At 43.7% G+C, this 121,896-nt stretch overlaps 2 protein-coding genes across 6 annotated transcripts; one reads left to right on the plus strand and one right to left on the minus strand.

Annotated features, from left to right (window-relative positions):
* The first annotated feature begins 22,635 nt into the window (after positions 1 to 22,635).
* On the plus strand, positions 22,636 to 29,723 carry rflna (refilin A). Of its 2 annotated transcripts, XR_011584413.1 has the most exons (5): positions 22,636 to 22,837; positions 22,957 to 23,290; positions 27,030 to 27,139; positions 27,281 to 29,368; positions 29,417 to 29,723. XR_011584413.1 is itself a non-coding variant. In XM_070833824.1 (4 exons), exons 2-4 carry the CDS (start codon positions 23,072 to 23,074, stop codon positions 27,612 to 27,614), a joined length of 663 nt encoding a protein of 220 aa, XP_070689925.1. In that variant the 5' UTR covers positions 22,636 to 22,837; positions 22,957 to 23,071; the 3' UTR covers positions 27,615 to 29,723. The 2 variants fall into 2 exon arrangements, 1 of the variants encoding a protein (XP_070689925.1); XM_070833824.1 differs by having other exon boundaries at positions 27,281 to 29,723.
* A 1,014-nt stretch (positions 29,724 to 30,737) lies between these two features.
* Positions 30,738 to 111,772, minus strand: ncor2 (nuclear receptor corepressor 2). 4 transcript variants are annotated; one of them, XM_070834493.1, is made up of 47 exons: positions 111,570 to 111,772; positions 94,941 to 95,136; positions 93,660 to 93,775; positions 88,608 to 88,785; positions 81,824 to 82,006; positions 78,098 to 78,211; positions 73,229 to 73,285; positions 72,562 to 72,614; positions 69,843 to 69,909; positions 68,515 to 68,687; positions 68,175 to 68,268; positions 66,377 to 66,555; positions 65,602 to 65,656; positions 65,418 to 65,516; positions 62,305 to 62,450; positions 60,512 to 60,672; positions 59,242 to 59,304; positions 53,910 to 54,052; positions 53,594 to 53,732; positions 52,374 to 52,803; positions 51,118 to 51,238; positions 50,355 to 50,625; positions 49,370 to 49,417; positions 48,912 to 49,076; positions 48,614 to 48,750; positions 48,333 to 48,432; positions 48,032 to 48,142; positions 47,547 to 47,638; positions 45,003 to 45,153; positions 44,625 to 44,774; positions 44,372 to 44,464; positions 43,481 to 43,698; positions 43,036 to 43,381; positions 42,714 to 42,917; positions 41,852 to 42,103; positions 40,469 to 40,621; positions 40,103 to 40,363; positions 39,809 to 39,992; positions 39,176 to 39,672; positions 36,904 to 37,034; positions 36,593 to 36,771; positions 36,297 to 36,431; positions 35,616 to 35,758; positions 35,449 to 35,502; positions 34,693 to 34,896; positions 33,856 to 34,035; positions 30,738 to 33,740 (listed from the first exon to the last, which is right to left on the minus strand). In XM_070834493.1, exons 2-47 carry the CDS (start codon positions 95,043 to 95,045, stop codon positions 33,544 to 33,546), a joined length of 7,332 nt encoding a protein of 2,443 aa, XP_070690594.1. In that variant the 5' UTR covers positions 95,046 to 95,136; positions 111,570 to 111,772; the 3' UTR covers positions 30,738 to 33,543. The 4 variants fall into 4 exon arrangements, with proteins under 4 accessions (XP_070690594.1, XP_070690593.1, XP_070690595.1 ...); XM_070834492.1 differs by lacking the exon at positions 49,370 to 49,417 and having other exon boundaries at positions 44,321 to 44,464; positions 53,594 to 53,729; XM_070834494.1 differs by lacking the exon at positions 49,370 to 49,417.
* Between the last annotated feature and the right edge of the window lie 10,124 nt (positions 111,773 to 121,896).

The following is a 121,896-nucleotide window of genomic DNA, read 5'->3' on the forward strand; positions in this document are numbered from 1 at the left end:
CCGGCTTCTCACTTTGTAGGTCGAGTTTGAAACCCAACACTGGCACCAGGAGTCACCTTCCAGGCATGGCTCAAATGCCCACCACCATCCCCGTGCCCTGGAGTCACAAGACCGAGGTGGGACAGGAGGTCAGGATCAAGGGGGGAGCTGCTCCACCAGGCCAGGAGCTGGACGCCCCCCTTGTGATGCTTACGTAACTTCAGAACTTGTTGGAGGACATTGGATGGGGAGAGCACCCCAAGGCACATGATCAAAGCACATCTCCATCTGTCTGATCAGAGCTGATTGTTAGGTGGGCTCCCCTGTGACCCTCCATAAACTTGAGTGACCTCCCCCGAGCACTATGCTCGCTCGCCCACTCCCATTCTGAGGATTCAGTTTCACTGGAGCCATGCAGTGGATTCCCTTTATACACACAGGGGCAAATTAGAGAAGCAGTGAGTGAGAGAAAAGGAATGGTTGCAATGGAGGAGTGAGTGAGTCTGGAACAGAAGAGGTAAAGGGGCAGAAATAGAGGGATGAGGTGGCAGTGAAGACAGCACACAAGTGGACTGGTTGGTGTTTTTCCTGGTTGTCAGTGCCTCAGATGAGGAGACTAATAGTCATTAGGGGTGTGTGAAGGTGAAGACTGGTGTTTGTGTGTGGGTAGCGGGTGTTTGCTGACTTTGCAAGAGCGCATTAGCAGGACAGAACCTGAGCCCTGCTCAGACCACCTGCAGTGCCTTCTGTCTGTCAAAGTGGTGTCTTTACAGAGTCATACTGCCACAGATCACAGGTCACATGAGCAGCTCCAACCTGCTCCTCCATCCACGCTTGTCTTACCTCAAAACTCTTATTATTGTCAGAGTTTTAGACGTCATTTTTAATGTTCATGATACCTTTCTACTTTGGGTAAGAAAGATAAGCCAACAGTTTAGTCTTTAGATTGTCTAAACCTCTTCATTTGGAGGTTGTGTGTGCCTGAAATATTTGTAATGATCCCTCATTGCACAGGAAAACTGTGGGCCCACACAGTCATTCTGTAAACTCTAACGGACAGTCTGGGCAAAAATTGTGCAGTTTACTTTGGCTTTCTCTGCCCAGCACGTTTGGTTAGGCTGAGGGTTTATTTAAAACCTGTCTGATCATCTGACCGCTCGTGTTTCTTGGCCTGTTGCACTTTTAGCAGTGTCTCCACATTCTCAGATCTCAGGAATTAACTTTGTGAGAACAATGTGATTTTTACTAAAAGCAACATGGACTATGAAATTAATACCGCAGACCACACAAAACTGGAATTTACATGTTATTAGTATGTTATGTTATTACTGTTATTTGGATCATCGCTTTGTGCAATATTCACCCACATACATTTAAAGCTGCACAAATCAATTTTTTTTATAACAAGACAAATTCTTATGTGCAATGTGACAAGTATCATAAACACTGTTAAACCCACAGATAATTATCACCTAACTCTGCACTTCCCCTTCAGCTCTCTGTAGTCTGTCTGTAGTGTTTTTGCAGCTTCCAACTCCGCTCTCATCAACTTTGATTCCAGCCACACTAGGTAGCTCTGATAAAGTGTGTACTACCTGCTCTGTACCAAACACCAGACAGGCACATTTAGCGACCAGCTAGTGAGCATAATTAAGTATCAGCCTGTTAAAGAGCCTCATATTTCCCTCAGGAATTGGTGGAGACCAAAAAAGAGATCAAAGGAATGTGAATGTTGAACTGTACGTTCATTAAGTAGCCAGAAACTTGATGAAATAAAGGCAGTGTTGTCTGTTAGATGTGCAAGTAGGTAGCTGTTTGCTAAAACATTTGTCATGTCAGCTTTATATGTGTTGTTTCATTGTGTTTGAGAGCAAACACATCAGCTAATGCAGGTTGAACCAGTTTAAGAAACACTTATCCAACTGTGCAGCCCACTGTAAACTTCTCTTAACACTCAAATCACACACAAGCAAACGATAATAAAAAATACATGTACGGGACTGACAGTAATTCAATCCTCAGTTCAGTAGCCTGCTTTTATGCATGCTTCCCAAACCATCTGTGGCCCTGCTGCCAGTAAAGGTGACACACACTGTCACAACATCAGATCGCACTCAGTCAGTCATATACTTGCAGCCAGTGGCCCCTGATGTAAGCTTACACACATTAAATTCTTGTAGGTAACTGAATGCTGTGGGCAGCCATGCAGGAGCCAGCCTCCGCGAACCCATGAAGAGTTATAAAAAGAGCTGAGAGCCTGCAAAAGGGCACTCCCTCTCTGTTTCTTTGCCTCCCTGTCTCTCTCCTGGCCTCCATCGGTTCTTACTCATACCCACCTAGTGCTCCCTTCTGATAATAATTATTATGTGCTTTATTATGTTGTGAGTGTGGTGTATGTTGATTTAACTGATTCAGGGCAGATCATATAGTTAGGTAAGTTGTAATTAATAGAATCTTATGATGAAATGTGAAATGTGCCACAAACATTTGTCTAAGCTGCTCAGTACTTGTTGCTTTGTCCTATTGTCTTGTATAGCATTATGGAAAACCCCTCCAATGTGGAATTCATCTGGAATAAAACAAACAGTATTGAGGAATTTTGATGGACAGCCACGGCTGCCTTTCCCTCAGGCTATATGTATTTAGCACATAGCTAAAATGAAACAACAAAAAATGGGACTGAGGTAATGTTGTGGTCCTTTAAATCTGGAAAAACAAATAAAAGACCAGACTCCTTCAATGGAGCCTCTTTCATTAACATACTGCAACACCTTCCTCAGCATTCCTAGTTTTTGCTGCCTCTGTATTTATGAACATTTTGCTGCTTGTGGTCTTATTACAGAGCTCCAAGGTATATGTATATATGTATATATGTATATGTGTAATTTGTAGTGGACATATGAGAACTGCCACTGTGAATCTTGACTATGTTCACCAGCCAGTCGCTAATTTCATCTGTTTGCTGTTTGGGATTAATCAAGACTCTATAGGTGAAACCAGGTGCCCGCTGCATCTGGAACCCAAACTGATAAGACCCCTGGGAGAGAACCAAAATAGTAAACTTGCAGGCCATAAAACCTAAAAGACCTTAAAATGCCATAAAAGTGGGGAAAACTGCAGATGGTAATCAGATGGTAATTATCTGTGGGTTTGTCATTATGGGAGAACCCTCTCACATTCCACATAGTCTTTTGATAAACTGTTGATGTAGAAATTATCATAGCGGCTTTAAAGCTTAACATTGCTGCTTTCTCTCTTGATTATTGAACTAGAACGGCCAATGAGAGCTTGCAGCAGACTCACTATGTCTGCTCTGTTTAGTAAAGGTTAACTAACGTTTGGCTAATAAACCTGCTGCATATTGAAGACATGTCCTTACAAAACATACACGATTTCACACTATGTACTTTGTTTGTAGTCTGAATTTATATAATGCATAATAATTGTATCATATGATACTATATTTTCTTTGTCTGTATACCAGGTTTCTTTTAAAACACATTAAAACATCCATTCATTCTAGATGTTTATCAGTGGTTCACATAAATTTACATCTAGCGTCAATAAACCAGTTACACATGAAGCACATTTGCCTGTCCAGACAGAGAAAAAGAGGTAGAGAGGGAAGGGATGACAGAGGTGAGAGAGAAAGAGAGAGGTCTGCAGCTCTGTCTGCTGTCCCATGTGGATAGAGTGTCGAGGTGTTGAAATGGCCCATTGAGCCAGAATGTCAGCTATACACAGAAGATAGGACGGAGCACAGATCTGTCCACAGCTCACTGCCACTGCACTGCCCTCCGCCGCCTCCCACCCACCACCGACACTTCAGGGCCAGTGGAAACCTTCCCGCTACACACACATAATGCACACACATGGAAGTAGAGGGAAACACCTCCGTACGTATATGTCAGTCTGCAAGTACATTTTCATCGCGTATGTTTTTTTCCCTTCACAACTCTGAAAATGAACCCAAGCCCACTTTGCCCACATTTTGACACAAAAAACCCATTGCCATTGTGAAGCGTTCAAAGGAATCTGTTTTTCTCAAATGCCACGTCCTTAACAGAAAACGCATGGAAAGCCTTCACAAGGCCAACATTGTTCCCCAGGCCTGTTAAAATGCACATGGAGACGCTGTTGAAGGAAAAACCCCTACTGTATCACTGTGGGTGAGAATTCAGGCCGCTTGGCAGATACGATCTTTAGAAGTGGGTGAACAAAAATCTCCCCTATCATTTATGAGGTATGATATTGGTGTGTAATACAACAGTGGCATTGTAAGGAGAGTGAGAATAGGTGAAGAAAAAGAGCACATTGCCAATCACAGAAAAATGTCATGAAACAAAAGTTTAAGTGATAAAAAAAAATCCCCGAATCAGTCGGAGACAATTGAACAGGAAATCTAAATACTTGATAACACAAGAGCACACTGTGAGCAGCTCAAAGGCATTGACATATTACTCAACTTAACACACAGAGTTATGCAAGAAGCAAAACAGCCAGGGGAAAGAATCCACAGCCAGATATCAGTGGTCTGTTTAGCATTAACCTCCTCGTGAATTTGTAACATATTTTCAGGGGAGCAGAGATGACTAACTGGTCTCATGACACAGCAAGCGAACCGTCACCCCGGATGGTGAATGGCGCTCTATATGAATGATAAAGACCTCATATATGGTGTCATCATTGCTTCGCCATCCGACCTGCCAAGTGGAAAGCTGCACTGCAGGTCTAATGAGCAGAGAAACAGCAATGTGTTCGACACGCTCTGTTGGTGATGGAGCTCCCACTAAAGCCCCAGCTAATTAAAAGCCACTACAGTGTAGCAGGATAGAGCCAAAATAGCCTCCAGACCCAACTGTTTGATAGAAACAAACATGGCCGCCTTCTGGAGTTTTCAGCCAAGTACGACACACGGTGTGCTGAAGTGAGAGGAAAAGCTTTTTTCTTTCAGCAGCAGCAGTGTGAATGAAACCCATGAGGAGAGCGAAGAAAAGGCGTCACTGGTATGAGGTGATTTGACACGTTACTCAGTCTGTTTTCTTTATTCTAGATACTGACATTTAATAAAATAATACCTGAAACGCATAGATAAGTATTGAAAAACTCAATAATAGAGGATCTTAACAGTGAACTTAACTTTAACTGACTGACTTCATGTGAATACATATATAACAATTAACAAGTGAAATAATATAACCCTCTAAAATGACCATTCTTTATAATACTCTGACGTACTTGTTTAGTAATTATACACATGATTTTACTTTAAGCTACACTAATCAAGATTCTTAAACAAACAATAGAAAAATGGCTACTGTAATGTGAATGCATTGGTTGTAGTGACGAACCTACAGAGAACAACCAGCCAAAGCTTTATAGTGTCTTTCTGCTGGCAAACAAAGTTAGGAAATACTTGGAGAACATAGTGGAATATTTAGCAACTAGCTTAACGAGAGTGAATATTGGACTTTCATTTGTCAGGGTGCCAGAAACACGACTCCAAATAAATGCTAATGTTGCTCCAAATGTGTCGGATGTGTAAATTAGCAGCTGTTCGCCTTGTTTGCAACTTTATAAGGTGATAATATGTCAGAAGTGTGTTCGCAGCTTGTCTGCTGCCCCCAAGTGGCCAAAAAAAGCAATTAATGCAGGTTTAAGGACACTTTGGAAAGTGTACTCAAGTATATTTCCGACTGTTACTTGTAATGGAATATTTTCATTCTGTAGTCCTGTGAATTTTAACTTGAGTAAAGGGTGGAGGAAGAAGCTGGCAGCTGTTTGCATTTCTTTTTTTTTTCTATTTTTTTTTGCCAGTACATCATTCAGGAATCAGGTCATCAAAGCTCAGCAGGAATATAATGTTCACTGGTTCACTTGAGGCAACAGGGTGCGTCGACTGCAGGGTATGATATGTGCTACTGAAACTATGGCTGGTGGCCAAACTCTTCTGTGTGAGTAAATGTAGCCAATGTTTCAGAAAGGCGATAACAGTTCTTTCCATGCTGGCGGCGTAGCTTCTGGCGGAGGCGGACCCCTGGGTTCTGACGTGCCCCTCGGCAGCCCCGGACATGTCAGCAGAGCTCACCTCCCATCCAGTGTGTGGCAGAGCAAACACAGGAGCCACATCAAAGCAGCTGAGCCAGGCCGCAGTGCCCCTGTGTACTGGTTTGTTATTCTCCTCCAAAGGTTAATTACAGTGGGGCTTCAAAGGGCCGGCTGGCCATCTGCAAGGAATTTGTAAGATGAAGTCTGAAATTCCTGTCAGGCCAAACGAAAAAATAAACAGACCAATCAATCAGTCACTGCTAAATCACACGGTCCTCCGTTGTGGTTTGTGGGGGGTAATGGCAAGTTAATGTCTTACTTAGAAAATAGCTTTCGACCATGAGGGAGAGACTTGACACTTTCATAATCCAATCTGCAGCATGGTTCACAGGGCAGGGTCATGTGAGGGCATATCACTGCGTGAACAAACAGGCACAGGCAGAATTAATGCAATATACAAATGTGCTGCTGGAAAACAGCTTTGTCAGATGGACAGAGCAATGGCTTGTTAGAGGGTGGAGAGAGAAGAGAAATAGAGGAAGAAGAGCGTGGAGGGAACGAGATCACTGCAAAAACTGTACCTCCGAGTAAGCGAGATAATCTTACATTTAGATCTCAACTCTCGCTCCACTTGATCTGAGTATATTTTGGATCATTTAGTCCTGACCACGCAAGGCTCTGCGACTTCATTCAAATGTCACTTAATTAGCAGGAGTTATGCTTAGTGAGATACAAGGAACATGTTTGTCCCACATTCTCCAGTGTGCTTTAACACTTACGTTAAGGTATGATGTTTCAAGAGAAAAACATGAAAGTTTTTGTCCTTATTCTTTGGACACACATGTGTACAGTACCCTCTTCTCCATCTTAGTTTATAGTGTTGCTAATACTAAGCAAAAAAGTACAACAAAGACTGTCATCATTTTTACAACATTTCAGTCGTAAAGCAAGTAATAAACAAATTGAATTTTGATGATGCCTGAATGGAAAGTCAGGGAAGCATTAAAGTAACTAATACCATTGGGAGCACCTTATGCCAAACAAAACAGATGCAGGTAAATGTTTATTTCTGCAGGCCGTCACTTTATGACCATCACGTTAATCAGCCGATTGTACAGATTCATAGACTGTTGTTACCAGTTGTATTTCTGTTTTTTGTAAGTGCACTGAGAGCAGCAGAAGTCATATTTACATATTTGCCTGGTGGAGTATTGATATCTAGAAACAGGACTAACGCCAATCTTATTTAGAATAATTTATTACCTTATTATTGAGTATAAACTGGCTTGTAATTGAATTAACTACAATAAATAGGAATTCCTTAAAATTAACCTTTTTGATCTTATTCTAAGACTTCTGGTAGCCGAACATCCTGACATAAGAAATCTGTGCTGGCAGAATGTATATATCTAAGATGTTTTCACAGAAATGTCAAAGGGGATCATTGCAGTGCTGCATGAAATGAGAAGACAGCAAAAGAGAAAACAACAACAAGGAAAGGGGAAGTTGCATACGAATACCTTTACACCTCCAGCCGCTCAACCATCCGTGGTTTCTACCCCAAGCTGTGCCATAACTCTACAAGTGGCGACAGTGCATTTCAAGGCCTGTTGGTGTCCCTGGCAGCTCTCATTAGTGCTATGAATAGTCAGCTATTTGTGTTTGTGCAACTGAATACTGGGCTTTTTATGACTGTTTACCATGGAGGGAATCTCGCTAAGAGCCCTCCGCACTATTGGGTGTCACAAATAAGTGGTATCCACTGCCAGAGCTGGGTCAAACAGTAGTTCAAATAAGCATTTGTTTTCCCCTCCTTGGAGAACCACATGAGTGGGGTTTATTGTATCAGCACATTTAAAATAGAATCAGGGCATAGTCATAGGAGAGCACAGCACATTCACTTTAAAATATACCTCTCAGCTATTATCTAAACTTTCTCACACTGATTGCGCCGCTCTGTATGGTAAATGTATATAAACTGGCGCTGTGGTACACTTAAGCCAGCCACAAGAAATAAATGTGAATGCTGCTGGAACTCATGAGTCTGTTTGCCACTTGTCAACTTTCCCAAACCTGCAAACCACTTCTGTTTATTCTAATAAGGCACAGAGGGCTGAAAGAGAAGCATTAACTAGGTATGGTACTGCAGAGCCCCTCAGTCTGTATTTATTATTCCAGTATGGAGGACAGGCGTGTCTAATTGCTTGAACAGGTATATACATGTGTGTGTGTGTGTGTGTGTGTGTGTGTGTGTGTGTGTGTGTGTGTGTGTGCTCTGCGAGTACACAGGCTGAATTGACTTGAGAAGTGGGTCCCTTGCAGAGCGACGCATTCAGCCGCACGTGGTTTTAATGCTTCCTGCTTGTTGTTTTATGTGTCTACATTAAATGGAACCACATGCCATCAATAGACGTTTACACATGTGGAGGAAATATTCGGCCTTGAAAATGCTGGGCCCATTTAGCTCGACACATGACCGGGGAAATCGATAAATGAATCAGTGGAAATATAGACATCACCAAAACCCTTAGTTAGCCTCAATGCTCTTTCTGTGCCTTGAGGGGTTGACGGGCAGGATTCATTTGAGGTGTTTACGTCAGAAACAGACATTTTGCGCAAGCCGGGTGTGGTCATATGTCAGTGACATATGACAGCTTGGACGGTGCAGGTGTCACGTTCGTTGTGTGAGTCACAGTCTGTGTCCTCATCCACAGAGCCACCCTTACCCAGCAGCACGGGTGTGTGCGTGTTGAGCACCAACAAAAAGCATTAGACCTGCCCAGCCGCCACCTCCCTACATGCCTGAGCTAGCGTGTTTAAATGCACACACCATCACACAGCGCAGCGGTGAGCAACAGTCCGACTGCGTGGCGATGACTTGCTCAGTGTTACATAAGATGCAACAATCTTGTCAGTGCAAAAGAAATTACACAACGCTTGAAAATTCACAGAATAATCAGGTGTGCTTTTAACAGTAATTGTTTTCCCTCTGAGCAGAACTAAGGGACTTTAGTTGTTTCTACTTGTTATTTGTTTCTACACAAAGGAATAGTGCAACATTTTGGGAACTATTCTTGTTTGCTGCCTTGAAGAAATAGTTTGATATTTTGGGAAATACACAAAATCAGCACCTCCAAAGTTCACTTGCTAACATTTTTTTTAACTCATTTGTTTAATCTGTACGACTGAAATGTCTCTCATGTAGTCTGGCAACGTCACAATGGCAACAAGACATCACTGCTCTAAGTCTACAGGTTAGATGGACAGAGCTTGGCTAGTTGTTTTCCCCTGCGTCTATTCTTTATGCTAAGCTAAGCTAACCATCTGCTGGCTGCAGCTTCTCACTCTGTTAAACAGACACGTATGAATGTGATATCAACCTTCTTGTCCAAGAAAGCAACATCTATTTCATACATTTTTATGGTAGATTAAGAACATAATGATGATTTTATGTCAATTTATGATGGTGTTAATGGTGATGATCATTTTAGGTTTGTACTGTATACTTCTCTGAAGGAACAGGACGATCTCTATGCTCTCTGCCAGGTTCCTCATCAATTATCACATTGTCAACTCCGTTCAAATAATTCACAGCGTAGAAGATACAGCCCACCTCGGCCAGCTTACCCGAAGGAGGAGATCTCACTGACTTGGCAGAGGAAAAGTGATGGTTTAAAATATATCCGTCAGCAGCATCAGTAGTAAATCTTCATCATGTTTATGGGCTCCCAGTGCTGAGAGAACAGGGGGGCAAGAATGTGTCCTTCAAAAATCCCTTGACTCACCAGTTTCCTTCCTGTGTCTCTTTTAATGCGGAGCTGCTGCAAAAGTTTGTCTCAGCCTGTCCTGCAGATGCAAATACCAACTAATGTAAATGAGGAGTACAATGTAAAGAATTCAGGGAAACATACACATGTAGCATTTGACCTACTAAACTCAACCTGCATCTGAACTGTGCTGTGCAAAACAGACTTAATCTTAAAGAAAACATGATATTACCGGTCTCTGCAGCTTAGTAAGAAAACGAAAAATATTAGTTAAAGGAAAAGTGCAAGATTTGGGTAAAACCACTTCTTCCAGGACTTAGACTAGAGGATTGGCACCACTCCTTTGTCTGTCCATGTGAATGTGAAGCTGGAGCCAGTTATCTTAGCATAGCATAAAGACTGGAAGCAGCCTGACTAGAGGAGACTCCTGGAAATCACTGCTCCCAGCCAAGAAACGCTTTGAGCACTTAACACCCCATAAAACCAAAGTTTCGGCACTGATTAAGCAAATAAGTTATTACATGTTAAATAGTGAGCTTTAGAGGTGTTGGTAGAAATATGGTTGAAATATGCAACAAAAGCTTTGTCGATAAACAAAGATACAAACTGTCAGAGTTTTATACACTATTTTAGTGACTTATCGCAATGACTGTGAATTTAAAGCCTTAAAAATTAATGTCAAATACATAATATTCATCAGCATTGAAAGTTGCCTATTATTTGCAATTCTAGTTTTCATTCTTATAATTGCACTACTTGGTGATTTGCTCAGATGAGAGTGCGCTCACAGCTGTTTAAAACCTTATAGCACATTAGGTTCTGTGGCTGAGGTGAGACCTCCACTGGAGATAAGTGCCACCACTTCCTTTACTCCGGTCCACAAAAATGTTCATAAGGCCTTCAAATTACACAGAGGATGCAAACGAAGTGCTGAAAGTCTGATGTGCAAACATCAGGCAACCTAAACACTGTACTGTGCAATATGCTCTAATATAACAGTCAGGGCACATTAGACAGTTGCACTGATCTGGTGTGATTACATGCAGCAGGCAGGTTGAGAATTTGAGAGTTGATTCACAAGGGCAAGAAGTAAAGCTCAACCTCACATTAGACAAATGTGTGTCTGAATCCGACGCCTTTAACTCTTTACTGTCTTCAGCCCACATTCTGCCGCCACAGAAATGCCTTCATGATAATTTTTTTAATCAAAAAAAGAATATTTCTGTGGAAGAAAAATGAGGAGCAGTCTTGCGAAAATGGAGGAGGGAATGCACTGACTATAAACCACTGTAAGTGCCATGATAACTCTCAATCTGTCAGTCAGCAGCCTGCAGTTGTAGTGTCTTCAAGTTAAAACTGAAATGCAATATTTCACCAGCAACACAATACATCTAAGAAGATGGTAAATACAGTTTGATGCTGTGATGACGCAAATGAGGGGAACTACAATCATAATAAGACGCCCACTGCAGCTATAAATCAGCTCTGCTTTTTAATCAGTCGAGGCAGAAAAATGAACATCCCTTGCCAACAACTGCACATTAAATTCATTAACCGAGTTCTTACAGTAGGGCAGCGCATACAGAGGAGCATTTAAAAAGTCATTTCTAATTCCACTGAACATAAAACTTGAGCTGTCGTTTGAACTCCGCCCCGTCCCATTTTCTTTGCGGTATTTGGGCTTTGTGAGGGATAAAAGCAGCCTGTGAAAATGGATCAGGGATAATGGACCCGTTGGCTTTCAGCGAAGGGCAGCGAATAGAAGCATATCGTTCCAAATCCCTCCTCTCCGACTCAAATAGGGCCCCCGGTTTAACGGCAGAGTTGCACTTGCCACAACATTCGAGGCTCTTTATAGCTTACATATGCCCAGATCTTATTATGACTTTCCTCTTCAGATGCTTAGAGGTTAATGGATGCAGCCAATGTGATAATATTGCCGTTGTGGAGGGAAATGTCCCATGAAGGGCTGACTAGGAAACACTTTAGTCTGAGCCGCCTGTCGGACAGGAGGTCGAAGGAGGCAGCAGCTGTGTGCTCTGTTACTGTTGGCTGCCTGTTAAAGGTCAGTCAGGGTCAACTCGAACTGGTGGGACAGTGGTTAGGACAGGACCTCAGTCCAGCCCCACAAAGCTGCCAAAACCAGGCCTATGTAAAAATGTGTACAAACGGGACACAGTAGCATCTCCTTCTCCCTCGGTCACTGCAGGATGAATGCTAGGAAGCCAAATTGCAGCGGTTTGTCTAGACGGGACACCAGAGGATCGAATTCCAGCCAGGTCAAATAATATTTCCAGAATATTCTTGGATCTTTTTTTTTTAAGTTGGTGTGCCAGATGGTTTGCTTCTGTAATAAGTGCCAGAAAAGTATTTGAACACCAGTTTAGCACCGTTGTGTCTGACTCATATTTGAGTTGTTGCTGGTAATTGTTGAGGTAACTCCACCTATCCGGTATCAACAGCAGACTAAATCAAAGGTAACGAATGTATAGTTTTTCCTCGGGAGTCAGACGACATGACTGGCAGCAGGCTACGCGGTTGCCTGCTTTTAGAGAATAACTTCCTGAAATGAAGCGGCCACACAGACAAATGTACAGTTTCACCAGATTATAGTCCTTCCTCTTCACAGACAGGAACAAGTGGTTACTGTTCATACATCAACACTTACCTTTCATATAATACATACTTCAAAATACACTGAAACCAGTCTAATGATACATTATTCAGTACAGATGTTTTACCAAAGAACTGTTTGCAGAACTTTCTACAATAAATGCTTTTGACACATGATTCCTGCTTTTGGAATACGATTTTTTCTTATTTAGTTGGTGTTTTTACATCTTCACTTCCTGTCTCCTGTTAGCTATTATGATGTATTGTACAAGTTTGTCACTTTGTATTGTGTTACCATAGTTTTCAAGGGCAACACATTGTGCTACCATACTGAAGTGTGGATTCTCACCTCCACTATTGTTTTCAAACACTTGCAAACACCATCTCCGTCTCTGTGTTTTTATTTTCAACTCCTCTTCCTTTAAACTTTTCTTGAACTCTCTGTTACTAAACATAAAGCAAAAAAAAATGCTGCACAGGTTTGAAATGCAAGGAAGGAAACTTCCTTGCATTTCAAACCTGCCTCCCAAAACCTTTGACAATGCATTGATGAGATTTTGGATTTTGGTGTGTCCGCTCCTATGCCTATGTATCCGCCTCCTGCTCGTATGCCTCTGCAACCTACCTATAACACCACAGAAGCTCTTACTTGGATCTTTGTGATTCCATGAAAAAAGCTATTAATAGAAATAAGACATGTAGAATAGTGACAAATAAGATGAAAAGTTTTTATTTAAGCTTTTATTTTACATTCAGTTTGACAGTTTTTATGTTCAGTTTTTGTTACAACATCTATGTGGACTGGCAGTTAAAAAAATGTATAATATCACTTTAATTCCAGCAAACACACAGGCAGCTGCAGGACAACGTTGTTAACCATTAAGTTTAATTTCCTCATATTTGTTTTTATCCTGATGTGATTCTGATTTCGTATCATGATACGAGACACCGATATGAGTCATGTGAGCAGTGCTGTTATATTTTTGGGGCGCTGACATTAAATCACTCCGCACCATCGTCAACTGGAATCAAGCACAGAATCTTTCAGCAGCTTAGTGCTCAAATGTTGTCCTTCTTTGCCAGCTAACATTAGGCTTTTTGATGAGATTTCATTCATGCAGATCAGCACATGCAACACTTACTTACCATACTTCCACACTACTGTCTATCTCTGAGCTCAGTGGTGAAGAGGTGCACATGTTATTATGTTGTAGATGTGCTCAAGAGCGCAATTTCATTCAGTCTAACAAGTTGTGGCAAGAGCGTTTGGTGTGGCACTGTAAATACGCCCACTCCGTACGTCTTGGTTTGTTGCCTTTCCATGTATGTGTCCCAGTGTTAACGTGCGTGCGTGTGTGTGTGTGTGTGTGTACAAGTTGAGACACGGGCATCTAAACACAGCCTGTTTACCCACAGCTGAGTTGTGCAAAAGCTCAGAGATATGTGTGTGTGTGTGTGTGTGTGTGTGTGTGTGTGGGTGTGTGGGTTGCAGAGAGGCCTGAGGCCAGACAACGACTGCAGAAGACAAGAATCCCTGTCAGCGTGTGTCATGACAGACAATTCTGACTCACAAGTCTACCATCAACAAGAGCTCTGAGGCACTTTCGGTCAATTTTCTAATAATTTTACTGTCTGTCTCTGACTTCTTTTTAAAACCTTTCCACCAAAGACATCCAGTGATTCTGGATCTCCAGCAGGCTGAATTCTTCCAGGGGTTGAAGTGTTTTTTCAGTTTGGATCCTTGAGCTGAAAATGTAATCGGAAAAATGTGAGGAATTTGCTTTCCTTTCATGTTGTTACTTGGCTTTTCCAGACACCCCCGGTGCTACATGCAACTGTAACGCAGGGCTGGAGACTGTCTCTGCACTCTCCTGCCATCAGATGACAGACAGGAGGTATGAAGCCTGACATGTTGCTGGAAACCACAGGTGGACACATGGAAATTAACTAGCAGTCTCCTAATCAGATTGCCCACTTCACGTGACAGGACTGGGCCAGGAAGGAAGAGAGCGAGGACGGAAACGTCAGTCAGTGTAAAGTGGTCCATCTCCGAGAGATCAAAGGTCAGCTCCTCATCGAAGAGGTAGGACAGAGACAGAAAGAAAGTGTATGAGTAATTGACTGACTGACTGACTGACTGACTGAATGACTGAATGACTACATGAGTGACTGAGTGACTGAGTGAGTAACTGAATGAGAGGACAAGTGAAACTGAGTGACTTTGAATAATTAAGAAAGACTTTGAGATCGAGGAAGTATATGAAAATGCTATTGGTGCTGTAGCTATTGTTCAGGTTCATTGTTCATCTCTGCTTTGCTATCAGTTCCAAGTGTTGTTTTTTCCACATTTCCCATAAAACCAGCTTCCTGAGTCCAAGAGTGAACCTCCCCACACAATAGGCCTCCTGAACGCCTCACCCAGGATGCTCAGCAAGTTGGAAACACATGTATGACGCTGACAGTGCAGAGAGAAACACATGGACAGCAGTTTGCGCCCCTGGAAACCTGCCGAGCCAGGAAGTGGTTTGTCGCCAGGGTGCAGCAAACTGTCCTCCACCGCAGCCCTCCAGACCTCCGGGGGAACGGGCAGCTGCACCTGAAGTCTGCAGCCTCCAGTTCACCCAGCACCTCCTCCGACTGGTGCTCAGCTTCAAGGATCTGGAGAGAGAACTGGAATGGCGGAGTTAGATAATGTTGAGTGCTTTTGACAGAGGCACTGAGAGTGATTATAGATCCACGACGCTGCATGTAACATTGTACCCAGTGAGTGAGAAGAATTTGGCAAGACCTCATCTGAATGCACAGATCATGCTGTTTCAGTTATTCCACTCCAAGCCAGCAGTGGTTTTCTTGGAACAAAAGAAAAGTTCCAAACAGGTATCGCTTTATATAAACCACTTGCGTATGTATATAAACAGTTAAAGTGAGACTTTATGGCAACTTTAGCCGAACAGCGGCCAATGTGGCTACAAGTGACTATTATGAGATAACGCTTAGTGCTTAACTAATATTTAGCGTATTGCATATGTGAAAATGTTACATATGTATATAAATTTACACACAAATATCAATAAACTACTCAAACTCCAAGAGAAGCATGAGCAAGTGACGCATTAACAGCAGGATTATTTGTAAAGACAAGTAAGAACCGACTAGAATGATTATCACATTTATGAACAGTGCCAAACATTTTGAGTAGAAAAATACTTTTTGCCAACAGTACTAATAGTCTCTGGATAATAATGAATGTTTGAATGAATGTTTTGTTTGTGTAATGAAAAAGAAAATGATCAGTCATCAGTTATTACATTATAATCACTTTAAGTCTTTATGTCAACCTTTCAAAATAAAGGTTCATCACACCGGCTTAAGCACAAACATGCAAAACATAAACTAGAGCTTATGGTTTTTAACATGCACACACACACACACACACACACACACACACACAGTGAAGCTGGGGGAATTCCTTAAATAACATTCAGGCCAAAGCAGACATGGGTGGTCCACGCTTGTCATTATATCCCTGCAGGCAAGAAGGCAAACACAAAGCACCATGGGAAACACAACCTTCTCTGATGGCAGAGCACTGGAGCCGCTCTCAATCTGGCAGAAGACAAGTCATGAACTCTGAGTGAAGAGCAAATCACTGGAAGATGGAAGTTTGGTGTATCGGGCAGCCAGAGATGAAACTATCCCCAGGACAGCGGCAAGGCAGCGCTATGTTGAAAATATATTGTGGAGGATAAATCTCTCAATCTGTCACTGAAGAGGAAGCCACAGCTTGTTTGTTCGTCATACTGCGTGGGCCAGATCACTTTGGTGTAATCAAAGAGTAATAAATATCATGTGACTGTGGTGTGCTCCTGTCACGCTGACATTGATCTCAAGTGGTTGCATTAGATTTTGTGTCCTGATCTGAGCTACCTATGCGAGGCTAACACTCAAACCCAAACCTCAGTCCCGAGCAAACACACTGAGCAAACAGGCAGGGCTGTTGTCAGGACGCGAGAGTGGGGCTTGTTTATGCTTCCAAAGCACAGAGAGCAGGCCAAAGGGCAGGGCCTTTTCTCTCTAAGAGTGGAGATGAATGCGCCTCAATGGAGATGAATGGGACAAGTAACATAAACAGCTCTTATCTCTTCGTCCTCTACCCCTGCCGTGACCTCCCTTGACCCCCTCACATGGCTGTGTTTGCTCCCCTGCTGAGCCTGGATCTCTCTGCGACCGCTGTACACCTTGTTTAGTCAATAAATAACACTGAGAATCGACACACTGACAACAAAGCACAGATTGTATCTCTAGCCACATTTCTTTTTTCTCAGGGTGGATAATGTTGACACTCCCACTCCCTGGTATTTGTCAGACAGATCTGTGACTCATGTGCACCGGCCGTATCTAAACCAGAGACTGACTATTGACTGTCTGCACACAAAAGCGATTTCTTAATGACATCACATGCGTTTAAAAGATCTTGTCATATGTACCTAAGCAGAGTATAGATCCACATGCATGTCGACACAGATCAATACTTTAAATCTGCACCACTGAGCCTGTCCGTAAATGCAGCTAGCCACATATATGACTGTTAGACATTAAACAAACGACATTCTGGTGTTTACCCATAGACTGTTCACATAAAGCTGCGAGGAAGTGAAAATGTCACAGGAAGCGGCGCGCAGGTGAATCACTGATTACAGCTGAGAGTGGATGAGCTGCTAGCATGCAAGGCCAACAGCTGTGGAGCCTCAGGGAGGTCTCAGAAAGGAGGTCACAGAGTGTGCAGGCTGCGCCGAGCAACCCACCGACTGATCAGAGACTGATTTATAACTGTTGGAATAGTGGAAAACATGCGAACAATGACTTTGTCCATCCAGAAGTACAGCTTATAAAAATACATAAGGTTTAAATTGGTGCAAATGAAACTGGAGCTCAGCGGAGGGCAAATGTCTGCAAACAAGTTTCCAAACAGACTGTAAAGGGTTTATGTTTATTGTTTGTTGTCTTGAAAAACTGCACTTTTTAATAAAACACTCGTGAGCAGAAAGTTACACAGAAAATACACCTAAAAAACAGAAATCATCTGATTCATAATTGAAGTTCTGGAAAAGCACAAATAAATCTAATTATGTCCTTATAGTGCTAATGCCTCTGTGTCTGCCAAATCTCAGCCGATTCTATTCAAAAGATTTTGAAAAATGGTTCCACCGAACAGCACAACATACAGCAAGGAGGTAAGTGCATAAGTTGATCTAATGTGCGTGGTCACAGGTGTCTCAGTGTTTGCATGAAATAAGTAAAATGACAGACTTTATCACTCAGTGAGCCATTTTATAGGCAGCCATTAAGAGTTGCTTTCAGATCTAACACGGTCAGGTGCTGGTGTGATGGGTGGCAGCGCTGGGCCATCTATCTCCATAGACAGAGAGATTGGGAAGGAATGGAGGAGAAAAGGAGCAGGTCTCCACACATTAAAACCAGATGCAGCCAGGATCCAGAGAAGCGAGGTGCATTATGGGCTGAACTCTAAGGTCTGGATGGCATATTTAGATTCTGTCAGGCTCATCCATCATCAAGTCGAAGCATGTCCATAAGTCTTTTTCAAGCAGGCCGAGGAGGGCAGAGCAGAGGAGTGCAGGTCACGTGAGCGTGCCGAACAAGCGGCCAGTGTTTATGTGTACATTGTGTGAAAAGCAAACTGGAGAATGGTCACCTATCTGTGAGATGGAGAAGATTCATGGCCAGGAGACTGAAGAGGAGCGTTGTGTGTGGAAACCACAGTGACGTCCCCGTCGGCTCAAAACAACCTCCCTGCCAGGGCCGGCCTCTCTGTGGTTTGTTTACATTGAGAGCTATTCCAGACAGCGTGTGCACACGCCGGCGTGCACAGCACACTGCACACCTCGAGGAACTATTTGTACCTCACACTGAAAACACCAATTGAAAAAAATCAGTCATGGGGGCTAAATGAGGGTCCGTCTTTTTTGTCTGTTTGTTTCACTCACTCTCTTGTATGCAAAACACACACACACACACACACACACACACACACACACACACACACCTGAATTACCACCCACCCCCTCTTTTCCAGACCCAGTTCGCACAGCTGGCTTGGCAACATTATGTGAATGCAGTGAAACTGAGCCAGAGAGTTCTGCAGATCAGGAATGTGTGTGTGTGTGTGTGTGTGACTGTCTCCGGGTCTCTTTGAATGTGTGTGAATTTGTGCATCTATGCATACAAACATGTTTGCATCCTTATTTTGTGTGTGTGTGTGTGTGTGTGTGTGTGCGTGTGTGTGTGTGTGTGTGTCTGTGGTTGTGTGTGGCAGGATGTAAGCGACTGCCCTATGAGAGGGAGAGATGATGGAGCACTAAAATATGAATCATCAGCAGACGGCTTGGCTGTCCTCCCCCCTCTGTGTCTGTCTCAAAGCCTCCTGGGATCTCAGAGCTCTCAGAAACAGAATCCTGATTGCAGACATCCTCAATCAACTCCCACATAACGGAGGTGGCTGCTTGGCCAAATGGTAGAGGTGTCCCTAACGTCCCAGATCGACCATCCATAATGGAGAGGTCATAGGTTTGATATAGAGCGTCAAGGTGACTTTACCGGATGAATGAGAAGGATAAAACAGGTATGCAGACTGTCCCCAAAATGAATGATCGCAGCTTTTCAAAGAAAAATCTGTCTCCCTGAATCTCCCTGAGAACACATGCAGAAAACATTAACTGAGCCTCATCAAAACAGGATTTTTCTTTTTTTGCTTGTTTGTAAAAACTATGACTGGTAAAGTTCCTCCCTCCTGCATTGCTAATTGAGTAAAAGCCAAGGTGAGGCACACTGACACATGTGCAATAAAAGCCAAACCACAGACATAAAAATTCCACAGGTGAATTGTTTTAGAATTGCATTTCTGTGCGTCACATGTGAGCAAAATGCTGTCATATGCTAAATCAATGAACACATGAAAGACATTGCATGTTAAAGTCAGCATGCGTCCTGCACATGCTTGGGGTTTATAGTGTGACTGTTTTTGTAAAGGTGCACAGTTCTCTGCCACTGATAAAGAACAGTGGTGTCATCATAATAACGACTGTCAGTGTTTTCAGTCCAACACTGCTCCCAAACAAGACACTTGTGGTCAGTTCATCCAAGTCACAAAAAGATTTTTGCTGTTTGTCTTCCAGCCAGACACCCAGCTCATATTTAGAAGGTACTGTATAATTCAATTTGGCATGATAGCATGCTAATATTTGCTAATTAGACTGCTAATGATGGTGTATTACGTAAGTTTTGCAGGGATGAAATTAAACTTTTTGTGGTGCTAAACTAAAAAATTTTTTAAAAATACAGCAGCAATATATCTGTTTAGAAATAATGTTACTCTGAATAACAAATAAAACATTTTCAACTTCAAAAATCAGTCCCAGCAAAACATTTTGTCAGTGTAATGAAGACACTGATTTGGAAAATAGCTTTTTCTTTGCTTTAAATATACTTTTTCCATTCAGTAAGAGCCACACATGAAACTCCATTCACCTCCACTGTATTCGGGTGGAGGCAGAAATCTCAAAGATGAATACCTGGATATCTAATTTCACAAAACCAATCTGCAACTTCACAGCACTAGACCGCATATCTGAGTGAACTGACCCTTTAATGTGTCCATGAGCAGCAGAGTGATGTAAACAAACCACCCCCTATGTGTAAAATACCAAAATCATTTTCCGGTATAGCCACTATAGAGCTCTCTGGCTTCTCCCCCAGCGGGACTGCTATTGAGCAACTCTTCCCATGGGTGCTCTCAGAGACATGCCTACATCCACAAACAAGCTCATCATCTGTGTCCCACTATCTTATGGCTAATCTGTACCAGATCTCCACACTAATCCCTTGAATGCCTGAGGATCAACATGATGGGCTCTTTAAGATGGACATGATGACACAAAAACACACCTGACACAGGGAACGCTAGTAAAACTCCCAGCGCAGCTCCGTGGCTTCCTGCTGCGGCTTCAGAACAATAACACAGAGGAGGGAAAACAATTCTCAGCAAGCAAAATTACAGCTGTGCAAGCTTAACAGGCATGCGATTAAGTGTATCTTCCAGACAACAACACAGAGTTTTCTTAGTTTTTATGAGAGTGCAAAAACAAAAAACATCACGCATGATTTCCTGGCAATCTGTGGTAATCACCATGGAGAGCTGGTGGACCATCAAAGATACAATCAACCACTTAAAAGACACAGGCAGCTCTGTGCAGCTCCACACTGGCTCTTATTTATGTTCTGATTTCCCTTTTGGCAGAGCTGCTGTTGGTAAGAGTAACCGTATGAACAGAGAGCACAGACGTTATTCTTTCTCCTCTGAGTGCTGTGATGACTGCTGTCTGCTTGTTTGTTCACTCAGGTCAGTTTTGTCTACAATGTGTGTGTGTGTGTGTGTGTGTGTGTGTGCGTGCGCACACAACATACACTTAGTTAGTAGCTGCTGGATGCACAACGTTCCCACCCATCTCCACCCAGTCCTGAAATACACCAGGCAGGAAGGTTACAGACACCAAGACACATAACTAGAAAAATAACTGGAGAAATCCTATAATAACACTTTAAATAACTAAATACTTTCTGAACCAAACCAAATTACTGATGAACAGCTGATGAAGGTTTCCCAAATGACTGGAATTTAACAAGGATTGACATCAGAGGTTGTTCTCACACAGCAGGATTACATCTGGATAACTTTTGGATAACTTTATCTGCATAATTTACCAGATTAGAGAGGCTCTGGGTTTTACTATCCAGCCAAAATGTTATCCTGTAATTTGTAGTCATGAGATGAGCTCCAGACCTGAGTATAAAACGATAACATAAATAATTTAGATGTTACTACAGATGGAACTAATATTCGTCGCTATGCAGATGATGTAGTTTTATATAGTTGGTGAGCTTTTCTCTCAAACTTGTCCATAAACAGCCTGTGATAGTTGTCTCGCTGTCTCGCCTCACTCAACTCAGCTTGTGTTAAAAGCAGATAAAACTAAACTGGTATTGTTTTCTAATACTGGGAGGAAACACACAGACGAAGAAGATGAATGTTTTTCTTTTGGACATGTTGAAAACCTTTTGAGGAAACTGGAATTGAGATCAGATTTAGTTTTTTGCCATCACCTTTTGACTGCCTCATGAATATGGCGACTTTTTCTACATGACTGCCTCGGACAATGTCTCCACATGTTCGACTCTGCAAACATCTTTAGTGTGTAAAGTAAAGAGTCAATCGTCTGTTCTTGGATTAATTTGAGCCTTTTTTAGTATTATTTGTTTTTAGCATTGCTTGTTATTAGTATTGTTGACATACATTGTCTGACATTGTATTATTCTATTTTTTTATGCTTTAGTCTTGGCCAGGTCTGCCTTGCAAGAGAAGTTCCCAACCTCAGTAGGACTTACCTGCAGGGTTTGAGTTAAGTGGGAGCCAGAGGGAGCAGAGCGCCCATGAGGGGGCATCTGAGCTCCCATGAAAGCAGTGGAATCATAAATACGTGGGGGTTGCTAATACTTTACCTACAGCCATTATTTTGATCAAAAATAATGCTCTCTAGTGAACCTGTTTTTCTATTTGTATCAAAGTGTTCAACCCAGTAATGAGCAGCACAGTAAAAACATATGTATTCATAAATTATATACTAAAAATGTACCCATGTCAAAATAACACGTTTGCAGTCTCAAACTCTCAATGGCTAAAAATGTAAAGTCTGAGAACAAAAATAATTTTGAACAGAGAAAAGGCTGCAGGTCCATCTATATTAAAAGAGTTTATCATCCTTTGGAGCTTGAATGTGTTTAATGACAAAAAAAAAAAAAAAAAGATGAGGACACAGTTAGCAGTAAGGTGGATATAACCAAACTACCAGCTCCGAGGTTTGGGCGACTTGTTTAAGGCAAGAGATGGTGATCAGAAACTTATTCTGCCAAGATGTACAGCAGGAGAGAGGAGGACGCGCGCTGCTGTCGGTTGTATATGGAAGTGATCCAGATCATGAGGGCTGGACTGGATCCAGGCGCAAAAAAAGCCTGGCAGGATCATTAGGAGGGAGCTCTCCTCTCTCTCTCTCTCTCTCTCTCTCTCTCTCTCTCTCTCTCTCTCCCTGTGTCTCTCACACACACATAATAACACACACTCCCAAACACACTCACACACAGTCAGAGCAGGGCAGAGTAAAGCAGAGGAGCTCTCATCCAGATCGGTGCCAGACGCACGGACGACTCCTTGTTTTTGCGCGAGTTTACTCCGTTTTGTTTAGTTTTTTAAATTTAGAAGAGCCCATCCTTCACTTTAGTGTCAAGTTTAAAGGGTTTTTTTAGAGGTTCCTGTTTGGAATATCTTTCGGGATTAAAGGTGGATACTTACCAAAGCGCAGGTAAAGTTTGGAGAGAAGTAAGAGCAGAACTCACAACGCAGTGTTGTCCTCGGTGTCTGGGCTGTAGTTACATTTCCTAATTTCCTATTTGCTAATTTCCCCCTCTTCTTTTCTTGCAGAAACTATCTTTGCCCAGGATTGTTGCTGTTGGACGCAGGAGCGCAGCAGCTCGGAGCGCTTCGAGAAAAAGACTTGTTCGTCTGGGGTGTTTTTTTGAATCGAGCCGTCCCAGAAATGGTGGGGCACCTACACTTACAAGCGATGGATGATAGCCTCAAAGGAAAGAACCGGGAAGGGCTGCTCGATAGTCCGGATTCGGGGTTGCCCCCCAGCCCCAGTCCGCCCTTCTGCTCACTCTCTCCGGGTCTGATCGAGTCGCGCTCCGGCAGCTGCACGACGCCCGTGGAGAGCCATCATGGATATTATAGAAAGGAAAGCAGAGAAGGCAAACTGGTAAGAAACCCTCCGCTCTACTTATTCTGTGCTTTGAAACATCTCTGTGATCTGAAAGACTCGAGTTTGTTTGGTGTCCACAATAATTCAGCAGTCACTTCACTGACACACTGAACTAAAGGGTGAAAAAAGACCTAATGGCAAAATAATGATGAGAGAAAGTGAAGATCTGAGAGGATCTGAGTGTTAAGCCAGAAACAGATTTCACTTCAGTCCCACTCACACAACATCTGGAAGCTCTCTCTTTCTCTTTCTCTCAAACTTCTGATGCTGCACTTGTGTTTAAAATACCGCTCACCCTCAGTAATACACTCAGATTTCTTCTTTCCCACTTTGGGGCGTCAGGTAGGCCTTATAACTGCATGTCTAACAAGGGTCAGTGACTTGATGAGGCCCAGTTGGGTCTGTAAACTGGGGTCCAGGGACTCCCAGGGGCCCTTGCCAGGATTCCAGGGTCTCACAGCAGGAGAACAGAAGGTGTTATTACATGAGTAATATCACTCAGCGGCATATATCTGAGAGAGGGTGTGCATGCTATAAGTCTGACGACTGTGTTCACGTTTCTTTCTCTGCACCTACAAGACAGGCAGTAAAAAAGTTTGGGAGCCGTCGTGAAACAGTCCGGATCCGACATCTCTCTTCCTGTTCTGTCATGTAGTTGATTAGAAGGCTGGAGAATCTTAATTAAGTCATAATCAGTAGTGAGCAAAACATGTAGCTCTATAAAAGCAGACACTGAGCCAGCAGCAGCAGCAGCAGCAGGTCTGTGGCCTCTCTCAAAGGCAAACTGGTCGTTAACTCGATCCAACCTATCTGGCTTGTGACCCTTTCAAGTGAAGCAGCGTCCACTGGCACATCCTTCCTCACAGGCTGCATAACTGGGACTGTTTCATATGAATGGTCGAGACTCCTTGATAAAACTCTGCAGTGTTTCATACTGAAATATTTATCTTTTATTTCCTTACTCGAAGCTGGGAACCACTACATCATCTTACGGGGCCGTCAGTACTATAGTTGTGACTCTGGTCCCTCTACTTTAACGTCAACTTGAGCACAGACATTTGACAGCCATGTAGTGACTCACTTGTGTTAAGTCTTTGTAAGCAGTGGCCCCCCCATCTGACTCCTGATTCGCTGGGTAAAAAGCTGAAAACAAAGAGAGGCGACAGAGAAAACAGTGTAAAGGCTGTTAATGAAGCTCGAAAGACATCAGCATCTGGATGCCGGCGTCTGGCTGGATTCATTAAAGATCGGTGCACCATGACTGTGGACGCAGTAGCTGCGAAAACAGAGTGGAAACAGGAGCCGATGAAAAGTGTCTCTGTTGGTAGTAACACCGTTAGACTGCAGGCTTTCCTGAAACACAGACATGATCCTTCCCAAAGTAGGAAATATTTCTTGGAAACTGATTTTAGTGACACATCCTGCAGTGATTTGTGTCACACTCGACTTAACAAGGCTGAATTGAGTGAAAATCATTTCCAGGTCACTCCCAGTTTCAAAAGTCTCGAGAACGTGTCCGCGCAGGTCGGGGTGGCTTTTAAAGTGTCTGAGGGAGGCCTCAGGGGGGGAGTTGCGTGACACTGGAAAAGTAGAGATCCTCTAATCCTCTGGAGGTTCAGATTAGTACTGTAGGACTCCTCTGCTTTATGGTTTCCCTTTTAAAGACCGGCCCTGATAGGGGCTGCTCCTGCTTGAGATTCTAATCCCCAACTGTGGCCCCGTCACCATCACAAATAGAGTTTTTAGAGTTTTCTCGAGCCTGTTAGCTGGTCGAGTGGAGGCATACGTGTGCTCAGTTTTCTTCCTCTTTCCAAGTCTATTCTTGTGTTGTTTTTGTATGCCACCTAGGAACAATCCCCAAGATCTATTTTGGGGTGCAGGGGCTTGTTAGAGCGGCTGCAGGGCCATTGCATAAGTGCTTGATGACCTCTCACTTCTAAATTAGATGTGGATAAACGCTCAGACAGTCTGTCTGTTTTCGAACTTGGGTCAAATGTGTGCAGAAGCAGGATAATCAATCTTCCGCTGGCTTATGTCTTAACATAGCAATGAACTGACAAGAGGTACTAGATGCATGAGAAATGTAGATTGCTGTCTGGTAATCTTGGGTGTTTTTAGAGCAGTATAAGGTCGTGCACATGTCCTGCTCAAGGATGTGAACATGTCCTGGTCAAGTGTCGGTGGATTAGACAGGAGGCAGATCTCATGACTTTTTCTAAATCTGCCTCAGTGTGTGAGACTGATGCTCTTACATTAACGTCCTTGCAAACTCAGGATGTAAAGTCACAGCCAGCAGTTGGAGAAGGTGTGTTTGAATTGGCATTCCTCTCCGCAGCTCTGCATTGTGCATTGTACATTGTGTGGGTTGCTCAGCTGCAGACTATTTTTCCTGGGCAGAAATGTGCTTCCAGGGGGGGGGGAGTGGTTACTCTTTGTGTGTGCATACTGGGGGATCCGCTGCCTGGAGATTTCACAAGCTGTGATGCTCTCCATGCAGCGCAGAAAGCACAATCACACACTCGGCCTGCGTATGAGCTTCTTCAGTCGAAGCTAGCAGCTGCGCAGGTTGAGCTCCTCCGTTCAGATAGAGTGGTGGTGACGATCGGGGGGCTGTAGGTAAGACGAGCTTCACATGGTGATCTGCCGTGCCCTTGGCCCGCTCTTGTAGTGGCATGTGCACTTAACTGCGGCCAAACCACAGCATGTGACAACCTCCCCTGTGTAACGTGAGAGGTGCACAAGTTGTGGTTGGGGTGCCGTTTGATTCAGATCAAAGTGCTCGGAGACACACATGCAAAGAAAACGCTCAGTGAAAAGCTTTGCTTCACAGCGGATGTGTGTTTCGGATTGGCGCAGCTCTGTTTGTCCCCATATGGATGCGGAGGGGGGGGAGGGCGCCCCGAGGTCAAAGGTCGGCACTAAAACACACCTGGTTCACACTGTTGGTGGAGTACAGTATTATGGAGCTGATGAAATCTCATTAGAGTTTAAACAAATAGTCGATTAATTCATAAAATGAATCTGCAGCTGCTCCTGCACGCTTGATTGGTTGAACCCATATAATCATAATGTACATCAGGATCAAGTATTAAGACAAAGCGTCTGCGATCAGAGGATACACACCGAGTTCCCATGAGGCCTCTGACCACACAAAAACAGTTATCTTATTCTCTAACAGCATCATCTACATTCAGCCTGGCTACCAGCTGCTCTGGAGACTCGTATTTGTAAGTGTGTGTTGCTACTGTAGGCCCAACATCTGTACGCCTATTTTCAGTTCACACACACACACACACACACATATACAGGCTGTCAGGGCCACACGTCTCCAGCAAGCCTGAAGTGCAACGAAAGCTTTGAGGGAGAGATTTACCACCAACACTTCATCTGGCCGAAGCCACACAGTGCAATTATGTGAATTCAAATGGAAGTGTTGCCCCGACTGCTGCGTTTCTTGTCTAATTGTTGTTGGAGTAATAGCCGCGCCATCGTCGAGGCGAGCTCTCATGAGGGCGGATCAAGGAGCATGTTTTCCTGGAGAGGGTGGGGACTGCAGTGTTTTTAATTTGGGTTTTTGGCTCTGCTGAACCTCCTCACCCCCCGACAAGCTGGCATTCTTTTTCCTTTTTTACTGGAATTCCTTGAATGGACACATTGGCAGTCTGGTTACAAACAGTTCAGCAGTTCATAGATGTTTTTGCGTGAGACTTTGACTCCTGTGTTTCCCTTTCCACAGCTGCCCTACCTGCTGCTGAACTCCACGGGAACAGACCCAAGGAGTCGCATGCTCCCCGTGTTCTTCGGAGAGAGCATCGAGGTCAACCCCAAACCAGAGCAGGAAATCAAGTAAGAGAACTCAGCACATGAGGATTCTGCCATTTGGATCTTTGTGCTCACTTTGATCGATATTCTCAGTCAATGCTGCCACCTAGTGATCCACTTTGTTAACTCTGTGTTTCTAAAGAGTTCTTTTCTCCTCCTCTCCAGGTGCAACTCTGAGGTCAAGTACGACTCCGACAAGCACTACCGGGACCGTGTGTACTGCGCCCCCGTTCCCACGGCCACCTCCTTCAGTGAGACAGTGGTGGCAGTGCAGAACTGCACTTGGAGGAGCTACAAGTCCCAGGTGTACCTGGAGCCGCGGCAGAAGCCCATCAGCTACCAGAGCACCACCATCATCTACCCAAAACACGCCAAGAACACTTACCGCACCACGCTCAACTACAACGCCACGGGCTCCCGCCGCTGGTTTGTCTCCACGGTGCAGCTGGAGTCGAGCGAGGACACTAGTCCCTGTATCATCTACACAGAGGACCTGTAGGGCCCAGACCGGGGAGAGGGCCACCCGCTCTTCTTCTTTTGTTTTTGGAGGAACTTGGGGAGGCCTGTACTGAAAGGGAAATACTTCAAGTAATACCTGGATCCCTTAAAAACCCTGCTCTGTTCATCTTTACTCGCCATGGAGGAAACTCTGGGAACCCTTTAGTGTATTTAGACTTTCTACTGATGCAGTCTTTAAAAAAAAGGGAGGCGGTCCTCTGGCAGTTTAAAGCTGCACTTCAATGGTTAATGTCTTATTTAATACAAGCGCTGACAAATTGGTGACCTTTACTCTCCTTCAGGTTGGATCGGTGACCTCGGTGAAGGTGACGATCAGAGTGCAAAGTCGAGGTGACACGAGTCAGATTTCAGATTTCAGCTGAGTCGCACCAATGCAAAGCTTTCTAATGTGGCTTTATTGCACTTGTTTTCTATATATCACAGTCCTCTCAGCGGACTCGGTGTTTCAGGGGGGAGTTTCAGTACTGCAGATGAAAAAAATTGGACCAAAAATAGTTTATCTCTTTGTAACTAACTCCAGTAAATGAAACAGAACGGCTGCGGCTTCGTTTCACAGTTTTAATGAACGCACATTCGATCTTGTCGAGTTTGAGCTGAACATTGCGAGGTGTCCTGTTTGCACACTAGAACCAGAACCAGCGGAGATCTTTACAGCCTCTGAAAACTTAGTGAAGATACATGTTCCTGTTTGGTCTCTAGGAGGTGCTGAAGTGCTGCAGAGAATCAATTCATGAAGTTTGGAAAAGAAACATCCGTAGTTATTATTTATTATGAAGCATTCAAACACTTCTCCAGGACAGTGTGGGAGTAGGACCACATCGTCTCTACGCATGAGGGCGTACGTGTGCTTTCAGGATGGTGGCGTTTGCTTTGTTTCAGTCAGGAAAGTGCCAAAAAACATTAGACAATCAGAGGGAAGTGTTGGACAGTTTCTAACACTTCTCTGTCACAACTCACTCGCCTACTTCTCCACGAGAGTCAAAACAAAGAAAAACAAGTTCTTTCCAACCGCAACTGTCCGCACGGTTCAGTGCTACAAGCGGTCAGCGTGGCCTCTCAGCGCAAACACTGTTCTGACCGGGTGCCACCAGCTATTGGTAAAGATTTGTGCATTAAAACTTAAGGAACATTTGAGCAAGTAAAGACTTGAGGGATGTGTGAAATCAGCGATGCAAACATGACGTCACTGTAGCAATACTTTGGTTTGCATGGATGGAGAACTCCTTGTTTCTCAGTGTTAGTATCCCTGTAATAGTAACAACTAATCTTTAGGCTCTAACTTTACCAATAGCTGGTGCAACTAGTGCGGCTCAAAAGCATCAAACTCCTCTGTAATTACCAAACTGTACCAAGTGGAGCCGTGAAACCACGTCAGATTTCCCTTTTGAAGATGTAAAATAGATTTTTATTGAGTATTTTAATGATTTTTTTTTTAATGTCTGTATATATATAAAATATATACAGATTATTGAAAAGGGCAAATATTGAAACTTCAGACATTTACCTCAAATTTATCAGCTTTATTTCATTGCATATGTGTATTCCCAACTTTCAGTTGAGGTCTTGAGCTTGGCGTCCTGTTATTTTTCTAGTTTGAAACCCCCTCCAGGTAAGTGTGAGGGAAGGAGAGACGTGGGGGGGCACCAAGCTGGGGGCGGTGGTGCATCAGTGCTGTGAGATGGGTGCTGGGTGTAAATGAGGGAACAGTAAGTAGTAACGCGAAGAGCGGGACGTGTCCGATGAGCTCTTTGAAAGGAAAAAACACAGGTGAGATGAGGGAAGTGTTCTGAAGATGGCGTTTTATGCTGAACAGTCAAGTTCCTGGCAAGATGATGGAGAGTTTTGTTACGTGCTGATGGTCTGTGAAATGTCAGAGTGATGAGTGGTGAAAGCTGGCGGGTGTTTAATGTGTTGGTGGCTTTATGTGAGATCCTTTTGCGTTTCCTATCACTTGATTTTGTTACTGTAAAATATTTTCCTGTTGTATATGTGGCATCGAGGCACTTCATAATTCTCTTTATATTTTTGTACGTCAATCATCGTTCCTGTTCTGATCAAAGGAAATAATTTAAAAAGATGTATATCCTAATTGAATTAAAAAAAAGCTATTCCCAAACCCTTATTGTGTTTGTATTTGCCTTCTTAGCACAGGTTGAATTTTGCCCCTCTGAAAGGAAGAGGAAGCTCTCCAGACAGAGTGGGACGGGACACACACGTTCTGCATCGGTTCCTTTAATGAGATCCGGACCAAAGTTTAGGAAATTTAGGACTCAGGAAGTTTCTTAGCTCCAAATATGAGATAGAAACCTGCAGTCAGTGAAGGAAACTGAAGGATTCATCAAGGTTTTCCTTGACTGAGAACATGAATAATGTTTTATCTCAGTATAAACTTAAGTACTGGATCAGTAAGTTCAGTCTGCAGGAGAAACCACTATTATCTTTTAAAGGTTACAAAATAAAACACCTCCATAGGTGGGAGGTAGCTTTTAAACTTACATAAGGACTTTGTTATATGTTGTAAATTGAGAAAGGAGAGCTAATTACAGCCCTAATTTCATAACACCGTCCCCTTGCAGAGCTTATTGGAGTTATATAAGGAGGGGATCATAACAGACATGCAGTTTGACCTTCATACGAGCTGAACGAGAGCACAGCAGATCAGACGAGACCAGATCAGCAGCAGCTGAACAACAACCTCCGCTCGGCCCTTCGTCACGACAGGATTAACTGCAGCACTGACGTGGGACCGAGCCGCAACTCTATGATCTTATTTTCTTCAATTTGTGCTGAATTATTCCATGCAGCAATGAAGTATTATTATCCCCCAGAATTCTTTGTGAAACACATTTAATATACAACTGTTTAAAACATGGGTTTATACTGCCCCCTGGTGGTTCTTGACCTTGGTTACTTTGGCCTCTCAAACCGTGCGGTGCAAAATGAATAAAAGAAAACCAATCACACACAGATAAATGACTCCAGGACCATGAATGGCAATAAGCTTTTTATTTAAACATTAAGGCAGTGTCTTTTTTGTTTTCCATTTTTACACTGCTATCCACAAAGCTTGCTGGTGGGCATGTAGAATTTAACCATGTGAATATTTCTTTTTTTTTTTTTTTGTAATACCAACCTCGAAGCAAGCCACATAAATATTTACATCTCTTCAGTTTTATATACAATCCTTGCTATTATACAGTGGGTTATAATAAAAAAAAAAAAAAAAAAAAAGAATCAATATGCACAAAATGGTTGAACAATGTACTGTTTATGTCAACACCCCCCCCACCCGCCCACGCTTGGACAGTCCAGGGAACATCAGCAATCAACTTCTGCCCTTTTTCCACGTTTTGAATGACTGTTTTTAATTTGCGACATGACTGAAATCCAAACAAGGTGTAAGAACAGAAACCAAATGGATGCGTGTTAAAATTCATCTCAGTATATTTTTTTAAAAACAATGTATTAGTCTGTCATCTGTTTAGGGAACAGCTGGATATGGCTTAGTCTGTTTATCGTCACATTCTTCAATTTCATCAGAGGATAAATGATATACATGCACAGAGACCAATGTACAAAGCCTGGCTGTACTTTTGCCCCGCCTGATGAAATTACAAACCCTCCATGAGTCTTAACAGAGAAAGAAAAAAAAGCAGACCTAACACGTGGCTGAGCTCTCTGCAGGTGTGGCAGGTTAGACGCTTCACCACGGACAGGTGGGATGAAGGAGGGAGAGGTAGTCCTATAACAGTCATGTCTGAGATGTGAGAATCCACGGTGACAGAATGAACTACAGGTAGAGAAGTAAGTCTTTCTGACCAGCTCAGGCAGCTCACCGCACATCGTTCACAGAGAAGGGGGGACCTTTGAAATACTGCAGTAAAATGTGAGAACGTGTCGACTAATGTTACATAAAACTACCAGAGGGCTTTCGGATGCCTTCCCCTCGACCTCCCCTAACCAGCATCAACACCAGGGGTGCAATGAAGTACACTTGAAGTATGTCATCGTAGTGGAGAGGACATCTGATGTGGGCCCAGGCGGGCCGTCCTGTGATGATACAGCGTTGTCTTGTTTGAAGATAAATCTGATGAGTGAAACAGTTAAAAGCTAAGGCTGTGATGGATTTGGAAGAAAAGAAAAAAAAAAAAAAAATGCACACAAAAATTATTTTTTTTGTTTTTTTGTTTTTTAAAAAGAGGACGTTTCATTTGCTTTTTTCATTTTCAGATTTCCCTGCGTGGACAGTATAAACCCTGCCATGGGGAGCTAAAAGAAAAATTGTGCGTCACTTGATAACTTGAGTACTGTATATGTAAAATAAATGGCACTTAACACTAGGAATATCTCATAACTGTACAAAACCTGCCTGGATGAGGAGTCGGGTCTGGGCTCCTCCTCTAGGCAGTAAAAAGGTCAGAGGTCACACCGTCACAACAGCTCCTAGACAGGACTGTAGCGGGCCGGCTGAGCCGACGCCGCCATGGACCAAGGGTCACAGAAAGATGGCTTGTTTGTCGTCACCTCTTCAATGCGAGCAGACTCCGAGTGATGCTGAGGAGTTTGCCTTTAAGCAGCTTTGTGGTTGGTCTGCGCGTGCTCAAAGCGGCTTCGTCGGCGTTCACTGAAATGTGATTGTCGCTTTGAGCGTGGGAGCGATAAAGAATATCGATGACGAGACCAAAGTTTAACAGACAGGTGTTAAAGGACACCTTCACGGTGGGATTTCCATGCTGTTCTTGAGTCCATTTTCTTTTGCCTGCCCCAGGAAACACAGATTCTTAAAAATGCCATTGTGAACAGATTGACAACTAAGTGCTTAATATCCAAAAACTGTTTGAACAAACACAGACATGGTTAATATAAAAACAGTGAGAAAGTGTCACTTGTTTCAGTGCCATCCATCTGGCAAATCATCTCTCCCCACCTGGACGCCTGAAGTCAACAGGCCTTCGCCGTTCCTCAGGACCCCCACCCCCCAATAAATGACATCAGCTATGAACAGCATGTTTACCCTGTAAACCAATGATATGACCCTCCCACATAACAATCTCTGCCCCCCAACTCCGCCCCCAAAAAGATACATCAATGCAGATAATAGACAACAAATGACACCATCAAAAGTTCACCATCAAAATGTACTAAAGGTCTCAGCTCACGTTCCAAACACAGGACTGGACTGACTGAATTAAAAAGGAGCAAAAGAAAGAACCAAAACAAGAAAAACAAGATGTCGATTCTCCTCCTGTCCTCCCGCTCCGATCCTTGTAGTGGCAGCAGTGCACAGGCCGCCTGCACCTGGAGTTCACCGTGAAGAAACGCAAGAGGGTCCCCGCCGTGCTCAAGTCAGATCTGCCGTCAAAATGTGTCACTAGAGCAGCCGTCATCGGGCTCCTGATCGGACCGACGACACGACCCCAGAGTCCCTTCCACACAAGTGTCAGCACATTAGAGCAGTGCACCCAAAGGTGCAGGTCAATGTGTCTATATTGATAAGGCCAGTGAGGAAAAGTAGTAGAGTTTAAAAAAAAAAAAGAAAAAAGAAGTGATTTGTCCTTTAGAGTAGTCCTGGAGTGAATGCATAACATGTAAGTGCAAACACACACACACACACACACGCACGCACACAGACAGACACACAGACAGACAGACACTGACACACACACACACACGCGCACACACACACACACACGCAGCAGCAGTGTTCCAGCTCGTTGCTGCTTGGACACGATCCTTGCTTGACGACCGATGGAGGAAAAGCAGAGTGGAATGGTGCAGGTAGGTTTGCAGATGCCTCAGCAGGTGTGTGTGTGTTTGTGTGTGTGTGTGTGTCTGAGAGTGTGTGTGGCTGCAGCAGCACAGAGTTGGTTGACTTTTAGCGGGTCCTGTGGTACGATAAGCGCTTCGGGTCACTCGCTGTCAGACAGAGTCTCGTACTGGGACATGAGCAGAGGCTTGGGCTCCTCCTCCCAGGACCGGCCCTGAGCAGGTGCTAAGCCCTGGCCCTGGGCCCCCGGCTGGCCAGAGGAGGGGGAGGGAGCGGACACTGTCCCGCTGGGGAAACGCATTATCAACGGGTTACACGGGAAGGGAGTTGGAGTTGAACCTGCAAAAAGCAGAGTGATGGAACTGTTACGATGCGTTTTAGACGTTTTACAACAGATGACAGAGTCAGACCAGCTGACAGTGACTCACTGAGAGTCTCAGAGGAGCTTCTGTACCTGTGGATGAAGGCCGGTCCTCCCAGACACGGTTGGTAAGAGGAGTTCGCCTGTTGCAGTCTCCCTCAGAGTGGACCGAGGACACGGAGGACGGCCTCTCCCCCCCTGACAGGCCTGGTCCTGGAGATTTGGCCTTGCGCCCATTGGAGCGCCCGCTGCCCTTTGAGGACTTCCCCCCTCCTGCAAAGAGAGGACGACGGGGTTAAACCTACGGTGGGACACAATCCTGTGCAAGAGCTGTCCAGCCCTGTTTGGAGCTGCTGTTCCTGTCGTGCCTGTTGATCCACGCAGTTTAACTGAGGAACTGACTGAAGAGCACCGGGTAATGCTGACAGTATATAGTAGTGGTGTTTTCATGAGAACACTGAGGCGGCAGAGGATGCAAAGAAAAGGCTCACTCGTGTTTTGATCCCTGCCTGATGATCTGAGATGAAATAAAAGGAAAGGACACAAAGCTTAGTGCTAAGTGCCTTGAAGGTAAAAATTTTGAAATCCAAATATCATGGCAGGGTGTATGGAGGTCAGATGGAGAGCAATGTGATCGTGCTGCCTTTATGTGGTTAAAAGTATTGTAGCTGAGGACGGGAGAAGAGTGCTGGCTTAAAAAAGATTAAAGAGAAAACCAGCAGCCTGCGATAGATGAGAAGGTGCCATTGATTCTTTGAGGGACTGCGTATATATCTAACAGAATCCCTGGAAATTCCCAAGTGTTAGAGGGACACTGCTGAATGCCCTCGGTCAGTCCAGTGTGATGGGAAGGAGGCAATTAAAGTAAAAACACCTTAGAAAACAACACATGAAAGACGGTATTGGGGTGAGTCTCGGAGGATGTCGCACCTTGTGAGAAACAGTCCTCTGCACGTCCATCGGCTCCAGGAAGACCAGCAGACACACTGGAACCCACCATGTTAGCAGCGTTGGAGGGAGAGCGTTCCTCAGACTCGTCATATTTGCCCATTAGGGCCTTTCTTATAATGGCCTCCAGGCCGATGGAGTTCCCAGGAGTCTCTGGAGCCGGGTGGCAGCGAACATTCACAGGCCCTGAGAGAGGAAACGGCGTCGAGCACGTTAGAGGCAAGTACCATAAATAATAAACACTCAGTCCAGCGAATTATGCTGGGGCTTTGGCACGCAGTAAACCGAAATCTAAATCAACACTTTGCTGATCAAATGGCAGGTTGGACAACAAAACAAAGCTGAACTGAAGCAGATTTGAAACTCAAAGCATTGCTGGCTCCTGTTGGTTAATATGATATTGCAAATATATCATTTATCATTGTTCATTTAATATATTAGAGTTATTTCCAGTTTTCAAAAATCCTTTCACCCTTGCAAATGCCTCCATGAATGGTCACTAAATAACCCAACAGTGTCAGTGAGCACTCATTTCTCATTCTGCTGGATTGTACAGCAACTTACAGCAAACCAAAACTGCAAATGTGCCAAAGTTATTTTTGTGGGTGTGCTGGATGATGCAGGCTCCTTCCTGCACGTGTTGACCCTCAGCATACTGCATTACTAATACATGTCTCATGAAAGTCTGTCTTCTGACTTTAAATCAGTTTCATAGTTCACACGATTTAAAAAGATTACCTGCAGTTGTAGATGCCGGCATATTGAAGATCTCTGTTCCTGGCTGACCTGCATCTGAAAAAGAACAGAGTTTAGTTAGTTAGTTTTCAAAACGGTCAACCCTCTTTATTAAATCACACAGATGGTTTTCTTCTGAAAACAATCTTGAATGCTGAGGTCAGACTTACTGAAATCGCCCTCGTTTCCCACCACAGTCATCTTCTTGATCATTTCCTGTTTCTTTGACTTGACAATGGCGGAGGTGTTCTCAGTCAACTTGCTGAAGAAAGCTGGTGGCTGGGAGGCATTGGGAGGGGAACGGGAGCCCATTCTGTGGGAGAGAAAGGAGAGCCTGGTTAACATACAAAGCCGACAAGGGGTATATGGGTGCATACAAGTTTCCGAATATTTTCCAGGTTGCACTGGCAACAGGCTAAACACTGATTAGCTGATCTTCCTCAGGAGCTTCCTCTGAGCTCCTCACCTTGTCCCTGAACCATGACACAGTCCAAATGACAGTGCAGATAAAACTGCAGCCATTTATATTTGCAACTTAAATATTTTGGTGACCACAAAGTGACAGATGGAGCATCTGTTGGTTGGTAAATTGAGACCCTTCAATCATGAACAATTCCTAAAATTAGGACAGCAAGTGACTCCCATCCTGGATCAGGGTGTGTGAGCTCGCTAGCCTCACACCATTAAACACTCAACGAGATCATTGGCTGCAGCGCCGCTAATCTAAACATTATACAAGTTATGTCCATCACAAACTGCAGACATGCGACATAGTTGGACCCAAATCTGTAAATAACACGTATTGGCAGGAAGCTCTTTCCGTAGAGATCTACAGCAATGGGAGCTGTTACCCTTGCTCGCCCTGCTCGTTGGGGTAAGAGGCCCCTCCCTGGACTTCAGGTTCAGAGTTGGCTCCAGCAGGAGACACTGGTTCAATGCCGTCATTTGAAACACTGACAGGTGATGTTTTGGGCTGAGGTGGAGACCTGCAGAGGATACAAAGAGTGATATATTACCAGCATGAATTACATCAGTCTAAACTGATGAATCCTTGATGACAGGCAGATACAGGAGACAGCGCCCACCCAATACATTCAACAGATATTTCTGATGTTCCAGAGTGATGATGTCTGAAAGCCATTCCTACCGGTCTCTGTTGCGTTCTCCACCAAGGGACTCTGGATATCGTGGCCCTTGGGCAGACTCCTGTGAGGTGGGAGGGGGCTGGGAGGCACTGGGTGGACGGGTCAAGTCCAGGACAGGAGAGCCATGGTAGCTTTGCTGCTGCTGCTGGCTCTGCCTGGTGTAGTCTTTAGTTATCACCTCCTGATTGCGTGGACACGCCCACATTAAAATTAAAATACCCATTCTGTTCAGCACTTTAAAACCACGTGAGAGACATTCTTTGTTATGTTATTGTGCTGCTGTTGTTGTAATGCAGAGGCTGTGGGAACTTACACTGATGTGCTGTGCCAGGGTGACCACCCTCTGGCTGCCTTTGACACAGGGGGACAGGGGCTGTTGGCCTGGAGACAGTCTCTCCTCAGACGGAGGGCGGTACAGACCGTGTGGCTCCATCTTCTGTTGAGCTGAGGTTCGAATCCAAACAACAGTCACGCACATACACCCACACAGGCACGCACGCACAGGCAGAAATTACAGCCACACATGGGGAAAAGTTAGTTTGGGGTTGTTGTTTTTTTTAAGTCCACTGTGACATAATTCAAGATCTCTAAAATGTGCTAATGGAATCATGCATAATTCAGAAATGTCTGTCCATCCATCAGGACTTATGGTGGATGTGCACTTTAAACATTTCACGTAGCATCTGCACATGAAAGCGCAAAGGGTAAGCTTTCCTACAAAAATACTACATGACAGTGTGTGACACGCTACTCCAGATCTCTTATTTATTTATAAAGTACTCTTTGCATACAGACCTAGCAAGCACAGAGCTGACCAGAAATGATGCTAAAATTGAGTGGTTTTGCATCAGTGACTCATAACTGAAGAAGTCAAAGAATGTCACGTTGTAACGGATGTACTCAAGACCAGTGAGACCATTAAAATAACACAACGGTATTACCTTACAGGCAAGAATATGAACGCATTACTGTATGCTTTGAACACTACGAATATAAAACTTCACTGGAATAGACCCATTAATGGTTATCCACGAATAAATTTAATCTTTGTTTTGCTCTATTTGTTTTCTTACACAACTCCTGCACTACAGTATTTATCTCAGGAGAGGGTGATGTAAGATGAGCGCAGGGGGCAGGACTGACTGTATAGACGGGTCCCTCAGAGGGACAGGATGCTGCGGTTTCTGTTGTTAGCTAACAAAGACAGCAGGGACTCTGGGTTCATTTCAACAACAGCTTACAATAGCTTGCATTTCTCTGTGTGCTACTAGTTTGTGAATGCATGCCAACAGCAAGGTGATGATGTGCTATTAATAGGACTGCTTAGCAATTGCATCTGTTTTGAGAAGCATGCTTCCTGTTGAACTTGACTTCTGTCCATACAGGAGTTTTTTTTAAACCCATAACACTAAACTAAACTCTGCATGCAGCTGCCTCACAGACTTCATATATATAGATGTGACACATTGCTCTACAAGCAGAAAACAACAAAAAAAAAAAAATCACATTCCAAATGACGGACAAACTCCCAGAGGCTTGATTGAGAGAGATGTGTTAAGCGTTTGGCATGTGTGGAAACGAGATAAAAAAAAAAAATCAAAATCAGCATAAATTACAGTGAGCCATAAATATGAACATGCAAAGATTTAGGGGGCAGAAGCTGCAGTACCCCCCTTCCCCTGGATGGCTGAAAGTCTTTTCCACGTCCTGCCCCTTTTACCCTCCTGCTGTGCAACACTGGTGCTCTCCAGGACCCCAGGGAGTCAGTTTGGTGGTTGGTAAGGCTTTCACTGATGTTTAATGACAGGGACTGTCACACCAATTCCTTATTCCACTTAAGTCATCTGGGTTACATGTGGTCATTGTCCAAAGTAGTGCCCCAGCACAATGTGTCTCTAATGGGTCTGAGTGCCTCATAATACATTCAGTAGTGAAGAAGAGCCACTGCATGTATAAAGTCAAAGCGTTTGGATTACAGGCAGTCTCATTTAACGTGGGATATAAAAGCCTCCTGCGGTAAAATGCCTTTTCAAGCATCTAAAATATTCTTGTCATGCCCACTTGGATGTGGTGAAATATTCTGTTTAAAGTAAGCAGCCGAATGGGAGGGAGGAGGGGTGCCGCATGTTAAATTCAAATCACATCTTCTACAAAAAGAAAATTAAAATAAGCAGCAAAGGATGTTCTGCCTTAATGTTCCACCAGCTTCAGCTACCTTAAAATGACACCTTAAAGGACACCTAGGATCTTGTTGATGGAAAATTGTGAGCCATTAAATGTTTCATCAATGCTCTGTCAAGGTTGTGAACTGCCTTTTTCTCATTTAATCTCAGCCAGTCCGGTCCAATTTGGACGGGCTAGAGGTTTCGTTTTGCAGAGGGCACCCTTGGTGGTCTTTAAGTCTGTAAAGAAAAGCTAATAATAAAACTAGAAAAAAAGCAAAAGTATAGCATTGAAGGAAAAAAATAAATGTAAATGAATTGGGCTGATTTGATAATGCCAACCACCACAGCGTGCAATAGGCCACAGACTGACGGGGGAGGGTCTGGGTGATGAGGGGGACCCTGGGATCCAGAGCGTCTTACCATCAGTGGCGCTGCTGGCAACAAGCGAGCCCGTCTCTGGCATCCCCGTTTCACAAGAAATTTGACGCATAATAATCGCGTTTATGAAGTTGGCCGCAGTCATGGTGGTCTTACCGAGTGCTCGGAGCTCTTGTTCCTGAATGGACATCGGTTTGATTTGAGTCTTTTCCCTACTAGGTGTACCGCTTTCTCCGCGGCCGGGTGGGTTATCCGACTGGAGAGGCAGCAGGTGTTGCGGCCGGCTCGAGGCTGAGGGATAGGGCCCCGGATACATTCCTCCTGGGTTGGGGCTGGACAGCTTGGGGTCAGATTTACTGGGGGGCCCGTGTTGGTCCTGCACGTGCTTGGACAGGCCTCCCCTGTTTTTGCTTCCATCGCGACTCTGCTCTTTGGCTACACTTGTGTCCATGGCAGGTGGGTAGGCCTCAGGGGGCACACCTGTCCTTTGGAGGTGGCCAGGATAACCTTGGTAGCGGGCCGGCCCTGAGGACATGGACCTGGCAGGCCAAACAAAACACCCTTAGTAAACAAGGCAATCAAAATGTTCTCCTTGCTGTTAACACGAATGAGAAATTAGCTCTGGAAGCTGTCCCAGTGTCGTCCTTGTAAAAGCAGAATGAAAATGCAGTTTACCGAAACACAGATGAGCTGGAGTGTTCGCTGACAGAGAGACTCTTGCCACCAGTGTTGTGCAGGACGCTTGGCCTTTGCTGCACGTTCTCCTGGGTGCGAGGGGACACCGGCGAGTGCTGGTGGCTGTACGGTAGGGAGGAAGGTCTCACTCCACTGCTGCTGCTTGCTATACTGTGCTCCGTACCTGACAGGCACAAACAGATTCATTTTATTCATTTTTCATACCATATTTTGTGCTGCCAGTATTTTCCATTACGTAAAAAATGAAAAAAAAAAAAACACTGTGCTCCACACCTGGTCGCCAGATCGGGGCGTGCTCCACATTTCCAAGAGACCCGCCCTTTTCTCTGTCACGCTCTCGGTCTCTCTCTCTGTCCCGGTCCCTTTCCCTCTCCCTTTCCCTGTCTCTCTCACGATCTCGTTCACGCTCCCTCTCTCTCTCCCGCTCTCGATCTCTCTCCCGGTCCCTCTCCCTGTCACGATCACGGTCTCTTTCACGCTCGCGCTCTGCGGATGAGGATGTGCCTTGCATCTTGTTTAAGTGTGAAGATCCAACTGCACAGAAAATGACAAGAGAAAAAACAACAACAATGATTTAAAAAAAAAAAAAAAGAGTGCAACATATTTATACTCATTTATCTCAATGAAAATGAATTGTACCAGGTGAGATGGGGGAGGTGGTGTAAGGCCTGCCAGGGAAGGTGGTGCTTCCCCCGGGGATGTAGGTGATGCGATCCATTGGGGAGCCGGCTGCCCCTGCAGAGGGAGGGACCAGGACAGGTAAGTGTGGCACCTGAGAAAGATCGATGATCCCTAGGGGACAGAAAGAAGAGAAGTGTAAAGAAATCTGTCATAACTGGTCTAGATGTGTTTTGGTCTCGAGGATAAGAGATAAATAAACTGTGGCACTGCGTCGTGTGGTCATAGTGGTCGACATCACCAGATATCACTCACATCCAACAGCAGGCTGCCTTTTTGTCATTAAGGATGCAATGGTCTCTAGGTTTTTATAGGGAACGTTATGCTGTGAGGAAAGTAATCATGTTGTCTTTGAAATAAATACCACTAAAATGAGCAAAAAAAAAAACATTTACCGAATGAATAATTGACTTTCAAGTCTTTACCACCTGGTTCAAGAGTGGTTAATGTTGAGTCAACGCAGACAAATGAGGGAAATATAGAAAAATGATAACAAAGCCCTAAAATGAAATCTGATTAGATTCTGCTTCCTTGAGTGTTTCAAAAGAAAAAGAAATGAAGCAGGACGTGTTCTTGTAAATACTCGCACTTCTGGTATGTTGACCTTTGCAAATTTACATTATATTGAAAACCAAACTCACTCACTGCTTCCTCATTGGTTCTGTGTGACGACAACTTCAATGAGTTTCAGTATATTTCTTGGTTCTTGGTTTATTTATTTAAGGATAAATGCTGTAGCAAGTTAGATGTATTTGAAGCTCTGCCAAGATAAATGACAAATACAGTCGGATTATTCCTAATGTTTCCTTCTCTAGCAGCTAACGTCACCTTTACCTGAAAGCACACCAGCTGACTGCCCACAACTTGCATGTGCCAGACAAACATCACCAAAGCTGGGCAAGATAAAAGTCAGATCCAGGTAACAAAACATACCAAGAGATCATGACAACAGCTTCAGAAAAATGTCTTCAGTGTCTAAAGCGGGATCAATTGTTTACAACCTTTTTGAAGAAAATCATAATATAATATAGAAATCCTTGTGAACACATCATCCACCTGAGATGTAGTGTCAGGTACAAGATTAAGTAGGCCATGAACAGCACTGCACTTTGTTTCCCCTTACAGATGATTCTTTTATTGAATGAAATCCAGGCAACATGAGCCCTGCTGCTCTCAGCAAGCTCCATCTGTAGGCATAGCACACATGGAGTCTGTGCTGGCACAGTTTATCGTTGTTCTGTTGAAAATAGATTTTCAGTTTGCCAACCATCTTAAAAAGCCACTGTAAATACAATGTAATGCGATCATGAGATCATGATTAAAAGGAGTGTCATTTGTCCTTACCACGTGGGGCAGCGGAGTAGGGCAGAGGAAGGGGCTGGTCTCGTGGAGTAAGGCCCCTCAGCAGGTCTGAGCGCTGGGCGGCCATGGCGGCGGCTGCAGGCCACTGGTGCATCTGCTGGGAGGTGATGTAGTCATTGAGCAGCGTCTGGCGGTTCTCCAGGGCCGCGGTGTCAGGAAAGCCTCGGATGAGGTAGGGGTAGGGATGAGGATATGCCGGATTGGGGGCAAGGTGGCGAGGTAAATAGTAGGCTGCTGTGGATGAAAAGCAGGGAAACATCTGTCAGGACATTCATATTGGACTAAACCACAAATCAATATGATTACAGGCCATACAGATGTTTTCAGTTATTTTTCTTGCCTAGATTTGACTAGTTTCACCTGTTAGACCAACAGGTCCTCCAGTAACACAGTGTAAGAGGCTTTGTAGGTGTGGTCGTAGTGCCATGGCTACTGGCGAGAAGATGTAATACAAGCCAGGAAGTCCTGGTCTGCACTTTTTATTTATTTGACTGGTCAGTGCAGTGTGTTGACAGATGACAAACACACTGTGTTGCAGCAAAAGTTGAGCCAAGCTGAGCCACTGTCCAGCTTACTGATTTCCTTTTTTTTGGCACTCACTGCACCAACACACGGCTCAATAAAAGGCAAGGGTGGATATTATGATGCAAGGACAACTTGCAGTAGACCTTTACGATTAACATTTTAACATGGATGTGGTGACCTCGCATAACAAAACCTCAGTCAGGTCAGAATAACTTAACACCTGAGAGGGTGTGCAGGGCCCCTCTTAGAAAAAGAGTTTCAGAGGACAAGACAAACATATTCCAGTATCTCTTCCAATCTAATTTGACTGTGGCTATACCTGGGTCAATGGGGATGCCACGGGGCAGCGCTGCAGGATCGAAGGCTAAGGGGATTTGACGGTACACGTCTGCTGCTCCAAGACCCTGCAGCAGACGCTCATAGGTCTGTTGATCTGCAACGCCTTGGAGTGGTGATTTGGTGGCACTCATTTCCCTGGGCGTTGGTGTGGCTTTACGCTCCTGAGGCGGATTCTTACTGGAACCTTGGGAGAAAAAAAAAAAAGAAACAGGACTTTCATGTACATTCTTGTTGGCAAGAATGAAGCCCATTTTTCAGTGACAAACACTAACTACCGTCTTGACTGAAGGAGATATACCCACCATCATGCTGCCTTTGGCTTGCCTCTCTGGACAGAGGGGAGCCACGATGCGAGGGCCCAGGGTAAGGGTTCCTCAAGCCAGCTTTGTCCTCGTAGCCCACTGGACTGTGATGGGCCTTGCTTCCCTGCTCTGCCCCCAGTGTGAGGGGAGAAGAGCGAGCTATAGGACTAGCCGTACTGACCACAGCGCTAGGCCGACCTTTGGGCGTCTCTTCGTAGCGACCCCTCTCAGAACGCATCTCAATGTGGGGGGGTGTGCTGTGGTAAGAACGAGGTGAACTGGCTATGATGGAGCGGACATCGTGACGTTTCCCAGAACCAGCTGCTTCCTGTTTCATGGGTGTTCCCTGAAGAGAGGCACAACAGAGTTAATCAAGTAAGTGGAGGGAGAGCCCAACGTTAAGGGCTGGAAAGCCTCTGCATGCCTCTGTTTTGCGAGTGTTTACCGGTGCTATGATGCCCTCCTTGCTAGGCTGTCTGAGCTCCTCCCTGGGAATGAGGTGGATGGAGCGCCCAGCCTCCTTCACTGTGGGCACAATGCCCTCTCTGCCCTTCATGGGGTCAGACAGTGAACTGGGCCCACGTGGCGGGGAGGCCTCTCTCTTCATCTGCTTAGCCTCCCTCCTCAGGTAGCCGTCCTGTGGATCCAGATGACGAGGAATACCTGAAATCATAAGAACATGTCAGGCCTATGTGTTCTTTTCCCCAATAATAGGCAGCAAATTTCTTTTTTTTCACAGGAGAAACACAAAGAAAGGTTCAGATAGGATTATATCAGCTCAGCTGAACCAGCAACAGTTCTGAGAGCAGCTTCATCACTAGCATCTCTGAAGGTGAGACAAAATGATTATCTGACTATACTCCTATCAGATTGATAAATATGAATATCAACATGAAAGTACTCCTGCCAGCGGGTGACTTCTGGTAAGGTGGCACAATCTGTTTCTTGAAAGGAAAAAGCTATCTTTCTCTGCAGAGTGAGAATAAAGTCTGGTGAGGAGAGAGAACAATGAACGAACCAAAAAAAAAAACGAAAACCACAGAAAATGCAAACAGTGACGACACACAATGCATTATCTTGTGAGCAGATACATTTACATTCAGCTCAAAGACTTAATCTGCTGCAGCATCTTTAAGACTTTCAGTCCTATTGTCTCACTTTGATCTATGAGGCTTTTAACGCTGCGTACCTCAGTGATTGCAAAAACAATGTCAGAATCATCTTTAATGTACATCGGACAGGAGGATATTAGATTTACACATAATTACTTTGTTAAGGTTATTACCAGAAACAGAGCACAGTGGGGAAAATCTTTCATATGGAGGAGTCATCCCACCTTGTGAGATGGAACCACGGATGTGATGAGCGTCCTTGTAAGGTGTGTGGTGAGGACTGTCCCTATCATGGGGCATTGCTCGCCCAATCAGACCTGAGGCAAAGGGAGAGGGCGAGGAGTAGTCAGACACAAGACCACGGTAAGTTATTTAATCAATAATGAGTGTTGAATGTGATTAAACAAGGCTCAAAAAGGATTGTATCCAGCAGGCCTTCCGTAGAGTGACAGAGGGTTAAGTGGGGGCGTCTCTTACCTTCACAGTTGGCGGCAGACAGTGAATCCCTCATTGGCAGTCCTCTAGAAATGCCTCCCTCCATTACATCATAAGGACGCTTCAGGCCTAGAATTTCGCCTGGCTGCCCAGAGCCTCGGCCCTCATCTTTAGGGGTCTGAGAGGGTGGGCCTACAAATGACAAACATGATGTTATTATAATCACATAAACAATACCTCTTGGTTTAGTAACAGTAATAGTACTCAATGAGATTTAAAAATCTGCACGGAGGACTCAAGGTTTAATGTAGTGCTTCCAAGTTTAACAGAAACTATTCTATTCTGTTGGGCTTGTGCCAGATCTCACTCAAAATGAAAGTAATTATTGGCCATGGCATAAAATATATTGCGGCCACTCACGGTCATATGTGAGAATGTGCCCACTGATGCCCTCATAGAGCACATGGACTTTAGACAGTGCCTCATCCCGCTCCCTCTCAGCTCGGCTGGCACTGTCTTCTGTGATCAGACGGGTTATGGTTCCCTTATACAGCACATCAGCCGGTGTGCCCTGTGGTGAAGAGAGGAGACATGAGACCTGCACTTTATCATCTCAGTGTTCTTCTTGAGGTAAAGTCAAAGTCTAATCAAGACTTTATGCAAGAAATTGCAGCAAAGACCTACAAGAGACCACCTTGACTATCAGTAGGTGTCATTTTCATTTTCTCTTAAACTAGGCTGTTCAGAACTACCTCTACATGCAAAAGCCACACACACACACACAAAAAACCCATCAAACCTCATTCTTAGCAAACCAACTTGAACTTGCGTTCTCAGGCAGTGCCGGTCCGTGTAGTGGTCCCAACAGACTCCTACTTTCTAGCACAGTCTAGCAGATACCAATAGCAATGCCCATGTACACGTCAGGCTGTGGTTATTACAGAGTTGGGTGGATACCATGAAATTCACACCTCTACAGTATCAAGGTGATCACACTGGCCAATTCTATTATGTAGCCTGAATAGCCTTTATTGGGGATAAGCACCATTGTGAAACCTGACAGTGGATAAGATACAGTCCAAAACCCACAACCAATGCTATGAAAACAGACTGTGTTAAATAGTAATTACTCAACAGAATAATTGAGGCCTGTTGTCAAGGCCCCTAATAAAGTCAGTTTAGAAAACAGTTTAGAAAGGTCGCTAATGAGTCACAGTGCAGATAGTGTAAATGTTTGGCAACAGTCTTTGTGTTTCTTTACAAGATTGTTGATATGGATGTAATGGGGCAGCAGTGACCTGCTGATTGGACTGTGATGCATTTTGTAGATTGTGTTACAAACTCAACTTGTATTAAGCTTGTGATTGTGCCCCAGAAAGAACATTTGTTACAATGGCAGCAGATGACAGAGATCCACAAACAAACAAACAAACACAGGTGTGAAATACAAAGTAATAAAGAAGTGGAGCAGCAACAACTTGGCAACAGTAGATGACAACAGGCAGCTTTGTTAAAACCATGAGTCACATCACTCGTACCCGTGTATGAGTCACTTTGACATTGCTTGAAAGCGTGGGTGGACGGCTGAGTAGGAGACACAGCAGTGCCCGAGATCACATTTCTTGTCTGTTGATTGCGGTTTTTCTAAGAAGACATTGCTGAAGGTTGGGGGGGGGCAGACTGTTGGGGTTACATTTAAAGGATCAGGTGGCACCACCCTCAGCAGTCCTCATCTACTACTAGGGAAAGTGCAGCGTTGCCATATCTGGGTGCAAACACACACATCTATCAATCCATCTAGCTGCAAGCTAAACAAATACATGTAGCTGTCCGTCTACAGCAGCACTGATGCTTTATCGCTTTCACCTTTTCCTTCTAATCTATCATGGTGGATAACAGCCCCCTCAACACTTGTTTTCACTTGTATGTCAGCTGGATGTGATATTGCACTGGGCATATCAATGACTGGGTTTAGCCAGAGTAAATAGATAAATAAAAGAGGGAACAGATTCGGTACAGTGTGTACCTGTTGCTAAGGTGACAGGGCCACTCAGAACTGTGGTTATGTCACAGCAGCAGGGAAATCCAGCAGCCATAGCACCTTGCTTGTCTCATGACGTCTCAACAGCTCTGCAGCGCTCTCTTTCATTGCAAGCAAACCAGCTGAAGCCCAGTAGCACAAAGGCTGCTGGTTTGATGGCAGTGGTTTCAAACAGTGTGGGCAGGGGCCACTGTAGAGCCTACCGATGAGCAAAACAACCATCAGAAAAGGTGGGGGTAGTGAAAAATAATGTGTGGGTTGTCTGTGCACCAGCTGTGTAAGCTGCTACTATCATGAACCTTAACACAGACTAACATGGCGTCAGTTTCAGTTCACCATTTGCAGCCATCAGCCTCTGGACAGAGCAAATCACTTTAACCTGAGCGTGGTGCTCCACCTGCACTGTGATCAACACTGGACCAAGAATCATCTTATTTATGATAAGAAACCAACACAAGAGCACATTAACAGCAGTTAATTACTAAACTGACTTATCTAAAATTCAGAGTTTGCTCAAAGGCTCTCCAAATAAAGGGGAAGAACAGTTTGCCTGTTGTCTGTCGTAATACACTACTCAAACTTCAACTCAGCAGAATATTCATAACTCACTCGCATCAAGATTGCCACACCCAACACAGTGATAACGAAGTGCACAAACGGGAGATTCTCCTACCACAGTCACAGCAAAAACATATTCGTAGGGCATTATCCGTGAAACACACCAGTTTCCCATAATCAAACAGCAGCCTCAGAGTTTTAAAACCGTATATATAGCATATCAAATTCGCATTGACTCAACTAATCCACAACGACAAACTGAGATTGACAGAGAGAGAGAGAGAGAGAGAGAAACACCTTCTGTATAGCAGCCTTAAGAGGGATAAAGGATGTAGAAACACAGTAGTTTGGTGGTGTGAGCTCACCTGAGTGATGGAGCCCCCTCGGTAGGAGACTGAGGAATCTGGGTGCATTCTGGTCCCTGGGATGCCCTTAGTGATACTACCACCTTGAACAGCTGGAAAAGAAGTTGTAAAGATGTAAAAAAAAAAACAAAAAAAAAAAACAAAGCAGCACACAGAGTCCTTAAAATAGAACACATGGTGGAAACAATGATTGGGAATAAAGGTTTACAAAAAGTTCTGCAAGGTTGGTCACAAAGCTTGAAAGCTTGTTTTGCTTATTTAAATGTATTTACAGTATTCTTTAAAATTCTAATTTCCAGTTTAAACACTGTATCTATTGATGTAAGATGAATTTGAAATGATGAATTTGGAATAAAGCATTGCTTTATGGAACAAATTTGGAATAAAGCAATGCTTTGGGACAAGAAAAAAAACACTGATTTTAATTTCCATTTAAACTGGTGTTGGTAGTTTGCTTCAAAGATAAGAAAACATGAGCCACGCACCACGTCCAGCAGCGCTATCATGAGGAGTCCCCTGGGTCGACAGGTTGTCAGCTTGGGAGGACGAGCTGCGCGGGGACAACTGCTCCTGCTTTACCACTGGGAAAGGACCTCCTGAGTGGTGCATGACACGTTGGAAAACAAAGGGAGGAACAGAGAGATGGTAATGAGAAAGACCCGTCTACAGCGATGCAACCGATGATCAGAGCTCAATATCAGCTGTACTGGGTGTTGTAGACGTTAGAGGACCAACTTCACAGGAAAGTCTGAAGTGCAATAAATTCCTCCAGACAATTTTACTCACCCACTTTCCTCTGGTCCATCCAAGACATCCCCATCTGTGTGGGGGGCATCTTCCCGTGGTCCAATCCATGAGCTGGGCTGTGCAGCTGCACCGGGGTGCCCTGAACAAACACGCATTTGATGATATACAGTATCACTGCTCTTGCATAATAAGTTTGTCAGACTCTATTTTTTCATCCCTGTCTGGATATTTTATGCAGCAAATATTTAAGTGAAAAGATTTTAGAGAAAAAAACAAAACAAAATTCAAATTCCATGGTTTCTGTACATGTAGAACTATACCTGTGTGATGGAGCCTCCTGGTTTGGTGGAGGAAATGAGTGGCGGTGGCTCTGGCATCGTGAGGGGCCTCACTGCTGCTAGCCTGCCACTGTCCTGTGGCAGACCAGATAGTGAGGGGTGGCCTGCCTGTTGGAACGCTGGAAGGCAGGAGAGATTATGAGATTGAGAATGAACCCTTTGGTTTTTGGCAGGGGGTTTCTAAAGGCATTTTAGCGTCAAGAAGTGGAGAGTTTGTTCAAGATTCCTATGACAAAATATACCACACATGCTACAACTGATGCTTAAGAGGAAGACTCACAATTGAAGTGGAGCAGGTGCTGGTCATGACTGATCTTGGTCATGTCTCGCGGGGACATGGGGTAGGGGGAGAGAACTGGCCGGCCCAAGTTGGATGTCCTCAGGTCATCTGGGCCGAGTGCCTGCTTCTTGGCTTCGCCGTGCGGGGAGAAAGCCCGGGACTTTTCTGCAACAACAACACACAAACAGAGTCAGGACCAAAGCACAGCGACTCAGCTAGACCTCCACTAATCCAAGAACTTGTCATCATTGTCGCCCATGAGCACATGGAACCCCTCTCGCTGCTTCCAAGCCAGGGTGATGTCACCACTGAATTAATTCACAACAACATCTTCCACAAGCCACTGCTAATATTTATTGTAAAGTAGCATTGTACAAGCCAGCAGAGGAGGAGATCATCCTGCAGTGTGGTTAAGGTGCAATTAAAAAAAGTGATGGTGTGGCAAGGGATGAACCTACTGAATGACTGCAGGAGGGGCAGTACCCACCTCTCGTTGCCTTCCAGCTCTAAAGGGACACAAACACACCACAGATCATCGCATCCTCACAGAACTTCTCTCTCATGTGCACTAACTACACCAACACTTCACTACTATCACCACATGGCGTGACTTGCATGCTGGCCAAATGCTAGTACATAGTGGCTCAAGTGTAACTTGTAAATGTATCTACACCTGCCCCTGCGGCAGCCACCGTATAAAGAGCTTTTTAAGTCTTTTTCTTCTCTGAAAATTCATGAAAAAGTGGTTGCCGTATATCAGAGTTCACAGCTGCTGTGCCCAGTTGGTTATAAAAGACCTGCCTTTGTCTCGACTGTTGCTTAAAGTCTGACACCGTGCTCTCAGAGATTCACGTTCCACAAGCTCACAGTAAGTGCACTGAACTAGACTATATTCCCTTCTGGGTCAATAGCAATACCAGATCATTTATCAGTTCCCTCACCAAGAGTGTCCCAGAAACACTTGAATACCCTAAGCACTACAGCACACAGACTCAAGGTTAGAGCACATAGCAAGGACCAACTAAGTAAAACTAGATCAAATGCTACTAAAAACCGCATAATATGCAGCACTTTCATTAACCTCCATTTTCTTTGTATCATTTCATTATTCCTCATTTACAGTGCTGATCTTATTGCCACAGACCCTTGTATCCCACCATGTGCCATGTTATACATCAATACAGCCTGCAGAAGAGTAATACTAGGAATCATACAGCAAGAAAATGACGGCACTGGAAAAAGAGAATATGACAAAATATAAGACAAATGCTGGGAATTGTGACAGTGGTTCCTAGATTTGTAACTTTAGCAGCTTACAAAACATGCTATACTACTCTAAATACAATCTGACTGGTGACACATTGATGTGACCAAATGATTGCTCAGCTACTTGAGTCTATAGGCAACAATGGTTGTTTTCGGACACGATGGAGGTGTGCGTACCGTCCTTGTCGCTGGTGGAGGGGCTGCGCGGGCGAATACGAGGGCTGCTGCTGTGAAGAGCCTCCCTGTCTCTGTCTGCCTGCGGGGTGTAAGGCTGCTGTTTGCCTAGCTGGCTTGCAAGCTGCTGCTGTTGCTGCTGCTGTTTGACCTCCTGAGAGGACTCCCCATGAGCCATGGTTATCTGCTGCTGGTACAGTGCCAGGGCGTGGGGAGGCAGCACTGCTTTGCCACCGCCGCTCCGTTGATTGCCCTGCATGGAGGCCTCAGGCATCTACACACAGGAAGAGAGGAAAACAGGTTAGAATCACGCCACACACATAACACAAGCCCACTCCTGCCTGGCCTTTGACATATGGTTAGCCACATGCAGTATCTGATAAACATGATGGCTAATAAACATGTCTTATTTCTTCGTAAGCCATGTTTCCCTAATGCCTGGAATCTAATTTCTTCTCCACAAAGCAACATCTATCCCAACATCCTCCATCTAGCTGGCTTATCTTATACAAATATGACTTAACAATTTCACCTGCTTTACTGTTATCTCTGTGAGCAGAGCGTCAGGGACAGCATTGATACCAGTGCAATGGAGGTGTGTATGAGTGTGTTTGTGTGGGCTAAACAAATCAGTTTTCTGTTACAAAACAATACCTGGGTCAACGACACTTTCCAACCAAGGCTGGAAAAGCTGCTCTTCACCTAACTGTTGTGTGATGCATGAAGGAAAAGGAAAAACACACACAGGGTTTCACTTGTGACTTACAATCGGTGGTATAGCAGCAGCCCTCTGTTTGAGCTGTTTCAGGTCCATTGGCTTCTGCAGCGGGGAGGATATGACCCCATCATGAGTGTAGTTCAGTAGACTTGGCCGCGGAGAGGTCATTCTGCACACACACACACAGAGAAATAAGTTAGTGTGTTTCATTATTGGCTTTGCCTGCTTGAGCCCAAACACATTATTCATTCTGATGAAAACTTTTGAGAAAATATAGAAAAAAGAAAACACCTTAAAGAGGGCAGGGGTTCCGATTGTGTTTCCATACCACACGCCTGCCTACCCATTCCCCCAGCAGACACAGGCACAATCACAAAACCATACTTACTTAAAGTATTTAACTAGTAAATGAGGGGGAACAGCAGGAATAAATGGGATGTGTGCGTGTGTGTGTGTGTGTGTGAATAAATATATGTAGGATGTGTGCACACGGAGCCCGAGACTGTGGAAACAAATTGCAAATAAAAATCCATATCCATGTCTCGCACAATTGTCGAAAGCACACAACTTACTCTGAATCGCAGACACACACACACTTTGATGCACGACAACACTAAAGTGCACACACATGTACGCACACGCACGCACACACAAACACACACACACTCACTGCCTTTGTTTGCTTTGGCAGAGAGGGCAGCGATTCCCTCGGCTCTGCCAGTACATGCAGTCTGCTGTCATGGAAAAAATTGAACAAATACCGTGCAAACAGGACTAATCACTCCTCCCACGCACTTTGACACCCATTTCTTGTGGTCTCATTCACAGATATACACACACACACACACACACACACACACACACACACACAGAAAGTCAGAGAGATAGACATATAGAGACAGATATACACACACTATAGTGCTACTAAGTGCAAAGAAAATCTCTGGTTGATAAAAAAAGAAACCTGTTTTGTACACATATGTGGCTTGCCAAATATGGCTTCACTACTGTACACTGTAGCTAGGCAACTAATAACACTTATAATACCCTCTCTGCTTTCTAGTCTGGTGTCTGTCTGTGGTAGACCAGAGAAGTAGGACACCTAGTAAACCACTGATGAAAAAGGCCTTGACACTCCTAAACTCAAGCAGGCCCAATGATGTCATCGATGAAACAGAATAAGGAAAGAGTATAGAGTGTATAGTAAAGAGTATATAGTATAACATTTTTTTATTTCTAATAAATAGGACGGGTTTTTTTTTTGAGGAAACCCAATTTAATTTCCACTTGTTGAGAGTTCTTACCTGCTCTTATCGGTGTTGTCCGTCTCCTCCACTTCATCAGCGCTGCAAGTGGCACTAGAGTCACTATCCCTATTGGAGCCTGTTTTGGCCCCGGGGTCCTTCTTGGAGCTCTTGGTGGAGCTTTTGACTTCGTCCGTCTCTGCTGTAGGAGGCTTTTTATCTGTGGTATCACTGGGTGGTGTTGGTTGTTGCTGCTCTTTGTGGGGCTCCCCTGTCTCAGTCTTTATCTCCTGCTTGATGACAGAGTCTGCATCTTCCTTGAGAGGAGGTTTGTCGTCCCCTGCCTGGCCCACATCTGACCCGGTCGCCTCCTTGTCCCCGGGGTTGGAGTTGGCCTTTGACCTGCTCGAGCCTTCCTCCTTGGCCTTGCTGTCCTCTGAGGAGTGTGGTGAGGGCAAACTCTCTGTGTCAGAGCTGTTGTTGGCTCCACCTAGCAGAATGAAAGGAATCACAGATGAGAGGACAAGACTGGGCTTATACTGTAAATTATGTTATATCTCCTTGCCCTCTTTTCTTCCACTCTCCCTCTTTACTTCTATGTTTGTCATTGCAGAATAGGATTCTTCAAGCTAACAGGGAGCTACTCAATAACTACACTCATGACTCATTCTATTATATTCATCTGTGTGATCTAATACAATCCAAAACAACAGCTCTGCCATAAATTCTACCTCTCCAAAGATAATTATGTTTGATTATTGTTTGACACTGTTACAGATGTATTAATTACATTTAATGTTTTGTACACCACATTTGCAAATATAAGGGGTTAAGAAGATTAGAAACACTCAATACAATGCAGGCCAGTACAACACCACCACCGACTAGAACCTCAGTAACAAACATGTAGTTGAATTAACACTTCTCTGAAACGTTTAATAAAAACTGGCCATTATAATAGTCATGAGGGTAGAATTTGTGGCAGATCTGCTGAATTGAGTTGCCCTAAACAGTATAGGTCCAGCAAGTGAACATGCTAGCCCTGTAAAGGCACGTGCTTTGCTTTAGCAGATCCCAGCAACAAGCATGATTTTAAACATTATTAACTAAATGCTGATACACAGAGTTATTTATAATCAGCACCTATTTCAAACAGTTAAGGATTCAATATGCTCAAAAAGATAAACTCCCTAATTGATTAATTCAGGTAAAATAGAAGCCTCAATTTACAGAGTTTCATTTTGCAGTTAGCATGTGTGTTGCTCTTGGGAGTGGTGTACCTTCTCCGTCTTCAGGGGCCTCCTCTTCATTGCCGCTGGCTCCCGAACCCTCCATCTCCTCCTCCTCTGCTGCGTATGGGGCGCTGGCCTCCTCGTTCTGCAGCGTTTTGCCCCGACGACGGGCCTTTCGCTCCTTCTCCTGGGTCAAAACAAGCACACACTAAATAAAAAAAGTCCAGGGGACAAAGATTGTCAGATACAGAAGAAAACCACAAACAATCTAACTCAGCTTGGGTGTGCACAAAAAGCATGAATGACTTCACTTTGTCAGCATCAGATGGAGCCAAAACGGCTCACAAACTTTCCCTGTGCTTACCGATTTCATTTTATGCTGCTGCAGAATCTCATCCAGTTTCTGCCTCTTCTTGTAGTTAAAGTAGAAGTTCTTGCACTGTGACACGGTTTTTGAGCCCACCATCTTGGCGATGGCGGACCAATTCCTACCATACTGGAGAAGGCCTGGAATCAACAGATGGACAGGCATAGGGATTAGGACAGGAAAGGCACAAAGACAGGCCGACATGGGTGAAATGTGGCCTTGCCCGACTACGTCTCCATTCTATATCAAATTATATTCTCTGTGCAGTCGTAAAAAAAAAAAAAATTATGTAAGCTGTGCAAAGTGCACTTGTTGTAAAGGTTGTAAATTTAACGGCTATTTTGGTTTATATACTATGAACAATATATCAAGCCACAATCTCTTAAAGTGCACAGTATGGAAGTCTCTCTATGGTAAATCAATAGCCATAAACATCTGTTGCTACGCAGTTGTCGTAACTGTAACACAGCCTAGGAGTTTAGTTTACAATGCATAGACATAGACATGGTCTCACTCTCCCAGCAGCAGCATGGTCTGAAGCCACATGCTTCCTAAGTAGAGACAGATACAGAGTTAAAGAGTGAGAGTCAGAGGAGTGGTGGTGTGGTGGCTGAGCCGTCAGTCATACCAGTGACATCACCAGCTCTCCCCACTGGGGTCACTCTGTGTCATATTCTGACTGACTTTGATGTGACCCATTTCCAAGAAGTCCTCGTCCTTTACTCAGTCAACCGCATGATTGTACCTTACACAAGAGTCTACAGGCACCCGCTGGGTCAGAGCTGTGATGGATCAACCTGTCATGAAACGCACACATACACAACCGTCCAGTGTATGCGTGAGCTAAAAGAAGAGATGCAGAGAGCAGCCGGTGTGTAAATGGAAGTGGGTGAGAAAGACAGATAGTGTAGAATTTTCTCTAGTGTTTCCCCCCAGAGTCTGCTGTTAGCTAAAGGCAGCTCATTAACAGTGTGTGTTGTAAGAGGCTTAGCTTACACCACCCACTTGTTTCCTGTGCCAGCCTGACAGGTCCTGGCAACAGGACAGCTTTTCAAAGTTATGTGTGCGTGCTTGTGCGTGTATGTGGAGGGGGGGGTTGTAGGCAAAGTGCCAACACCTCCTGGGATAACCTTGGACATGGGTTCAGAGGTCTCTGCATCTCATCGCTTAATGGAGGCAGTAGGACAACAAGCAGAAGTCCTAGCCAAAGGAGAGGAAAGGACAGCTGTTTACTGCCGTGTCATTTCAACTCTCGTAATAATCAGAGAGACTGACTCCGATACCAGCACTTTATTGGATAATACGATTAATGAGTAATAGCTGCAGTAAAATCTGGTCTTATAAGTTAAACAAGACTATTTATGCACAGGAATACTCAAAACCAAAATATGAGGATGCATATATGATAAAGTATCCAGAGCGATGACATTTCTTAAATTCAATCCCTCCCTTGTAAAGCCACGTCAATTACATTTATCTCAGCATTGACACAAGTCAAACACTACCACACGTGTCACACATACCAACTGATATAAAAAACCAAAACACTTTGATGGTGATGCACAGCTAGAAAAGCTATGCATCGTCCAGTCCAGCAGATGTGAGAAGACATCACATACACTGTCATGCTGAGAATTTATTAATGCCAGTATAAAAAGAACTGCCATAACAAGCAAAGGTGATCTTCAAGTCTGAGCTGCTGGTGTCTAAAAGCTGCTGCGCACCTACCACCTGTCAAGTGTTAAAGTGGAAGAGGTTTTTCAGCTGAAATATTCATCGCTGCCACTAAATTCGTTGCTAGGAAAGCTTCTCCCGGGAAAAAAAGAACACCGGACAGCCTGACTCACTCCAAGAGGACTGCGACACGTGACCGACACCTATTAACCTTTTACAGCTGCCTCACAGGAGGGGAGAAGGGGGCACACTGCCCTACAAGTCGGACACCCTCCAACCTGCCAGAGTACACACAAACATACACGTGCTCAGACAAACAAAGACAAACAGTGGCATAACCTCACACACATTCAAACAAGTCAAACAGGACAAACACTTCGCTGCACCCACTGAACCTGAAGCAATAACAATGCAATTCATTTACTGGAAGTCAAAGGTCACTTTAACTAGCTACATCCAGTTCATTTCACCATATGCAAGCACACAAAGCCCAATCCAAGCAGCTCTGGTTGACTCTGGGCCTTAGTTGCTAGAGCAACACACATGGAACAAACATCCAATCAGCAGCTGTCATACTGAAGCAGGTGGTAGCCTCACACCCAATCAGGAGACCGTATTTCCATTAGCTCCTCCCACAGAAAGTCTAATCAACACCTGGCGCAGCCAGAAAGTGGTTGTTCCTGTCTGTCACATGCCTGTCACTCCGGCCGTCGTCTCGTGGCCTCGCAGTGGATAACACTATCAGATGGTCTGATCTCTGGAGGGCCGGCCGGGAAGCTCTTCAGGGCTGGGCCTTCCGATCCAGAGCAGAGGAGATGAAAACAGCTCAGTCTCGGCGCTCTTCCTGCCAGCTGGCTTGATACTTGAGCCGGTGTCAGGTTGACGTGCTCCAAAACAGCACATGCTCCTGGCCTCTCCCCTCCTTTTTCCTCTCACTCCGTCCTCCCTGTGCCTCCAAGAGTGCTGGTCTGTTCCTCTCTGCCGTGTCTCTCCCCAATGGCGGTCGTCTGGGAAGACTTCCACAGGAAAGTGGGACTGTGGGGCGGTGCTATGTGCTCAGTCTCTCTCTCCCCTCATCTGATCTCTCCTCTATCTCTCTTTTTTTTTCCCTCCCTCTCTCTGTCGGTCCGTCCCTCCCCCTACCTCAGTCTGCCAGCAGGCACAGCGGCTCGCACACACACACACACACACAAAGCGCGCACAAATGCATGAGTGAGTACACACTGACTCGAACCCTCTCTCCCTCTCTCCGTCTCTCTTGTTAATACTCGAGCACACAGACGCAAACACACACTAAGGCAGTCCAAGAGTAAACAGAGAGCAGAGAGAGAGAGAGAGAGAGAGAAAGAGAGAGAGGACAGAGAGTGAGAGAGACCAGAGATAGAGAGAGAGCACAGCCACTGAGCCAAAGAGACAATGGAGACAGGGAAAGGATACAGAAGTGGAGAGTAAGCAAAGAGAGGAGGGAAAGGGGTGGGGGGCAGGAGTGGGGAGAGAGGGAGTTGATGTTGATACCATGAGAAAGCATAAAGGCTTTCACATTTTTCCTGACTGACCTGCTTTTCATCTTGAATGTGACCTCTCCCCAGTCTATAACAACACAGAGTGAGGGGAGAGACAGAGTGAGTGGGGGAAAGAGGCACTTGCCAAATCTTCCACAGCTCTTGCCAATCTGGGTCGCTGCCATCTCCCATCCGAGGGAGACGGGCAGAGCGAGAGACAGAGATAGAGCAATGGTGGAGAGGAAAGACAGGAAAAAAAAAAAATTATGTGGCATTCTCTACCTGCTGCTCCTTTAAATGGGCTCTTCCAGTAAGCAGAGCAGGGGCCATTATCCAGCTGCCTGCCTGCACCCAAGCAAAGCCTGCCAGATTAGTGCACTTACATAAAACGCCAGCCAAGAAGGGTGCACATGCAAACACACACAGCTTGGACCAAGTGCACACAGACACAACCTTTGCTACACATATCTCGCACACACACAGACACAGGCAGGCAGAGCTGGTGGGTTTAAGGGAGAGGCTTTACAAAGGTTGGCCATCCCTTGTTTGAGGTACCAGCCTTTATGAGCAGTGAAGACAAGAGTGATCTATCTGCGAGTGTGGCCATGCCATCCTCGAAGGCAGCGCCAGCCAGCGCTGCCATGCTGGAATGCCGATGTCCTGCCAGGCACTATAAATGCCATTATTCAGATCTGTTTAGCTCAAGGGGATAAACACATTAGCATCAGGGCACCTAAGCCTCTTTAAAACATATATATGTCAAGCACCTGCAAGGGAGAGCACCTTGACAAGCTTATTCAATATTATGAGGAAATGGGGGTGGTGGGTAGCAATGTTAGAGAGCGAGTTCTGGGAGGGGGGGAATCCCTTCTGGCAGGTGTGGGGGTGGTTTTTAGAACTGATGAAAATCGGCAAGAGCAGCTCCTCCTCTTCGGCCCTTGGTGCTGTAGCTGGGACTCTGTGGTTGTGGTTACATAAGCCCTTCATAGAAGCCCTGCTCCCACCGAGCTGCCAGGCTAATCCTCTGGGATGGAGAGCCCCACTAATCCCACTGCAGGAGAATGGAACTGAAGACATTAACCAGGATTACTACACAGGACCGTGTTCAAGCCCGGCCAGCGCCAGTTATCGCAAAATAACCCCCTAACACACAAACCTGCACGCATACACAAACCCCAAATTGCAAGAGACCTCACACACACATACACACACAGAGCACGAGACCAATGCGATAACTCCTCTAGACCAAATGTGGTTTCGATATCACATTCAAGCTGCTGATAGCTGCTTGCAAGAGGCACTTCATCTATGATTGATTGCAAGAGAGGACAGGTTAAATTAGTCAGATGCAGAACTGAGAGTCGCACAAAGCGAGATGACACATCATCTAGACATGGCCACAAAGCAGCCGCCTTACTATGAAATTGCGTTGAGTCATGTACAGAAAGCAGGAGTTGACATTACAAAGAAGGTACTTAGCCACCTAAGGCCAATATGTTAAAAAATAATGCACAACAAGATGCATTTAAATTCACAGCTCAGATTGTGCATTTAACAAATCAAAGATACAAAAAACAAATCAGGCCATCAATCTGCAGCAACAGACCATTGAGGAATCCTTATCCAGGAGTAGTACGCATTAGAATCACTGACGGCGAAGAGCTCATGACATCAGTAACTGAGACTCATGGACGCACTTGTCAAACACACTCACAGAGTGCTTGTGTTAGGAAAACGGGCAGAATGTCAACGACCTCTGTGAATCAGCCATAGGCTTCTGGGTAATCTTCAGTCAGAGACCATAAACAGGCCGAGTTAATGACTGCTGCATTTGCAGGGGCTGGCTGATAAGAGGCAGACTTTACAGCCTGCTTGATAAAAAGACAGGCTGCCTTGACCCAGTGAGACGGGGGAAACGGCTCCAAAGAGCAGCAGACCCAGTCCAGGCAGGCTGACACATTCGCACAGAGACACAACCTAGCAGCACGTGGCGACTGCTGCCTCACTAACAGGAAGTCACTGTCGCATCACTTTCAAAAAAACAGTGCTTTGGCTGCTACTTGTGATCTTTCCTTTGGCACCTCTATTACAATGCCCAGTAACTGTGATGAAGTTACACTTCACCGGGAGAAAAAAGGTTTACTCTGCATTACCTTTTTTGGCAGTTTCCATCTCTTCTTCAGTCCAGCGAGAGCTCTCATTCATCTCCAGATTGGCTGTTAAAAAAATAGAGAACCACCAAGTTAGAGAAGGCGGGAGGAGGAGGAGGGGGTGTGGGGGGGGGGGGCAGTTGTCACAAAGTCAGTTAGGGAGTGACTGACAAGAGGAAAGGAAAGAGAGAGAGAAATTAGAGAAGAAAAAAAGAAGGTGGGGGGCAGGGTAGTTTGTGCTGCTTGCCAGTGAGGCACTGCAGCGTGGGTCGCAAGGGACTGTTTGTTTTAGATGGAGGAAGCAGGAAATCCAAGGAGAGAAGTCAGTTAATGATTATAGACATAACAACTGGCTTCTTTCCCTGCATAGGCCATAAGCCAGGCCCGACCCTGGCCCTGCCTGGCAGACAGCAGAGCGGGAGACTGTGCTTATGTGTCCTTTACATTGACCTGTGAAGGGCACACTGGGCTGGCTAGCTCAGCTACCAGCAGGGGAACAAACAGTGGTGGGGGGGGGGGGGGGCGCGCTGATGAGAGCCCCTACAGCCCAAGTCACCTGGGGATTCCCTGTGACTAAACCTGTGCTGCAGAGACTGCAGCATACACACGCACACACACACATACACACACATACACACACGAACTGCTGAAACATCAAAATCCCTGATAGCCTGCAGCAAGAGTGTTAGTGTGTGCACGGCTGACTTACCATCTGTGAGGAAACAAAGAGCTAAGCGGGGGGACACTGCTGACACACTGAGTATTTTGTCCTTAAATAATACTTTTGTCTTTTGCCAACAGATGGGATATAAACTACATATCTCATGCAGTGACAATTTCTTTCTTACTGTACTATTTATGAGTGCCACTTAGGCGAAAGGTAGTGAGTGCAAGACTGAGTGTATAAGTGAATGAAGACTGAAGGACAACAGTGCACTCTTGTGGTGTGGGACAGGAGGCCACAAGTAGATCAAAGGTGACAAAAACAATCCTGCATGAAGGTAGTCAAACACTTGTCATATCTAAGCCTTCTCTATTGTCTGATTGCTCCTGACAGGAACAAATTCTTTCGTCCTACGTGATCGGTTACAGCGGTTTATTATCTTTGTGTGTTTTGCATCCAGTCAGAAATAACACAAGTTTCCTAGTGATGAATATGAAATATGAAATATCAAGTTACAGTATGCAATGTGCCGCATGCTATACTTACTCTGATGACACAATAAAGAGGAGCAAACTGGCACTAGTGTGGTGCAGTGCAGCTGACACTTACAGAGTTCATTGTTGAGTGGCGGTGTGGTGGTCTCCTCCACTTCACTGGTCATAGAGCGGGTGATGCGGCCCTTGCGGCGCCCCTGGCTGTTGGCTGTGCGTCGACCCTTGAAAGCCACAGTGGGCTCTTTGTCCTCTGCATCTTCTCCAGAGGTGTCATCCCTATGTTTGAGAAATGTCAGCAACATTGGCGACATTGTAGGGCACTGATAATAATCACTTACACAAAACATCACTTGTTTTTGCTGCCAAACAGCCAAATGCTCTGAATCCAACTGAGCATGTGTTAGCCTCACTGCTGAGGATACAAAACACAAGCCAGACTTGCTGTAGAACAGATGAGGTACAGCATCACCAAGGAAGATGCTGATGACTGTGGGTTACAGACTTCAGCCTGCAGTCACGGACTGAAAAAACTGTGTAAAAAGGGCTATTATTCCTGAAACTGTTGTAGATGTACACAACCTCAAATTAAATCCTAAAAGTTGACACATGAGCCTTTGATGAATGATATTACGCAATATATCGGGAAATCCAAACCATACTTAATATTCAGACAATCCCAACAATCAAGCCGAACTTGCGTCAGTCACATCCCTTATGCTATTTGGCCTGGACGCTGCATGAAGACAGGCGACTAGAGAACACTGCAGACTGAAACACTAACTTGGAAAACCAACTGTGAACGTGAACACAGACACCGCTTTTCGCTTTTTCTTTCTCCCCCCCACCCCCCAAGATAATTTATCGAATGTCAGCACAATGGCATGCCAAGAGACAGCCACTGAGTTTGAACCCATGGCACCTCCATTCATCTTCCCCCAGCTCCATTAATCTTGCTGAGGGGAGTTGGTGGCACCCTAAATATAGGCGAGCCAGCTGTGCCAGGGACAGGCAGGCAGCAGGGTGTGCTGGGACTAAAGGAGTCCCCTGGCCGCGTCTCAGAGCAATGTTTCCTCATCATCCTCTAGTCCGACACAACTGCTAATAAATATGACCTGCTATTACCTCAAACTACAGAAGTGTCCAGCCTCGGCTGATATCATAATATAGTGCATGAATACAGACACAGACTGTTGTATCAATCTATTAATTTGCAGGCACCAGAAAGCACTGATATTCCATCTGTTGTTTTGCATCCTTTGCTGGCACTGTGCCTGAAAACACCCCCTCCTCCACCACTGCACACACTCGCCCACCTACACACACACATTCCTCCTTACACACTGGCATTTCAAAGTGACAGCTAGGTTAAATCATACTGCTTATTCTGTACACCAAAAAACTCCAGACTAACAAACTAAGCACAGAATTTCAAAAATTACACTTGGCATCCAATTGGGAAGGGGAGAAGCACAAACAGGAAAACAGCTGTTTTAATAGGGAGAGCGAATAGATGCTTGATTTTGCCGTAGGTGGAATGTCTGGCTGGAGGTGAGAGAGTAAGAGCTCAAGGGTTACAGAATGATTGGATTTGCAGATCCGCTCCCCCTTGCCAAAAACTTACTCCTACTCCATTTGCTCAAGCCTGACGTGGAACAATTCTAAAATTGTGTGTTGGAGAAATGGGGAAAGTGAGAATATTGTTGCAGCTGCATAAGTTCAGGCTCATACAACGTGGTGGAAATGTTTTCACTGAGCTGCATCTTTTCCTCTCACTCAGTGTGCTTCTTCCACTGAATCAGAGAGTAAGGTCATCTTCACAGAGTTAAGACTCATACATTCAGACAGCGTCTCATACAAATGAAGCAGCTCTGCCATTGAAGGTTTAGTCAGTGTTAAAAAGCGACTCACTTCATTCCATCTTCCTTGTCCTCAGCTTCATTTTTCTCTTCGTCCCTCTCCCCCTCCTTCTCTTTCTCCTCCTTCTCCTTGTCTTCCTGGCTGCTCCGGTGCACTTGTTGCTGCTGCTGCTGCTGCTGCTGCTGCTGCTGGCCGTGCTGCGACGAGGGAGACAAAAACAACAAGGTTAATGAGATAATCTAAGGTAACTGGATACACAGAGTTACCAAACACCCTGACCTCTCCTGTAAGCTGTACACCTTAGACGCATACACCCACTTTATTAGCCAAAACCAAATCCTTCCTTCATGAAGGTTATAATGCTCCGTTTGTGTTTCAGAGAGGTGTGGATTCAACTGTATGTGCACTTTGGAGCATGTAGTCCAATTTCTATCAGTCAGGGTAGGCTAAATGACAGAAACACTTGTTTCCTGTTGTATTAGACAACATTGGTTTTAGCTAGGTGCACCTAATAAACTTGCAACACTTCAATGTGTGGATGTAAAATGAGGGTAACTATCACCAGAATCCTTTTTACATAGTATTCAAACTTTATTCACTACAAAAAGCAGATCCATTAGCCCAGTATGGGGTGGTTACTTGTTTTCCTGCCCAGATAGTACTGTGTTACACTTGCAATATTGTTCTGACAGTGAGTAAAGTGGAAAGACTGCTGCCAAGTATGTCAATAGGTAAAAGTAACTGATTCACTTCAGCAGATTCCTCCAATCTTTCTCTGTAATTACAGGACACAACCTCTCTCTCAACAACAGACATTTTCTACTTGTCGGCAAACAGTGAGTGAGGAGACATTTCCTGTGGCAGATCTGATATCTAGACATTATTCAGACATAAATGTGCTGCAGACGATATGATGTCTGGCTGACTGTATGACGAGGTAACACAACATTCACACCACTGTGTTTGCAAAAACATAGAAACATGAGACATAAAATAATTCCCATTGTCAGCATTTCCTAGTTTTACTTGTTTAAATAATTACTGGCCGAAAAATTCCTATTCATTTTCTGTACGTGCATGACAAAACAGGATACGAAAGTCCCAAAATATGCTCTTTAAGCACCCAGAACCACTTCCTTACCAATTTCCTGCCTGTCTGGGTTTTAGGGTTAGAGTTCAGATTAGTACAGACATGCAGCGTGACCAAAAACACTGACGAATATGACCAAACAGACATACTAATACTGGTAAAAAATTCCAGTCCATTTGATATATTTGCAGGAGCTGCCTTTGGGTTGTTGCTCATCCAAAGAATGTAAAACTTTGTTGATCTCTTTACTGCAAATCTGCCCTGAAAAAGGCACATTAGTGGCTCCTGGCAAGGAAACAAAAAGGACAAAGACTGAGAAAAGGGAAGGCAAGAGAGAGGGGGAGCCACCATTAAAAAAGATTCAAAATTGCCTTTCACTCACAAAACCTACCCTTTTCTCTATTTGCGCCACAAAAACATATAAAGCCATAACTCAATAGGACTTAATGGTCTCCCAGCCTCATACGCTGCTCAGTCACTTTCCCACACATCAGTCTAAAAATCTCCGTCCACCCTAACTTGAGAGATCTGTTAGCACTGCACCTAAACATGCCCCAAGCTGATCTGGGGGCATCTCTACACAAAGAGTGGTTACAGAAGACAATAGAGAGGCCACTCCACAACACTGTGGGGAAAAAAGACTCAGTACGGCTGGAAACAAATTAAGATTAGCATTAAACTATTACTTATCCTCATCATCTCTCCGTTATCCACACATAATCTCTATTAGCATTTGCAGTCAGTCTGACACACGGCACTGCACTTTCTGTTCCTCCTCTGTAGCTACCTCCCTCTGTGACTGTGAGCTATTAGTGCTAGCTGCTACTCCAGCGCCAGGTAATGAGCGGAGGTTTCATCGGCAAAGATGAGGAGACACCATCCTTGTACCCACAGGAAAAGGTCGCAAGTAAATTAATGTCCCATTTCCTTTGCGCCCGCCACAGTGAATTTTAACAGCTAGCACCTGATCTAAGGCTGGAGTAATAAGTGGGAACTCATTAGCAATAGGAATGAGCGGTGTTAAAAAAAAAAAATGGCAGTATGGAAACAGTGCTGACATGGTGGGGTTGAGCACATTGTGGCACTTGATCAGCACAACTGTGTGACCTTCGGCATTTCTGTTTTTCATCAGACTTCTGTGGGTTAGACCATCTCACTGCTCTGTAAAGACATCCCCATTGCTCCAGTGCTAGCAGTATGAATCTAAGCTGAGCCCAATTTCAGTAGTTTTCAAAGCATTTAAATCCTTTTGTGTGCTATTTTTGTTCGCCATACACCTCAGACTTATCTGAGTCGTATGCCTTGCGAAACAGCCTTTGCATCCATATTTATTGCACAATGCAAACGTTTCTCTGCTGTCCGAGTGGATACGATCAAAGTAGAGTCTTTCTTATAGCAGCTACATGGAGATTTCACTTTGTGCCAATTTTGGTGGTCCCTGTGGACAAAAGTGGTAGCGTTTTCTTGGGATGAAGACTGCATGTGAGCACCCCCGAGACGATAGAAATATTTAGATAAGCATTGGAGAATGAAGCATGAGGTTTGAATTAAGAGCAGCAGATCTTGACACGATCATCAACTGCGGGACTGCACCTCCTGAGCACCCAGCCAGACTAGCTGGACCATGCACCACAGTGGGCGGCGCAACAGCCCCAAGGGGGACAGGGAAGAGAGCCAGAATAAAAGCTAAGCTAACCCAACTTGGACCTAATGCTGCTCCTGCCGAATGTCCAACCAGACCAGCTGAACCTTTTGTCACAGTTTCTTTTCGTCAGAATCGGTAGATCATGCAGAGAAATCAGCACAGCACAAGAAAAATAAGGGAAACGTTAGTGGCTTTTCTTTAACTAGCAAATTAGTATTGGTTATTGTAATTAGATAAATTAACCAGCTGACTTCTTGGTTGCCTAGCAACAGTCAAAGGAGGCCTCAAGTGCTTCTGCCTGTGCAGGTCTTTCTAAAATGGATGAAGTGGTCCCCCTCAGATTTTCAGGGTTATAACCATGCTGTGTGTTTGAGCACTGATGTAAAGTAGAGCATCTTTTTGAACTATTAGCTTGAAAGGTGAGAATACCTGGCTTCTTCCTCGGCGTCTGTAGTTCCTCCGCACTATGTTCTTATAGTTTTCATTCTTCTTGGTCAGGTAGTAAAAGAGCACACACTCGGCCACAGTCTGAAACACGACAGAAGAGTCATTTTTTGGTAACAAGCATTTCCTGAGAGGGCTGAATCACACAGAAAAAAAAATTAATCAATACCTTTCTCTCCAGAAAAGACGCAATCAGACCAAAGTTTTTGGGATGTTGGATGAACCTGTGGGAGCAGAACAAAGAAACTCATGCAACTTCCTACGAGAATGATTTAAAAAAAAAAAAAAAAAACCCGACATTTGCTGAAAGTCCCCAGAAAAAGATCACAGAAGAACACAAAGAGAAAGAAAGACTTGACTGAGATTTAGCTAATTTAAAAAAAAACAGTGATCTCAGAGATACACTCTAAATTTAAAAAGCTGATGATATTATACTAAACAATAACTAGTGATCAAATATCTTACTGTATGTTTTGGATCTGAGTTATTATAACTGAATGTAAACTGAAGCTCTTCCTTTTGTATGTGGGTAGACTTGAAAGTCACAGATTTTACTGTGTGATTCAATTTGGCAGCTTGAGACGCCTCCTCTCACGAAAGGGGAAGATTCACTTCCTTACCAACGTGTTACGGACCCTTTATCAGTCACACATATTTCACAGGAACTCGAGACGTACTTTTGTTTTGTTGCTTAAAAAAAAAAAAAAAAAGAGTCTCATAAGCACTTTGTCTACAACATGAGAATAAAGCTGGGATTTGATCAAAAATTGGAAAAGTACAGTGTTGCAAGTGTGTCTGCTCTACACACTTTCTGCAAAACGCAGAAATGATACTGTCAAAAACTATTTTTAGGCAAAGCCAATTCAGCTGCTGGGAAATGAAGACAAGAGAAAGTATTTTTTTCTATTCATAGAAGAAAAGATTTGCTTGAGTGTTTTGCTTACTTCTCTCTGAAAGTGTCCTTCTCCTGCTCGCTCCACATATTCATAACCTGCCGGTCCTTGTACACCTTCATGGGGTCGTCCATCAGTCCATTCATGTTGATGAACTTGATGCGCTGCTGCTCGGCGTCAAACAGCATGGGAGGGATGACCGCCAGCTGCCGCATTTGCTTCTCTGTGTTCTGACGTGCACAAATACCACACACACGGGAGACACACACACAGAGCAACATCCTGGAGTCAGTTTGTCGGTCTCGAGAGGTAAATTATCTGACAACATGGCGTGTATATTAAGTGTGGAAGACAGGAGAGGAAGTTGAAGGGTGTATTGATGGCTCAGCGGGCTAAGGCATGCTCCATGTCAAATGTAGCCTCTCCTAAAACAGACAGCTTTCCTGTCTATTTTCAATTTACAACCTAACAAAGAAAACATTTCTAAAAACAATAAAAAACATCTGAGGTTAGGTGGAGGGGGGAGTAAGGGAAAGGCACTGGGCTATCTTTAGGAGGCCTGAAGGTAGAGGGAATGTCTTCAGATGGGACAAGACAACCCAATAAGACACACTGAGAGATCCAATGTGTGAGTTGTAAACATCACGACAATGTTGACTGAGAGCGCAGCCCCTCACCAGTTATCTATAACACTGAGTAGTGTTTCACGTTGTAGGAGTCTGACACCTTAAGCCCAGCATCTCCTACATGTGCTGACATTTTACATCAATGATAAGCAAGGCATTTATGTGGTCAGGTCAGTCGATATGTTTGCATTTCTTACACAGAAAATATAATTCAATATATACTGTATGCTTATTATTGAAAATATTTCAACCATGTAAGCCGAATCAGGCAAGCACATTTGCCAATTTGTATTTTTGAACGTTAGCTACAGTCTAGTCAGCCCAAATAGCATGAATTTGGCAAAGATGTGTATTGTTTACATTATTTGCATTAAAGGGCTTGACCAACTACAAAAGAATACTTTCTTAGACGACACTTTTGATACTGAAACTTTACCAAAAGTAACTCAATCTGCAGGTTATTACATGGTTGTGACTTAGCAGATGCTGACGTTTACATTACAGCTCTCTATCTCAAAGTACACAGACAATAATTACAGTTGCACCGACAGCTAATGCAATGCGTCGACGGTGCTATATAAATGGAAGAAAGAGAAATGAGGAGACTGTCAAAAAAAAGACAGGCAGTAAAAATCAGAAACCATCAAAGTTTTGAGAGCATTTCAAATGAAAGCAGCTGTGCTTGCTGCTGGGCTGTGGTGGCCTTAAAGGGCTAGAACTTCACTTTGGCTAACTTAACTGGGTGACATATGCATCTGAAACAAAACTACTTTGCAGTGATTTAAGAAGGCTTCAATTGCATTTCTGCAGGCTATGTTTTATGATGCTGTTCCTGTTATCTTCATATCTATGTACTGCAAGTTAAATCACATAATGGTCATGAATATCATGTTTTTGTGTGAGGAAGGTGTTTTGCTCTAGCTCTTACAAACATGCTATGTACTGTGTCAGTACTATAACAACTATTGTTTAATCATAAAAAACTATTTATAAAAGGCTCAATAATTACAACTGAGTGACCTTATTATGTTTTTTTAAATGTAAAGTTCTCATCCACGACCTCAGAAGGGTTTCATTCCTGCTAGCAGCCGCTCAACACAGTCAGACATCCAGATGTGTCACCGCCACAGCAATTTCACCTCTGACAGTGTGATGGTGTGAACAGGCGAGGCCAAGTGGAGGGGCAAACTATCTTTAACAGAAGAGCTCACTGAAGAGCTCACCTCATGCTCTGATATTCCATCAATGATCTCGGAGACCTCGTGTTCGCTGCGAGCTGCAGATGATGCCAGCCCACCTCCTCGTTGCCCTACACGGCTGCAAAAAAGGAAAAACACAGAAGACCTGTGAATCCAAACTACCCACATGTTACTGAAACTGAGCCACCTGCACTGCACAATGAATTAAATCGACTGCAATTCTTCACAATAACAGCAGTAACTAGGCAACAAATCAAAGTGATTAAGTCCGTTCCAGAAATTGAGAGTGCCTTTTCCTCTGTGGAACAATCTCAGATTTTCTGTGGAGAGAGGGAGGGGGGGGGGGGGGGTCCTGTGATCTCACCTCTGCATGCGCTCCTGCAGCTCTCTTTGCTTGCGGATCTCTGGGAACTGTTTCTCGTAGTACTCCCGCACCTTGCTCTCCTTGGCTCGGCGCCGCGGGTTGTTTTCGATGCGCTCCACCTTCTTCTCCCAGGCTTCCATCAGCTGGTCATAGCGCTGGCAAAACTTCTGTTCCTGAAGCACCACAGAAAGACAAAGATCTCAGTCCACCGAGGACCCACTCAAATATCAGCAGGATACCGCTACGTCTTCTCTTTCATCTCAAGACACAAAATTAATGGACCATTAAATCTGAGGAGGTACAATTACAGAACATTTAACAGTCACTGCTTAAAAAAAAAAGACATCCCCCAAAGTGCAGTGTGCTATTTTAGTCTGCCCTAACACTGACAGGTTTTTTTTTCAATAATTGTATTCAGTAATCTTCAGCAGCTCTCCGTTTTCTATTGTGTCCTATGATGTACGTCTACATGTTCAGAGGGGGCAAAGTGATATGTTGGTATTCTACGGGGAGTCTGGCCTTGAGCCAGGACTCTGGCAGACGACAGCCCACTGTTTTCCCAGCTTCCTGACAGGCAGGCTGTAAAGCACACCATTAAACCTGGTGCAGACACGACCCTCAGAAGGCTCATAAACCACAAGGTGATGTCTCCCCACGCTCTGCCCACAAGGAGCTACCTCCCCCGCTCAGACACGAGAGACGACTGGACACTTGGCTTGCTTTGATAAAGGTGCTGCATTTGAACTGGCCTCAAATAAACTTGCGATAATGATACGCTGTCGAGCGGTTGCTGCTGGTATCACCACTAAGGTTGGAAGGCAGTTTAAAAAAAAAAAAAAGCTATGTAAATTTGATAGTAAAACTGTGGGCTTGATTTGCAATAATGATTTTCTGTCAAGCCAGTTGATTTTAAGATGTCCGCCTGGCTCTAACATCAGAGCTCACCCCATTGATCCCTGCTTTATTTATAGTCATGCTCTTTGGCTCAGTCTCGCTCGATCACTGGCAGGCAAGAGCGGAACCTAACCCTGTACAATGTTCATTATAGGTGCCTGGCTGACAATGAATTCAACAGAAACACCAAAAAAAAAAAGTAGGTTTTTCTTTCAGATGACAGCATGAGAGAATTTGTTTTGGTTTTCAAAAGCAATCACTTCCCCAGGGCACAGTAACAGCACTGACAACAGATCATGCCCACAGCTCTATTCCTCTTTGGACTGCCTAAAATGGCCACTCACTTCAAGGAGCAGCTGGCCCAGTTTCACACTAGTCATCCGTCACTGGCTGAGTCCCAGCAGAGAGTCAAAAATGTTGCGTTCCCTACTTACCCACTGCTTACGAGCATGATTTCTCCTCTTGAAGTATAGGATGAGCTTCTTCCTCATCGCCTGGTTTCTAAGAGGGATGAAGAAAGAGAGGCATGGAGAGAACACAGGGGTGGAGGGGTAGAGAGAAAAGGATATGTTGAGGAAATTCAAGAAAAAGCTCTCAATTCAAGCCGTGCTTCGGCTTTCATCACATAATAAATCTGAGTATGTGATGTTCTGCAGATCCTCAGGTACACATTTTCTACCCTCTGCACTTTCTCTGCTTCACTTCTTCACCCAATAAATAAACAAAAACCACACTCACAAACGAACGCACGCGCACACACACACAAACACAAACAATGTCTGTCCTTGTATGCCACCGCTCGATAAACTCAAAGTTGCTTCTGGGTGGAAAGGACAGCGAGGTGAGCCAAACTTATAAAACTTGTCTGGGCTGGGAACAGCCAGCCACAGCGCTTCAAATAAAGGTCAGGGCCAGTAATCTCCTTAGGCAGCCACTCAGTTTGTCTCTTTCTTTGCTGCAAGACAGAATTTTATTCCTGACACTTAATCTGTCAGTTGTAAGGTCACGTTCCCCACTGATTAATGTAATCTTATTCTACATTAGTCACTTCAGCTGAGCCGCAGGTTCCTTCAGGTCGCAGGCAAGGACAGGAGACGAGGAAGTGGGCTACTAGCGGAATACGGGTTTGAAAACCGGAGGACAGCACGATAACATTTGGGGTCTAGAGGGATAAACACACCCGGATGACCCATTCTTCATTTCCCAAACATGTTATCTGGAATAACAAACTCAAGTTAGATCTAAACAGCCTTAACCCCCAACCTACATGAACGCCCCCACACAAACAAACAGACACACATTGAGCCAAGTCATTGCAACAGAAAAGACAACCTGCCAAATCCAGCTAGATACTGTTGATATCCACACTTATCATGGTATATAATAGGCGAACTAATTTGGTATAGCAAAAACAGGACTGATAGATTTAGCCCTTTAAATACAGAGATGGTATTGTCCTCTGGACACCAGATGGCAAAGGGAAAGATTAGTAGCGCTGAACTCCTGCAAAAGGTTTCCTTTGTCCTGCTCTAAGCCTGTGCCATTTCTGAGATATCAGAGAACACTGTAATTTAGCATAATACTTCAAAACATGATGGCTGAAAGATTCATTATATGCACACTAGTGACAGATATTCTCCAGTGGTACAAGCACACCGAGCAAAAGCTTTCCAGACTTCAAAGTCTGATTTTGTTCCAATTGTAGGCTGCATATGCAAAGGATATTGACAAATTTATCATCAGCTGAGTGTGTGCAGGAGCTAAACTGGGATGGGGACTCAGATGCTGAGAGCTCCACAGAGATATTGGTACTCATCTATCCCAGCAGGGATGGGTGCCAAGGTTAGCAAAACAAAGAAGTCAATTGTGCTGGGTCAAAGCGACACAGTGGTATTTAATAACAAGCACACTGAGGGAGAGAGGAGAGTGTTCAGATAATACCTCTGAGGCAATAATACTCATCAAACGGTGCAGGGATCAAAAGGAGTGAAGACAGAGCAGTGTGTGGCGAAGAGGTCAGGCACATCTTGTGGTATGCCACTGTGCCCGCACCACAGTGCCAACGGTGGAGAAAAGCCTTTATAACCTTCCTACAGTCCTTTGATGTGCCTCAGTGAATTATGGTCCTTAAAAGATTACAGATGCACAGAACCCTTATTGATAGACATGGCAGGGCCACGCAAAGTTGTGTACTCTCTGCACCCCTTACGGCAAATATCCACTAACATATGAAAATGGCTTGATTTATTAATCATTCACCGAACGTTGGATGCTGAGAAAGACATATTGCTGTTAATATTTCAACTTTGGAGGCAAAAATATGAAATCAATAGTCATTTTAGTATACTTTTCCAGAGGCAATAGCTCTGATTCTTTTTGCAGTCTGTTTTATTTTAAAATGAAATACTTGCCAGCTGATTATATTGCTACCATTACTGCAGTGTCACACTTAAACTGAACACTGTTTCACTGATGCTGCAGGTCCTTTTCCATAAAAGGTATTTACATTATTTTTTCACCCTCTGTAGCTGCTGTTGTGACACTGGTTAATTCCAGTAAGTTTCATTACTAGGTTTACGTAATGACAATTTCACATCACCCTCTGAAATGCCATTCTTCTGCAGTCTGCCAGGGAAGGGGACAGGGGGAGCTGAGGTGTGAGGGTGGAGACAAGTAGTGAGTCTCTCTCACAGATACTTCACTACACAACCACTACGGGAATTAAAAGCCGTTAAGGTCACCGCGTTTCACTGGTAATTGTTTTAAGATTACAGACAATCAAAATATAGGATAGGATAGGAAGCCATGAACACAATACAGCAGGACTTCTCTTAGCAGTATGAGAAACATTTATAATACTTAATGGAACTTCAGATTTGCTAAAAGCTATTAAATCTAGACGTACCATTTTCCACTTAAAGGGGAAGTTTCCACTTTGTACACAGCTTTTCCACTTTTTCTGGCCTATTACCCTTTGATAGGTTCTAACATTGTCATATGGTAAACTCAAGCATCAGGACTGGTTGGAATGCATAATAATAACTGGTGTCATAAAACAATACTACATGTCATAAAACAATATCCAGCTTAGAGATTCATTATACAACATTTATCAATGTGGAAGTGTGTGGGCATGCGTATTGATAGACTCACATTTTGATGTTCTCATGGTACTGCTTGGTATCTGAAGGCTGATTGTACAGAGGCTGCAACATAAGAAGAAACAAACTGATCAAAAAACCAGCCATATTTTCAGTTGTGCAACAGATAGTAGACGGCAGATACATGAAGGCCAAACGAGTACACTCCAACATCCTGCTCAGAGCATAATCAATGTCCCCCAGAGCCAAGGAGAGCCTGTTTTGAGTAGTGTCTTTCAGGGGCTCAATAGATGATTTGCTGACACAAATAATATTGAAAGCATAGTCTGAGACCTTGTATTAAAGCAAACGCCCCAATTTTTGAAAATATAGTGAAGTTAAATGTAATCTGCAGTGCTGAGTTTGTACTCAGTGTGTTTGGGCGCTAGCAACCCTTAAACAGTGCACCCTGATGTGAGTTATCTTATTCTATATCAATATGTTCAATATTGCTTAAATGAGCTTTGAGTACAGTAATCGGATATTTTCACTTCATTACTTTACACCTCTGCTCCTAAGAACTGGAGACATCATGTGATTCAGGCTTATTCCTCGTCTCACCTAAGCATCCTTCATCCCTCTAACCTAGCTTTCAAGAAAATGTTCCCCCATGTCAATAATACAATATAAAGGCAAACACAAGAACAGAAATATGACATAAAATCAAAGCCTCCACTTACCAGTTCTACCCTGGGTCCCAGTCCCTCCAGTATCCTGTGAGCCTCTTCTGCCTTTTTCTGTTAAGGGAACACACACAGAAGTGGTACATTAGCCGGCTGCCTGCACCTCTGCCATCACCACGGCAACGCAGCGAGCACGCTCACTTGACTACTGAGGCTACACTACGTTGGATGGATGGACGGCTGGATGCATGGATGGATGGAGAGTTGGATGCAATGACTATTATTAGAGCTTTTAACTCAAGCTGGGCCACAGTTCCTTGCCTCAGCTCCCTCTCTTCTCCTCCAGATAAAAAAAAAAAAAAGATTACTCACCTCCCCTGAGCAGAGGGAGGTAGAGAGAAAGAGCAGGCAGGCAGGAAAGCAAGTGGGAGTGGAATAGAAAGCGAGTGGGAGAGAAAGAGCAAAAAAACAGGGAAAGGAGGGGGGGGCTAAAGGGCTTTGCTACTTATCTCATAAGAGACATCTGATGAAAGAGAGAAAGCTCTCACCTCCAGCTTACTACCTACAACAATCAGCCTTAAAACTAAAAAATCCTGGCAGGGACCATAAAGCAAGTGAGGAGAGGTGTTGGGGCATGAAGCTGGGCAGCAAAAAACCTCCCATGTGTGTCTCTAGATGACCTCTCTGCAGCTCTGCTCCTCCATACATTTAAATTTAGCTCTAGCAGACAAATGTGTGAGCAGTGTCCCAGACTACCCCTCTCGATGTTCGCTCGACTCTTCTCCTCATTCCACTCTGTACACTCTCTCCGCTTCATTGATCAAACAGACCCTCCATGGTGACACACCACATGCTCTGTTGCTTTCCATCTCACTTCATTTCCTTCAGTGACCATGCAAGTGAGACTGGCAGGGCTGACACACTCACAGACAGGACGGGAGGACAGTGAGGGAGGGCTGGATGGAGAGGGAGAAGTTTCAGAGCTGATAAGAGAGACCGAGCCTGCCACTGTGTGTGTGTGTGTGTGTGTGTGTGTGTGCGTGCGCGCGCACAGAGACCTTTATTCTTCACCGCCCACCATGTCATGCTGCTTCCTTGTCCCTTTCACTCTGTCTTCACCGTGGTGGTAACACAGGAGGTGTTTGGGATCTACTCCTAAGTTTATACAAGACTCACGCTAACAGACTTGGATGTAAGATCCCAGAGGAGCTCACGCACACAGCTTAACTTGACTCAAAACAGGCTTCCAACTGGGTCACCAGTGAGTGAAGCCAAATGACATGGATCCAGTTTTAAAAAGTGCCACGCGCATTTCCTCTAAGACATGAGGCAAAAGGAAGCACTGATGATCTACATTTGCATCCACAGTCTGTACATATCATTCAGATGCAAATACATTAACGTGATGGTGTTTTTCTTCCGTCAGTCATTTTGCTTTGATCTGGCTTTTTTCCTCATTCCTGTTGCTTCCTTACCAGTGAGTAGGTGTAACAGGCTGCACAGTATTGCCTCAGAGAGCTCGCTCACTACAGAAGCAGTTAATGAACAGCAATTATTAAAACCAGCCTTTCATCCTCAGGGAGCAGCGAGGCTCAAGGATTTTTCTTCATTTCCTGACCGCGACTCTTCAGGCAAATTTGAAACCAATAATGATAATAACGATAATGTCCTCAAAAATCTTGGAATATGGGCTTCACATTAAATGCTAGAAATTGCAAATTTAGCGGTGAGGAGAGGATAAGATCCAGAGGAAGCTACCTTTTCTCTCACAGTGTGGATAATTACACACAGGCAGCTGCTGGTCTTGTAACTACCCTCTCGATCCATCTTCAACACAGACACAAAACCTCGACACACGAACCAAGCAGAGAGATGGACTCCATTAATTCAATTATGCCCCCCCGTGGTAACACACAGCATTGCTACTCTGGCAGTGGTATCATAAGCTTAGCAACTGTACTGTTGCACATGCTGCCCGCAGTCAACAAGACTCCTTAAATAAAACACAGAACGTGAGAAAAACACTACAAAAGTTTCTCATCTTCACTGAAGAGAACGAAGGAGAGGAGGAAAAAGAGAAAGTGCTACAGGGCTGTCTTAATACGGCATAGACATGAGGATTTAGCATAGCTCAACAGAATTATGATAATGCAGTCTCAGTGGGACTGTCTTCTCTTGTGTTCACGTCCATGACAGCTATGTCCCAAATATGAGAAGAGGGAACTTGAGTCGAGCCATCCCCGGGGTTTGACAATGGGCTGTCGGTAGAAATGTGGCTGCAACCTTGTCTGCAAAAGCTGGTGACACTGAGGCCAGAGGGGACAGATGACACCGTGGTGACACCAGCTCAAAAAAGGCACGCAGAGGAGTAATTATAGCCAGGTGCTTAAACACCAATATATATATATACATACTGTATGTACACAAATATAAGCCACAGACTGGACACGTAGCTTTAAGCTTCAATATAACGTTGTTATTTGCAAATAGCCACTACATGCTCCTCCTGCTGCAGATTGAATAGCTATCTGACATTAAAAAAACCTTAACGCTTAAATGCTTTAAAGAAGCATTCAAGCCAAATGTTGCAAAGGTAAAAATAAATAGGTAAATGCATCTGTCTCTCCAGGAGGCATACATAACCTTAACTCCTCAAAAGTGTAACTACAGAAGAAAGTGACTAGTAGAAAAAGCCATTTACAGGATCCCCTATAATCAATGCAGGTCACTGCTATATATATATAGATATAAATATAGTATAAATTTTTTTCCTGTCACATATACAGCAACTATAAGAAATGGTTCCGGTGCTTTAAACAAATACAGTCAGTCATACAGACGGGAAGCATGTTGTCATAGCTTTTATCAGATCAGTACAGCTGCTGAGTTACCTGCGTGGGTGAGAGACCCAACCTCCACCCAACACGGACCCCGACAGAAAGCCGGCCACCTCTGAGCCTGGTTCTTCCCGTTAAAGGGAAGTTTTTCCTGCCACTGATGCTCAATATAATATCTGATGCTTGCTCATGTTGGGATTCTTGAACCCTTAGTGTTGAATTCCTGAATCGTTGGGTCTCTCTCTTAAAGAGTTTGGTCTAAACCTGCTCTTTATGGAAAGCGTCTTGAGGTAACGCTGTTATGAATTGGCGCTATATAAATAAAGATTGATTGATTGATGTGATAAATGTCATCGCAACTTAAAGAATGAATATGCCTATGGGCGGATGCGTGAATGCTATTGTGTCACTGTAGCGTTGGCCTTGGCATGGGTGAGACTAGAAAAAGAGAGAGGCAGTGGGCCAGAGTACATCCTGCCAGTCAGAGGGAAGTGGGAAGTGTTAGAGAGGTCAGACTACACTGTGGAGTAAGACTCCTCATTCTTTAACTTCAAGCCTTTCAGATGAGTCCTGAGCAATTTGCTGTTGCATAGAAGTGCTGTGGTTTAGCAGAGCTTGATGACAGTAAGGGTGAACGTAATGAGGGACAGTCACTGTGCTGTGGTGTTCCCTTTAAAAAGGGCCTCTGAAGGTGTTTTGGGGGGTTATCTGGGGACATCTGTGCAGATTAGAGTCACGTGTGACAACAGCATCCCTGTTATAGAGCTGTTACGGATTTAGTCTCTTGCTCAATGACACTTACGCAGGGTGAACGCCTGCTTGCCGAAACACAGGTTTTTGACGAGGTTCTCCATTTGTAGAGCATTTCCTCTACACATTATACTGCTTTGCCATCCTGTGAAAATTATTTGCCTTGAATGTGTAAAAGAGGCTGTTCAAAACATTCGACAGCTCTTTTCCTCTGTGAAGCTTTAACGCAACTCCAAGTTTCCCATAGGGGGCTTGTTCAAAGAGGTTGAATGGTGTGTGATGCAGTGTGAGAGGAGTTCTCGGCTTTAAATGCCAAGTCCAATAAAAGGGAGAGTTATGCATTTCACCACTAGGGGGACTGAGAGCACTGAGAATCCCTCCATCAAAAAGATCATCTTCAGCACAGAAGAGACCTGCTGCATAGAATGACTGCAGGAACTAGTGCCAACTTAACATTTCCAAACAGATTTATATGAGCTCCTCGCTGCCCTGTCCTTCTATTCTTGAGAGAATAACTGAGTTGCTAAACTTGCACAGGTGATAAAGGACAAAGATTTGTTTCAGTGTGCATGTGTAGTTGTGTGTGTGTCTGTCTATGAGAGTGATTCATCACGCCTGTTATGTTGACCTTTAGTAGCCTATTCTGTTAGGCAAGAGTCCTGCGTTGCCTGACAGTAAAGACTGGGAGGCTCAGGTAGGAGATGAATACTTTGTGGCACCCTGTGCTTTTGTTGACGCAGGTTTTTGAGGATTACATCAGACATAGTAAATGAAAATGACAGATGTCCAAGAAAAATATGTCCTCTACAGACAGACAGACAGACATCAGTGTCTTCAGGGCCTCAGTATGTTGCTGAGTATGACACTCACACCACAGAAGTAATCCACACTTTGTATTAGTTGTCTACGAAATGTAATGAAAAACATAATGAAAGAGACCTAATTTTACCTCGATGTAGAGTCATCATGAAAGAGGAACCTCCTTTATGATGACTCTACATCGTGGTCGGGTCGTGGACGGGTAATGGCGTTTACCTTACCGGCACTGTCTTTATTTCCTAGCTTCCCTTTCCCTGACATTGGTACTGAATGACCAAACCAGGGAACAGAGAATATTCAGAGGATGTAAGTGCCTGGCTTCGTTTACTTTGTTATCTTGCATCGGGCCACTGACACAACACCGAACCATGGGTGAAACCCAGCTCTCTCACACTTACGTTCACTTGTAACGAATACACTGCATATGTGATAAGTGGCACAAAAATCAAATGCAAGGTAATTTGGGCTCGAGTGGTGGCCCACAGACTGAGCGTCTGGTGCGTGTGGGTATCCTACTGACCCTGTTCTCATCGTAGATGATCTGCACCAAGCTGCGGTGCTTGGCCTCGCTGGGTGGCGGTGAGATGGGTCGCTCTGGCTCATGGGGCTTTGCGGCCTCCTCTTCCAGCTGTTGCTGTAACACACACATACACACACACAGATGTCAGTTAACACTTAGCAAAACAGAAAGGGCACTGATCTTCCAGGAAGACCTGTGGCTCACCAGTTCCTGTTGAGAGGTTACAGAGTGTGTGTTAGATAAACCGTCCCTCCCCCAGCTCTCCAGCAGGGACGAGACTAACTGTCCTATTAGCTGTAATAGCTATTAACTCCCCAGGGCCTAGTTAATCAAAGAGTTACTACAACAGCCTGTAAACAAAGCCAATGCCCACTGTGTGGCTGGAACATCCACTGAGAGAGTGAGAGAGAGAGAGGGAGAGAGAGAGGGGGAGAGAGAGAGGCAGACAAAGGGAAAATTAAGGGAGGGAAATGTGGGAAATTAACACCAGACACATACTGGAAAACAGCAGAGATCCTCTAACTTACTAATCACCCTGGCATGTAACTAACACTTGCACAGAGATTGTACAACAGACACAGTGAATTACTGTGAATTGTGGACAAAACACAGAGACAGACAGGCAGAAAAAAAAGCTGGCATGGTTGAGGCCTCAATCACAAAGGTGTACAGAAAGAGGAGAAGAGAAGCCTGTTCTGATATTCAGAAAGAAGCTGAATAGCATACAGAAAGACCAGCAGTGTTAGACTCTCATAACCTATTTAGACACTTTGGCAGGTTGGACAGCTAACAGACATTTTAAGGGCAGAGTGTAAATGCAACCAAGAAGCATTAGAGAGACACTGCCATCTGATTGCGCTTTCTATCCAGTTGTTGAAAAGGTGCAAATGGCTCAGTCAGGATCGTTAATGCTTCCACACTTAACGATGTCAATAAGTAGCACGTGGAGGTTGCCACTTTCTTCCGCCATGATAATGGCAAGCGATAATCAGACACAAATTATTTAAAGATTTAAATTATTCATTGAATTTCCGAAAGCGACACAGAAGACAGCAGTTCCAACACATACAGGCATGAGGTGACGCTTCATGCAGCTGATGTATCGAATGACCAAAACCTTTGTTCCTTAACATTTAGCAGTGCAACCCAATGTGTCAGTGTTACATACTTGTTTGCTAAACTGTTTTAGCACAAGCTATCCAGTTCAATTTTGGAATTCCTCAATCGTCCAAACTAGAGTGTGTTAGGGAGTACCCAGCCTCTAGCACAGACATAAATATAATATCAGTATGTATTAAATATGGATATAAGGCACATAAAAAGAAAATGGGCCCTTGGTATTTGAAACAGAGGCAATTTAGCGAAGGACCTTTTATTGTCCTGCTTTTAGTTGATTATTTCACAAAGAGCAAAACCAAAGGTCAGACCTCTGAATAAAAGCTTGACAAAAATGTTATTTGGCAGCCAGTATCTGCTGATATCTAACATTTACTTCTTAAGGGCATCAAAAGTCTCATAAAAACCTGAATCAAAACCTACCTTTTAACTTCATGTTACTATCACAGTAAGACAAAAAGACATGTTCGACACCTTGATCTATTTTAGAAAACGTATTTCAAACACCATGCATCCCAGGACTATCACAAAATTATCAGCAACAATAACTGTCTGTCCAAATGAACAAATAACCGTTGTTACACTGAAAAAATACATTACACTGTTGGCATAATAATATGCCACAACATGCTGGTATGGTCTCTGTTGTGCAGACTATAAGCTGAAGACAGAAGAAACATGTATTCATCTGTATCTTGCTGTCTGAAGGCCGAAGCCAAGTACCTCTGAGTGGTGTGCATATAGCTGCTCCACAGTTAAGTCCGCCCCCACCTCCCCCTACCCCTTCCTTCTCTTCGCCTATCAGTGGCTTCAGAGAGGGGACATGCAGCCTCCAGAGGATCAACATGTGAGTAAAGCAAGATGGATCATCATGTGCCATGATAGGCCTGGATAAGCATAAGGTGGGGGGGAAGCACAGACACTCCCCACAGAGACTCCCCCCCCTTCCCTTTCCAAACCCAGCACAGAGTAAAACAAAATAAACCAGCCATCCTGGGCTTGGCTGACATGACACAGGCTGGCGGTAACCTAAGCCCTAACCCCCGCCCATTCACTCACTCTGCCAAAACTCTTTAAATAAAGTTTTACCGTGCCACTTAATTAGTCCAGATGTTTTAATGCTTGAAGAGAGACGGACTGTAAAAAAAATATCCATAAAAGAAACTGTGTGTGTATTGAGGGAAGGTGTGGGGAGGGGCTGTGATTTATGCTTATAAGCAGCAGAGCTTCGCCTCTCAATCATTCACAAGTTTCAACTTGAAGGTTGGACATCCAAGTTTTTTTTTTATGTTTTCCGATAAAAAATAAATATTTTATCAGCTGTAGCCAGTTTATGTTTCTTTCAACCAAAAAAGGACCAAATGCATTTGTTAGTAAGTTATTTAGAAGCCATTCTCAACCAAGTAGCAGGAGTGTGCCTTTATAAAGTTCAACATGATTAAGCCCATCATAATCAATATTTCAAGATTATTTATTTGAACCAATAGCTCTGAATAGGTACCTCCAGGATTCTAAGCAGAGTAATAGCTTGTGATATCACACACACGAACAATATCGGCGTTAGGTCAAGCTGCTACAGTGGAAAGCTGTGAGAGGTATAATTTAGTGGTGGAGAGTCATATCATTAGCTTTAATACTGTCAGATGAGACTGAGAATAATACATGTGGCTATGATCAATAAATCAAACTAATGAAATTGTGAATGATTTCTTCTAAATAATTGAGTATAATATGTAGTGTGTCGATATAACAACATTCAAAGTGGAGGGATTTGTGTGGAAAAGAACTTGATCGTACAGTTTCTCTACTAAACATGGCAGGCGGCCAAAAGGGAGACTGTGTGGCTGGGATATGAGTGGTTTAGCAGTCACAAAACCTCCACCATAATCCTCCTGCTCCCCCAGGGAAGCTGTTATTTATAGCCTTATATATTTTTAACCTACTTTTCTCCTAAATAAAAAAGCCAAAGAGAAGAGAAAAGGGAATGCAGCTGCCTAGAGGAGTGCGTGTACAAAATCGTGGCACATTGAGCAAGAAACAGCTACAGAATTTGAATGCAGTGATTACAACAGAGCAAAGTCTGTGTAAGTCTTTATTGTACTGATGCCAACTGAAGCCTGGCAGGGAAAGTCACATTGGAAAACCACACATGAACATTTCAAACAAGCCAAACACCGCCACAAAGAACATTCAACAAGGGTGCCAGCACTGGCAAAGATGTAGACATCGACAAGCATGGTGAATAAACTCTTAGGTAGCTCACAGTGCCTTCAGGCACGCCTGCCCGGTGAAAGCATGTGCACAGTCCACATGAATGACATCACAAAGTGGTGTCTACTCACACATCACACATCGAGTCTTCTTACATAAAAAACACCAAGAAAAAGGACTTCAAAGCATCTAGATCATCAGTACAAACACTTCTAAAAAGGTGGATCATATCAAGCCTATATCCACTTTGCTCATTAGCTCATTTATCTTTTTAGTAGACAGACAGACTCCTAAGTGGGAGGCATCTACAGCAGGACCACTTCAAATAGCATGAAAATAGCATCTGTGTAGAATCTCTAAACATAAAAGCAAGCCAAAAACAGGATACGACCACCACACCTGTTTCTTGCGAAGCTTGCAGATCTGCTGCTCCACCATGGTGATCTCCCTGTCCACGCGGTCCATGTTCTGGATCAGCTCCTCCTTGGAAAAGCGAGCTGGCACCAGATCCAAGTCCGGGTCCATATGGACCGGGCTTACAGGGGAGATTGGCTCCAGCTTCCCCATGGCACTTCCTCGATCCTACATGCAACAGAGAGAACGCGGACATAGTTAGGTGTAAAATATATGTAATATTATGGTTCTCAGTAATGTCAATTTTACACTGTGTCAAAAATCTAATTATAAAATGAGGACAAACACTCTATATAAATACTCAAATACTATTTCCACCAACATGAACCAAGTTCTGGTTCTGGGCGGGTGCTATTGTCGCTTCGCAGCTGGTTCATCTTGCGAATGTTCTTGGCTGGTTTGCTTTTCCTTGGGCCAGAAAGCCACACCATTACATCACTGTACATGTCTCTGCTTTCCCAGCAAGGCTAGCACCAACGTCAAGAACAACAACAATGGTGGACTACATCGTGTCTTTGTGAGTCTGTCTCCTCCACTGCCCACTGTTATGATTTTACGTCCATGCTTAAGATCTGTATTTCTAAAAACGGTGGTCACAAACTCTGAGTTAGTCTTGGTTGGTCGGAATAATCCTGCCCCCCAGTTTTCCTGGTCAAGAGCTGGTCCTTATGCTGTCAAAACGGGAAGATCTGGTTTGAGATTAGGCATTGGCTCAAGACCAGCCCTTGAACTGCCTTGGTGAATAAGGGGTAAGAGGAATTTAAATGGAAATTTCATGTGGTATGACAAATCTATGTTTGGATAAAACTAATTATAGATGGCAGGTCAGTGTACAGTATCTGACAAACAACAGAGCAAAAAGACTCTCTTGATATGGTTTGATCATCTCAGAGAAATGAACGTGTATATTTCCATGTCGTCTCCCTCCTGTTGAAAGCATCCCCGTTTTCCTCTGATTGCAAGGTCTGGAGGATACTCTACAAGAAATCATCCAAACACAGTCTGTGTATCCTTTGGGAAGGTAACACACGGCAGTAATTAAGTCCTCTGGGTAATGAAAGCCAGTGTAGTGTCTCAGTGTCACCAGACCACACTAATGAATATGAGGTCACAGCCTCCCTTGCCAAGAGTATGCAGAGGAGCACTGGCAGCTGGCTTTGTTTAACAGACTTTGTTTGAAATGTGAAATGCTCCATTTTTAGGGTGTGGGGGAGAAATCCAAAGGGTGGTGCATGAGTGTAGATTAAATTCAGGAGGAGCTTAATAGCCATGGCTTCAGGCAGAAAAATGGAAATGTTGTTTGTCTGTCAGTCAAACAATACACAGTGCGCCTCATCAACTGACCAATGGTACTGATGACAGAGTAGACACAAGCAATTCATCAAATCACTTATCTTCCAGGTACAGCACTGTACACCCTATGCATTCTGAGTATAAACTCTTGATATCCCTCTTCAGTGCTGTGTTTGACGGCTAAAACACCTAGTGGCCCTGACAGGGGACTTTGCAGTCTCACAATGTGAAGCAATGCATGACGAGCAAATACGACACGTTAATTGATCCTGTGTTCGTCTAACAAAGCTGCTCACTGGAAGATGGTGGGCATCAGGGCGGCATCTAAAGAGAACTTTTATTACCAATTAATCTGGTGATAATTACCTTGATTAATTAGAAAATAGTCCAAAACATCACAGTCAAAAGTCAAAAAAACCCAAAATATTTAGTTTACTATCACGAGACAAGTTTCCATCCAAACTTAGTGGATTTGGAATTTTATCAACGTTTCCAAAAGAATCAGCAAAAAAAATGAGAATTACATCATGTTTCCATCCCTTGTTGCTGTGTGAGTATTGGGAGTTGGACGAACCAGTTGGTGGCGCTAATTCTGCAATAGGGTGCCATTAAAAGCATTGCAGAGGAAGAGGGCACAATAAATTCCACAATTATGACTTTATGTCAGTTTAATGGACTAATCGTTTGAACTCTAACTGAAAAGACCTCGTCAATAGTTTAATTTCACCACAATGCACCTTGATTCCTGTTCAAAGTAATCAGTTTCTTCTTGAAGATGGCCAAGAATATCATCTATTACAATGTTAATGTACAATTTTAAATGCTCCCCAAACATTACGGCGGTACAGTTGGAACAACGATGATGTGTCCATCACCTCGTGCTGTTTGGGTCACGTTAAACTATTGCAATATTTCAAAAATCAGCAGCCTGTTGGGTGGTCAAGTTTGATGGGGTGTCTTGTGCTCTGATCCACACCCACATTTTAGTGTGCTGCCAGCACACACGAAAAAAATGCCGTTTTCACAGGCTGATGATGCTTTAAGCCAATTCCCAGTAATCCGGTCACATGCAAGGCAAGAGCGGAAATGGAGTTGCTGTTACATGCACCTGTTTATGTAACATGCAAATGGCGAGAGACTGCCCACTTGTTCTGCAGAAGCAGGATTTATCTGCCGCTGATAAGTGAGTGTATGTGTGTTCCTGCTTTCTGCATGTGTGTCAGAGACTTATAGCCTCCATAAATGATTGCCTGCGATAGCGCTTGGTTTTTTTGTTCTGCGTCATTTTTAAACATCTGAAGCGAAGGTTATGTAAGTGGGCTAATCTGGACTATGAAGGCTGCATTATAGCCCCGTAGACCTGCTGTGATTGAAAATGTCAGTGTCAGAAGATGGTGAGGGGCTGTCCTACATAAAGAAGCCTGTGTATACCACAGGCAGTTAGTCACAATTATCAACCATACATAAATACAAAAGAGGAAAATAGCTCCTAGAATGGCTTGACTTTGTCTAAAAGAGCACCCATGAGTGCATATAACACCACTCCCCTCCTGACCCGTGTTACTGCTCAGCATGCCAGAAATTCTCAGGGGACAACATCAACAACCAGGGGACAACCTGATATCATTACACAACAAGTGTGTGTAGACATGACAGTAATGCCAATTTTCCTTTTCCCTGTTCGTCTGAAATCCTGGTGACTGAGTGGTATGCAGTGGTTTGGGCAGGGGAGCATCACATTTCATTTAAACTGAGATTTCTTTCATTCTTGTCTTTGTTGGAGCAGTTGTCTATTGGTAATTACATTTTTGGTTTTTTTTTTTTTTTTTAAACTGTTACTGCTACTTCACAAACCCCAGAACAGGCATTCATTCATTAAGAGAGCGTGTTTAACCATGAGGGATTTGATGGTATGACTATGACTAAAACTATCAAGTCAAAATTAGCCTGCATTCTCCAGGATTGTATGGGTTTTTCCTCTGGCTGTGTCCTACACTGTCCTCTGTTGTTGTTAACAGTAGAGCAGCACATCAACAGCTACTACACCTGTGACATAGTGTGAAAAGGTCACAGGCCAACAGCTAAGCCCTTGGCCCAGCACAGTTTGCAGCTTATATGCCCTCAACAGCCTCGGTCACATTTAGAACACTCCACTGCATGATGTCTCTGGCTGTGCACGCATCAGGTTCTTTTTTTAAATTACATCTGGGTGTTGTAGCGTGTCTGTGTGCATGTGTCGAGTTTAGTGACCACCAGCCTAAGTGACTGAGTCACGTAGTCTTCAGAGTATGCATTCCTGACAACAGTTGAATAAAGCCAGAGACATCCTGTTTTCAAACTAGAATGTGACAATAGTCACAATCCAGCCCACTCATGAATAGAATAAACAGCAGCAGGTGCACAAGGCTACTGAAAGTGAGGTCACTCTAGTAAGATTTCCAAAGGTTTCAAAGCTGAATCTCATTATAAAAGTTACATTACAGTAAATAAACCTACAATGTTGAGTGAAACTAGTGTCAAAACAAGAGTGAGACTTAAAGCTAAACCTTTAAAATGTAAGAAACGTGCATGTGTAAAATATGTGGCCGGCCTTGCTATGAACATGAAATACCATCAAGTAGTACTTCTTTAGGTTTGGAGACTGAAAAAGACAAATTATGAACACATATGTCAATTCTGTGTCATTGTCTTGGGAAGTTACTAAATGTCATTATTATGACAATAAGTCGAGCAATGAGATGAGAATACTTTCAGCAATTGTAAATGCAAGAAATCAAGTGGTTTCCTTCCACAAAATACAGTACAGTATAGTATACTACAGTATAGTACAGTATACTACAGTACAGTATAGTATACTACAGTATAGTATAGTACAGTATACTACAGTATAGTATAGTATAGTATACTACAGTATAGTACAGTATACTACAGTATAGTATAGTATATATAATATTTTGCCTTATTATGGTTACATACATTTGTGAAAAGTTTTGAAAATACCATGATTCAAACATCAGCCTTCTTACTGTAAACTCAATATTTGAGCATTGCTGTGTTGCCATATGACAGGTCATTGTTGTGATGCTCTGGTGAACATAGACTCAAAACCCAAAGCACTACAGACTCTGTGTTAATGCTTCCTTGATGCAGACAGTCGTGTTCCAAGACAATGTGTGTTGACTGCTGACGTGCTGTGTTGTCTTGTGCTGTCTGGGATCACTGAACATCGTGGACCAATAAGGTCATCAGCCCAGATACAGAGCTGGTGGTATTATGACTAGAAGATTAGACTAGAAGCCAACATTTCACTTTCACTTTGTTTTGTATCTGCACATTGACTTTCTCATGCTCTCCCACGTGTGTGCACCTCCTATCTCCCTCTTCTCCTTATACTTTTCTCTATCTCTGTCAGTGGAATGATGTTTAAATTACAATACTATTAAATTCATTTCCATCGCTAGTGGAGACACCAGGTATCAAACTTGGCAAAGAAAGAACTATGGGAAGAACTATACATTAACTATATTCTTTTTTTTGTTTTTGAGCAGGACATTTTACTGCCTTACTTTCTCTAGTAAATTACTTTGTCATGTGCTTGTGGTTCATATCTATGGATAATCTGTATAAATAAACACTATAGCTGAAGTCTTTTCTTCAATACACCTTACTTTCAAATATGAAAGATATATTATTAATTCCCCTGCTCAGTTAAGAGTCCGTTCAGTGAGGTAAACTCGCTAAACTCCTACATTAATCTCATGTTTTGTGTGTAAGACCCACGGTGTGATGCATTTGCTCATCACCTGCGATGTGAAGAAAAATCACATTTCCACACAGTCGGAGAAAGCACAAGTGTGCGTCCTGGGCATTGCTCAGTTCCTAGCGCACCATGGAGCGCCTCTCCTGCTGGGCTGCTGACAGCGCTGTCAGGCGAACACTCAGTTACATTGCATAGCACTAGAGGAGGGCGTCCCAACATCTGCTCAAAATGTAGTTTAGCTTTATTGACAGTCAGCACCAATGCTGAGAGACGTGAGCCGCTCTTTCCTCCATCGCCCCTCCATCCTTCTCAGCCTCGCATCACAGGTAGCTCTGTGGTTCTGTCATTTTGGTTTTTACCTAAAGCTTACAGCCTGTCCTGCTGTGGCTCCTGCACTGCTCTGTGTACAATGATGCAGCTAAAAAAAAAAAAGTCAGTAGGTCTTTCGGCTGATGGCTCAAGTCAACAACTTTTAGGGGGAAGCCCTATATGCCAATACTGTTCAATCTGTGGTAAGCCAATACTGACTCAGCCGAGTCTATTTATTGATCTGGCACTATTAGTGAAGATCCATTTAGATGGAACAAAAGCACTGTTTTGTTCTGAACGGTGAGTCAGTCAGCTGTGTTACGTGATTGCCATAAAGGTATAATATCTCCAACAAAACTGCGCACTCTTTGAGCCATATAAGGCAAGTTTGACATGCATGGAACATTTGAGAGCAGCAGTGTAAAGAAGGACTCTCCAAGTCTCTCACTCTGATGTTATATCTTGTTTTCTGTTTTAACCATAAAATCAGAATGATTGCATAATGGTGTACAGTAACAAAATGTTATTTTTGTCCTTCTCTAACACGCTGATAAAATGTGAGTCATGATACAAGCGTCAGCTTTGTCTGATACTACTAGCCCACTCCCTCTTTTCTTGTTGGTCTTTGTCTCTTACTCCACACTTTGCCTTTTCCACTTTATCTGTCCCTCTCTATACTTGCCCTTTCCCTTATTTTCAGCTGCATCTCCCACTCTATCCCCGCTATCACTTGGTGCACTTGTTCAATGTAGTGATTGCATCGGACATGACTTATATAATGGGTTTACAGCCCTCTGGGCTCTTAGGGGAATTGCTGGCATTCCTGAATATTTCCCTGCTAGCTTAAGAGTCAATGTTTTTTTTTTCCTGTACCCTCTGTTATTGGTGTATCTATTTACCATTCCTTGGCTGTCTGCCTCCCTTGGCAGTTTGAAGCGCTCTGTGTTATGTCAGGAACACCTCCCCTTCAGCAGCTCTACACTAGCAAGCAAGTCGGTTTGATGTGCAGTTCACACAGTTTCATCTTCGGTCTTTTGAAATCTGGGTCAGCTTTATCATTTATTAATGGCTGTTTCACAACTGCCTTAGTCTTCCCATTGCTGCTCACAGAGCCCCGTCTCTTACAATGCAGAATCTCCTTCTACGACGTCTGCTGTGTTATGTCTAATAATATCTTTTGTGGCTCTGAAGGAAGCTGACAGAATTATTCCCAAAAAAAAAAGATTTCAAAAATGAGGTCATGAGATTTGAGTGGAAAAAGTGGTCACTGTATATAAATGACACATCATAATTTCTTTATTTTCCTTTTCTACACCCAGCTCCATTATCATCCAAGTATGTATTAAATTTCCAGCGAACCACTGATTTGCTTGTTGACCATATACTGTATTTACAGTGACAACTGACCTTTGCCATATCCTCAGCCCCTCCCAAAGGCAATTGTGGCCGGTGGGACGAAGGCCTCATCAGAGACTCTGGTCCCATCTCTAAACGAGGCCGTTTGATCTCCGCATACTCCACCTCCGATTGGCCGCTGGGCTCTGGCAGGTAGATGTGCTCGTAGCGAATATGCTGCTCTTGTCCTCTGCAACAGAAGAAGATACAAATGTGGCAAGTCAGAGAGAAGTGTGGAAGCAGTTATTATTATAGGGCAGGTGATAAACAAGCCGTGATCAGTCATGGCTAACTGAACATTTATGACTTCTACTGTAACAGCTGATGAACGACAACGCCGAGATAGAAACAACTGATTTACGGCCGGTATTGTCCTCCATATATTGGTGTCTTTCATATGGTCTTTAGCCACACTGGCGCTTAGGATGACTCTAAATACTTCAGTCAAACTATTTGGACTGGACTGAATTGCAATGGCATTTCCAATATTCATGGAGGTCTTTTATAACGTTTACAGCTAACTAGCCTTACTTCATTGATATGAGGACACATCAAAAAACATTTTAACCTCATTGCTCACAGCAAGATGGCTAATTTTAGCACGGTAAATACGACTGCACCAGTAACACTGAGACAATATTGATTTTCTGACCGAAAGACAACACTCGGTGCTGGTGGTTTTGTTTAAACATGCTGTACTAGTCTAATCCCATTTCTACAGGCCCCATTTAGCCACACAAAGACACATCAGTACAAAAGCAGAAGATGACAGTTTCAGCCTTAAATCAGGCTGACCTAAATCTTCACTGTTGTGTTCAAGGTGCACACAGACGCCAGCTGGCTTGATTTGGTTCCAGCAGAATCATCATAAAGTAATCAATGATGACCATTCTTTCTGAAAAATGGGAACATGCGATGGGTTACTCAGTAGTGGAAAGTGGAAAAAAGACGAGCAAGAAAATTGGAAAGGGTGACTCACGCTAACACTACCATCTATTGTCGTCACACATAGCAGCATATGGTAGAGTGGCTCTTCCATAGTTGGGTTCTGCATGCATTGCTAGGCAGTCAATGGCCACACACACAAAGCCAAAAAAGGGCTTTGTTTAGACTTGCAGTAGGAGCTATGGCAATCCCTATACTGTACCCCAAAACAGCCACCCTACTGTAACATGACCTGCTCATGATTTGCTGTATGTGGGGTGCTGGTATCAACCACGTTCTGCATGTGTTCGTCACATTCACCACACAGCCATTAGTACATTATTTTTGGTCGGGATGGTACAGCCAGCAACGAGATAAACCACGTGTAGTCAAATGACAGCTTCCGAATGTTAACTCCACTGGCTTCTTGGATCCGGGAATTTTTATTTTATTAGCCCACTTGTAAATGGCTCTCTGTTCTTTCTGAGGGAACGGTTTTCACCAGTTTGTCCTAGAGGCAGATGCCAGAATGTCAGTGACTTTGCTGCCAGTGTCAAAATGGAAGTGGCTTCTGAAGAGTAGAGGGAAAACACAACCATAATTGCTGGTCCAGACCCACAATGGCCTAGTGTGTGGTTTCTCTATGTGCCAAAGAGCATGGAGTCTTTCTCTGCTTAGCAGGGTGCTGGTGGGGCGGTCTAACAATCGAGACCATCTTCTGACTAGACTACTAAAGATTTATGCGGGAGAGATGTGTCATGTCACTTATGTAATATGCAGAGATAAATCTGTGTGTCACAAGAGGAAAGAAATGGATTGTGGATATTTTTCGGTGCAATTGGCTAAATAGTACTTCGAAAAACAGGGGGCCAAAATAAGACCCAGATGGTGTGTGACTACTCCCCCTGAGCACATTTTTCTCACTCATTCAGTTGCACACTTCCTCATCTCCATAGAGGGTTGGCACTTACATAATCACATCATCAAGCTCTAGCCCACCTCCCCCTTCTCTTCCCCACCTCTCTCCCTCTTTCTTTCTCCCTGTCCCCCTTGTGAGCGTGCAGAATAATCTGATCCCTGGGGAGGATTTGTCTGGAGGATGAGAGAAAGAGATGTGTGTAATGGTGTGGGGTGGGGGGCAGAGCGAGCGGGGATGAGTGGGCTGGGAATAACACAGCTCAACACAACATCCCACAACGGCTCCATTACTTTCGTACTGGTTTGGGCCCCGTTACGACAAGAGCACAGATCATGTGTGCAGATAGGAGCCTGTTATTGTGAGAGCACTATGGCGTTTGTGCAGTTGCCAGTATCTTCGCTGCTCCCCAGAGAAGCAGCTCCACAGCTGTGCAGCGATGGTCGCATGGACAGGGAAGCCAGGCTAGCTGCACCGCGGCTGGGACGGGTGAAACTGACAAAGTGCACAGAAGAGGAGGGGCAAAGGGTGGAGTCCAAAAACTGCAGGCAAAATGTGCTGAACAAAATCCACATTACTCAAAACAGCCAGAGACGTGGATATTTAGAACTGCTAAATGCTGGATGCTGGCATAAATGAGAGCTATTTAAAAAATAAAATCAATCTATCTAGTAAGTAATGGAGGGTGGAAGGTTATGTATGGGCAGGCGAGGGAAAAGCAATCGATTCTTAAATGCATCATTTTAGTAATTCAGCATTAATGCTCTAAAATTATTAGCATAATTCAAATGGCCTCCTTTGAAATAATAATCACAATAATAAAAATGAAAAAACTGTAGCTGGACAGATTATCAAAAAAACCAAAATGCAAATAACTGTCAGTAAACACGCAGGGGAGCAATAAACATGTTTATTCGTTTAAAAACAGGTTACTAAAGCCACAGTCATAGTAGCATGACATAATATCCATTTGTTACATTAACCAGAGTTCACAGATAAATGGCAAGAACAATCACAGCTATTGTACAAACTCATTTTGCATTATTGCACCAGATTTGTTTGCACTCTACTCTCTGTTCTGGCAAGAAAAAGAAACCTTGTTAAGTGGTTTCGCTGTCTTGTTATGCTCGCTATGAAATGGATTCTCTCTCTTTCTCAACTAGCCTGGATGATCTCAGACAAATGGGAAGAGGCGGAGTGACTTGAGATATTGCCTGGAGTAAAGAGGAGGATGAAACAAACAACTAGCACAGTGGCTCACCAATGATTATACTGTAGTGGTTTTCCAACCTGTAATTAGAGTAAATTTAGAGCATTAACTAAATAGCACATTTTCACCTCGCGTCCTGAGCCCAAGACAATTAAAAAAGGGGGGACAAAGGGTACATACGTCTATAATACAGAGAAAGAGCTAATGCTATCCTTAAAGGAAAGCGGTAAAGCCATGTTAGTGCGTACGTTCTCACTCCGAATGTGAACAACCCCGAGCTCGCTACAAATGGAGACATGGTGTGCAGAATTACTGAGACTTATGAAAAGACAAGCACTCGTCTGAGAGGTGAATAGATTGAAGGATTGCCAAGGCCAGAATTACACTATTCAGGCTCTGAATGAGAATGCAGAATGAGGGCTTCAGACTGGACTCTAAGCCCTGTAAAGGAATGCTGAAGCCCACTATATTCAACTGAAAGACTCCCCACCCACAGACGCCTTGCCAACAAGACCAGCAGTCTATTTCACAGTCTGCACAAAGAAACGTGGGACAACTGCTAGTCTCCGCTTTCTGATATGATGGTTATTTTTTATCTATAAAAAAAACCTCACTGCCCCACTGTGCTGAGCTGAGCAAGGCATCGGCCTTGTAGAAACAGGCATCACGTATACTGGGAGTGACTGCCAAGCTCCAGTGATTGAATGAAGGGTGTCAGCAGATCAGGAGCTGGTGGGTAGCAGTTGAACAGAGTGGTGTTTATTTCTGCTTCAACCCATGACCCAATATTCCCACATTGTGGGCTAGTCTGTGCTAACCACTCAACAGGAGCAACACACAGCTCTGTGTTTTACAATCAAGACCATAATCCCATCTGATTGATACTTAAAGACGCCGACACTACACGCAATGGTCACACACTGCTACAGAGTCACTCTACCATCTGTTGTCTGAAGACACACAAATCATTTGACATACTTTGAAAACGGGCCTCCACTCCACACTGCACAATCATTTCAAGATGATTTCTAGTAAATACTAACCTCTTGAAATTTTTTTTGTGATTTTTTTTTTATTTTTTATTTTTTTTTACTAATTGCATGTTTTGATATATGCAAAAAAAAATCTGCCAAGGCAATCAACTGAGGAGAAAAAAAATGTCTTGTGACTTGCCCTCTTATCCTCTGTGCATCCTGCAAAATTCATGGCATGCACATAAATTATTCATAAGTACTCATCAAGACTCATCCTCAAAAAAGCATGGCTATATAAATAATAAACAACTTTGGTAGGTACATGACGCGAGTCTCTAGAGAGAAAGTACTATACATACAATGCTTTGCCTGACTTACTGTTGGCCTATTGAAGATGGCAAAACTCTGCAAGCTCCATTGCCCCACAGAGCCGTTTAACACAACATTACAGAGGAACGGCTTGCAGATGCCAATTACATAAGGATTACACTGGGGGAGGGTTAACAGGCAGGGGCTTTAGTAGAATAATACTGCATAAAAATGCAGCCTGCACGACGCTTCCTTTGAGCATACTTTGCCCCTCGGTTGTCAAGCCTCAACAAGGACAAATACATTAAAAGGGGCAGTGCTACCATTTTTATGTGAAGGGTTTATACGTCTTACATTGACTGACAGTGAACACCATAATGCACATCTAATCCAACTAGCTGAAATTAAATGTATAAAACTAAACATACCACCTCATCTACAATCCCCAGCAGAGTAGGATGATAACTAAGATTTAATTTAACAATATAATACTTTTTTTCAGATGGAGGTATCGCAAATTATTTTAAGGCGGAATGTTTTCATGTGGTTATTTTTGTGTCACTTTAGCTTTCTTGTTTTTTTTCTTTTACTCTGATGCTATATTTGCCTCTTAAATAATACTGCACAAATAAATGTAAAAAATTAACAACATAATGAAATGCACAAGGAATCTGAACACTGTCATCTAAAACTATGTGCGAAAATAGACCTTATGAGCATGGGGCACCTACCGCTCATTCCCGGGCTGAAACTCCGAAAGTAAGGAAGGCCGACGGCGATGGGGCTGGGCCAGGTGGGAGCTGTAGTCCCTGGCATGATGAGAGTGGTAGTCAACCAGTCCCACTTCCTGGAACACACAAAGTGGCAAGTTGTCAGTGTAGAGAAGTTATTCCCCAAATATCCCTTCCCCTTGAGATTTAAAAAAAAAAAATAAACAAATGTAACACCATGCAAAAAAAGACATTAATCTCAAACAATGAAAAGAGATGCTTGGCAGCTGCTTGCTCAAATGGACCATCAACCTATTGACACCAACGTGGGATATGCACAGAAAATAAATATGAAAATACTACATCAAAAGTTATAAAAACAGGTTGTCAAAATGTCAAATTAATGACGACAAGTTGGTTACTTAAAATCCATTTTTTAATATCACGGGAGAAAAAAAATGGAAACCTGTGCAGGTTTTCAAATTGGCAGGAAGCATATTCCTTTCTTTGATGGCTTCTGCAAAATGATGAATGATGCAAAGGCCCCAAAAATGACAACATTTCAACATTTCTTCCCATCCCCTGCCTTTTTCTTCTGTAATAGCCAGTTGTCTCATTTCTTCCATGCGTTTCTCACACAAGAGGGGTAAACCCATGCAGTTACTGTAAACTCGCGCCTCTGCCAATCAGGGATTGTGGGACACAGCCCGTCAACTCTCATCTCCTCCAGAATGTGATGATAAGAGGGAGTGGTAGGATTAACTACAGGTGCAGCTATGGGGAAGCTGGGGGGTAAGCCCTGGATTGTCCCGCCATACAAGAACAAAAAAAAAAAAAAAAGCCTTGTAAACTGGGGGTCACTGAATGAACTGCTACATCAGCTTGAGGCCTCCACTTTGAAGTACAGACAGCTTTGTCTCTGATACGCAGAGACACATAATCTTAATAATTGGGTGGAAATAATGGGGAAGGCCTTAATGTGACTTCACGATGACAACATGAACTTTCAACTCAAACATCTAATGAGGGAACAGTTCTGTGTGCACAACATCGCAACCTGGGAATGTTACTGTTGGAAAAACACCAGTGGGTGCCCCTGGGGTCAGGCCCTCTCCAGTGGTTCGGAGTAATGCCCTGTTTACTAATTATTCACCAAGTAGGCAGAGCCAGAGCTACAACTCTAGTCGAATCTCTCAAAGGGGTTTACCTTAATAAAGAAAAGTAAAGGAAAAAAATATATGTATATGTATATATATCCCACAGGTGGTGCCCTTTTAACCCATTGGGTGCTCGTCTCCTTACTGTGTGCGCCCGTTGCAGCTGCAGTGGTAGAGTGGCAGGGTTTGGTAGGTGCCGTGTGTCCACAGTCCTCCGGCCCGGTGGCACCGACTGCGGATGAGAGGACATGCTGGCACAGCCGCTTCCTCTACAGGCAGGAAGTGGGTGTGGCTCCAGAGCAGATGCCGTGCATTATCGGCCGTTTCTCTTAGCCAGCAACCTGCAGAGAAAAGAAATCAGGTTTTGTAGTTGAGCAACCTCAGTGGAATTGCCTTGAACAAATTCATACCTGCAGAGAACAATGCATGAGATATTATGCAATACGTGCAAGTTGCTTGGAAACAATTTAATCTCTTCTGGCAAGCACCTACAGAGTAGCTAGATGAAAGTGTGAATCTCTGCTCCGGATATCAGAATGTCATCACCTCCCTGCCACAGCTGCTCCCCCTTCCATTGCTCCTCCTAGTCAAGGAGTGAGGGCCCTTGCACCTGCTAGACTGAACCCCTCCTTTGCCGTTTACTGAATGGCCCACTGTTCTCACACTGAGGACTTACAGACAGAGACCAGCCAAGTCAAGCAGCTAGCCCGTACACCAAAAATACTCTGAGTTTAATGGGGCTTTAGAGGCAACATAAATAACTCAATGACAGATAGAGATGTAGGCCTCGAGAGTCAGGCACTAGATTTTATCTCTAGATGACGCTAAGCAAAGTTCAGTGGTCTCATCAAGAAGTGTGTCACTGAGTGTTAGCAAGAATGATGATATAAAACATGCCCCCCCCCTCCCACCCCACGCCTGGAAAAGCTGTGAGAAGACAGTGTTATTCTGCACAGAGGTAAAGAGATAATACGTAAGGGCCATAATTTTATTACAGTGATTATGACAGATTACAGCAACAGAACAGCTTTAAATTTGGAGAGAAGGCTGAAAATAGCTTCAAACCCTCAACGCCAATGGATTTGAAGAACTTTATAGTCCAGTTTAACAAAAATTCAGTGAAGGGATGACGTTCAGCTCTCTCACAAGCCTATGATAACAGTAATGGGTGGAGTAGTACGTGTGATGTGTCACTGTGACTCCTGCCAACAAAGAAATTAGGACTCCTGCCATTTCTATGGGCCTCTGACTAATGACGACTCACTCTCATAGCTCATGTTTCAGCGCTGTGCGAGGCACACAACAGGAGGCACAGTGGCAGAAATATGGGCTCTCGACATGGCACTGATTGAAATCTTGACAAGATAGCAAAATGCTCTAGTTGCACTGCCAGAAAGCCACCATGAGGACAGGACAACCCCCGTAAAAAGTACACATGCCTTTATCACTGGAAGACAATGAATGAGATTAGGCACTCAATGTAAGTGTTTGCTTTAAATAAAGAATGCACAAATGAAAATAATAACTATAATTTGATAATAACCATAATGACAAATTAAATTGGAAATTTGATTTGTAGCGGTTATTTATAATAATTATTTATAAATAATTAACAGGATATCCACAGAAAGTGTGTTTTCTTTGTTGATCTTGTTGGGAGTCACAATAAAAAACGTCATCGCACACTTGGTTGAACTCAGTCATTGGCCGTCTAACTGTAATATTAGCCAAGTAGCACTAGAGTTGAGACGGATCTGATCCAATATCGGTATCGGGTGCTGTTACTGATGTAACTAACTCACCGGATATCGGATTGACATCACCGATCATGTACCATTAAAGATTCCATAGTGTGATATTCTGAATTATGATTATGAAATATTGCAATTTTGTGCTCATAGCCAAAATGTTGTAGCACAAATCAATGAATTAATACAGATTAATAATGCACCATTATTCATGCTGGGGAATTTTGCTGCCAAGGACTGCAGCTGTGAGGATGGTAACTAAGAGAGTGCTGCGCCTGGGACAGCAGCAGGACTTTCCTTTATGCCCGAAGCAAGCAAAGCAGGAGGCCCTGGCCCCACTCCTCCGCTCCGACTCTCCTCCTCTCAGACGAGCTTGCTCGCGCCTTTTCAGCCCATAATGAAGCTCAGCTCGGGGCCAACTTTGCACGCCCCGTCCGCAGCTGGCTGATCTTCAGCCTTTGCACCTGCCTGCCTGCTCTTGTACGCCATGTCTTCGCCATCCTGTCCGCTCATTTAACTCTCCCCACCCGCTGCTATCCTCCTCATTCTCATTACAAGCCATTTAACAGATTCCTGCATACAGTTTCTAGCTTTAACATGACACTCTCTGGCATAATGCCCCTGGACCACAGACTTGTGACACGTCACCTCCAGGCACTCACGTAGGATGTGGCCTGGTTACATGCAAATTCTACACACTTCAACCTGTTTGTCATTAATTAAAACGGACGTACTCTGTACCCGAAGCAGTATTATACTTAACTCTCAGAGTATGTTAGTGACTGTACCTGTACATTAAACTTCACTTTGATTAAACTACCCCCATCAGCAATTCTGGTTCGTGGCCACATCCTGTGCTAATATGGGAGCGCTAGCAGATTGACACCACCAGCTCCTTGTTCCTCATTTGTCTACCATCAGCTCTTAAAAATGATTCTAATACTTTTGAATTCATGTATAGAAGTCTACTTACTACTATTGATAATGCTGTGCACTTGATTTGTTCAGGTTTTTCAAAACATTGAAGGAGTTGCCATTAGAAATCGCACATCTACACTTGCTTGTACGCTATGGCCACTTAACCTGTAGTCTTGAAATAAATTGCTTTAGAGTACATTTTAAGTAAAAGCGTTTTTGTTGATGTTTTTGCTGTTTTAATAAGAAGTACAGTACGGTTTACTGCAGCCTCATGTAAACTTACATATTACCAAGAAGAAGAGGGAAAAGAACAGGACGAAGAAGACAAAGAAATAATGATAATAATAATATAGTAGAAAAAAGGAACTCTCATATCGGTTTCAGTATCGGCAGATATCAAAATTCAAGTATCATAATTGGATCTCAACAAAAAAAATGTGGTGCCAGGTAAGCTACTTCTGCTGGAGGCCTTTAAAGTCCCCACCTGGACAGGGTTTGAGTAATGGCCTCTGCAGCCAGGAGCAAACAAGCACTTTTTTAACAGTACAATGAACCTGAGACCAGATAACCCCACAAGGTGCCAACGCCATTGGCACAGTGTAACCTATAGTAGAGTGCCTGTGTGCCAGTCTCCATTGTCTGACTAGTTTTGACCCTTTTTTGCAGTACAAAGAGGGGCACTATCTACCCTTCCTTCCTGCTCGACTGTCACAAAGACAAAGTGTCATTTGATTTCAGTTACGCAAAGGGCTCTATTACTAACAGCTGAACATGGCTCTGGCTTTAAGGAACAGAGGAGCTCTGTAAACATCGGCTCGGAGAGGCCACGAGATAGGAAAACACCGCTGAAATTCTCACACCCACTAGAGACTTTGCCTTTGAGTCAAGTAGTCTAAACTGTGGCTTCAGGTATTTTAAAGAAACTGGTGCACACTCATCTTTTGGTCCGACAGACTTGGATACACAGACCGCACAAAGGGGAAGTGCCAAAGTCCTTAAGTAGACCTCACTGCTGGTGAAATACTAGCTGAAGAAAACTCATGATATTGACATAGCATGCAAATATGCGCAACAAAGGGCAGAGAAAGAGTCCAGCGTGACAAAGCGATGGTGAGATAAGCCATCCTCCTTGGAAGCCTCTCTTTGATGACCGTCCAGTCAAAGGAGATTCCCCTGAGAAGGACGAAAACAAGTCTGAAGGCAGTCACAAGATCTAAAGAGGACAAAAAAAACCTGAATCAAGATGAGAGGGCTCACACAATGAGAGAGCTCTGACATAAACTCTGAGGCGAATGGGGCCTTCCAGACGAGAGGCTAAACACATGCACTGGCACTGCTACAGACACCCACAGGCAAGTCGATGGCTCACTGCCAGCACTGCGAATGAACTCAGTCACCTCACTCTCTCACTCTAGCGTGCTATCCTTCTCCCCTCTCTTTTGCTTTCGTCTTCTGCACAGAGTAGAGTGGGCCTCAGCCTTCAGCGGTGCGAGCCAATATTTCATCCTCTTACCCCCCACCCTCCCTCTCCCTCTCCATTTTAGGAATGGCTGTGGAAATACTAGCACAGAGCACACACAGACGGCTTCCAGCCTGCCAAGGAGAGCAGGAGGCTGACTTCAAATAACAGTTTAATTCTACTGACATAAACAGTTAATCAAATCTCTGTCTAGCCTGACTTGGTAGCTTGACAGTCGAGCTCTTAAAGAGAGTACAAGGGATTCAACAGCTTGTAACATATTTTTTGATAAAGAGCCTCGAATGCGTGGCTTGGACCTTGATAGAATCGAGGGTGTGATCAGCCCATCGTAGCAGCAGCAATAATGTACTGTTAATTACGTGCCCATGAAAATATTATGCCAGTATTTTTAGCGAGAAAAAAAACACATTAGGGTTTTGAACTGTCAGCAAGGGTTCCTGCAATTATTTGGACAGCCAAAAGAGATGCTGGCTCCGTTCAAATGCAAGGAGCAGGTGTGAAAAGGCAGATGAGTGAACTGTAATGGGCATAAGGCTCGGTCTGGGAACAACATCAGAAGTCTATAAAGCAGTGCCCTAGAGAGCTGAGCTCAGGGGAGGGGGGCTGCTAGGACTCTCAGCCTAGGAATGTGGCACCCTGTCAGGTCTCATAAGGATTTATCTCCCTGGAGCCTCATTACCGAAGGGCCCTGGACAAGGAGGCTCTCACTGGCTTACCCCTTCACTCACTAACCCTCAAACTCTATACCGATCTCCTCACCAACACTATATATACTATACAAACATTTTCAGCTTTACTTACAGCAGAGGCGGTCCACTTCATATGAGATGCATACAAAAAGAGACACAAGGTACTGAGGTACTTTTTTTTTTTTTAGAGAAGCTGGTGGTGTTTTCCATCAGCACCTAGTAGCAATCACAACTAAATCTGGGCGAACTTCTCCATTGGCTTCAACACTCAAATCTAGAGTTGTTGGTTGTTCTACTTCCACCCTTCACTTCCCTCACAATCTGTCCTAAATTACTGGAGAAACACATTTCCTCACCCTTGAAGCCTTTCTCATCACATTTAAATTGTTACTATAAATGCAACTGTCTAGGATCCGTGTTTAGTGGTATAGTAATACAGTTCAGTAAGTTAGTATATTTACATGTTTATTCAGTATATTTACATATTCATATCAGCAAGGATCTACATATTTACATTAGAAAAGTGCAGTGGTCACGGCAACTCATTCAGTTCTTTATCTGATGCTCCACCATCTCACGGTGGAGACAACAAACAAATCTGACGATTACCGGAACGATTGTGCAGATGAAACTCCACATTATGACCATAATCAAGCATTTTTCAAGGAGTATATTCAACACCTTAGAAACATGGCGGTTTAAATTAATCATTTTCCAAACTTTGACCAACCCTGTTGATAATATTTTGCTGTTCTGACTGTTTCCTGTGCAATAAAACCTCAGTTTTCCTCTTGTCCAACATGGCACAAGTCAAACCAATAGAAACACAGTGACGTAAAAAGAAGGAAATCGCAGTACAGCAGCCAGCTTAGAAAAATGCGAAGGTGACTGCACCTTTAAATTAATTTGGACAAGAGCAGGGAAAACACTCATAGATCTGCCAAACCCCAGAACAACGCCCTTTACACTGCCAAACAGAAATATCCAAGACAATGCTGACAAGGCGGAAAGCCTTTTTCCTGGTATGCAGTGTCACACTGGCATTAGAAGAGGAGAAAACAGCACAAGATCAATATCGTGCAGAGGCCATCATTTAAGTGTTTACCGTGGGTACAACTCAAACATAGCAGACAAGGTGAGCACAAATCTAACGCTGTCAGCCGAATCTCAAAAATACTTAAATCCATACTAGTACGGTCCTCCAACCATTGCAGGGCAAATAGGCGAGCAAGATAATGCCTTACTAACAGGGAAGTAAAATCAAATATTAGGTGACAGAGAGAGGCTATAAAAGGCAGCAGGTGATATAATTATTGCCTGTGTGCTCGCTTGATATACAGCGCAGCTCCTGGCAGGCTTCTGGCTTACGCATTGCTATTAGTATCAAACAGTGAAAGAACACCCCGACACCCCAAGCCTTACATCTGCTCAACTTTCAGACAGGAAACCAGCGGTCACAACACACAGTCAGCAACTGAAGACACTGTGAGAAAAGTGTGAACACCCAGTCAACTTTGGCACAGCTGTAATTTGTTTGACAGAAAGAGGTACAATCATCTGTCTAAACCACAGCCTGTCACGCCTTTCATTTTGAATCCAGCTGAAAGGCACACTTCCCATCATGTTAACGACAGTATGATTAGCACCAAAGAAACACCTGCAGTCACAGACGAGGGGTGGAAGCAATAGACGTGACTGTGAAACTGAAAATGGAAGTAGCATTGAGATCTAATGTTAATGTCGGCTAATTCAGCCGCAATATGGATTATCTTTAGCTTTAACGTGACACTGTTTAATTGTGAACGCTATGAGACAAGACAACAAACATATCTTTAAATAGCTGATACACCTAATGTAATGTAACAGTCTCTAAATGTAAACCAAATGTGGCTAAATAAAATATAAGCACCAATTTGACAAATTGGCTCCAAAGGTGCACCAATGAAAAGAGATCTGGTTCAGAGTCACACTGATCTGAAATTATTTGATGAAATGAAATCTAAAACCACCGTTGGACCATTTGTCTAACACCTATGATGTGATTTTTGTTCCACAAAAAAAGATTCCATAGCATTAAATTTAAATAAACTGGAAAGTGACGTGCCAAATGTAGGCCACCTAATTTGTTTCACGTGTGACAGACACAGTACATTAGGCGACAGTCAGATGCTGCTCACTTATCTTTTTGAGGTTGTACCAAAAAGATTTGAGCATCAATTAGGCCATCGCATAAAATGATAGCACTTCTTCCATCTCAACCAAGAAAAGGCTGTTACAGAACTCAATTGAACCTTGAGACTATTAGATGAGTATTTATCATTTTTTGTGATTTAACGATGAAATGGGGATTCAAAGGGATTCAAAGTATTCAGTGTCACAACAGTATCCCATATAAATAAAACACTTTTGTAGTTTTTTGGCCTATATTGCAGTATTGCACTTGTCTTTTGCCAGCACAACCCAGCACCGAGCACAGGCACTGCTTCCACTTCATGGCGGCCCCTGAATATCAGTTATTCATTCACCAACTGAGAAGCCCCGCAGGTCAAATCATTACTTTTCTAGCTGCATCATTGTACACAGAGCAATGCAGAGCTTTTACAATTTGAGTCTCATCTCAAAATTACACGGCTAACTGTAAAAACTGACTGAGATAGAGAAGGGTGACTGATAGAGAGAGCAGCTCCACGGAGAGCTCCCACTCTGGTGCTCTGAGCTCTGGTGCTGAATGCTGGTGATTTTATAATATGACCGGGAGGAACACAATTTTGTGTGACATTGTCACATCACAGATGATGGACAGAGGCATTAAAGGTGAGTACATGAGATTGGACACGGAAGCTGCTACAGAAGTTTATTGTGGGGCAGCTGCTCTGCACGTGCTGGACTATAGTGTAACTAGGTGGAGGATGTAAATCTATTTCTTATTATCATAGGTCAGGTGTATAGATGTATAGAAACATTAGTAATAAGGTGTAGCAAATTGTATTCTTTTGATTTGCAATACCAAATAATAATAATAATGACTCTAAGAAGTATCACTCGTGAATTTTGCCATCATTACGCCCTTAAAAGAGCCAAAAGAAAAATATTACTGGCTACAAATGATTAACTAATGCATTCGTGTCAGAATTTAAAATACATTAAACGTTGGGCAGGCAAAAATCACATGGTATAATCTGGATTGCAACAGATTATAGCCATCATTAGTATTTTCACAAAACGCAAACTGTGAAGGTGCATGTCTGACGGGAAAGAGAGGAGACAGGAGGAGGAGGAGAGAGATGAACAGGGCCAGTGATTGGCTGGCCTGTAGCTCCAGATGTGATCATCCAGCTGTATCCATGCTGGACAGCAGAGCAGCTATTGGATTTCCTGCCTGTTCCCTGCTGCCGGCCGCCTCAGCGACACTGTGAAATTACATAAGGCTCTCCCCTCCCCCTCCCTGCTGGCCGGCATGGAACTGAGGCCTTCACACGTTGCACTTCACGCAATACTTGTTCTTGACTCTTGACATTTGCCTAGATAGCTGAGTTAATATTGGATAAAAAGCTGTAACTGACATCTTTTTAAGAATTAGACATCCTCTTTCTAGGTCTTTCAAAAGCATAACTGGTTATTGCTCATTTAAATGGTTTATGAAATATGTTTTAAATATTACATATGTCATAAGCCAACATAGAGTTGAGTGTGTTTGTTTGTGTGTGTGTGTGTGTGATGACAAATGACAGACATGATTGACAGTTCTCCCCAATATGTTCTCTGATACGTACATGAACCCTGTCTGGGGGCCTGTAACACCACACCAACACAGGCTAACTTATCACATGCTTTACATCGTCCCGCATCTTCTGTTTCAATTTGCAACTCAATGCACCGCAAGGATTATAACCGGCGGCCGGGTGACAGCTGAGGTGCACGCATGCCCTGAAAACACAAGCCAGGTGTAATGATTGCAACCGTGCATACAACTGACACTGAACAGCTTCCCGAGGGCGTAGCCTGGGGAACATCACCTCTTCACTATGCTGAAAAGTGAGTCAGACAGCTCTCTCACACCTAATGTCTGGTGGTGAATCTGGTTCACAAGGCAAGGAGCTGTCCGTCTGTCTGTTGCAGTGTTACACTAATTTACACAAAAGATCTTTTTGGAGCGGTTATTATTCAGACAATGCACATTAGAGGGGTTTGGCTTAAAAGGATTTTTATGGAAAAGGCCATTTATACTCAAAGTATCAGATGAATCACCTTGGTGTAAGTCACAACTCATGCATCATCCCGCACGGAAGTGAAAAAATTCAAACAATTTTCTGGTTGACAACACTTAAAGAGCCCCACCTGGCTGACAAGTGGAATCAAACAATCTCCTGTGCAAGACACAGCGCAACATTTTTTTTTTACATGAGCGACGAATATTCAAACAGAGCAATTGCTGTGAATGACTATTTATTAATCAATGATGCCCAAAATTACTTTCCACGGCTCCTCTTTAATGGCACTACGCCAAACACTCCTGAGCTCAGCAGGACACAACGTGACAGCATCACTCTGATGTTTGAGGCCTGAACTTACAAATCCCCCTTTATTCTCTGTTGGCTCTGTTCTTAAAGCCCACCTGACATTCAGCTCGCCACGCTGAGGAGCAGGAAATAAAACTGAGGAGTGCACTTGTCTGCTGGGCTGACCTACTTCCTCACTGCTGCTTAATTATTCAAGAGCTTTGAAATGTTCTTCTGTATGGCAGCATGCAACCCGAGTGCCTCTGTTTGCCCCTCATGACAGCAGCCTCACAGAGCTTCCATTTATGCATGAGAGGGTTCGAGTGTGTGTGTGTGTGTGTGTACAGTGTGCGAGTGTGTGCACTGCCAAACACTAATGCCCATACATGCTGGTGTTATTTACACAGACAACATGCCACGCTAAACATCCCACCTAGATTTGATACACAAGGTTTTGAATTATGGACAGAGGAGGAAAACGCAGACTTTCACAAAGCACAGGCTGGATGTCACACCAGCAGCTTCGTGTTTTGATGCACTCGGGGGACTAATTTGTTCGAAACTGCACTGTCATGGATCCAGCGCACAAGTCAAGACAGGAATTAAATCCTCCCGCATGAACACATCATAACCTGTAATTACAATCCACTCAAGCCCTCATACCTTTTCGCTGTTGCATGTCACTCGTATTTCCACCGTACGATCATCAACCCTGAGGTGTGCCTTTGGCTGATCTTACCAGCATGCTTTCCAAAATGTGAAAAACAAACTGTGCTGCAATACTCACACACATACACACACACACACACACACAAGTTGGGCTAATCAGAGAGATAAATATAACGCTACCCACAGCTGTAGCCTACACACAAACAAGAGTAATGTCCTGTCATCTGCGTTGCGTAACAGAGTCAAGTGAATAACTTACCACAGAGTCATTTCTAATCTCTGCTAATCCCCCGTCTGCCTCTCTTTTAGTGTGTTTAAGTATGGGTGAGCGGTTTTCATAGCAACTCCCTTTCATAGCCAGGGAAATCAAAATAGAAAGCCTTATGAATAATAAATGAGGTTTTAATTAATTTCTCATAACACACAAAACAACAACATGCAATCAAAGGGATATTATATGAGGATTTTAAATAATGCCTTGTGGACTTCCAGGGTTCGTTTGTCTAGTGAAGTCTTCCCATTTTGATGCTTTTTTCGTGGGTTTTTGTTTAAGAAAACCAAAAGAAAAACAAATGAAGCAGCTTAAAAGTCAAAGCATGATCATGTCCTCATTTCTTAATAAGGTGCAGTTAAAGATGATCTCCTGGCTACATCACTCCAACACTTGATACAATGCCAACAGGAAGAAAGAACATTATCTGATAGCATCCAGTTATTTATTTCCTTTTAACTGACAGTTGTTTGGTCAAATTCCATTGACATGCATGAATAGAAATAGAAATACTGAAAGAGGCGATGTTTGTCTGAGGAAGGGCTTCAAGAACACATGCTAGCGTATGTTTAGCAATATCTATGAAAAACGACCCGACATGTCCAAGTAAAGATGAGAAAGAAAAAGAAAATTAGAAACTAACCTGAACTTAACTTTACTTAGTACTTTCTGTCATCTGCTTGAGCAGCAGATGCTCGATAAAAACAAAACACACAAGTGTAGAGGTAGCAGGTTTGTGCAGTTATTGCCACATCAACTGGCACAGAAGGCAAATAGTGGTAGCAATAGTGGTAGTCCAAATATTGATTAAAATCAAAAGGTCGCAGGAAGAAAATGTTTACGTAACTCAAAGACAACCACACTGTATCAGTATTCCTGTTGGAGAATTAATACGTTTTAAAACATTTTAGCGCTCTCTCATGGGGAAAAATGGGGAATTCAGGTCTGTTTCCTTACTCAAAGTGCTTTCGGCACTAAAATTAGAGGTTAAAACAAACGTGATCATGGCAGAATGCCCACATACTGCTACTACTCTACTGTTCCAATAACATCTCAACTTGTTTTATTCACGTTGTCCTGTTATTAAAGTTATAAAAAAACATAATGCTCGTAAAAAGATGTCAAGCATCCATTTGCGCACTGCAGAGGTATGAAATGAACAGTTAACATGTGAAGCAAAGAATTAAGCCAGCCTTTCTTCAACACCGTAATTACCAAAGAGCAGTGGGTGTTGCCCGTGCTTGTGATCGTTAGACACCTCACGAGTAAAAGTGTACAATACAAATGCAGGGAGGAAAAAAAACAATCATTACACAGTCAGTGTCGTGTTGGTTTGTTGATTCTTTGCCACCTAAGTGAGTAGCAGTGGTTTTGAATTGGATTTTATGTAGGACAGACGGGACTCCGACATGACATCGGCTGATTTGTTGATGTTAATCATTGCAAAGCAGCATCATAAATCCGTGGGACAGATACATCTTGTGGCACTTTTGAGTTCCAAAGAGTGGCAGACGCAGAATCAGACCTCCAGACCCCATTAACCCCTGAGGCCAGCAGCCCCGATGGACCCCACCCCCTCCCACTTTGACGGCTGCATCCTTAAGACTGCAACCTGAATATGTGTGTGTGTGTGTGTGTGTGTGTGTGTGTGTGTGTGTGTGTGTGTGTGTGTGTGTGTGTGTGTGTGTGTGTGTGTGTGTGTGTGTGTGAGATGGTGGGTGGGGTGGACAGAAATCATGGGGCTAATGGTTCCTTGCAGGATCTGCCTTCACTATATGAGAGAGGCACTTTCCTCCAACAACATGTCACAACCGCGGTTTTTCCATTTGGCAATCCAAGAAAATGGTACGACTGCTCGACTTCAGCCCCGGTGCAGCCACTGGAACTGAGGTGGCACTGTGTCCACTTCAATGGCACTTTGATTGTGAGTAATTTGAGGCAATGCAACAGGCCAGCTGTGCCTGATCATAATATTCTACCACACCGAGTCAAGGATAACATTCTCCACACACGAAACCTACCAGGTGCAGTCCACTAGTGAGCAAGAAATGCTAGACAGCTGCTGTTACTCATTCAGTGAGAGGGAAACTGGGTGGGAGGAGGGAACACGCCTGGGAGGCAGTTTCACAGACTCTGCTTCATATTTCCCTCTTTGGTTTCTGCATGTTAACTAAAGGGTTCATAATGTACACCGCAACATACCAAACTTGTGCCATTTTTTATGTATAGTTCCCAACAAGCTTGTCATATTAACAGTTTTTAAAAAGGTACACGAGCTTAATCATTTCTAATACCCTGTCAGCACATTATGGTGCGGTGCTAAGCACTGCGGTTACTATATAACCCCAATTCATGACCATCCTGTGCCATTAATGTGTCATAACCTTTTGCAAGTAGAACCGCCGTGGTGACACCAGTGAAACAACCAGCAATGCGGCAGCTTTATGATAAAAACTAAATTTCTTGGGCTGTAGTCAACTAAAGAAAATCTCAGTCGACTGACACCTACTCTTCCAACAACTGGAATCACCCGTTTTCTTCTTCTGCTCCCTGTTCTTTTTCTTGCGCTCTCATATTAATCACTCCCTTCATACAGCATCGCAGCATAATAAATACACAAAAATAATGGATTAAGAAGGCTTCTCTTTTTATGAAGGCACCATCAGCCACCAATCGACTGACCCATCATAAGATGTCAGCCCTACTTTTATTTACTCTTGTTCTTTTAAATAACATTTAAAATATTCCTATCAGATGGAGTATTACTAAATTAGAATGATGGAGTACGTGGTTCTTTAAAATACAGACAATTTATGATATTTATGCCTTTGAAGGACAGATTTTTAAAAAATTTTAATGGACATCTCTTGTGATTTACGATGATGCAACATGCTTCCCCCCCCCCTACAAGAATTTACTGCGAGGATTCATCTTTCACAGACAATAAAATGAGCAAGAACTCTCCCCTTTCCAGTTTCATAACTGTGTTGTGTTTCATAATACGAGCAGAAATTGAACTAGCGGTGAAACGGTCTCCCCGAGGCACCACACTGAGCACGGGATTATCTTTGCCCCCATTACCCTTTTGGAAAAGGGAGAGATATCTCCTCACTCTCGTTTAACTCCTTGCAATCCTAACTGCTAAGCTGACACAGTCCTATGTGCGCACAGATCACAAGAAATGTCACACCAATGTGGATTATTATCAGACTCTGGTCTATAGACTGCCTTGTCAGACACGGCAACTGTCACCAGGCACCATCTGTGAGTAGAATACCTGAATACTTCAAGTGCCGACTAATCTGTGTCCATATTACCAATTAACCAAACTGTCAAGTACTCAGACTTTGGGTACTTGACGGTTCTATATTTGAATCGTTATGTCAAATATAACAATAGTTCTTATGTGTAGTCTGTGCATACATGGCAGTAAATACTGCTGCATTAGAGATGTGCAGCTTATATCATCAACCCAACTTCAGTTTTCACATCACCCTCATGTGTCTACAACACACAAAACGAAGGGTTAGAACTAAAAATAAATATCCAGCAGAGTATAACAATGCATGAATGCTGCCCCTTAGCACTCACTTTACAGTGAGTGTGTTTAGCCGTCTTGCCTGCGAGCGTCACTGTTTTGGTTCACTCTGACCTCATGGTCTTGCTTTTGGCTGCGGCGGGCACCTGTTGTCAGTGAAAAACGCCGTAAAGCCCATTGTACACTTCCTACTCAGCACCAAGAAGCAGACAGACACAGCTAGTGACTAGCTGGTACTGATTTTACTGTAGACAATGAATAAATAAATTATCATAAATAAATAATATATAATTTGGGGCATCTGACTGTTTACATTATTGGTCTACGGCTAAAAAGGCAGAAGCATTCTAGGAAATTTTAGAAAATTCCAGTGTGAGGCTGCATGTTCCTCATATGATATGGGCCCACAATATTGCCTGTTTTACAGTTTGTTGTCAGTGCTTCTGCTGTAAATGTTGCGCTGTGAATAAAGATAATATATTCAATTGTTCATTCACTAAGCCCGTAAACATCTGTGTGGCGTACAACACTGTCAGTGAACTTTTTTTAATGTCTTCTGCACAATCATCAAGTTGCTGCCAGTGTTTTCCAAAGTCGCCTGTCTAATGAGGATGTCCCCTGTCTGTGCAATCAATGCAATTCTTAATGTGTTTTGTCGTCAATTATTTTGCTAATATTTGTCAAACGCTGGAGGCGTTCACTGCTCAGCAGGACACAACCTCTCAGCTGAGCGTGAGGATGCGAGCCCACACACACACACTAGGAGCATGCGGGGATGGGACTGATACAAACAGAAAGGCACGTTCCTCTATCATCATGGTTGCATTGTTTTGCAGCTGGGGATACTCACATGTACACACAGAGCGAATCGCAAGTTGTTAATCAAAACTATTTTATTAGAATCAGCTGTCAAAAAAACTAAATGTCCATATTTATGGATTTCCCTTTCCAAGGGAGTAGCAACCTCTACTTACTGACTAAGGCTTTAGGAATTTTTGCTTCAATTGAAACCTGAATCAAATCCAGACCTGCTAACATTGTGACCCTTGATACACTTGTGAAATAAAAACATTCACCATTTTCAATGTATTCAATGTGTGTAGCTGTTGGTTACATGGCATCAACAACAAAGTGGATCACAAAATGAGATGTATTAAGATCATGGCTTACTGCATCTACTAAACCATTTCCTCTGGGAAACACTGGGTTACATAATCAAAAAGGACAGTTCACCAAAGGAACAAAAGCAGACATACCACTTACCACTACTGGTGTCTAGCTATGCAAATAGTGATGCAAATAGTGACATATTGCTGCCACCACCCAACACAGGACCATGTACCTCCACTATTTTGTGGGGGGCAGCAAGCAGATATTTCAAAGCCGGGAGATATAAAACTGAAACTATCTGTATAGCTCCAAGATAACACCAGTAGTGAGTGACAAATAATGTTTTGTGTGTGTTTTGGGTGAACAAACTCTTCTCTGACAAATGTGTCTTATCGCCAACGGAGTTCATTGAGCACTTGATCGAGATGGAAAACAAAATGAGCTCATCATTATATACATGTCACAAAAAAAAAACTCCCAGCCAAACATATATAGACAATATTTGTGACTCAAAAAAAAAACAACAACAGCACTTTAACACCCCCCAAAAAAGGCCACACTGATCGTAGTGCACATCACCCTGGCATTTAATGTGCATCCTTTGAATATCTGTAATATCTCATTTCCTTGTGTCATAGATTTTTAAATTTAACAGAGGGTTTAAAATCGACGCTATATAGAGTATTACATGCACAGGGAGTGTGACAGTATTAATCCATCCATCCAATCCATTCCAGTGATAAAAGGTGCATAAAATGTTCTCAAACTACAAAACTGACAACTAAAAAGTCAAATGAATCTGATTGCATTTCATTTTGGGAGCTGGTAAGAACAGACATCTGCTCATCTGCCCCTGGGAATCCCTCAAAAACCGTCTGGTTGTTTCTATTAACACGACGTTTGACAACATTACGCTCAGCTGGCCAGTGAGACAGCCTCCAACAACAACAATGCCTGCTTACAGGTGGATAACTTATCTTTCGCTAAAAGTGGTGACTCCTAAATCACCTCACGTAAGAATGAAGTTCAAACGTCAGTGATAAACTACGGTGGAGCACCACGGTCCAACTGTACGGCAGTTATAATGCCGCAATAATACAGCATCCAACCACGATATCTAACTCATCTAACGATCCCACTGAGGTATGTCAGAGACTTGGTATTAACCTGGTTGGGAAACTATAATCAGTGAATCACAGTTTATCACCCATTAGCGCTGCCGGCTAACGTTAGATTAGCTCTAGCACCGAGTCAACTTCGTGTAAAACCATTGTTTACAAACGTAAACCGGGCGGCTGTGTGAATAGCCAAGTTAGCAGGCTAACGAAGTTAGCCAAATACCACAATATACGTTAGTGACACAGTTAGTGGGAAGTTGCCATTGTTCATTAATGAGGATATTGGCAGTGCTGCGTGGGGAGTCGCGTGTTAACAAAGAAAACACCAATGTGGCGTTAATGTTGGGATTAAATCAGTTGGCTGGTGTTAGCCACTCCGTAGTTCTGACAGCTAGCGCAGGCAGCTAGCATCGTTAGCTAGTAGCTAGCTTAGCCTAGCCATGTAGCACGTGTTCCTGATTTATAAAATAATTGACTGGCTGACGATAGCCAGCCAACTAGGAGTGATGTGGTGATGTAAGAAAAGAGCTTGTTGGGCAGCCATCTAACATTACATTCCCCAAAGGTTCGACCTTTGTTCGAGCCGTGTAGCTATAACGTAACGTATAGCCTCGAAAAGGTCAACACTGCTATGTATGTTTCTCCTCCAAAGAATAGCCGGACCCCGTCGCCCAACAACAGAGCACACAGACCCCCCCAAACCAACGGACAGCCAGCAATGGAAGCTAACTAACCTTAGCGGCGGGGCAACACAAACCATTCGGCGGTGTTGTCGCACAGTAGCTGTCCCGATCCTCGTCAGTCGGTCCGATTTCGCTAAAGAGCCTCTCGCTTCGATTGAGTGTCTCGCCCGTGAATTAATCCAAATGAAAGAGTAGTTTTCGTTTTCATTTGTTCCGCTGGCGGTTTTCAGCTATGTCGTGCCTGTTCCTGCACTACACAGTGGTCTAGCACTACTCCCTAAGCCGCTGCTGCTGAGACCATAGCGGGGCTGGACCGCCTCTCTCTCTCCATAGGTCCGCATGCTCTGTCGCCCCTCCTCTTTACTCAAGGACTGCACTTTTCCCATGCCCACAACAAATATACTGGCATAGTGTTAAAGCCAGCGAGATCAAAACAAAAAAAATCTTTTGCTTAGGCTTTGCACTTCTCTCGACACATTATTTAGCACGTCTGATGAGCATTTCTGCACAGGAACAGTGCTTATTTCTGTACATACCATCCTGTACAAACATGTCTCTCTATAGATTACTGTAAGAGTTAGTTTGCTGTGTTGCACACATTTTACTTCTTTACAAATATAAAGGCTATATGTTGCTCTGATCTCCATCATAATCTATCTATCTATCTATCTATCTATCTATCTGTCTATCTGTCTAGTGTTTGGGTTTATGATGGCCTCAATCCCGACATCCTTGTTGCTCGAATAAACATATTGTTGGCACACACCATCATATCATCAATAACGTGTATTGTCCCTCTCACACCACAGCTATGCGGACAAAACCCCCCAGTATTCTCTCTCCCTCCCACCCTGCTCCGGTCTGAACTCGGAGGTTCCAAAAGGGGTCAGTTCAAGCGTTGACACTCCAGGAAGTCTACATCTGTGCTGCTTGATGCCCGTGGAGAAGCACAAGCTGTGAATACAGTGACTTAACATTGAAGGATAGCATTTGGGAGATCACAACATACCACGCTGTGTGCGCGTAGTTGACGACTCTGATGAAACCGGTGCCCTGTAAATGGACTGAATCCTCTCGGTCAGCTACACTCGCCTCTAAAACCGCCACCCGTACTGCAGCAATTTCAGCCACAGAAAAGATTCTGTTTGAGAGTATTTAAGTCAGCCAGCGTGGCTCATTAAAGACAGAAACATGCTGTGATTTAATCCTGGTTTTGACAGGCTAAGGTAATTAGTCTCACTTCACTTTATGTCCTATACTTTTGACATTGTGTTATGTCACTTCACCTGGAAAAGGCTTTGGCGTCCTGACTTTGCCATATAACTCTCTGGCACACTTCAGGCAGGCTATAACTTGACCTAAATTTCAGCGGCAGCCTTCTCTATGATGTCAGATGGGATTGTTTTTCTTCCCTGTGTTTTTCTTTCTGCTCTGTGGTTTGGGAGACCCCCTCTAACCATCAGTGCAACCACCATCTCTTCATCCAGCCATCACAGAGCAGGAAAGAGAACTGTTTATTTCAGCCGGGCTCTCTGGACCCAGGCGCACGTCGGAATAATCTATCCTCTATCTTGGCAATGCCCAATTTGTCAGCTCACTGATAAAGCACAAATGTTTCTCACTCGCCAGTTTTGATGTCAACAGCTGTGTTTCATCTGCAGCCAGATCCCCCATAGAGTTAAATGGAGCTTCAGACAAAGCCCAAATGGCCAGATGAACCTTCTTGAGATCCAACAAAAATAGTAATTACTTAAAATAGCAACAAGGAACACTCCTCCTGATCGCAAAAAACTAAATTTGCAGCTCACTTCAGGGGGATACACCTGAGCTATCCGCTATTAAAAAGAAGCGGAGAGGATTGTTTCGATGGATCCAGAGCCCACATGAAAGGCACCACTGAGAGTGACTGCATCAACAAAGCAGACGTCGGAGATTTCAAAGGATGCCAGTTGATAGATGCAGCGCAGACAGTCATTACGGCTCTGAAATAAAAGATGAACAACAGAAAATCCTTTAGAACAGAGGGGAGGCAGGAGGGAAAATCCTCATCAAAACAGCACTCTTAAAACATGAGCTGCCATCCGGAGTCTACCAGATTAATGGAGCTCCTCTTTGTGAATGATCAGCTTTGATTACAAATTCAAATACTCTTTGGCTGGTGCCATCTTCCCAAACTGTGGCTTATTAGGAGCACATTATTACACTCTGCCAGGGTTAGTTTTCCATTGTCCTCAGGGGCAGCACTCAATGTGTGTTAGACTCAAACTCATCGCATTAAACCACAATTAAATCAGAAACACAGACCCGTAAACATGAAGTATCTCTGACTGAAATCATGTGTTCCATTTATAAGATGATTTTTGCATGAAGGTGATGGATACTGTGAGGCACATGTTGCTATTTATAACACCAGTATAATTACATGCCAGGCTCTTCCTTTGGCTATGATGTACATTTTTAGCTGAGACATAATTCATTCTGCCATCGCTGGCATTTATTATTGTCACGACTGGGCTCGAGTCAAACAGCCTGGGAAAATAATCTTTCTCTGACAGAAAAAAGGGTTGAACCTTTTTTTTTTTTTTTGTTGTTTTGCTTTTTAAGTCACGGCACTATTTTCCTCACATCTTTCACAAATCAGTGTCTAGATTTACAATGCAAAGTCAGGGCTGAAATTTCTTCACAGCCACAAGACTGCACCTAACCGCCTCCTCCTCCTTCTCGCAACAAAGCGAACGAAAATGGCAGCATCTCACTGAAGAGTCTAACGACTGCCTGCATTGTTGGAATTCCGGCTTAACTTCCTGAGTCTGTCCACACCTGGCAGACTGCCAGCACGCTTTTCTCCCATTTTTCTCCTTTCCCTCCCTTTATCAAGATCATATGTAGGCTAAATGTTACTATTGAGACATAACACAAGTCTCTCCAATCTTACGCTCAGGCGATACAAAGTTGGATCATGTTCTGTGTCTTTGTTGCATCACATATCTGTGTACTTTAACAGCTTTTCTATCACCCATATTGGTTTTAATTTAGTTCAGACAAGGGTAGAAACTCCTTTTATTTCCTCCCATTTCCTTTTTTTTTTGATGTGCTTTTGATTTAAGCTTCAGGTCATTGAAGATAACCACAGTAATACACACACCCCTAGCAAGAATTTGTTAAATAATTTGTATGGCAACTTGAAATGCACCAAAATAATCCGTGAACATGCGTACACTGCTGACGTGCTTCCGTAACAAATCTGAGGACTTAATAAGAGGCATGTCATGATGTCATGAGCTCTCTGTTTTCATGCTGCAAATTGTGCCTTAATTTCTTTGGTGTCACTGGCTGCCGTGGGCGTGACAGACATATTCGTACTTGTCCCACATCCAAGTGAACCCCTGTAATGAAACTGGCAGTGGCACAGCATCGCTGGAGCTTAGCTCAGTCAACCATCTGTTAGGTTGCATGGATTCATGTGGAGTAAACTAGAGTGGACCTTGTATGGACATGCTCAAGCATGACTGTCATGACATCAATGTTCACCATGGAACGAACAAAAAAGAAAAAAAAAAAAAAACCTGTTCCTGTTTCAGTCTAATGGAAAAAGCATGCGAGGAGAGCATGATTCACTGCCTTTCATGACTAATCCGGGTTTCAGTACTTTAAATAAATTAGATACAGAGACGTACAGATGCAGCATATATTATGCATGTATGTCAACAATCGCACATGGATCAAATTGTGGGATTGGTAAGGCTTTACAGAAATATTAGATAGCTAGTCAGCCTAGAAATTTGCTCTCTGATTGTGTGCCACAACATCCACAGACAGCATTAGCAGTGATAACTCTGATGCCTTTACAGATTAAATCAGGTCATGGTGTTGAGAATTTCCCTCAGTATGTTATTCTGAATTGTGTGATAAACCTTGGCAGGTGAGAAGCACATAGAGATGAAAGAGCTAAGGGGAATCAAAGTGGTATTCTGCCGGCATGGATATTGAAGTGATGTGATAGCTTGTTCACCTTTTTCAAGCAGAATGGAGCAAGTCTGCCTACCAATAACGGCACAACCATCTCTGACAGAGGCATGGACATTTGATCCTGTGTTGAAGATAAACGTTCATTGAGTCTTTTTCAGCGAGGACACATAAGGAATTCCTTTCTCTTCCCTCAAGGACAAAGCCAGTTTTGGCTGCAGCTTCGTTGCTAAGTGGCTGAGCCATAAGCCCAGGGGTGAGTTGCTGCTGCTCAGCCAACTCAAATACAGCTCTGCAGGAAGTGCTGAGCTGGATGGACTTGCGCTGCAGCGTCTAATGTTAAAAGCCCAGCCAATGCTGAGTCCTTCACCACTTCAGAGCGCTATACTATCTATCCAGCCTCGTGACCATCGCATGATAACAGGCTGTGGCTTCACAGGCTGCTCATATCTTCACTTCCACATAAACTAGGCAGGGAATAGTTCCCGGGAAGATGTGTGGGAGGGACAATGCTTGGTTTCCAGGAAAAAGGGAGGAAAGAAGGACAGCGATGTATATGGGTTGCCATAGCACTATATAAGGGAGGGAGAAGAAGAATAGCGGCATTTTCAGTGGGAGGATGCAAAGGGGAGGGGTTCACAAGAGTGCAGAACCCCCATAAATAAAGCTAATGAAATGGCAGTTGAGTCTGGAGAGAGGTGGAATGGCTGGTTGGGTCTTACCCACTGTCTGATTTATCCTCAGAGTCCCTGTGAACACAGCAGGGAGATCCATTACCTCACCTCATCAATAACATCCCATAGACAGGGAAAAAGGCCTGCTTTCCACACCGACACCCACCCCAGGGACCAGCTCAGAAGGCTCACTCGGTGGGGGAGAGGAAGCTGGCGTAATGTAGTCACACATAGAGAGCAACAACGTCTCAGTTGGGGGATGGGTCGCTTCGGGGGAGCTGTGCAGGGGGTAGCTCAACGTACAGCACAGAACATAGTCAGCACATTGCAGCGACTCACAATCACATGAACATGCATCACACAAGCCGTGGAAATCGGTGCATTCACCGTTTCCCACATGGAACACAGTGTCTTTATTCTTACTCTGTGGGTGGATGCTGAAAAGATAGCTGTATGTTCTGAGAGTCAGATGACGCAGGGAGCTATCATTAAAGAGAGTGTCAACGCACAGACTGGCAAATGGCTGATAAGACTCTCCTAATTCATAAGCAATGCTGTCAATAAAGTAGAGCGGTGCAGGTGTATGCATGCCTGAGATTGCGCTGTACTATAAACAGAGCAGTGACGATCCCAGAGGGCAGACTGGAAATATGAAGGTGCAGGAAATAGTTCTTCACTGGAACGGAGAGTAGTGGAATTGAAACAAGGCATTTGATGAAGATAATAAGGCCTTGGGACTATTTTGCATCAGAAATGAGGTGAAATGTCAACAGAGCTTATGGTCTAGAGGGAGTTGATAACAGCACGGAGATAAGAATAGAGTGCAACAGCAGATACTGCAATTGAAGTAATCTCTGTCACACACTCCCTCTCTCTGTGCATGTGTGTGTGAGAGAGTGATCTTTAATGTGCTTTTTGCAGTGAGATCACAGGGTAGTGGCAATGTCTGTGTCAAGGCTGAGTAAGACACCCTGAGGGAAGGGCTTTTCAGCAGCACAGCTGAAAGGAGGAAGCTCGACAGTCAAACAGCTACAGAGAGACACCGAGTAAAATCCTTGTCAATCACTCAGCATCTCTGGCTGTCTACTTTTTTTTCCCCCCAACTGCTACGGAAATGTTAGATTTTAAACATACAACTGAGAACTGCTTGTGTCGAATGAAGAATCAAGATTTGTCCTTGGAGAAATCATGGAGTTTAGTCTGGGAAAACACAGTAATTTAGCTTTATAGAGAGACAAATGGAGTTAACTGAATCATTCCCCTCAAGACTGAGCCTTTACACTGTCTGCGTGATACAAACCCATCCTCTCTGTGTTGTGAGGCAACATAGTGAGCCTTAGCAGGGGGCATTCAGAGTTATTCAACCAGTAGTTCCCTACTCAATACTCAGCTGTGCCTTTCAACAAACAGAAAACATGATTAAATCTCACCATCAAAACAGCACAGGGAGTCTCCAGGCATGCCACTGGAGCTCTCCGGTGGATTGCAGCAGCCCAAGACTCAGACCCTGACAGGACAATGGAAGACTGAGCTATTTTTAAGCTGTTCCACTGCTTTAACAATTCCACTCTCAGGAACTGGGTATGTGCCTCTACAGTGTTGTAGCTCCTGTAGATTAGTCCCTTATGGATTTTTATGCAGGAGTCAAAAAAACCCAAAATATGGTACATTCTCTTCTAATGGCTCAGGCACGGTCCTTTTAGCTTTGTTTTTGGTCTCCACCAGCTACTGAAGGAAATGCCTGGAGCTCTGGCAGCTCTGCCTGCTAAAGGCAATGCTAACTGTGTCTGTCAGCCGTTTGGTGATGGACAGGTAGTGTGTAGTGGGCTTTTAGAGCTTTTTTCCTGAAAACAACTGCCTTATGTGACTGAAATCGGCGCTATGAGAGCAGTGAGAGTGGATCAAATCAGTGAAGTTGTTGGCCAAAAAAAATCCCAAACCTTTAAATCTCATTCCCCTGAGGGGAACTGCACAGTCAGGTGACAATTCACTACCATCCACTCCTTTCACATTACAGTTGAGTAATTGTATCCATTGTTATTATACCAAGACTCAAAGGACACAAGAGTCTGCAGACATGCTAGTGGTTCTTCGAGGTTGTACTGAGCTAAAATCCAATACAAACATGTAAACATACAGATATTTAGCAGGTTTAATGTTTGCCATGCTCACCATCTTGTATGTTAGCACCAAACACAAAGTGCAGATACAGATATTTAGTCATAAACTAAATTATTGGGGAGTTTCTGGATGAAAAATGAAGGGACCACAAACTTTAATACAGTTTATCCTGATTGGAGGATGAATGTCCACACCAGAATTCCTGGACATCAATAAAAAAAACAAAACAAATCAACAATCAACCTCATGAGATGAAAAGTCAATGGTAATACGCCCTCTGGGGACCATGAATGTCTGTACAAACTTTAAAGGCAATCCATCCAATAGTTGTTGAAATATGTCAGTCTGGACTAAAGTGGTGGACTGAATAGCAGACCAGCATCGCCGTCCAGACAAATACTAGCTGCTTTAATGACAGAAGACACACAGTATGTCAGCATGTTTCACATTACATACCGACACGAGGTAAAAGAATAAAAAGACACCATATCCATCACCATTGGATAATGCATTATAGATTACACATATCACTCTAAATATGCAAATGCAATACTTCATGGGAAATAAACTTCAGAGTGCCTTTTCAAAATCCTCAGAGAAAACACAAAGGAGCACGCTGCTGTATACAAGGAAGAGGGAGATATCCTATTCAGCAGCTTCTGTCTGGCTCTGCTGACACCAAGGTCAAAATGTACACAGCCCTGCTCAGGAAGGAGGGAAAATAGTCCATCAAACAAGCAGTGAAGCAAGGGTCTGCATCCTGGAAAGTGTTGATGCAGGAATACAGGGTCCACTGAGAATAGAGGCCCCTGTAAGCATCTACAATGCTCCCTGAGCATTCACAGCGTATGCTCCTTATCCCACCTGACCTATCCCTCTGTCCTCTAGCACAGAGGCAGCAACACTTGAGATGCATTTGCAGAAACATGTGTTGTCAGGCTCATACGAATGCTCCTAAAAATGCCTGTCAGCTGATGATATAATTTGCTATAATGTGCCACAGATTAATGCGAAATAAACTGCCACAGATGTCAGATGGCGTTCATGTGACTATAATCAAAACCTTATTTTGACAGTATGTAAATTCCTGTAAAACAGTGTGTTCTTCAATATGACAACACGCATCAGAGGCACTGTGGTCCACTACGAGAGAAAAAAATAAAGGCAGTGGAAAGAGCTGAGTGGTCATCGTAGCAGAGTAACAGCAGAAGAATTTAGCCTTCGACTGCCAAAGCTGGTGAGTCACATCCGATCTGAGAGATTCTTGTCAGATGTGGGAGAGTGGGAGGTGTGTGTGGGCTGCAGAAATATGATATAGAAGTGCTGATCCAGCCTGCGAGCGTTTTCTCTTGAACACCCAGAAATTAATCCATCCACCTTGGAAAGTCCTCAAGGCTTTTCACACTAAGAATGCAATGTGTTTGTACGAGACTTGTATAGGGTCTTTGTGTGTTTATGTCCGTCAGAGACAGAGAGGAGACTGTGAAGGAGGCCAACAGCACAATTTACGTGGTGAAAGGCTTGTGTGAGATACACATTCGCTGCTTTGTTGAAATAACTCAGTGATAATGATATCCTCTGCCTGTACTCCTTCCTCTGTGCTGGTGTGTAACTTGACAACGGCAGTCATAGTTGTTCCCTCAGAGCAGCTTTGTGCTCAATGACCTTTATGATCATTTTAAATCAAAAATATTTATATCAACAGCACCATTGCACATGTCACATCTTAACTTTCACGTTCACCTCCATCTCCCTCTTGGAGTCTCTCTTTAACTCCCCCGTCATTACGTTTTATTTTCCATTTTCCATGCATCCATTCATTGTCTGTGTCTGAGGAATAGCCCTCATCTTGATCCCGGTAATGATTGGTGCCCAGCCAGGTGGCAATAATGTGCCCATTCTACTGTGTTTCCTTCCAGGGGTCAGGGGTGCTGGGTGATTAACACACAGGATGTGACCTTTAATCCACTAGCAGCTCCTCGCAGCATTAATCTCCCCCAGCCAGCATTCAGCTCTGATAATGGCATGTTAATGAATGACGCTCTTTTGAGGTGGCGTCAGCCGGCACTGGAAGCTCCAAGAGCTGGTTAACACTTCGCACATGTTCTCAAGCATTCAAGTCACCTCCAGAGTATCAAATACAGACATGCACACTCAAAACTCGCCACGTGAATGCCAAATGATGCCTAAGATTTCTTCCTAGAGCCGGTTTGACTTTGTGCGAAATGTCTTTTTTAGCGGAAGTCAGTGGGCGCATGATTAAATGTTCCATTGTTTAATCAGAAAGCATCTTTTTTTTTGTTTGGGAGTCTCATCACCTGTAAAAAGATTCTTCTTGTCAGTGCTGGGGGAAAAGCAGGATTTGTATGTTATCTTATGCATACTACAGAATAACCATGAATGCATGTTTAAACAGGCAAAATGTCAACCCACTCTCTCTTCAGCTCTCCTTGTATTTTCCTGATATAGCCACCGACTCTTACACGTTCACAAACACACGTGCATGATCCACCCAAGGGACTCTCATGGTCCCGGCTTATACATATTAAATCAAATATTTACATTTGCCTCTTCACCATTCCCTGTTGATGTTAGAAGAAGAGACAACTGGTGAGGTCCGGGTTCAGTTGGAGTTTTGTGTACATTGGCTGAGTCAGGGTGATGTGGAAGGGAGGCAAAGGCCAGCCTTGTCACTGTCTGGAAACTGTGACAGGATTTATGGATCTCTGTGTCTCAGAGGGGAGGCTGTAGAATACTGTGTGTGTGTGTGTGTGTGTGTGTACTGCCCATCCTTCGCCCCACTCTTTCCTTTCACTTAAGTGACTTTATTGTGATGACTGTTTATTGCCAAATCTGTAATATTTAACACAACATAGATCTTAATGTACATAGATTGTATCAAATACTCCAAACCCAGTTCACCCACTCAAACCATACTGTATTCAGCAATGTTTTTAAAACATGTACCATATGACCTATTATCATTAATATCTTTAATGATGATTGATTATTTGGATTAAAACCAAACACAAGTCTTACAGATGTACTTTGGCACAGCGGTGCTTTGAGCCAATGCTAAGGTATATAGATATACAACACAGATTTACCATATTGATCATCTTTGTTTAGTGCATTAGCAGTACAGCAGTACACAATATACAGCTGAAGCTAATGGAAGCGTCATTAGTTTTGCAGGAATTTAGTGATAATCAAAAGTGTTGGAAATATTAAAACTACTAGACCATAGACTAGATTGCATTAGATGGAAAGTCACCAAACTTATTGCAGTTCATCCTGAGGGGAACATGAATGTCTTTACCAAATATGTCAACCCATATGATAGTTTGGGAGAGATTTCACAAAACAAAATTAAATGTCATCGTTGTGGCCCAACAGGAAAAGTCAGGGGATCACTAAAGTCATGAGGATTCATCCTCTGGGGGCCATAGAAGATGGAATGCCCCATTTATCGGCAATCCATCCAATAGTTAATAGATATTTCGATCTGGACCAAAAAAGCTGAAGTGGCAGCAATTACTGAAAGAAGTTAAATTGGCGTGTGGAAATGCTTGAAAAAGTTTCAGATGCAAACTCTGAGCGAATCAAAGTGTTTGTGA

This window comes from Pempheris klunzingeri, chromosome 7, assembly GCF_042242105.1.
Source record: "Pempheris klunzingeri isolate RE-2024b chromosome 7, fPemKlu1.hap1, whole genome shotgun sequence".
NCBI lineage: Eukaryota > Metazoa > Chordata > Actinopteri > Acropomatiformes > Pempheridae > Pempheris > Pempheris klunzingeri.

Bases quoted from the DNA above. Each gene is read 5' to 3' on its own strand.
- rflna (XM_070833824.1), top strand. From the start codon at position 23,072: ATGGTGGGGCACCTACACTTACAAGCGATGGATGATAGCCTCAAAGGA. The intron at 23,291-27,029 runs GTAAGAAACCCT...CCCTTTCCACAG, and splicing joins AAAGCAGAGAAGGCAAACTG to CTGCCCTACCTGCTGCTGAA. The intron at 27,140-27,280 runs GTAAGAGAACTC...CCTCCTCTCCAG, and splicing joins AAACCAGAGCAGGAAATCAA to GTGCAACTCTGAGGTCAAGT.
- ncor2 (XM_070834491.1), bottom strand. From the start codon at position 95,045: ATGTCCTCTCATCCGCAGTCGGTGCCACCGGGCCGGAGGACTGTGGAC. The intron at 60,673-62,304 runs GTGAGTCGCTTT...TCTCAAACATAG, and splicing joins GACAAGGAAGATGGAATGAA to GGATGACACCTCTGGAGAAG. The intron at 39,673-39,808 runs GTAAACTGCATT...TTGGCCTGCCAG, and splicing joins TCCAGCTCATCTGTGTTTCG to GTCCATGTCCTCAGGGCCGG.